The sequence below is a fragment of the Cannabis sativa genome, unplaced genomic scaffold, assembly GCF_029168945.1.
Source record: "Cannabis sativa cultivar Pink pepper isolate KNU-18-1 unplaced genomic scaffold, ASM2916894v1 Contig3, whole genome shotgun sequence".
Lineage (NCBI taxonomy): Eukaryota > Viridiplantae > Streptophyta > Magnoliopsida > Rosales > Cannabaceae > Cannabis > Cannabis sativa.
The window spans coordinates 1,838,336-1,957,576 of NW_026870039.1; the positions used below are offsets into that span (position 1 = coordinate 1,838,336).

The window sequence follows — 119,241 nt, forward strand, 5'->3', positions numbered from 1 at the left end:
CTTTCTGTCATGTTACCATTTGTGTCCACCACTTGCACCTAAAAATAATCACTACAATCATTCAAGTAAGTGAACTTGTACACTTGTTTGAGTACGCCATAAAATTTTTTACCACCTTCTCTAGTCACCAAAATACCACTGTTTTGGGTGTACAATTGTCATCCCGATCCACAACTAGGAATTAAACATTGTGAACAATACATCTAAAATAACAATAGCATGCTAGATTAGAGGAATTTGTGATGGCGTGCAACTCATCTGATACTTCCCCAAGGCTATCCGCTTGAAGTTGATTGATCTATCATTGAGTGAAAGATGTAATCAATACTAGCTAGTACAAGAACTTGTAATTGAATGAAAAAATTAGTAAAAAGCAATACTTACTCGAGACTTGAACCAACTCGAAAACTTGTTCTCTTGAACTGTGTCAAGATTTTGATTACCACTAAGTTGTAGCTCGTTCCTATGCTCACTGCACATAAATAAATTTTTGTAAGAGAAGGTCGCGAGTGAAGAAAACTAAATTAAGAATGCAAAAAGTATCTTACAAGATATACTTCTCCACTACATTACAATTGTTCAGAATGTACCACTCTACCTTAAGCTTTTCTTGCATTGGTAAAGACATGATGGTCCTCTTACCAATTGGTCGCCCAATATGCTTGAAAGTGAGTAAAACATAAGATTTAAAAAAATATTGATATACTAATATGCTCGATTAACAATCAAGAACAAAGATCTAAGTCCTCTTAGATCTGAGAAGACAAGATCCCCTTACTTTCGATAAGTTGAACTCCCTCCAGCAAATTAGTTTGAACTCCCTTCAGATATTGCAGATCAACATTCCTTTCTCAATCCTTGAAGATCCAATGATTGACAGCCTGCAAACACAAAGATTATACAGAAAAAGAATTTGCCCTAGCAAAGCAAGAATCTCAAGATGATTCTATCAAAGATGAAGAAGTTAGTTAGAAAATGCTTGATTGACTTTTTATAACCACCACTTCAATTATCCTGACTTAATAACCAATAATAAACCATCTTATCACAACTGGCAATGAGCTGTACCAACTAATAACTCGAACTAAAAACTGGCATGGCAAAAGTTAAATGAATACAAATTTATCAAACGCATCTAACAAAATCTTAAATGAACAACTATCAAAGGCAAGAAAGATACAACTAAAGACCCAAAAGATAAACTAACAACCAACATAATTTGCTATAAAAAACATAACTTACAAAATATTTTTTTTTTAAATAAAGGGAAAGGTTTTATTCAACTTGAAAATATATCATCCCTTACAAAAGAAACCAAAGTTTTATTCAATTTTATGTCGCTTCAAAATTTGTCGCCCCTAAAACTTAAATTTGTTAGTACTGAGCTCAAATAATACACATACACGTGATGTTTTAACTATTGTGTATATATATGGCAGTATTATTGTTCTTTTTTCGTGTTTAATTAAATCTAGAAGCCCAATCATCATATATAGAATATTATTAATATATAATCCACTAGTGTGTATAATCAAAACTCAAAATCTAAACATTTTTATATGTATATTGAAATAGTTGTAATAGTGGGAAGTAGTGAATAAGAATGATTCATCTCAAAAGTAAGACATATTTGGTTGATTTCATGATGATTTTATTGGTTATTGATCTAAAAGTGATGAAATAAGTGAGTAATTAATAATAATTAGCATTCTTTTATGTTTCAGACTTCATTTCCCAACTTAAAAGAGTTGATTGTTACGTATTGTAACAATTTGAAGTCTCTGTTATCATCTGCCATGGCTCGAAATCTTGTACAACTTGAGAGATTAAGTGTAAATGAATGTGAGAAGATGGAAGCGGTAATAGTAAGTGATCATGATGAGGAATACATATCATCATCAGGTGGCAGCAATATTAATGCAATAATACCATTTCAAAAATTTGACTCTCTTGAGCTTAATGATCTTCCAAACCTTATAAGATTTTGTGAATTAGGAGATTATTGCATTGAATGTCCATTGTTGTCTCAACTGATTATAGAAGGTTGTCCTAAACTGAAGGAATTATTTATGGGTGATAAAAGGACATCATCATCATCTATTATTACTACTACTAATAATAATATTATTGGCGAAAAGAAAGATAGGATGATGTCCGCTCCAAATAAACAAAGTCTCTTCAAGCACAATAATAAGGTACTATCATTTATATATACATGCACGGTGCTTAATTGGTATTGTACTTTCAGTTTCATAAAAATAATAAATTTATTTTTGCACATTTAAATTATTAATTAACTAGATGTTTAATTTGCTACTTCTAATCTTCTTTTGTAGGTAATTTTTCCCATGATAAAGGTATTGAGAAGTGATTGGAGTGAAGTAATTAAGGAGATATTTGAGATGAGTAGTAATTCAATAGTATTGTTTCCCAACCTTGATACACTTCACTTGACCTGCACATCTCCTGATGAAGTAATTGGTGTACCAAATTTGAAGTTATTCCTTGACAAATATCACACAATTCGTACACTGACATTGAGGGGCTCCTTTGTGAATTTAAGTAATAATGGTGATGGTGAAGTGATCAACAACACTACTACTACTCATCTTACATCTACATCTGCACCTTCTTCTTCTTCTTCTTCTTTGGAGCAACTATACATTGATGGTGCTGATGATATGGTTGATCATGTGTTTGGGGTGGAACCATCATCACATAATAATACTATTATTCTCTTATTTCCAAATTTAAGAAGAGTAGATGTTTGGGGATGTAGTAGATTACAGAGCTTTGCACCCTCCTTTATGTTTTTCCACAACTTGGAAGCTCTGATAGTATCAGGATGTCATGGGCTGAGGTATTTATTGTCTTCCTCAACAGCAACCACTCTTGTACGATTGCAACGAATGGAAATAAGTTATTGTAATGAAATAAAGGAGATTATTATTAATCATAATAGTAATGAAGAAGAGGAAGAAGAAAAAGACTCCCTAATTGTTTTCCAGAATTTGAAGCAACTAGAACTTCAGAATTTGCCCAGTCTCCAAAGCTTTTTCTACTCAGGAAATAAAGTTACCATGAGTATCCCAAATTTAGAACAATTATCGATCTGGAGGTGTCCTGAGATGAGGAGGTTTTCAAATGGGATCGTAGACCCCTCTGCATCATTATCAATTGAGGTTGATGGAAAAAGAATTCACGTGGAAAGAGATGATGTTAATGCAACCTTGGTAAAACTTTTCAGGGAAGATAACAATAAAAATAATAATTCCGATTTGGGATTGCGACAACAATAATTGGCTCATTAAAAGGTAACTTCATTCATTTATTTATTTTTTAACCTTTTTCTGTTCTTAATCTTCTAAGGAATATTATTAATATATATGTCATTAATTTGTTTAATATTATTAATATATATGCTCGATCATAAAAGGGTAACTTGGATTGAATCATCTATATCTAACTATATCTATATATATATATATAGGAGACATATGAGGCGGTGACATGGCATTATAATATCACTCTAAATGCATCAATCTCTTCTCTCCTTTATTCTCTCATTTTTTGAATATTTTATTAGAGCTTAAATATATAAATTAATATTTTACTATTATTTTAATAAATTTTTATAAAATATCTAACATAAACTAATTATTTATTTATTTTTTTTTAAAAAAACCTCCATATAAACTACACTTACCGTACCATCTATATGCTAAGAAAAAGCTACGTGCAAGGCACGTATATTAAATTTTATGCTAGTTTTTTTTCTATGTTAGTTGAAAGTGATACAATTAAAAATTAAAGAAAAGATTTATTAGTTATTATGGGAGATTATTATTATGTATATCTAAATATTATAGTTTATCATGCTGTCAATTAAAAGTGAATACCGAATGCAATATATTAATGTTTAAGAAAGCTTGATGATTTAAATATGTTCTTAAGTTAATCCAAAAATAAATTAAAAATTGATGTTCCAATACTTAAAGAAACATTACTTAAATGGGTGTAAGATAAAAAAAAAATTAAAAATCAGTCTCTAAATTACTGATAATTGAAGATATCATTTGTCTAAAAAATTGTAGATAAGAAAACTAATGATAGTCATTGTTAGATTTCAATCTTCATTTGCTTCGATAGAGACAATAGTGTAATTTTTGTATTTTGCACTTTTCATTCTAGCCGGGTCCGCATATATCTGGATTGTCCATTTTTTCATTGATAAATTGAATATGGTAGTGTCGACAAAGCGGCGGTGTTCCTACAAACCGTGATGCATTTTCATTTAAAATGATTAGACATAGTGTGCATAGCTTATTTAATTAAAAAAATCAACTTATGAAAGACATGTAAAACTATTTTATTTTTTTTTTAAATTACACCTTTGCAGTATATTTCATTAGTTGAGCAACAGTACACGAAAATATTTTTTTCACAATATCTGCGAACATGATAACAAATAGGCTCTTTGTATTGTCATCAAGTTGAACATATGTTATAACACTGTAAAATGCATAATAAGATTGTTAGTATCTTTTTTTATTATTATTATTTTAACTTAATTTCAATAACATCATATGTTTTTTGTAATATACAGTGGTGTAAGAAATCCTTTCTGGCCGCATGTTGGCTTGTCACATATAATTTTTTCATTGCGATTGTATAAATCTATTTTTTTATGATATGCGTCACATGACATGTAATAAAAACTCTAGACAGTATCGGTTTATTGCCGCCTCAATCCAAAAATATTTTTTCTACATCCAAATCAAATGGTGTTAATAATAGTAAGATATTGAAACAAAAGTTTTATAAAGTAAATATTGTAGCAGTCTTTACCTCATTCAGTTGCAGATTTTTCGTCAACTCTGAAATTTGGATGTTAGTCACTATTTCGCTAATATATTTAATTGTGCTTCTAATTTATGAGCACGTGATCAAAAACAGTGCTGTAATGTACTCTCTGATTTGTTTGTTTGTTTGTTTGTTTTTTTTTTTTTTTTTTTTGCATATAATGCCTCAGGTTTAATTACGATAAGTTTTGGTGGGTTTTAGTAAATGTTTTTCTTTTTCTGGTTTGCATTAATAGCTAGAACATGGAGAAATTAATAAGATTAGCATTCCTTTTTGTCGCAGCATGTACAAAGCAGCATAATTATAATAATGCTTTAAGTTACTTTTATTTTTATTTAACAGAAGATGAAATTATAAATTTTATGGCTTCTTAATTATACTGTATGTGCTAAAATATAACTTTTTCTTTTAATGAGTGTTTTTATAGGAAAATGGTAATTCTAGAAGAGAAGAAGAGAAGAAGAAGAGAAAAATCGATCTTTTAATGAGTGTTTTTTTTTAAATTTAATGGGTTTTATTTTATTTATTTTATTATATATAAATAAAAAGTGACCCATGAATTTCTCATAAATTATTTTATTTTTAATAATAAATCATTTTATTTTTAATATAAATAAAAAGTAACCCATGAATTTCTCATAAACCAAGAATTCGGTTATATAGGCACACTTTATATAGAATAGATATATATAAAGGAGAAGTATGAGACGGTGATGTAGCGGTCTATAATCACCTCAAATACTTTTATCTATTCTCTCCCCAATTCTCTCATTATTTTTTTTTAATTAATAGATGATTGATTAATTCTCTTATTTTAAGATTTTTTTATTAAGTTTATAATATTTTTTTATTAATTAATTAAAAATTTAAATAAAAATTATACACACATATTAATGTTTTATAATTTTTAATTTTTTATTAAGTCAAAAAATTCATTATTTAATAATTAAATAAAACTAAAATATCTACTCATTCAACTAATAAGTTATAACCGTATAAAAAATAATTTAAAAAAAAATACCTAAATGTTATATGTAGACTATTCTGAAGAGCGATTGCTCAAGTTAATAAAGAACACTTTTTATTCAAAAAAAAAAAAAAATAGAATGAAATGCGCGCGCAATTCGCACTCCTCCACAATTAGACCAAAACCAGAAGCAAATCTTTCTGCACTTCGAATTGCCTCAACACAGACCAAGCTGTCAGATTCTATGACTGCCCGTGTGTAGTTGTTATCCTTGAACCAGCTTAAAGCCTCTCTAATGCCCATAATCTCAGCTAACTCGGGTGAAACTTTGCCATTTTTGAAGCCTGCAATGACTGAAAGTAGCTCCCCATTGTTATCCCTCACCACACACCCGAACCCATGTTTGGAAACACGATCGAAAGTGGCTGCATCAATATTGAGCTTGATGCCTGAATTCGGTTTGATCCAGCGCTCCAAGCCATCACCTTCTTTATGAGGTGAAAGTAAAGGAATATTCCCCCGCCCTTGAGCTTTTATGTATTGATCAAGTCTCGAGCTTGCAAACACAACCACATCCCGAACCGTTCGAACACGCTGCTGCCATATGAGATCATTTCTTGCTGACCAAATGGCCCAACAAATCATCACAATTTTACATAAAGCCTCGTTGTCCACACTGGTAGCAGAAGTTTCTAGCCACGACAGTAAGGTTGATGACTCCCTGCCAGCAGCAGTAAGACCCGAGAACTCCCAACATGACCAGGCAAATGGACAAGAAACTAAGAGATGCATTTCCGTTTTCGCGAAGACACCACACATAGGACAAGTGTTATCAATCAAGACCTTTTTAATACAAAGATTCACCTTGGTTGCAAGGCAATTTGAAGCTGCTCTCCACACCAGGTCCTTAGTCTTAGGCGGTATCTTCAAAGCCCATAGTTTTTTTTCCAAAAATGATGACCCTCGGGGTTGTCCAATTGAGGTTTTTGGTCTTGAAGCAGCTTATACGCACTACGAATAGAGCAAAAGCCATTCTTTTCTGCAATCCAGTACCAAGTATCTGTTAGGTTTTATGCCCTAAATAAAACTCCATTTCAATGTAATCTATTTTATTCAACATCAATAAAGAAACATAAGTATTTTTCATTCATTTGTGTATGTTTTGGTTCACTTTATTAATTGCTTGTCTATTTGATTTATAAATTCATCTTAAACCCTTTTCACATACTTAATCATGTTTATTGTGCTGTCATCACATTGGAAAGTAAACATGACTATGTGAATAAAGTTTCCTAGATTTATCAGACACAAGGTTTTGCTGATATGATAATCTACAACAAGAGTTTACTTGTATTTGGAGAAATACTATGTTCTTTCCAGAACATTGGTTAAAGTAAAGCTCAGGTTGGATGCATGGAGTATGCATCGGAAGGGACCGATATTGAACTTTGACTTAGATTTAATTAAACTTACCGTAAAATCTATTCAAGTCAATATCGCCAAGTTGATCCTAGATCAAATGATCTTAATCCTGTTATGATTAGGCTCAATCTCAAGAGGCTATTCGTGTTCTTTGATTTGTTAGTTAAGCCTACTTTTAGGTCAGGGTGATACGTACATTTTGGGAACACGGTAGTGCAATTGAGTGGGAGCGCTAGCATAAACATGGAATCTATAGCTTTTATCTGGCGAATAGTAAGCAAAGGATGATCTCCTTCGAGCTTGACCAAACGAAAATAAATGGTGGAGATCTCATTTCACATAAGCTGAAATATCATTTATACGGGGTCAAGTGTTTTAAGGATAAAATACATAGTAGGGTGTTACGGTAATCTAATCCCTTTACAGTGTAGATCATTCATATAGAGGATCATTGATCAAATTAGGATTATAACAACGGATAACTAATGATGTGTCTATATGGTGGAGCATATAGAGCATTCTATATACTGAGAGTGCAATTCTAAGTTCTATGCGTGGATTCAACGAAGAATTAATAAGTTAGTGAATTTTAGTGCTAAATTCTTGATCTACTTATTGGAAGCTCGGTTATATAGACCCATGGTCCCCGCACTAGTTGAGATAATATTGTTTGTAAGACTCATGTAATTGGTTTTGATTAATCAATTATAATTCACAAGTTAGACTATGTCTATTTGTGAAATTTTCACTAAGTAAGGGCGAAATTGTAAAGAAAGAGTTAATAGGGGCATATTTGTTAATTATGATACTTTGTATGGTTCAATTAATAAATATGATAAATGACAATATTATTTAATAATTATTTATAGTTATTAAATAGTTAGAATTGGCATTTAAATGGTTGAATTAGGAAATTGGCATTTTTGAGAAAATCAGATACAAAGGTGTTAAAATTGCAAAATTGCAAAAAGCAAGGCCCAATCCACTAAGCCATGGCCGGCCACCTTTGTAGGCTTTTTAAGTTGATATTTTTATTATTTTAATGCCAAATAATTCAAACCTAACCCTAGTGGAATGCTATAAATAGATAGTGAAAGCTTCAGGAAAATCACACTTTCTGAATCAGAAAAACCTGAGCCTCCTCTCTCTTCCTTGGCCGCCACTCTCTCTCTCTCTTCTTCCTTCATATTTCGAACTTACCCTAGTGATTAGAGTAGTGCCCACACACAGCAAGCAATACCTCAATCATAGTGAGGAAGATCGTGAAGAAAGATCATCAGCAAAGGAGACTCAGCATCAAGGATTCAGAGAAAGAGATCCAGGTTCAGATCTTGATAATACTCTGCTACAGAAAGGATACAAGGGTTAGAGATCTGAACGGAAGGAGTCATTTAATTCCGCTGCACCAAATGTAAGGTTTCTTAAACTTTATATGTGTTTAATTTATCGTTTTAGAAAGTTCTTATATAGGATGTTAATAAACATACTTGTGGGTAGATCTAAGATCCTGGTAAAATAAATTCCAACAGTATCGTCCCCACCTGACTGAGAAATGGGGATACCAAGAATAATAGCAGCTTCAGTAGGCGAAAATAAATCGCACACAACATCTGGATCCCACCTTTGCTGTCCTACTTGAAACAAGCTATTGACAATGAAGTTTTCAAGCCCAAGAACAATCAGAGAAGGAGTAGTTCTATCCATGACAGGTAACCATGGGTCTGAAGTAATCTGCACAGTCAAACCAGCCCCAATTCGTTTCCTAAGACCAAGTTTGACTGTGTCCTTGGCAGCAAATATACTACTCCAGATAAAACTCGGATTAGAACCCAGCTCAGCAGTCAAGTAAGTACCATTGGGGTAATATCTAGCTTTGAAGACTTTGCTAGCTAAAGATTCATGTCTAAAAAGTAACCTCCATCCTTGTTTACCCAACATTACAAGGTTGAAATCCCTCAGATTGCGAAACCCCATACCACCTTCCACTTTGTGTTTAGTCATCCTATCCCAATTCATCCAAACTATCCCACTCCCATAACCATTAGAATTATTGGATTTCCACCAGAAACTTGCCATCATTCCCTCTATTTTTTTGCAAGTACCAATGGGAAAAAGGAAGACATTCATAGCATAAGACGGGAGCGATTGAACCACAGACTTAATAAGCACTTCTTTTCCAGCTCGCGAGAGAAATTTACCCTCCCAACCATTGATCCTTGTCCTCATTTTCTCCTTCAGAAATTCCAACGCAACATTTTTATTGCGGCCAACAATGCTCGAAAGGCCCAGGTACATGCTATCAACCCCTGCTTCTTGAATATTCATCAAACCACAAATTTGAATCCTAATGTCCGTTCGGATGTTGGAGCTAAAGAAAGCCGAGGATTTATTGAGATTGACTTTTTGGCCTGAAGCTTCTTCAAAGGTATGTAGTAGCGAGAGGACACGATTTGCTTATTCCTCCGTTGCTTGGCAATACACATAGCTATCATCCGCAAAAAGTAAGTGAGAGATAGGAGGCGCACTCCTAGCAACCTTACGCCTCGTGAGTAGACGGTTGGCTTCATAATGTTTAATCAGAGAGGACATTCCTTCAACACACACAATAAACAGATACGGAGATAATGGGCAACCTTGCCGAATGCCTCTTGTAGGAATGATAGGCCCCATCTTCATGCCACTATTTATAACATGGTAACAAACTGAGTTGACACACCCCATTGTTAATTCAATCCAACGATTCCTGAACCCCATTGCCCAAAGAATGGCTTCCAAAAAACTCCACTCGACTCGATAGTAAGCTTTGCTCATGTCAAGCTTAAGTGCCATATAACCTTTCCTTCCATTAGTCTTCCTTTTCAAGTAATGCATTACTTCGAAGGCTACCATGACATTATCAGAAATCAATCTTCCAGATACAAATGCACTTCGGGTTTCGAAAATAGCATAATCAAGAACTCCCTTCATGCGATTTGTAATGACCTTCGAGGCAATTTTATAGAGGACATTACACAAAGAGATTGGTCTCATATCACTCATTTGAGACGGGTTCTTCTTTTTTGGAATTAAAACAATGTGTGTATTGTTAATTGAATTCGGGAACTTACTTGTGAAAGAACTCTGGAACAAAATGAACCACATCCTGACCGACAATACTCCAGTGCTTTTGATAAAACGCTGGGGTCATGCCATCAGGTCCCGGGGACTTATCAGGGTGCATTTGGAATAAAGCACTTCGCACTTCCTCCTCCGAAATAGGCAATAAAAGTTCATCATTTTGCTCACGGGATACAGAAGGGCGGACTCCATCAAGCACCGTGCCTATATCAACATTGGAAGATTGGAAAAAATCTTGGAAATACCCAGTGATGACATGCTTCAACCCCGAATCCCAAGTTGGCTTATGCTATTGTTTCTTTTCCTGGAGCTTGCAACGAAATGGAAGTATTTACTATTCTTGTCACCCAAATTTAGCCAAAATTGCTTTGATCTTTGCTTCCAAAAGATTTCACGTTGAGCTAAAACCTTTGACAAATTAGCCTTTGCTTCCTGATGTTGCTGAATTGAAATCGGATCCCTGCCCCATTTGGAGTTTCTTATTTGGTCTTTGCACTGGCTAATACGCTTGTGAAAGCTCCCAGTTATGTCACGCCCCCACTTCCCCAAAACCTCACCACACTTTTGAATTTTGTCTTGAATAGTAAGTGAACCCGAGCCTTCCCAACATCCTTCAACAAGTTGTTTACACAATGGCTCTCGGAGCCAAGCATTTTCGAAACGGAAAGAAATGAATGAAGTAGCTGGAAACACACCTTTGAAGACCAAATGAATTGGGCAATGATCGGACGTAGAGAACTCGAGGTTGTAAAGAACCGGCTGAGCATACAGAGCCAACCAGTCGTGAGTCACCAAGGCCTTGTCGAGTCTTTCTTCAATCCAGTCCCCACTAGTTCTTCCCTTCTCCCATGTATACGGGTAGCCAACAAGAGGCAAGTCAAGCAAATTGCAGTCGCTCAAAGCCCCATTAAAACCCGCAATTAGACCATCCGGGTATATCCTACCACCTTTCTTCTCAAGTTGAGAACCCAAGTTGTTCAAGTCCCCCATAATGCACCATGGAAGAGTGCTATCGTTTTTGAGTGACCGAAGAAGAGTCCAAGTCTTGTATCGCAACTCTCGTTTTGGCTCGCCATAGACCCCCGTGAAACACCAAGTCGTAGACTGCTGAAGAGTGACATTTGCATCAATATGATTAAACGAGTACCCCTGAATCGCAACTTCATTCGCAACTTTCCACATCAGTGCCAACCCTCCACTATGACCCCAGTTATCCACCACAAAACAACAATCAAACCCCAATTGGGCTCTAATTCTCTCCATACTAACCTTATTACAAAAAGTTTCACAAAGAAATAACAAATTGGGCTTCTTTTGGGACACAAGGTCCGCTAAGAATTGTCTGGCCTGCGGGTTTCCAAGCCCACGGCAATTCCAACGTATACAACTCATGGCTCTGGGCGGGTCTGGAATCCAGAGCCCGCCAAAAAATTATTTTTTGGGTTACCCGCATTGTCATGCTCCATGACGTCCACTACAACATTGTGTCCTTTCTCCTCTGGGCCCACAATAACCCCTGGCCCATTGTCTGGCCTCTTTCTTTTTGAGTCAAATACAATAAGATATGTAGAATCAAAGAAATCCCCACTTTTACGGACACTTAAAGCCACATCATCGCTATTACCTTCCAAATTCTCCAATATACTGTTTCGATTCTCATTATGAGGCAAATTATGAGAAAAATCAGGGCCATGATTCGCACCATTCAATCCCCCAATCATCTCCGCACTCCTAGGGAACAAAGTGACATTCTGAACTAGATTGTTGCCGTGATGAGCTTGATGTGTTTCCCCCCGTACCGTCGCTTCTGAATGGAGCCATTGTGCCCCGAATGTCGTCTGCCGCCTTTGAGACGAGGCTCTCAGTTCTAAGGTATAAGGTTTTTCTTGGAGATGCAGCGGTTTCAAAAAGAGTCTTGGACAGAACCTCTCCGTGTGTCCAATTATTCCGCAAATGAAACAAAAGGTGGGTAATCTTTCGTATTTGAAATTCACCCAGTACCACGATGAATCGTCGATGCTAATCTTCATTCTTCTTTTGATCGGTTTTTCAACATTAATCCTTACCCGAATCCGCAAGCAATCCCGCCACACTCCTAAGAAGTTATTAGGATCCGATTCAAGAAAAGTGCCAATGAAATTTTCGAGAGCCGTAACTACACTAAGAGTCATATTCCCGGTTTGTAAGTCGTGGAGTTGAACCCACATATCGACATGGTTGATTTTCACGAGCCTTGGATTATCCCCTTCTTTCAATCTTGTAAAGATAAAAGGCTTACGATCATAAGTCCAAGGACTACCATCTATAACCCTTTGAATGTCGACCTCGTGGTAGAATTGAAATAAAAACAGATTCGGGTTGAGTTCCTTGACGTACATTCCCATCCCCGGTTGCCAAAGAAACGCCATCATGTTCTGAAAAACATTAAAATCGGAGACTCGACCTGCAATAGTTTGCCCACCAAACACCCCCTGGTATTGATTATCACCTCCTCTGATCTATTCACTGGGGCCCGTAATACCTCTTCCTCTTCCTTTTCCAATATAACAGGATCACCTCTTACTGCCATATCATTCCCTGCCATACTGTTAGAGGCCATAATCGCACAACAAACAACAGCCAACAAACAAACACACTCTCAAAAACAGAGAGACAACAAACGTATCAGCTGATACGACCAAGAGAATTTATTAATTTAGTATTTAGATTATACGTTTGGCATTATTTTGAAAATATGAATAAGTGTGACACATATTGTAAAACCCTAACTACCTTAGGGGTATTACGTGATTTTTTTAACGTACTGTGCAGCTCGTTGCTAATCAACGAGGTTTATAGAAAAACGTGATTAATTAAAATTTTGCTTTTTGATTAAACTTGTAAAACATATTACAAAAGACTCGGGATCCCGATTATAAAAATATTTACAAAAAGTTTAACTGTTTAACTATTACATCAAAATAAAAGTCGTCTAACGACAGTTACAAAAATTCAGCCCTGCTGTCCCGAGGATCGTACGCTCCAGGCCTAACCGTCCCGACATGTACAATCTCATAGGCTCGCTCACGGTCCATCAGCTATAGCCTTGCCTTTACCTACACATGAACATAAACTGTGAGTCGACAGACTCAGCAAGAAAAGCATAATAATATCATACATAATACTAACTGCCGTGTCCAACACGATACTGAGTCCCGCTACTGCCATGTCCAACATGGTACTGAGCCACTACTGCCATGTCCAACATGGTACTGAGTTTTGAACGTTCATAGGGACGGTACTATTGACACGTAACAACCTGATCGGTCGAACCGGTCATACTCCGCCGTCGGTCATACTCCAAATTGTACCGACGTGTTACTATATCCTCCCGATCGGTCGAACCGGTCATACTCCGCCGCTGGTCATACTCCACCGTACCGACGGATACGTCAATAGCACGAACCACCAACCAAGTGTCACTGACGGTCAAACCGGTCATACTCCGGCTTCGTCATACTCCACTCGTACCGACTTGACAGGGTTGGATGGTTCGAAGCCAACATACAACTAATGTAATCTAATAGGCTTCCTACATGCTCGCTAAACATGTAATCTACATATGCATACCGTTATACTAATCTTACTCGGATTCCGATTTCGTGTGTGCTTGGCCAACTCCGACCGGAACCGAAGCCGAGCGCTTGACATCGGCTCCTAAACCATAAAAATCACAACGCTATAAGTGACACGCTAAATCACTTCCCGGGGACTAAAACTTGGAACTAAAAGTTTCCCTATCGATAAAAAGCATGGCAATACCCCTAAAAACATAAAAACGAGGAAAACTAGGGTCCCTGAATTTTCCCCAACCGGTAGACCGGTTGCCCAATCGGAATTCCGGTTCTGGAAAATTCAGAACCCCCATCCGGAATTCCGGATGCACAACCGAATTCCGGTTCCTCGCAGCAGCCAACTAAAATTTTCATAACTCGACCAATTCAACCCCAATTGGTACCAAACTTTCCGGTACCGCTCTAAACACCCCAAAGAACAAATCTAAGGCCTCAAAACCACCCGTAAAACACATATACAAAAATCACCATTGGAGCTCAAGCTTTGAGTTCCAAACTCAAGCTTGAGCAAATCCACCTAAACATGCATTCCACTAGCTTAAATCTACTTAAACTAGCATATAATCACCTCTGAAAACTATAGAGAACATCCAAAGAATCTTCACAAAGAATAAGTAGAACCATTTCATTCAAAAATCACATATATGCATAGGAAATTCAAAGCTTTAAACAACACCACTAGCATGCATTAAAACCTATATAATCCATCCATATAAAACCTAATTAAGCTTACCGGAAACAACAATTAAACACAAGAACATACAAACTTTACAAACTAACATGCAACCCACCATTTTCACCTCAAAAACATCAAGAACAAAAAGAATAGTTGAGAACCACTTACAAGTAACTATGGATCATAAAATCAACACAAAAAGGGCTTGAATCACCAAGGAAAACTCCTCCTCCTTGCTGCTCAAAGAGGGCCGAAAGAGAGAGAGGCTTGAGAGAGAGTGTTTGAAAGTTTTTTTGTAAATTTTCTCTAAGTGTAATGTTTTGTAAAAATAAATAAGTGAATAAAGCCATTTACATATACTTATTTCAGCCAACTAAAAATAAACAAATAACATTTAATTTCCATTTAATAAATCACATAAGACAAAATACTAATGGGGCAAAAAGACCATTTTGCCCCTCCACCATAAAACCACATAAATCATACTAAAGGGGTATTTTTGGGACATTCTAAATTCTCGGCCATTCCCGACATTCCCAATGTCTAAAACCCGTCCCCAAATTACTAACATACTAAGTTGTGATTTCTACTGAGCCAAACGCCGAGTTCCAAAATACCGGACACCGGAAATGCAAAATATGCAAGATACTGAATAACATAAATAACAAGATAATAAATTATTTAAATAGCTATAAATAATTTCATAATTAAACATAAACAATACCGGCTAATTTCCAAATTAACTAAGCGGGCTTTACAACTATTCCCCCCTTAAAAGGATTTCGTCCCCGAAATCTAACCTGAATAACTCTGGATATTGAGCTCTCATATCTGACTCTAGCTCCCAGGTGGCTTCTTCCACCCTACTGTTTCTCCAGAGAACCTTGACCAATGCTATGGTCTTATTCCGAAGGACTTTATCCTTTCTATCCAGGATCTACCTCGGGCCGTTCCTCATATGACATGTCCGGCCGAGCCGAAGACTCTCATAACTGAGTATATGAGAGGGGTCTGAAACGTATTTTCTCAACATTGAGACATGGAATACGTTGTGCACTGCTGATAAGGCTGGAGGCAATGCTAACCGATATGCCACTTGACCTATCTTCTCGAGAATCTCGAAAGGTCCTGTAAATCTAGGGCATAACTTGCCTCTTTTCCCGAAACGTTTAATCCCCTTCATCGGAGATACTCGTAAAAACACATGTTCCCCTACTTGGAACTCAACATCTCTCGCGTTTCGGACCGCGTAACTCTTCCGTCCGCTTCCGTGAGGCAAGCATTCTAGCTTTTATCTTCTCTATCGCCTCATTGGTCCGCTGAACTGACTCTGGACCTAGGTATTTCCTCTCCCCTGTCTCATCCCAGTGGATAGGGGATCTACATTTCCTACCGTACAACAGTTCATAGGGAGCCATCCCTATCGTACTCTGATAACTGTTGTTGTACGAAAATTCTATCAACGGTAGATATTTACTCCATGAACCCTCAAAGTCCATAACACAGGCTCTCAACATATCCTCCAATATCTGAATTGTCCTTTCGGACCGACCATCCGTCCGAGGATGGAATGCCGTACCGAATTTTAGCTTTGTACCCATTGCCCGTTGCAAACTTTGCCAAAATTTGGAGGTGAACTTCGGATCCTCGTCCGAAACTATAGACTTCGTACTCCCCGTGAAGTCTCACTATCTCTCCGACGTACGCCCGCCAACCGATCCACCGAAAATGTTGTTCTAACCTACAGAAATGAGCAGATTTCGTAAATCGATCCACCACTACCCTGCATGGAATCATACAAACCCGTGGTCCTAGGTAACCCGACCACAAAATCCATCGTAATATCCTCCCATTTCCATTCGGTAGGGTTAGAGGCCGCAACAACCCCGTCGGTCTCTGATGTTCAGCCTTGATCTGCTGACAAGTGAGGCATCTCGATACGAATTCTACCAAATTCTTCTTCATACCGTTCCACCAGAAGTACGGCTTCAAATCTTGGTACATCTTGGTGGTGCCGGGATGCAGAGAATATGGAGTAGAATGAGCCTCCTCAAAGATCTCATTTCTCAGTTCCACACTGTTCGGAACGCAAACCCTGGCTTTATACAAAAGCATCCCACTATCTGACACCGAAAAATCTTTGGCTTGACCAGCCAATACCTCATCTCGGATCTTCACTAACTCCGGATCTGTCATCTGAGCGACCTTTATTCTTTCCAACAGATCAGATTGCAGCGTTAAGTTGTGAAGCTGACCTACCACAAACTCAATGCTGGATCTAACCATATCCTCTGCTAGCTGAGGTGAGATCTGGACCATGCTAGCTACTTGCCCGGGACCCTTTCTGCTCAAGGCATCGGCCACTACATTGGCTTTTCCGGGATGATAGAGGATCTCACAATCGTAATCCTTCACTAATTCCAACCAACGCCTTTGTCTCATGTTCAAATCTTTCTGAGTAAAGAAATACTTGAGACTTTTATGGTCGGTATAGATCTCACACTTCTCCCCATAAAGGTAATGCCGCCAAATCTTCAGTGCAAAAACCACTGCGGCTAATTCTAAATCATGAGTCGGGTATCGCTGTTCATAATCCTTTAACTGACGGGAGGCATAAGCGATAACCCGATCGGCTTGCATCAATACACACCCCAAACCCTGTTTGGATGCGCTCACAAAGAGACTACGAACTTCTCCTTGTCCGAAGGCAAAGCTAGTACCGAGCGTAATCAACCTCTCGTTTCAGCCTCCTCCCGAAAACTAGCTTCGCATTTATCCGACCGTATAAACCGCCGATTCTTCTTTGTAAGCTCGGTTAGGGGCATTGAGATTTTGGAGAACCCCTCCACGAACCTACGGTAGTATCCGGCCTAATCCCAAGAAGCTTCGATCTCCGTCACCGTCTTCGGTCTCGGCCAATCCCCGACGGATTCAATCTTCCCGGATCCACCTCGATCCCATCTTTACTCACAATGTGCCTTAGGAAGGACACCGAGATAACCAACTCACATTTCTTGAACTTGGCGTAGAGCTTATGTTCTCGAAGTCGTTGCGCACCATCCGAAGATGTAACTCATGCTCCTCTTCCGATCGAGAGTACACGAGGATGTCGTCGATAAACACAATCACACGGATATCGAGGAAATCCTTGAATACTCTATTCATCGTGTCCATGAATGCCGCAGAGCATTGGTTAGTCCGAATGACATAACTTAAACTCGTAATGTCCATACCTAGTGCGGAAAGCCGTCTTCGGAATGTCCTCCTCTTGGATTCTCAACTGATGATAACCCGAACGGAGATCAATCTTAGAAAAGACCGTCTTCCCCTGAAGCTGATCGAACAAGTCATCGATCCTAGGTAATGGATATTTATTCTTCACCGTCAGCTTGTTCAACTCCCTGTAGTCGATGCACATCCTCATAGATCCATCCTTCTTCGACGAACAAAACCGGCTCCCCAGGGTGACACACTGGGCCGAATGAACCCTATGTCAAGCAACCCTTGGAGCTAAATCTTTAATTCCTTAAGTTCAGCTGGAGCCATCCTATACGGGGCTTTGGAAACAGGATCCACCCCTGGTGCCAAGTCAATCACGAAGTCAATCTCCCGCTGAGGTGGTAACCCTGGAAGTTCCTCGGGAAAAACGTCCAAAAATTCCCGAACCACTCTGATGTCCTCTCGGCCGAGCCGGGTGTCCGGCCGAGTGGTGTCCACCACCACGGCCAGAAATCCTAAGCACCCGCCGTGCAATAATTCTCTCGCTGACATAGCCGAGATCACCGGGATCCGAGATCCCTGAACTGAACCCACAAATACAAACGGTTCTTCACTTTCCGGTTGGAAGACCACCATCTTCCTTTTACAGTCAATGCTCGCCGAATATTTAGATAGGAAATCCATTCCTAAAATAATATCAAATTCGACTAAGCTCATCTCTATCAGATCAGCGCTTAACTCTCTACCATCTATCCTGATCGGCATAGACCTAATCCACCTATTGGAGATAACCAATTCTCCGCTGTGTAACGGGGTTCCAAACCCCGATTCATATCTATCAAAGGGTCTACCCAATTTACTAAAGACTCGCCGCCACATAAGAATGTGTAGCCCCGTAATCAAGCAAAGACCGAATAAAGCGAGTTGTTAATAAAAGGCCGACTGTGACAACCGATGGGCCGGCATCCGCATCGGCCCGCGTGATAGCGAACACCCCGGCTGGAGTGGGTATCGCCGGAGCTCTCGGTGCCTCCGGCCGAGCTGGGGACATTCCCTCTTGAAGTGTCCGGCATGCCACAATGAAAGCATCCCCGACCTTTGCACTCACCCCGATGGTGCCTCTTGCAGCCTAGGGCACTCGGGAGTAGGAGAATCCGGTCTCGCACTCACCAGACGACTCCCTCTCGTTCGGTTCCCCCGGAACCTCTTGTTCTGACTCGAGCCGCCGGAAGCAGTGGGTGCCCTCTTCCTCTGATCAATGGCCGAACCACTACTCCCCCTGCTATAGCCTGATGCAGGAGGGGTAGGAGCTCCGCCACTAACCGGAGTACTGGCTGATTCTGACATGCACCCCACTGCGCCCTCAGCTCGCAGTGCCTTCTCCACCATCTGAGCATAGGTGGTGCTGTCGTCTGTGGTGATCATCAGGTCATGCCTGATCTTGGGGTTCAACCCGTCCAGATACTTCTCCTTCTTGCTGAAGTCGGTCGGCACAATTCCCGAGGCTAACCTCGCCAACCCACAACTGAGTAGTATACTCAGTGACGCTCATGTTCTCCCGCTGGGTCAGGTGAACGAACTCTTTCCTCTTGGCGCTTCTGACCGCCTCATTATAGTATTTCGCATTAAAGAGTTCCTGGAACCTTTCCCAGGTCATGGTGGTGACGTCATGGATCTGAGACACCATGTCCCACCATACCAATGCGTCCTCCTGGAACTGAAACGTGGCGCACACCACTCTGTCGTTACCGGTGACACCCATGAAATTCAGTATCTTGGTGATCACCGTCAGCCACTGTTCGACTTTCATCACGTCCGGACCTCCCAGGAATACCGGAGGTGCTTGCTTCCGGAACCGCTCATACAATGGTTCCAATCTATGGGCCGCCACCACTATCTCGGCCTGGGCAGCAGGGGCAGGTGCCACTGGAACTACTGGCACAGGAACTGCAGGAGCACCCCGCCGTCTCAACCTCTCGAATCTCGAGGTCTTGTTCTTCGATCCGGCTTGCATCTCCGCAAACCGTAACTCCCGCCCGGGCTCCCCGACGGCGGGGAGCCTGGGCAGCCTGTGGCGGGTTCTCATCACCCCGGCCACGAGCCCTGCCTCGGGGACCTCTACCTCGGCCCCTGGCAGGTGGGGGAAACTGGGCTCCCTGTCCCTGATTCGACCCTACGGAGTTGCCCTGACTCCTGGTAGTCCGCCTGGCGTCCATCTAGTTAGAACCGCCTGCGAAACCAAGAGTTGGCATATCAAGTCGTATTCAAGGCGAGCTTACTAATGCCGCTTAATTTGGAAATTAGAAATGAAACATGCGCCTATTCTACTATCAGGCTACTAACATGCTTCCTAACAGGCTTTTTTTTTTTATAACTGAATAAAATAAACTACTAAAGCAATAAAGGCTTACTGAACCGTGAACCGAGCTAACTGCTGATGATGATTGTACATGTCGTGACGATCTTCGGAAGACAACCTGGCGGCTCTGATACCAAATTGTAAAACCCTAACTACCTTAGGCGTATTACGTGATTTTTTTAACGTACTGTGCAGCTCGTTGCTAATCAACGAGGTTTATGGAAAAACGTGATTAATTAAAATTTTGCTTCTTGATTAAACTTGTAAAACATATTACAAAAGACTCGGGATCCCGATTATAAAAATATTTACAAAAAGTTTAACTGTTTAACTATTACATCAAAATAAAAGTCGTCTAACGACAGTTACAAAAATTCAGCCCTGCTGTCCCGAGGATCGTACGCTCCAGGCCTAACCGCCCCGACATGTACAATCTCATAGGCTCGCTCACGGTCCATCAGCTATAGCCTTGCCTTTACCTACACATGAACATAAACTGTGAGTCGACAGACTCAGCAAGAAAAGCATAATAATATCATACATAATACTAACTGCCGTGTCCAACACGATACTGAGTCCCGCTACTGCCATGTCCAACATGGTACTGAGCCACTACTGCCATGTCCAACATGGTACTGAGTTTTGAACGTTCATAGGGACGGTACTATTGACACGTAACAACCTGATCGGTCGAACCGGTCATACTCCGCTTGGTCATACTCCACCTGTACCGACGTGTTACTATATCCTCCCCCGACGGCCGAACCGGTCATACTCCGCCGCCGGTCATACTCCAGCGTACCGACGGATACGTCAATAGCACGGAACCACCAACCAAGTGTCACTGATCGGTCAAACCGGTCATACTCCGCCGTCGGTCATACTCCACTCGTACCGACGTGACAGGGTTGGATGGTTCGAAGCCAACATACAACTAATGTAATCTAATAGGCTTCCTACATGCTCGCTAAACATGTAATCTACATATGCATACTGTTATACTAATCTTACCTGGATTCCGATTTCAGTGTGCTGGTCAACTCCGACCGGAATCGAAGCTGAGCGGCGGATTACTGGCTCCTAAACCATAAAAATCACAACGCTATAAGTGACACGCTAAATCACTTCCCGGGGACTAAAACTTGGAACTAAAAGTTTCCCTATCGATAAAAAGCATGGCAATACCCCTAAAAACATAAAAACGAGGAAAACTAGGGTCCCTGAATTTTCCCCAACCGGAATTCCGGTTCTGGAAAATTCAGAACCCTCATCCGGAATTCCGGATGTACAACCGGAATTCCGGTTCCTCGCAGGCAGCCAACTAAAATTTTCATAACTCGACCAATTCAACCCCAATTGGTACCAAACTTTCCAGACCTGCTCTAAACACCCCAAAGAACAAATCTAAGGCCTCAAAACCACCCAGAAAACACATATACAAAAATCACCATTGGAGCTCAAGCTTTGAGTTCCAAACTCAAGCTTGAGCAAATCCACCTAAACATGCATTCCACTAGCTTAAATCTACTTAAACTAGCATATAATCACCTCTGAAAACTATAGAGAACATCCAAAGAACTTCACAAAGAACAAGTAGAACCATTTCATTCAAAAATCACATATTTGCATAGGAAATTCAAAGCTTTAAACAACACCACTAGCATGCATTAAAACCTATATAATCCATCCATATAAAACCTAATTAAGCTACTGGAAACAACAATTAAACACAGCAACATACAGCTTTACAAACTAACATGCAACCCACCATTTTCACCTCAAAAACATCAAGAACAAAAAGAATAGTTGAGAACCACTTACAAGTAACTATGGATCATAAAATCAACACAAAAAGGGCTTGAATCACCAAGGAAAACTCCTCCTCCTTGCTGCTCAAAGAGGGCCGAAAGAGAGAGAGGCTTGAGAGAGAGTGTTTGAAAGTTTTTTTGTAAATTTTCTCTAAGTGTAATGTTTTGTAAAAATAAATAAGTGAATAAAGCCATTTACATATACTTATTTCAGCCAACTAAAAATAAACAAATAATATTTAATTTCCATTTAATAAATCACATAAGACAAAATACTAATGGGGCAAAAAGACCATTTTGCCCCTCCACCATAAAACCACATAAATCATACTAAAGGGGTATTTTTGGGACATTCTAAATTCCCGGCCATTCCCGACATTCCCAATGTCTAAAACCCGTCCCCAAATTACTAACATACTAAGTTGTGATTTCTACTGAGCCAAACGCCGAGTTCCAAAATACCGGACACCGGAAATGCAAAATATGCAAGATACTGAATAACATAAATAACAGTATAATAAATTATTTAAATAGCTATAAATAATTTCATAATTAAACATAAACAACTGCTAATTTCCAAATTAACTAAGCGGGCTTTACACATATGATAGTGTGTGTACTGTGTGTACGCGCAATAGGGAGACACAATTTTAAGTTTTTAATTACATATCAATAATGCTAACTCTATATTTTCATAACCATGAAAGTGTATCACAAATCTGCAAAGGGGTAATGGTATGAATATGAATAATTGTCGTTTACCCGTCAACTTTGTGCTTTCCAGTTTGAATTTTTATCTCCATGCGACACATATCTACAAAAAAAAGAATCAATGCTTTTATTAGTAGTGCAAATCAGCTGCTAAAATAGCTTGCAAGGGACATGCCCCTTACTGTAACTATGAACTGGGAATAAACAAGCAGCCTCAGCCAAATAATTATTTGCAGATAGTTTGACAAAAACAAGCAAGCCATTGTTTAGACTACTAAGTAACACCCTACAATCCAACACAAGCAAACCGAAAAGAGAGTTCATTTGCATCGAGTTGTAGGTAGCTTTGAAAAGCACTCGACAGTTAGTCTCCACCACCACCCATGCATATCGTGTCTAATCCAACTTTAAAGGAGAGTTCGTGGATTTTATTACTATACTTTGTTTGGAAAATATTGTGATAAATCCCCTAATAAGATGTATCAACATATGATGGTGTTTTAACCCTAATTTTTTTTAATGATTTTGTGTTTTAATTAGCTTACAAATATTTGGAAAATTCAAGTTATTTTTAGTATATTATATTTGTTTCTCAATTTAATATATGTATTATAGGAGAAGATTTTTTGGATTCAGTATTGATAATCACCAAAATATTTTCGTTGCATACCTGATTTAGTATCGAATAACTAACAAATAATATTTATAGTCATCAAAATTTATTTTTTTCTTCAACTTTAGCAATTTTCGATTAAAAAACTAGTGATAAGAAATGAATATAATTTCACTTAAGGGTAATTATGACTTTTTAGGTGAATATAAGGTTATTTTTGTAATAAATTTTGAAAGGGGTATATAATTATAGAAGGGTAGGGGTCGCAATCCAGATCATGATAAAACAACATAATACAAACTCAAAACAAATTATAGCGAGTCAATGTCATAAAAAAATAAGTGCAAGTTAAATTTACGTTGAACCCAAATGACATGATAATTTTTTGAGTTGGGTTAGGATCAAACCGATGACATGAAGTTAACACAATTGATCTTGTATGTTTTGCAATATATTTTCTTTTGTCGAAAGAAGATCTACAATTGATCTACAATTGCTAAGTGATTCTAACTACATACCCTTATTGGAAGGTTAGGATGAAGACTCATAAAATCCCAAAATGAAAGAGCTTTGGAATCTATTCTAACGGGTTGGTCACCACCAGTTGAAGAAGATGATGAAGGTAATTAGAATGGTCAAGTGAGGAAGATATATTGTCTAGTAATAACAATAAATTTTTGCATGCTATTTTTAATTGTGTTGGTGAAGGTTTTATTAAATTAATCTCCTCGTGTGAATTTGTAAGTGAAGCTTGGCTAATTCTTAAAACTCACTTTGAAGGAATTACAGATGTAAAGTGTTCTTGGTTTATTATGTTACAAAGTAGATTTGATGATCTTAGAATGTTCGATTTTGAAACTGTTTCTAAATTTTATAAAAAATTGTCAGACATTGCTAATGACCTTTTTATCTTGGGTGAAAACTTGATGAATCTATTTTAGTTAGGAAAATAGTTCGAGTTCTTCCTGACAGGTTTAATACATAGATTTTAGCGATGGAGGAGACTAAAGACTTTAGCACAATGAAAGTTGATGGGATTACTTCGAATATTTGAGCTTAATCAACAAATTTGACAAAATAAGAAACACAATAAGGTAGAAGAAAAAAAAATTGATTGCCTTTAAAATTTCTGAGAATGTTGGTAATGATGACGAGGGTGATAATGAATTAACCATATTAATATGATGTTTTTGTCATTCTTGAAAGCGGGGAGACAAAAAGATTTTTTTTTTTTAAATTCTCAAAAAGTAATTCATCTTCAAAAAATTTTGTGCATAACAATAAAAGAGTTATTCAATATAGAGAATATGATGGTTTTAGTTACATACAATCTAAATGTGCTAATGTTTTCAAAATGAATAAAAATAGTTTGAATGCAACTTTGAGTGAAAGTGATTATGAAACTAGTGGTGATAAATTAGTTGCTTTAACCTCTGTTCTTCCTAGCATGTATCATTTTTTTTTACAGAAAAAGAGAAATCTTGTTTGCCTAAACAACATTATTTTGGATAATAAAAGTTTTGTTGGTGCTATTGAATTTGAATTTGATGAATTTGAACTCGAGGAAGATTCTTTGGCTGAATCCTATAAGGTTATGTACGAAAAGTGGATACAAGTTTTGTAACACCCTAAGATTAGGAAATCGGATTATTAGCAAAACCCTAACTAGTTAAATATAAATTAGTGTGGAATTATATTATTATATAATTTAAAATTTTTAATTATACTGATAAATGACATTTTAAGACCCTATTGGTGAGCCAGGGTTATTTTTGTAATTTTGACACAAGAAGGGGTAAAATTATAATTTATGTGAAATATCGTGCTTATGGACTATATTATTATATAGTATATTTGTTTTGTCTTTTGCAGGTATTTTTTGACAAGTCGGCGCGGTATAGTCACAATCGTGTATTTTGAGCCAAATTGGGTTCGGGGTCCGAGATACATTTTTGGGATTTTATTTTGACATTATTTAGATAATTATGGAATCTGAAATTTATGTTATTTGTGTGTGAGGTGAAATGACAATTTTTCCCTTGTTGTATATATATGTGGTTTATTGGCCCTAGGGACATTTTGGTCATTTGACCATATTTGATATATTCAACAAAGTGGATTTTTGTTAATGAAGGAAAAACCTATTTTTTGGTTTCTACAGCCCATAACCAACCCCTCTCTCTCCTTTCTCACCTTCCTCAAAGTTTGATATTTTTGGAGTTAAGCTTAGAATTTGAGGTGTTCTTGGTGTGTTTTGTTGTTTAAGCTTGAGAAACTTGTGGTAAGCTCTTATTCCTCCTTTATTTGAGTTTGATTTCTAAGTTTAAGGGCTAAGTATTGTAATGTAATAATTATTTTTTATGTTCAAGTGAGATTTAAATGCATGTTGGTAGAATTATTATTGATTTGATGATTCTTTTGGTGGTTTAAGTTCATAGGGATTATGGAATAGCTTCTATTGTTCTTTGTGTTATGATTTTGTAAAGTTGAGATGTGTGTTGGAAAATTGAGTTATCTTAGAATGTTTTGGGGAGCTTAATTGTTGTTTTCAAGCTTGTGAAGTGGAAGGGTGATATTGGTTTTAGTTTAAAGTTGTTGCTAGTTTTGATGCTTGAAGACCTTGAATTAAATTGTATATATTGATATTGTTTAAAGTTTAATTTTGGGTGAGTTGTGTATTTGAATTGTGCATGTTTTGGTTTGAGTTTGGGGTGTTTTTGGCATGAAAGTCGAATGAATTGGAATTGACATTTCTGGGTTCTCAACCTAGGCGCCACGACATGCTCTGGGAGCGCTACGACTCACCCACTTGAAATTTTGGGTTTTTCTACCTAGAAGCCGCGTCATGCTTTGTGAGTGTCTCGAACCGCCTGGGTATTTTTGGGCAGTTTACTTGTTGAACTTTGGTTGTTCATAACTTCTCAACCTGAACTCCATTTGGGATATTCTGTGTATCATTGGAAAGCTTGTTTTGAGCTCTATATATTTATGAGTATTAAAGATGCCAATTATATGATTGTGTGAAAGTGGATTTAGGGATTAGCCCTATTTGTGAATCCCGTGAATTGTGAATAGGATTGCCAGTACTTGTTCAAGAGCACCCAGGGATTTAGAATTTTCACGTAGTTGGGACATTAGGTAAGACAATAGTTAGCACGTAGACACTACTACAAAAAAGCCCTTTTAAGTCCATCAATGTTGGACTAGATAAAGTTTCCTAGTCTATTTTATGTTGGACATAGTAGCCAGGGATATAAAAGGGGTACTTTTCTAGTCCAACAATTTTGGACTACAAAAACATTTCTAGTCCAACTATATTAGACTTGATAAGCGGTCTCACTACGACAATTCTTTTCAAGTCCAAAAAAGTTAGACATGAAACTTGATTATTGGACTAGAAAAACATTTCTAGTCTAACAATGCTAGACTTGAAAAGCAACAAATCCGCTAGAGTTGAAACCTAATTTTTTCTTAAAAAAATAATAATGAAAGAAAAAAAATTAATTATTTATATATGAAATTATAAAGAATTATATATATTATATAATATAATTTTTCCTTGTAAATTATTTATAATTATTTTAATTCAATTAATAAAGATAAAAAGAAAAGTATAAATTCTAAACTATCATTATTTCTTAAAATTTACAATATTTGTTAGACACATATATACATAACAAAATTAATAATTATTGTACTAAAAAAATAATGAACTAAAATTTTTAGCTAAATATTTGTCATAACTAATCATTTTTTTTTTTTTTGATCCACAGTGTAATGAATCAGTACGTGTAGAAGTATATTTAATATTATAATTATGATTAAATGAGAACCAGGATTAGGGTTACTACCCTAAAGTGAGCGGTCATATGGTCCAGGGTTATTACCCTAGTGATTAGATGATTTTGAATATAATGTCGTGCTATATATGTTGAGATAAAAAGTTATGCATTCAAGACATAATTAGGTTAGACTCGGTAATTAGAACCGAGATAAACCGTTCTAAGGTCTTCTTGTACATAGTCGTGTGAGCGTAACACGTAGATCTATGCTACATAGACATAATTAAGCATAGTGGTATGGCCTTAAGATTAAATTCTTCTTTCTTAAAGGTATCGTATGCAGGAACACCCTCGTACCACAATTGACTCAAATCATTAACTAGAGGTGCTAAGTACACACCAATGTCATTACCAGGCTGTGAAGGGCCTAATGTTAACTGTGTAAGCATAATAAACTTCCTCTTCATTACCAACCAAGGCGACAAGTTATACATTACAAGAAAAATTGGCCAGCAACTATACTTATTGCTAAGGGTTGTATGTGAATTGATTCTTTCTGCAGAAAGACCAAGACGAATATTCCTAGGTCATTGACAAATTTAAGCCACCTATCATCAATTGACTTCCAAGCAGGTGAGTCAGTTGGATGTCTCATCCTACCATCTAATTTTTCATTGTTTGCATGCCAAGTCAAATTTTTAGCATGATTGACATTTTAAAAGAAGTGAACCAAACAAAGTATTGGGGATAAGTACCATAGTACCTTTGTAGGGACACCAACCCTTACCTCCTCAGAATTCATCTTTTTGTCACCTAGACTCACCACACATGGGACACGATATTGCATCCACAAATCTCTTACAGTATAGGATGCAATCTCTAGGACATACATATATTTTTTCATATTGCACACCTAAAGATGAAAGTGTCTTCTTTACTTCGTAGAAATACAAAGGCATCACATAACCTTCAGATAATAACTCTACTAGGAAAGTTCTTAAATCTATAAAACTCTTATCATTCCACCCGTGTTTGACTTTTATATTGTATAATCTAATAAGTATTTGATTCAAATTGTTCATCTCCTAATATTTTTAGATTTTAATCATCCTCATAGTTCAAATTAACACACTTAACCTTTTTAGACTTAGATGTTCCCTCGCCCGAAACTCTAATATTTTCCCGTGGTGAACCCAAACCTTATAATTCTTGTTTGTTCCGTTCCTAAAAAAAAAATACTCATTTATCTTAGTAATATTCATACGCTCCATGTTACCATATTTAAGACAAGGACAAAGAACCAATTTAAGACTTTTTGCATACTTTTGACAAAAGTCCAAAAAATAATTAACATCTTGATTATACTCCGCTGATAATTTATTTGCACTCATCAAATTCTATCAATTTTAAAACTTCTAAAAAACAAAATTATATTCAATTATTTGTTTGAATATGGGTGGTAATTACTTAGTTAAATTAATTATCACACATATATAAATTTAGTGAAATTTATGCATTCTAAACACGAAAATTTATCTCAATTCTACTGAAATTTCAGCTGCATAATGGCTGTAATCGAACTTTCTCAAAAATTTTAAGCATGCCAAAAATAAGAAACAAAACAAACAAAATAACATTAATACAAAAGTTATCCACTCATCCAATTGCAGTACATGTATTCGCAGAATCTACTTCACTGCGGATGAATATTTAAAATATTCAAACTTATCTGACATACATATTCTACTCATCCGACTGCAGTATAATTAATAGCAGAACCTACTTCACTACAGTTGAATATTTAAGATATTCGAACTAATAAAGTATTTTAAAAGTTTTAGTGATTATACTTTTCTCCAATAAAAATAGCTACTTGTGCATTTTTCAATCAACACCAAGAACCCGATACTATAACATATTTAAAATATTAAATTAGAAGCTTCATTTTATAAACTTATCAATTAAAGTAAAAGTAGATAAAATTTTAATTTTTATTGCTATTATCAACTTATATGTAAGTATGTATATACTAAAAATACAAAAATATATATATATTATCGATAATACTTAAACTTCATTAAAAATATTAACAATATAATTTTAGTAACTTATCAAGTCTAATAAATCTACCAATCAACGGACTCAGACAAGATCACCACCAATACCTAAATATAATTAAAATTAACAATGCTAAACACTTCAATTTTTTCCTAAGATTTTAAAATATTGAATAAAAAAGTTTAAGTAGCTTACCAAGTTTAATATAGTGTCCCAAAAATTTTCAAACAATCACCACAAATAAATACCTACACAAAATTAACATTAAAAAATTAATTAAATAATTAAATTAAACTAATAAAAATTAAATTTATCACATAAACATATTAATTAAACCTTTAACTATACTTAATTTTTTTTACCTAAATTATAGTACACTTATTTTTCCCTGACTATACTAAACTAATACCAAAACATTTATTTACCTAAATTTATATAATTATTTTTTTACTAATAATAATTTATAATTTTACCTAAACTAAATTTCCGGGGGCAGTTTTGTCCCATGTGGCCCGCTCTGAGATTTTAGCGGCCCATGGCTTGGCAAAGCATGCTCTGCGGTTAGACGATGAGCTATCATGGTTCGAGGAGGTTCCAGCGTCGGTAGCGAACGTCTGCGTCGTAAATTCATGAGTGATTCTAATCACTTTGTCAAAAAAAAAAAAAATAAATAAAACAACTAATTAATTTTTACAATAACAAGTGAAATAAAAAAAAATTTTACTTGATATTTTTATCCAAATATTTTTTACAATATATAACAACAAATTTTAAAACACATTAAATTTTTTATAACACATCAAATTTTTACGCATTAATTTATACAATAACAATTAACTTTAAATTAAACATATTAATTTTTTTTTCTAAATATATACATAAATAAATAAATATATATAAATAAATACATATTTTTATATATATTCAGTTTAAAAATAATAAATAAAGATATATATATATAAATAAATATATATTAAATTTTAAAAAAATTAATAAATAAATATATAAATAGATAATTATATAAATATATATATATACCTTAAAAAGTAGAAGAGGAGGAGGTGGTGGTCCTCGCGGCGTGCGAAGGGAGGAAGACGAGAAGAGGGAGATGGAAAGGGAGGCAAGAAGAGAGACAAAGGAGAGAAAGAGGCGGTGGTCCTCACTGGTGGTGGTGGGTTTTGTGGGTGGCGAGATAAACGAGACATGGAGGCGGAGATCGAAAGAGAGAGAGGGTGATCGGCGTTGGGAGGGAGAGAGGGGTTCGGTGGATGAGAGAAATAAAAAAGAAAGAGGGGTTCAGTAGAAGAAGATAGGGTTTTAATTGGCTAGGTTATACCCGACGGTTTAAACCATCACGCGCGTTTACTATAACCGATGGTTTAAAACTGTCGGCTATAGTATACCCGACAATTCTATAGCCAACGATTTTAAATCGTCGGGTATAACCCCGTAAAAATTCTGCATTTTTACCTTAACCCGTCGCGAATTCCCATAACGAGTGTTCTAAACCGTCAGGAAAACTCAATTTTTCCCGACGGTTTAAAACACTCACTTAACAAGAGCGATGATTCTCGGAAAAAATTATTTTGAGGACCGACAGGCCCGGGAATGCTCAATTTTGTAGTAGTGACTACAAATCTGTATTCTGCAGCAACAAGTTTCTAATCAGATTTAGTAGATCTTTACAATCATATTTTTTTTTACTATTATTAAACAAATTTATTGCCATATGAAAAAAATACAAATTTTCAATTACATAGTTTTTTTTGGAGCATGTAAAGGAATAAGTTTGAAAGCTTGAGGTATATCTCAGCTTTGTAATTCTTCTAAAAACAATGACTTATTAAAAAGAGAAAACATTAAAAGAAGAAATATATTATTTTTACAGAGTACACTCTATATGAAGAAATGAAAAACGTGTAATATTTAAGGACGTCTTAGTGCATATGTATATATAAATAAATATAGGGACACGATTTTGTCCCGTTAATGTATTTTCACAGAATGTATTCCGTGATGTACGTTAGCCGTTAGATGGGGTAGTTATTTGATCTGAGGGCTGGGGTTAATCTAGGGATAATTAGGGTTAAAAAATAGTAACGTTATTAAAAGCCCCCACAAAAGTATACTTTTATGAACGCTTTCTCAGCTTTCAGCGTCTTTATTGCTAATCTTTTGCAGGCGCATCAATTGTAAAACGCCTGTAGAACTAATCATTCTTGTAGTGAACGTACCTTGGAACACATTACTACGTACTCTGGGACACATTATTACGTACCCGCCGTACAACGGAATACATTTCGTGTTTTGTATTTCTGGGTACAAAAAATTAGCTGCCAATAAATATATATATATATATATATATATATTTATATATAAACACATGCATATTATATAAAAAAGAAAAGTGAGGGAATATATGCAATCCACATGGAAATGTGTATTTGTCATCAAAATTTAGCCTACATATAATAGAGCTATACAAAAAAAAAAAAAAGTGAGGGAATATATGCAAAAAGTATAGTAAAAGATAATCCACATGGAAGTGTGTATTCGTCATATTCAAAATTAAGCATATATATATAAATAACAACACATATATATAGTAGTATATATATAGTAGTATGATGATGATCGATCTGGGAAAGACATCAGAGAAGAGATGCATGCATCTTTGTCATGTGAGATATTGCCTAAGTTATATATAGTAGTATTACTACTGTTTCAACTTTAAAGGGTTAGTACTATATGAAGTACAGACATGTTAGAACATGCATATATCATATGTTTTCACGAATAATAATTCATATTCTAAGACAAACAAAACAATATAAATCATATATACATTTTTCTTGAACAATATAAATGATCATATGTTATTATTATTATTATTATTATTATTATTATTATTATTATTATTATTATTATTATTATTATTATTATTATTATTATTATTATTATTATTAATGTGGATCGGAATTTCGACCGATAAAACGAGCCCTGCCGTTCATGAATGTCAGAAGAAAAATCTATCCCTTATCCAACATTGAGATCTAATTTGTCTACTTATGTTAACACAAATATTGACAATAGTATTAGTAACACTCTGCTGGCACCTAGCTACATTTTTCTTGCTTCTTTCTATTAATTTAAATAGGTTTCCTGTTCAGAAACATGCATTGTCCTATATAACCACCATATATACATATTAATTAAATATATTATTAAGTACTTAATTATTAATAATTAGTTTTTATTATAATAGTTATTTATGGGAATGCCATGTGTTTTATTGAGCTGGCCAATGAAGCTAAATATCCCAAACTTGGATATAATTTAATTATACACATAATAGAATTATGCATTGAATTTGGAAAGTGGGGGAAGAATAATCCAGAGTGTTTCCATGAGATGGGTGGTGATGAAAGGTGGTGGGTTTATTAGGAGGAGGGCTGTGGAGGTGTGTGTGTATATGTGTATATATATATGTGGTGAATTAAGAAGAAGAAGAAGAAGAATATCATGTGGTTGCATGTGCATGAACATGCCCAAAGCTATAAGCATAACCCCTTTCTGACACGTGGCACTATCTCATTCACTCACCCCATTCTCTTGGAGGGCCTCCTTCCATGAAATTGTACGTTTTGTGGTCCCTACACATACCCTTTTGCTTTTTTCGTTTAATTAACTAATCTCTTATTGTGTTATCCTTTTACAAGTTTTAATTATAACATCTATATATAGAGAGCTAGCTCTCCAAGCAGGGCCATTATCCTTCCCATTTTTATTCTTGTATATACATAGAAAAAGCTCTCTATACAAGCTCATTCATACATATATATTTGCATTGACAAAGTATTAATTAAAACATCTTTATAATATGGGAGTTACTGATCAATGCGCTGTCGTTCGAGGAAGTCATCATGATGATGAAGTGGCACAAAACAAGACGGTGGTTGAAGGGGTGTTGATGAAACGACATGTCGTTTCCCGGAGAACAAGTACTAGAAGTGGAGTACATAATAATAAGAGGATCTTGATGAAGAAGAGAAAAGGGTCATCATCATCATCATCATCATCAAGAACAACAACAACAGAAGGAAGTGGTGGAATCGTGAGAAAGGTCAAAACCCTAAAGAGGCTTGTTCCTAATGGGAGGGAATCAGAAGGGTTGGATGGGCTTTTCAGAGAAACCGCTGACTATATTTTGAGTCTCCAATTGAGAGTTAGAGTTATGCAGATTATGGTTGATGTGTTATCATCAGAACCACCACCAGCTGCTACTTCTTCTTCTTCTGATGATGATTATGATCGTGATGAAGAGTGACTTGCTGTATAGTTCTATATACATATATATATATATATGTTGCTATATATATATATATATCCATTTTCTCTCTGTAAAGCTGATCTTGCATATTATTATTATTTCTTTTAATTATATATTAAATATTTTGATTTTAATTATATGGCGGTTTGGGAAATTATTATATATATAGATCGATCGTGATTGATTATAATGGTAGTCATATATGTAGTAATAGGTTTGTGGAATTATTAATATCATGATGTATTTCTGAATGAGTTCACACCTTGATTATTTTTTTATTGAATTTGTAGTTATAAAATTATTGACGATTTCAATGAGTGACATTATATAATTATATTTCTTTTTTATGAATATTCAAGTAGAAATATACTTATAGGCATTTACGTACGTACGATTTCTAAGTAATAAGATTTAATTACATTCATCCAGTTCCTTCCTTAATAAAGTACCAAATTAATTTATACTTCTTATTGATTTTTTTTGAATGAGTTTAATCTTATATTAATTGTATTAATCAAGTTAATAATAGTCTCATCTTTTCAAATATCATTATACAACATTTTGCTGTTATACATACACGCGGAGTGTCACGGGCTACCTTTTTAGGCAGCGGAACACCCGTGCGGCACCTTGACTTTTCTAAGCCAAGGTCAGCCTTCCAACCATCAAAGTAACAATGGGCTCATGTTTTGCGCGACCGTGTGCCTCGTGCATACTTCCGTCTCTCGAACAACTCCCGCCGAGTCATGCTCGCAAGCATCCACGAGTGCATCCATGCATCGAGGCTTTCTAGCCAAGATACTCGCACTGTCCATAGGTTTCCACTATGATAAGGCAAATCCCAATACCGACGCTCACCTAGTCACTCGTGACCAAGGTAGCATGTGTGGTAAGATGCCCACACTAAGTCGACGTGCAAACACTTCTATCATGCCCCATTCGATACTGTTCGAACAGTCTCCCTCGTCGCCCAAGGACTTCCATACGTCCATGGACCAATCCTCAAGGCGTCATGCCTCCACGCATGTTAGCAGGGCCTCGAGACAAGCCACCCAACTAGTAGCATACACTATCTGTCTCTTTCCAACATGGTGCATCCGTCCCATGCGCGCATGCAAACTAGCCCACGAATGACTACCCGTGTCATCTCGTGTTGAGACTCGTGGCCAAGGCGCACCACAACGTCTCTGGGAGGTTTAGGCCACGTCCCGTGCAAGCGGCATACCGGCAAGCCAATGGAAATGTACCCTTTAACCTCTGACAGCTTCTTAAACACACTACCAGGTCGGCCCGATAATCCATGAGTACTCCAACTCATGGAGACATATGAGTCCCCTCGTGGTCCTCATATGCCCGTCCTACTAGTCCCGCTGACTAGTAGTAGCTCACTTAGCACCAAGGTGCCATGGGGTGGTGGAGAGCTGACACCAGGGTACCCCATTAAAGAGCATTCTGAGCTTTTAGCCTTCTACCAGGAACATATATGAATTTGGCTCTATAGACATACGACCAAACTACATACCAAATCACATAGTTTTGTCAATCTGATTACACCATTGTATTCGTAGACCCAAATAAATAGCGAATACCAAGTCCTGTCCCATTCCGGACAATATTGAAGATATTTATGAAAATACCACTGCACTAACAGTGATACATTATGGCCAGAACTAAGCGGTCATACCGTAGTGCACAACCATCTGATCCTCACGTTGCCAGGCTAGCAACAATGGGCAAGGTTGGCATAGTGGAAGAGGCCACACAACCTCTTGATGGTACAAATGCAGAGGTCGGTAGGAAGAAGTGCTTATGGTCGACCATGGTGCTGAGAGTCTAAATAGCGAGTCTAAGGTGGAGTAGGATGCGCCTACTAGGAGGAGGACGTACTAGACTTGTACTATTTTCTCTAACAGTCCTCTAGGCTCGTATGATGATGATAGGCAGCCATTGAACAGGCTTGGTCAGCCCTTGGTGATAGGTGTAGACCATGTCTTGGTATAGTCTTCAGAGCCTCAAGTTCTCGATGTTGGGGCACAAGGAGACCATTAGGCCTCTTCTCCATTTGTCATCACTATTGAGACTCTCAATAGGATACAAGAGAGTGGATTGGTGAGAGGTGTCCAGTGTGAGGTGCCACTGAGGGACTAAGGAGCGCACTGATTGACCTTCAATTAGATGGCATTATAGAGCGCTACATCCAGCAGGTGGCAATGCTACCTTTACACCCATATTTCAGATACATAACTGCTTACTTTGGAATGTGTCTAACACAAATCACCCCAAAAAGTATCAAGTACCTTTTGGCAATATTTGTTCTCTATGCAGAGCTAGGCTGGCCTTAGCATACTCCGTATGAGATTGGATATTATTTTGATTTGAAGTCTACTTTGAAGCTGAATCGAATGGGGTACTTCTACTTTAGCCAGATTGGCTATCAGTGGTTGGGTGACACCAATAGTTTGCTTTTCTTAAAAGTAGGAGAATATGCCCGGAACTAATAGATGACACTTCAAAGTCCATAAAGCTTTCCAAAATCCTGGATTAATGGAGGGAGCAGGCAAATATTTCATCTCTTGAATAAAATTGTATGTCGATTTAACTGTATACACACCTGAAACATCCTTGCTCCAATACCAGTTATCCACCATATTTGTATGGGAGATAGGAATTTTATAAATTAAATCTCTATCTCTATTATTGAAAAGGTCAGAAATGATTTCAAAATCCCATCTTTTCTCATTAACATCCATTAAACATCTCACATTTTTACCACAAAGAATTGGATGAGATGAGGTAATATATGGGTTATCACCATCGGGAAGCCAAGGATCATGCATAATAGAAACCCCCTCACCTGATCCAATAAGCAACCAGCCTCTTTTCATGATCAGCTCTTTTGCTTCAAGTATACTTCTCCAAATAAAGCTAGAATTATTGCTTAATTCAACAATAATGAATGAACCACGAGGATAATATCTAGCCTTAAAAAGCTTGCTAACAAGAGAGTTTGTATGGGAGTGTAGTCCCCAAGCTTGTTTGCCAAAAAGAGAAACATTAAACTCATGCAAATGTCAAAATCTCATACAACCTTTATCATTTGCAATACACATAAGATCTCAGCTCATCCAGTACCTGAACCTTGTTTAGAATTTGATCTCCACCAGAACTTACACATCAGCCCAGATCATCACATGTACCTTTGGGAATCAAGAAGACACTCATAACATAATTAGGAAGAGATTGGGCAACAGATTTCAAAAGTATTTCTTTACCAGCACGAAATAAGAATTTATTGTCCTAATTTTCAACTCTTTTCCTCATCTTATCTTTTAGAAAGCTCAACACCGCATTTTTGTTGTGCTTCATAATGTTAGGCAATCCCAGATAAAAGCCATCATCACCGGCTTCCACCATCTCAAGACTAGAGCACACCCGTCTCCTTACATCCAAAGGAGTATTTTTATTGAAAAAATAGAAAATTTCTGACGATTAACTTTCTGACCTGAAGCATGTTCAAAACTTGCCAATAGAGCCATGATTCTTTCAGCCTTCGTCTCAAGAGCCCGACAGTACAAATACCTATCATCAACATAAGACATATGTGACACAAAAAGAGCCCCACGAGCCACTTGACAATGTTTGATCCAACCTCTAGCTTCGTATCTATGGATAAGAGTTGATAAGCCTTATGCACAGAGAATGAAAAGATATGAAGACAAGGGATCACCCTGATGAATTCCACGTGACAGATTAATGGATCCATAAAAATGACCACCCGAAGTGATCCAATACCGCATAGACAAAACAAGAGCCATGATAAGCTAAATCCATATAACGTGAAACCCCATTTTAAAAAGCAACGTCTCCAAAAAAGACCATTCTACTTGTTCATAAGCCTTGCTCATGTCAAGTTTCAAAGCCGTCAGACCAACCTTTCCCCTATTTTTTCTTTTGAGATAATGCATAATCTCAAAAGACACCAAAATATTATTCGTGATCAGTCTACCCGGGACAAAAGCACTCTATGTTTCAGAGATGATACCATTTAGGAGCACCTTAAGTCTATTTGCCATGACTTTAAGATGATCTTGTACACAACATTAAAAAGAGCAATGGGTCGAAGATCACTCATGCTTTTAGGATTTTTCTTCTTAGGAATAAGCACCAAAGTGTTTTTTAGATCAATAGGAAGAGAAGCCGAGCTAAAGAGCTGTTGAACAAGTTTTACCACATCAGATCCAACAATATCCCAACACTTTTGAAAAAAACTCGGGGTCATACCATCCGGTCCCAGAGATTTATCCGGATGCATTTGGAAAAGAGCAGTCCTAACTTCCTCGATTGAGAGTGGTAAATAATTCTAAATTCATTTCGGGAGTGATAGAAGGAATAATATCATCAATGATATCGGACCCAAGAGTACCAGGGGAAGTAAATAAACCTGAATAAAAATTCACCATATGATCAGCCAACCCCGTATCCTAGTCAAGCCAAACACCAGCATCATCTTGCAACTTGTGTATCATATTTTGACATTTACGGGCACTAGCAGAGGCATGAAAATATTTGCTATTCTCCTTATTTTAGCTAAAGTTATTTCGATCTTTGTTTCCAAAAGATCTCCCTTTTAGTTAAAACTTCAAATAATTCTTTCTCAGCGTTTTGATAAGCCAAGATAGAATCATTGTCTCTCTTTTCCTTCAACCGCCTAATGGTGTTCTTACAGGCAACAATAGCTTGCTTAAAATTCCCAGTAACATCCTTTCCCCAACCAGCCAACACCTCACCACATTTAGAAATTTTATCTTGGATTGAAAGATAGATGTGTTCATTCTAACAATTATGGATAAGTTGGTAGCAAAGAGGCTCCCTTGACCAAGCATTCTCGAAATGAAAATGCTTAACACCAGTGAAAACATTATGGACAGTCGGATCCAAAAAAAATTGGACAATGATCGGAGGATGATGCATGAAGATTAAAAAGCTTGGCAGATAAAAAAGTATTAACCCAATAAATAGAAGCTAAAGCTCTATTAAGCCTAACCACTGTCTAGTGAGCAGTTCCTCTTCCTCTTTCCCAGGTGTACGGGTGCCCATGGAGCTCCAAATCGACTAAGTTAAAGTCGTCCATCACCTGAGTAAAACCTTGAATCAATCGCTCCGTGTATGGACAACCACCTCATTTGTCATTATGGTCGGTGATATTATTTAGATCACCAATGAAAACGTACGATCGACTTCTATTTTCAGCAAGAGAACGAATGTGGGTCCAAGTATTAGCACGATACCCTCTGTTAGCTTCACCATATATCTCCACCAATCTCCATCGTGGCATACCAGGCACTTGGGTAAGAATGTTAATATGCTTTTCAGAAAAATTAATTACTTCTTCCTCTTCACTGTCTTTCCACAACATAGCAAGCCAACCACTATGTCCACAGGCCTCCACCACAAATAATTCCTCATAGCCAAAAGACAAATGGACTCTTTCAAGAACATTTTTTCCACATAACGTTTCACAAAGAAAAACAAACTTGGGCTTCTTTTGGAAGACTAACTCCTTTAAGAACTGTAAAGCCTGAGGGTTTCCAAGCCCCCAACAGTTCCAACTTAAGGTACTCATGACTCTTGGCTAGCCTAGGAAGCCAGACCCGCCCCAAATAAGTTTTTTTGTTACACCTTCTTCCTCATTTTCAAAAATACTATTTAGATTCAGGCCCATAGAACCTGGCCCAACCGAATTTAATCTCTTCTTTTTTACCTTAGAAATAGTCAACCCATCTTCCACTGTGTCATGCGAATCCCCACTTGAGTGATTGAGCATATTTATTTCAACATTAGTGCCGATATTCTCCTCAAAATTAGGGCCAAATTTTTGCACAATCATTGGCTCTTGAATTCCACAATCAACTCCTTTTCCACGATTCTTGACATTGTCAACTGCATTATGAACCTGGACACCAATTGGATCATCTTCAGTTGTCTCGCCGCCGTGCATTCTGGTGGAGAACGACTGAGCTTCTCCCTGTTTGTCTTTTCTTCCCGATCGAAGCCACTGTGAGCCAATCATCTTATTTTGGCGTTGATTCGTGGCTCTCATAAAAGCTCCATATGGTTTGACAATCATCTTCTCTGGCGTCTGAAAAATCTTTGGACACAATTTATCAGCATGACCGATTAATCCACATATGAAGCAGAACGTTAGGGCATGCTCATATTTGAAATTATCCCAAAACTAGTTGGAGTTATTCATTCGATGAATCTTCATTCGGCGCTTCAAAGGTTGATCAAGATTAATCATAGCCCGAACCTTAAAATATTCTCGCCACACACCAGAGAAGTTACTCTCATCGGACTCCACAAATTTTCCAATGTAATCCCCTATCTTCTGTAAAGTTCTTTCCGTTCGAAATCCATGTTGAAAATCATAGACTTGAACCCACAAATCTAGTCGATTGAGAGTGATAGTTCTCAGATTATCCCCTGCCTTAAGTCTTTCAAATATGAGTTGTTTACGTTCAAATGTCCATAGACTTCCATTAATGACTCTCTTGATATTTAATTCATGATAAAACTGAAACAAAAATCTGTTTTATTCCAATTCCTTCACATATAATCCCTTGCCTGGCTTCCAAAGAAAAGCCATCATATGTTGCATAGCTTGTACATCGATAATCCCAGCATTCAAGAACCGATCAACTAGACATTACCGAATGTCGTATTGCTCTTCCTCTTCTTCTACCTCCAATGACAAACCACTGAACTCTTTGATGTCAAGAGTTACCTCCTCCTCCATATCAATTGGTGGATGACTTGAACTTCCGGAAGCCATCACGAATGGGAACAATCACCGAATTACAAAACAACCAATAGATTAAGAAACAAGGACAAACTCACACCATGTCAAAGGATAGGACTTAGAATAATATTGGGCACATCTGGTATGAATTTTTTTAATGAAAACCAAATCAAGCTATATGCACAAAAATATAATGATATAGGTGAGTAAGACTTAAATTTGTACATTTTAAGTCTTTATCAATACATATATAATTAATATAAATTAAATATTTCATAATTTTAATTGTAAAATTATTTTAGTTGAAATATTTAATTTACTTAAATTTGGTATTTTTAAATTTGAGTAAATTAATGTGAAAATAGAGTCTAATGCCCAAATGATTTTCATAAACTTCATATGTATATATTAATTAAATATGTATTTGGGCGTGACTTTTCTACAAGCAGGTATCTCACATTTGGCTTTCCTAAAAACTAAAGGCCCATGTCACAATAGCAATTTACTTGCTATTTCCCACGTACGTGCACGTCCCACAAAGCCAATCTCCCATTAAAGCTGAAGTGAGACCACTTCGTCATACACATATCTAACGGTGCTACTCCAAGCAACACGTGTATTTCATTCCCTTCAGCTACAACCTTTGCCAACAAGAAAGAAGAGCATCACAAATGTGGGTGTGCCACCTGTGCAACAAGTTCCCACTCTCTTAGTATAACCTAATTTAAGTGGCTCCATGATCCCATTTTATCTCAACTTTTTAATTAGGCCACAAACACCACTCTCTCTACACGAAAAATACCAGCTTTGTGTTCAATTTTTCTCTATAAATAGAGAAACAAATGTAGTGAAAAAGGCATTAGATTTTAGAGAGAGTAGAAAATTACTTTGTTATTTTATTCTTCTCTCTTATTACTATTTTATCTATACTTATTTTAGTGATAAAAATGAGTGTATTAGAATAGTAATATTGGTGAGAGTAGAGTTTAGCTTTTGTAATTCTTATTTCTATTATTGATATTGATTCTTTTGTGCTTCATCTCCATATCTCATTTATTAAATTGTTCTTCATCTTCTAATTTTTCTTCCAAAGTTAGTAGTATCTTTTATATAAGTTCAGTCATGCTTTTCTTATGTAAGTTAGGCTATTAATATTTTGGTATATTTATTATATTGCATGTCGTTTACTGCATTCTGTCAATAGTGGTATTTTGTCGATTTATGATATATAATATGATATGCTGTCAAGTTAGAGGTGAGATTCAATTTATGCAAGATTAATTAATTTGTGCTTTTATTATATACATCTTCCAGTTGTAATTAATGGTGTAGAATTTCAACTGTATTTTGAATTAATATCAGTATTAGAATAGGATTTGCATAGCTATATTTCTACCTTACCAAGTTCTTTATCTGATCACACCCTTTCACTCATCATTTTATTATTTTTACTTCATTCCAATTTCTATCTTTTTCTATTTATACTAATCTTTAGTGGTAATTTGCCTCCCTGTGGATACGACAATAGCCCGTTTATTACCGCGACCGCAGTGTAACTAATTGGGCGACATCAATAGGAAACACATACACAAAAATATAAGGATATATGCAAAAATCCTAATTAGCCTAAATCATTATGTTGAACATCTTTTGCTATTTGTAATTGATTGTTTGATTTTTCAAATCTAGCATTATGATTATATAATTAAGGCGAAGCGCTCAATAATTAACTCTTTTACCTAAGCAGTAAATCCAAGAAGCAGGCAATTTATTTAACTTAGATAAAGCTTTGAGATTTATAGAGATAGACTAATCTAGGCAACAAATTAATTAAGTAGATAATTCATTTAACCTGAGTTTTATTTTTCATCACAATTAAAATTGCAATTTGTCATAAACAATTAGAATCCTAGACTATTAGGTGAATAGTAATTCTAAGATGACGGTAGATTAAAGTAAAACTTAATTTAGCAGCCGTCTAAACAAGATTAAAATAATAATCATAACATTGAACATAGAAGATAGAAACCATTTGATATAATAAAAATTAGAAATCGACATTCAATAATGAAATTAAGAATTCATGTCTCGGGTTTTGAAATAACCCTTAACTAAAAGAAAACTACTCTGAATTAGGCATTATAAAGAAAATTATAATATTTAGTAAGAGTTTAAGGAGAAGAAAAGAACTAGAATGAAGAATACTTCGAAGCTGCGACCTCCTTCTCTTCCTTGCTCTCTCTCCAAGTTTCTCTCTCTATTTTGTAGCTCTAGAATAATGAAATTTGTAGCTTAAGAGATCTTATTTACAGTACTAGAAAATATCTCACTAAAAGAAAAGATAAATCATCTTTTTTTGAAAAAAAAAATAATAAAAAAAATTGCAGTGCAGAAATTCATCCCTCACCGCGGCGACGGGGCTTGACACCTTGTTAGAGTTTGACTCAAATTATTTATTTCTTTATTTATTTAATAATATTTATAAAGTTGCAATTTCTTTTTGGGTAATTATTAATTATGGGAAAAGGAAAGTCTTGGTGGCCAAGTTTTGAAAAGACTTTTTAAGGAAGCTTTGGAATGTCTTGGCCTCCAAGTTGTCTTGATGCTCAAGTTTTGTAACTCTATAAATATGTGTTTTGTGTGAGGGGTGTGTGTGGAGAGAGAAAATTAGTGAGTTGTGAAAAAGAGAAGTTGTGAGTTTGTTATGTGGTGAGAGTGAGTAAGAAGCAAAGGGTATATTGGGATTTGGGTAGAGAGATTGAGATAGAGAGTATATGTAATTTTGAAGTGATAAGTGAAATATATCTCTCTTTGTGGGTTTGGTAGTTTTACCAAACTGAGTAAATTATTTTGCTTCATTTCTTTGTTATTTCGTTGCGCTTGAAGTTTATTGTTTTTCCCAACAAGTGGTATCAGAGCCAAAGGTTCAAGTGCTGGGATAGTGGGATGCATTTGCGATGTCTGGAAGATACCCTCAATGTGATGACCTCGCGATTGAAGATCTATATGGTGCCTTGTATCGAAAGTCTATCTGATATTGAGGTAGTCAGGTGGCGTGTCCCGTTGATGATTACGGCGGTACAAGATGGAGAGATCGATGTTAGGACCTGTGTCGAAAGTCTTCCTGACAAAGGTGATGATCAGGCGGCGAGTTCCCTTGGTGATAGTGGCGGCATATGGTAGTTTTGCTGGAGGGGAAGCCACGAGTATGTGGTCCTATGTTTGAGGGGAGGATTGTTGGGAATGCAACCAAAGTCCCAGATTGGCTAGGAATGGGAAGAATTATGGGTATATAAGGATGTACACTACTCCATTAGTATGAGGCCTTTTGGGAAGGTGCCCAAAAATAAAACCGTGAGGGCTTAGGCATAAAGCGGACAATATCATACTAATGTGGGAGTCAAGGTGAGGTAGCGACCCGACAAGGTGGAAGAGCGGGGCCCAACACACCTTTATGTTTTATTTTTTTTCTCTGCTCGCTTCCACCCTCGCTGCAGTGGCAACCCACAGGTTTTTGCACTTCATGGACTTCTGAAACTCTAGAAAAATATTGTTTTGGCGCGTCAATCCATCTACCAATATTCCCTAGCATAAAAAAACATCAAATCCGTCACTTTTTACTCATAAAAATTAATTTTCTTTTAAACCCCAAATTATTCCAAAAATGACTAAAAACACTAATATTACTAAGTAACAACATCTTCTAACTATAAAGAAATCAAAAAATTTAGAGCTTAAAAGGATCATATTAGACACCACGAAGGATGAGAAGCTGGCAAGTCAACTAGAACAAAGAAAACGAAAGACCTAGTTCAAAAGCTTTTCCCAATTCCTTGTGTAGTTTAATTATCAAAAAAAACCTTGTATAGTTATTGTTGTTTACGAGAGTTTTCTCAATCTTTTGCTATTTGTAATTGATTGTTTGATTTTTCAAATCTAGCTCTATAAATTTGTTGAGTGTGGAAATGTAAGTTGTAAAATTGTATACTAATTTTAAGAAGTTATATTATAATAATATATAATAGTTTGTGTTAATTAACGTAACAATGAATGCTTGTAAAATCTAGATTGAGTTTGAAGTTTCTAGACTTCGCCAATAAAATGTATATTTGTATGATGTGTAGTTTGTGGTAACTGGTAAGTCACTAAGTCATCTTCAGTCACTTAATTATATTTTATAAACCTTGCGTGTTTTGCCTTTTGTTAATTTATGACCATATTGTATGAATATGATTATTAATGATCAAGTAAGAGAAATGATAAACTTACTCTTACTAACTACTAACTAATAATTCATGTTATTATCTGCCATTTACATAATTAGAAATAATAATCAAAGTAGTTCAAAATATATGATTATAAATATTACATTTATAATTGCCACTGGTATACATAAATATTTTCAATAGGATAGACCCTCATATTTGAGGAGCCTATACATCATCTTATGTATAAAATAGAAATAAAATTGAAGCATTTTATTATTATTATTTTAATTTTCTTATAAAGATAAATTAATATATTTTTTATTGGGAATCCTGTATTATTTTTGAGAAGTTTAGAAGGTGAAAACAACATCAGCAACCCCACCAGCCTCTTCAATCCAAGCAATGCTCAAAGCCAGTTTCCCATTAGTAGACCACTCAAAACCTACTTCAGCACCATTCAACACACACTTCTTTGGGGCCTCACTTGAGAAAGCCAAGAAATTTCCTCCACCTTTCACTTTGATATGGGCACTAGAGTATTTGTAGTCCAACTCTTGGATAGTCCCTCCACTATTGAACATGTTTGTGAGTCCAACTGGGGCAAACTTGATACTGCCACCCAATTTTTGAACTGGCACAAAGCTGAAAATCTCAAACGTAGATGGTTGAATAGTGAACTGAATAGCATCAGATTTTGGAGTCATTAAACTAATTTCAGCAGCCTCATTGAGATAGACCACATATTCCTCAGCTTCTCCCATCTGGGAAGCCTCTAATTTTTGATCCCATTCAATCTCACTCACATGGATTGAACCAGACATTGGCTTGTAACACTCAGAATATCCTCTAATTCTTTGTTCCTTTGGGTCCCAACCAGCTCCTTGGCAATTAAAAGCTCCAACCACACCACCATACTAATCAATCAAGAAATAACATTAATTTTTAGTGATTTTGACAATTTAAACACCATTTATAGTAATAATAATAATAATAAATAAAAAGTGATGATTAATTACCTTGTTGAAGTTCCATATCTTGAGAATGGTCTTATTGTCAAATAAAGGGTTTTTGAAAAGACAGTCTCTGGTTGGGAGAGCAAAATGGTGGCACTTAGGAATAGTACCATCAGGGTAAACAAGCTTGTTTAATAGCTGAAAATTGTGACCCCCAACTGAGTCACTAACATAAACAGGTCCACCACATATGGCTCTTGATCCAGCATGAAATTTGGCACATAAATGGTCAGATTGAAACATGTCCCAATCAGGCTGAATGATCTGGCCCATCCACATGCTGTTATAGGCACAGTGAATCATGTGTACTCCTTGTAACCAATAAACTCCCATTGGGTCTCCATTTGGATCCTGAAACCAAAAATCATCTCCTACAAAAGATAAAATATACAAAATAGAATAAGAATAGATAAAATATTTATATGTTAAGGCATAATTACATGCAAGTATATCTGAGTCAAAAACGAGCTCGTCTTGAGTTTGAGGACTTTTTCCTATTAGATGTTTATGACAAGCACAACACCAATTATCTAAACAAAAAAATACAATAATAAACAATTTTATTACCTACTCTTCCCATAGAAATTTGCTTTGTCCCAAGGAAGAAAAAGTCATTGCATTGTTGCATGCTAGATACAAGTCCAGTCCCATTGAAATTCTTCTGAAGAGAATTGGTCAGTCCCTTGTAATAAGACTTTGCAAGCTCTACTCTGCCTCCATAGTCTTCAGAAAGATATTCAAGAGTCTGCAAATTCATGAATATATAAATGAATATATAAGTGTAGGTACGCAGATAATAAAATAATAAAAAGGAGATGAGTACATATATTTTACTTACGTGAATTACATCAACTTTGACTCCTGTGATACCAACTCCAGCGAGGTAAGAGTGCATAGAATCATAGAAATCATCAGCCTGGTTAGGATTAACAAGTCCAATCCCACCCTCTACGATTTTCACCACAGCAAGATCATTCATAGTCCCATCAAGGCCAGGAGAGAGTTTGGATGAAACTAGCTTTGAATCAAGATGAGTTAATGAGCCAGGCCTGACACCACCCCAAGCACCACAAAGAGCATGCCACACATAAATATCATCTAGGCCTTTAAACCTGGTCCTCAAATCTCTAGTGAAAGCCTTCATTCCATAGTTTCCATTGTTGCCTGATGAACACCTTCCTCCATGGGCTTCTTCACTTTCTTCTTCTCCAAAAAGCTCATCCAACTCTTGTTTTAGTTTCTGAATCTTAGCTTTAAACTCAGAAATATCAGCTGCTTTTGCTTGAAGATTAGCCTTATCAAGCTCCTTCTCAGCATGTTCTATCTCAATAGCCTTGGAGATAAGTAGTTTAGGCTTCTTAGGATCAAATTTTGGAGTCTCCAAGCCTGACAAAGTTCCTCCTTTGTAGTTTCTGAACTTCTTACACTCATGAAAACTGTAAAGCCTTGCAGTCATTTGAGTCCCACCAAGGACTAGATTCTTGGCATCTTCATTTGGGTCCTCCCCATCTTTGTTAATGCTTTGCCAACCATCATCAATGATGAGAAACCTTGGTGAAACACCACCTTGAGAAAACTCATTCAAGCCATAAAAGATGCCAACTGGCTCAACAGTCAAATAAAAGGCATCCCAAGTGCACCAGCCAAATTTGTCAACTATTTTAGGGACTTTCTTCTCTTCCAAGAGCCTGAAAGTGTTGAGATGAACTCTTATAGCACTATAAGCCTCTTTCATCAAGCTATAAGGGTTATCAGAGACATGAACATAAGCTATGGCTTTAAAACTAGACACTTTAGCTTGTGAAGAACCGCTCTCTGCACAGATCATGAGTTGTCCATCAGAACCAGGATAAAGAGCAGACCTGAAACTTCCCTCAATGATGGGAATGATTATCACATAAGACTTAATCTCAGGAACATCTAACAGCACCCATTGTGTCTCCATTTGCAAGTCAGAACCAGAACTCCCCACCCACATGGTTGACCACCATGTTTTGAACCTGAAGATACTTAAGAAATCTCTGCCATTGAATTTTCCCAAACAGTTGGCCAACCTATCAGACGGTTCCTCATGAGTGAAGCCAAGGAAACCACCTCTATGAGAAAGTGTCCTTACACGTTGAAGCAAAGGAATTGAAGCATCTGAGGATTGAGAAGAGATGGAACTACAAAATGGTTCGAAGGTTACATTTTTAGGAACTTGAGAGAGTAAAGGGACACCTTTAACACTAAACTTTTCATGAGTTAAATCAAAGTAGTTTTCCAGAGTCTTTGATTCAGACACATGGTGGATTGGATTAGAAGGGTCATTAGGAGGTGCCATGACAGAGTAGAACAGAGTTGATTAAGAGGTATACTAAAGGGCTTAATGAATGATTACAAGAAAACACAGTTCAAAATGGAAGTCAAATATTAAATTTTAAGCTCAAAATGGATTAAGTGTTTTGTTTGTATGACTGAAAAGAGAAAGAATAGGACTATGTTTGGTTGAATGCGAAAATAAATTGGGAAGGGAATGTACATATTTATAGACTGAAAAAGATGGAATAAATAAACAATAAATGATGAGAGAGAATCAAAGAAGTTATCCAGATAAAAAGTTGGATTGAAGAACATCATTAGATCAAAACAAACAAACAAAACCGACTACTAGTTGTTCCATGAAAAGACACTAGTTGAAGTCATTGTAAATTTGTAACGTACCAAAAAAGACTTCAAAAGATAAAAAGAGAAAGAGAATTAATTAGTAGAGTAATTAATGTTTAAAACTATTTAAGACAAAAGTTTCAGAATACATGAGTGTGTTGTGTATGTATACTTGAAAGTGAAACTAAGGCACGTGTTTGATGATGTATGTATGCATTGCATGCATGGCTGCCTGTCACTTGCAAAGGGAAATTTGAAATTCTATGCTTAAAATACCATTTAATTTTTTCCCTATATGCATAGTTATTAAAATTGGTCCTATATGACAACTTTTCTAATTTTACTAAACTACCCCTCACATTTCAAACAATCATCCTCTCTCTTCCTCTTGCTCAGCCGAACCCTCCCCCACGAAACCCATCTCTCACAGCCAAAAAATTTTCAACCGAGGCTCAACCCATCCCTCTCACAGCCACCCAGCTCCGTCTCTCTTCGTCTCTCTCGGACCCGAAGCCTCAACCCACCCAGCCCCCTCTCTCTCTCTGTCTCTCTGAAACTGAAAGAAAAAAAAAAAAAAAAAAAAACCTCCAAAGTGGTCCGATGGTCGGACCATGGGGTACGATGGGGTCCGACCATCGGACCCCATGGTCCGACCATCGGACCCAACCCCTCTCTCTTTGTCTCAAACCGAAAAAAAAAAAAAAAAAAAAAAAACCGAAGTGGTCGATGGCTCGGACCATGGGGTCCGATGGGGTCCGACCATCGGACCCCATGGTCCGACCATCGGACCCAACCCCTCTCTCTTTGTCTCAAACTCGAAAAAAAAAAAAAAAAAAAAAAAAAAAAAACTGAAGTGGTCTGGGTCCACGAGCACTGTTAATGATTGTACTCCAACTGTAGTAGAAAATTGGTCTGGGTCTTTTGAGTGGGATTCTGAAGCTAATGATATTAGATTCAATATCTTTGGCATATGCTCTTATCGTGCCAATCAACGATAAATGAAGTTCTTCTTTTCTTTTTTTTTTTTTTTTTTCGGTTTGAGACGAAGAGAGAGGGGTTGGGTCCGATGGTCAGACCATGGGGTCCGATGGTCGGACCCCATCGGACCCCCATGGTCCGACTATCGGACCACGGAAGTTTTTTTTTTTTTTTTTTTTGAGAGAGACAAAGAGAGAGAGAGGGGGCTGGGTGGGTTGAGGCTTCGGGGTTGAGCGTCGACGGAGCTGGGTGAGGGATGGGTTGAGCCTCGGTTGAAAATTTTTTGGCTGTGAGAGATGGGTTTCGTGGGGAGGGTTCGGCTGAGCAAGAGGAAGAGAGAGGATGATTGTTTGAAATGTGAGGGGTAGTTTAGGAAAATTAGGAAAGTTGTCATATAAGACCAATTTTAATAACTATGCATTTAGGAGAAAAATTAAATGGTATTTTAAGCATAGAATTTCAAATTTCCCCTTGCAAATGCCATCATCATATATAAATTATAATGCGTTTTGACCATTTGGACGAGTATATTATGACTAGGAAACAGTGACCAAATTTGGACTGTTAAAATAAATGAAATAAAATTGAATAATTAGTATTTTTTTTCTTTTGAATTTTTGACACTATTTAATTTTGCTCTTTAAAATACAAAAATTTCTTTTAAAATATAATAATTGTATAATTATGTTCTTTTTATTAAGTTCAATTTAAAAGTTAGTATTTTTACTTTATAAACATTGATCAATTCAAAATTTTCTCTTTTTTTATTAAAAAAATAATTTTAAAGTTATAATATTCTATTAATTCTGAGAAAATCAATAAAAATTTTTAAAAAATCTAATAAAAATATTAAATTATTTAAAAAGTGTTGAGTTTACTTAAAAAAAAATAATTATTCTTAAAAAATATTTTCAAACTTTATTTTATTTATAAATACGTATTTTATAAAATCAAACTAAAATTATTGAAAATCCAATAAATAATTAAACAAATTAAGTTTTTTTTAAAAAAAAATTAAACTTATTTATATTGATAAACTCATATCTTAAAAAATAATTGAAAATTCAATAAAAATACAAAATTATTTTATCAAAAATCTAGAAATTAAACTAAAAAAAGTTATGTTTACTTAAACAAATTTAGATTTTGAGAGGGAAAAAATAGACTCAAGTAGGGGTGTTCATAAAATAGCTGATCCAATCCAATTCAATCCGCAAAGTGCGAATATCCGTACTTGTGGGGATTGGATTAGATTGGAAAATTCAAAATCCGCACTTGTGCGGATTGGATGTTGATTGACATGTAAAACTAACCGATTCAATCCAATCTACACATATTTATAACAAAATTAAAAAATTATATATACAAATAACATTTTAATGTAAAGAAAATAGTAATTTAAAAGTCTAATACATATAATAAAATTTATATTCTATTCTTATATATTTTTTTTCTACATACAATTTAAAATCAAATTAAATATTTTTTATATATATACAATTTTTTTTCTTCCTTTGAATTTATTATTTGTTATTTTATTTATTTAATGTGTTGTTGTAGACATAAAATAACTATAGTTTGTTTTATTTTGTTGCTAGTTATGTGAAAAAAAAATATTTTTTTTCATAAATATTAAATAATTTAATATTAAAAAGTAACCAATCCAAAGTAACTGATCCAATCCGCACTTTTGCGGATTGGATTGGATTGGATTTGAACTATTGTGCAGATTGGATTAGATCCAAAAAGTAAAATTCGCACTTAGTGCGGATTGGATGTTGTTTGACCAAAAAAGTGTGGATTGGATCGGATGAACAGCCCTAGACTCAAGCTTATTTCTGTAAACTTTAATTTTTATAAAAATTAAAATTTTAATATATTTTTTTATGTCTAAATGATTTTTTTTATAATAAATAAATAATTTTTTTAAATTGCTTAATTAGTTTTTAAATTTTAGTTTCTTTTTTAATTTTCTTAATCATTAAAAATGATATTTTTTAAGATCTAAATTAATTTTTTAAATTAAGAAAAATTGTTGAATCTTTCTTATTTTTATTATGAGGATGTACGATTTGATAGTTGTCAAAGTTTTGGAGGTAAAATTGCTAATTAAAAAAATACTTCAACATTTAAACAGAATAATGACGGAACCTAACAGAAGGACTAAATTTATGTAAATGTAAAAGTTCATGAGAAATTCTTAACAAGCCGTATATTTTAGGGAAAAAAATCAGTATTGTCGAAAATTTAGGGAGCAAAATTGCTAATTATTTTAATATAAATGTAACAAAAAGAAAATAAAATAAAATTATATAAATTATTATTATTACGATTATCGGTTTTGAATAATTTTGGTTTCCTCCTAATCTTAAAATCTAGATATGTTATTTGAGAAAATTTACAAAAAGTTTTTTTTTTTTTTTGACAATCAAAAATTTACAAAAAGTTCTATATATGAAACCTCACAAAAATTCATGCTTCAACAACTGTAATTAGTGCTAAAAGCCTAAAATAACCGTATAAATAACATATCATTATCAAAACTCACCACTCAAAAATTATGACATGTATTAATTCAACCCTTAATATTTTGTTAGAAAGAAAATCCTAATATATGGTGTGTATTCATAAATTACTCGTAGACAATAAAAAAAATTAATTGTTTATATTTTTTAATGTGCCCAAAATCATTTATTCATTATACACATTTTATATAATTGTATGTGCATATTTAAACATGTAAAGAATACAAACATTAAAAAGTTATATAGTAACCAAATAATTCAGTTGGGTTCAACTTAAACTTAAGAATAATAACAGAGTTAATAAAAGGATGAAAGATAAATAATTTTAAAAAAAATTAGCATCTTAATGTTAAACTATTTGTCATTTGTTTCTCTCTTTTCTACGATACCAAATGAATATTATATAGAGAAATTTACGTTGAAAGACCAAAATTTAAAATAAATGTCATAACTAACGCTAATTATTTAATTTGTGAAATATACTCTTGTTTTTTTTTATTTTATTTGGACAAGTATATACGCACGCTGCTATTGTTTTACTTTTACACTTTTAACTTATCCTTTTATTTTGTTTTTTTTTTCTTCTTTCTTCATGTATTTACACGCTATTTTTTTCTCTTTCTTACATCTATCTCCTCCCTTATATTAAATTATATCTATATAATAATAATCACAATTTTATTCCTTTTTATAACTATGGAACCATCAAATATTCTCTCTTTTTTACTCAAAAAAAAAAAATATTCTCTCTCTTTCTTTTTTTTTTCTTTTATTTATTTTTAAAATTTTTTATTTTTATAATTTAAAATATATTTTTTTTACATTTTTACGAAATTTTACACAGAAACCCTATAAAAATTAATGGAGCAACCTAAATCGTAAATAAAATCCGTATAACAACTCACATAGCAACTACCGGAGCAACCAAAACTGTAAATTTGAAGAAAAAAAAATTAAAAATAGTATATGGAGTAATTTCCCATTATTTTAGATTTAGTTTAAAAATCATTTTTAACTATCACTGATAATCCTTTGATCACAAAAGTTACACCATTATCACCTAGTCCTACTATTTAATGTAATTATTTTAATATATAAGAAGCATATTTTTATTTATTGAAAAAGATAATTGAAATTAAAAGTAACATTTTAGTTTCATTTAATTTAACTTTAAACAAAACAAAATTTACCAATCAATTTCATTAGTTATTAAAAAAAATTGTTATTTAATATTTTTAAAAGTTACTAATTGTTTGCTTCATAATTTTTTAATTTCTTTACTATAAAAATAATGAACTTTCAACTCAAATAAAATTTATTAGCAATTGGATAAATACTATATTTGATTTGATTTATCAGAAAAAATCAAACAAAATTTCATATACCAATCAATTTTACAAGATAGTAAAAAATATTTTATAAGTTTATTAACAAATAAATGTAACCTAAAAGTATTATAACCAACAAGACAACATAGCGTTACTTAAAATAAATAAAAAGTAACGAAAATATATCTTAAACAATAAAATTACATACTTTAACATTATATTGGAGCTATAATTTTAAAAATAACAAATCGAAAAAGTAACCAAAATTCAGTGAATACGTAAATTTTATTTAATTTAAAATTTAGTTGTTTTATCTCTAATAAAATATGAAAGAAACTAAAATGTAGCATTTTTATTACAGCAATCTAGCTTCATCGGTGAAGATAATGCTACTGTTGATTCTTAAATAAATTTTTGAAAGTAATTTAAATGTTATTAAGAAAAAAATAATCTAAAAAATATCTTAAGCTGCAAGTTACCTAAAAAATTTATAATATAGTTAATTATATAATTTTTAACTTCATGATATCAATTAGTTTATTAATTATAAATTAGTTACTTCTTTATCAATTAATTTCATTAATTATAATTTTATGATATCAATTAATTACTTTTTCATTAATAAATTATAAAAGAAATTAAAAGATTACTTTTGATTATGATTACTTTTTTTTTGTAACAACCAAAAAATATATACTTCTAACATATTAAAATGATGATTTTAAAAAATAAGTCACAGTAATAATATTTTCAAACTGAAATGATCAACGCTGTGATTAGGAAATTTTTTTGAAATAATAGAGAATAGAGAGAAAAAGATAAAAATAATAATTAAAAAAAAATGAAAACTTTTCCTCAAAAAAAAAAATGAAAACTAAAAAAATTCATAGCAGGAGAAAAGTGGTCATGATAGGAGTTTCAATAAAAAAATAAAAAAAAAAATAAACTAAAAACTGAAAGATAATTATTTTCAACTTTTCGGTAGATAAGGTCATTAGGTATGTATTGTGTGCACTATTTAAATTATTACATCTGTTTTTGTAATTAATTTGAACATTACGTATATAATTAAAATATCCCCTATTATATAAGTTGAGGTACAAAAATAATTTCACAGAGCACAAAACTCCAAATTCAAATTGTATATATTAGTATAATCATTGACAAAAAGGAAAAAAAAAAATTAATAATTAGATTGACCTATAAAATTAATATTTGGATATCAATTTCATGTGATTGTGTGAGTGACAAAAAGTTAGAAAAAACCAAAAAAAAAAAATATATATGTAATTGTTTGGATATTATGTCATATATAAAACTCATTTCAATGGAATTGTATTTGTTTTCATCAGGCCTTCTTATAAAGATGTTCTTTGTCTTGTAATATATTATTAAAGTAATGAAATTAATGCTGATTCACTTAAAAGAAAAGATCGAAAAAAAAAAAAAATACATCAAGAATACAAAAATAAAGTTTTCGTATCATATGTTGAAAATGGAAAAAATCGTGTATATATATACAGTAGGAAAATTTTACAATACATCCCTTGAAAATAGATATATTGATAAACTTTTATCTGTTTTAGTATCCGAAATAATTTTTTGGTCAAATTTTTTCTCATAGTCATGTACGTATGAGTTATTTAAGACATCCTGTAAAATTTTAAGAAATTCGGAAAAGTTTAACAAGTCGAAAACTACGTTCAAACAGTGTGTTGTACGCGTGACTAATTTATTTTATACGCGTGTAAAATAGACTGTTTGAACATTGTTTTCTATATTGTAAATTATTCCGAATTTTTCAAAATTTTGTAGGATATCTTAAATAGATATAACGTACATGAATATGACAAAAAAACTAGAATAAAAAATTCTTCTAGATGCCAAAACAAATTAAGGGTGCATCAGTACATCCATTTTAAGGGTGCATTGTAGAATCACCCTATACAGTAATATACAATGATTTTATTATTAAAATTATGAGAAATAAATAAAATAATAAATTCTAATCAATATTAAATAATAAAATTACATAATAATGGAAAATTATATATATAAGAGAAAAAATATCTACTCTATATAAAATGTGCCTATATAACCGAATTCTTAATTTATGAGAAATTAGTGGATGACTTTTATATTTTATTTTAATAAACATAATTTTATTCTAAGATATTTTATTATAATAAAAAAAAAATCAATATTAATATCTGTGATTACACGAATTATTCTAAACTTTAAGAATTCTTAGTTTATGAGAAATTATTAGGTGATTTTTTTTTAAAAAAAAAAAATTCTATTCAAAAATAACAGTTTATTAAAATGCTTTTATATCTATTAGTGTGGGTACGTAACAGAATGCTTGGTTTAAAGGTGCTATTTATTTATTTTAACGTTTTCAAAGTAACGCCGTTAACCTATTCTTATCGTCACCATTTCATACTCTTGCCTCAAGTAATTTATCAATTCGTTCTTGTCTTCTATGTTTGGTTCCCAATAAAAATTAAGAAGCTTGTTTTGCCCAATGGCTCCATTCTCAGGTGTAACTACTATGCTCTCCCCACTCGTGACTCTCTCTTTGAGGATCCTCTTCACGATGACAAAACTATGCTCAAAATTTGGAACCTCAGCAAGGTAATTAGTTAATTGATGATAACTAAAATTAACTAAAACCCAATTTCTATCTAATATGGGATTCTTTTACTAATAGTTATTTTTTATTTTTATTTTCTTGCTTTTGTTACAGTACACTGGGGTTCTTGGATCATTCAATTTCCAAAGAGGAGGTTGCCGCAGAAAGACTAGGTGTAACCAATGTGCTTCTCAATGTTCCCATTGTGGTGACCTAAGTTCAATGCCATTGACAAGAAGTGGAAAAATGGAAAGAATCCAATTTTCAATGATGGGGTTGGAATTACTTTACTAAGTAATTGCATCATGATATGTTCTTTATGATATGTTCTTTTTATTATGTAATCGCATCATTATTGGTCATTCAAAATAATTATTTTGCATAAAGTGGAGGCTAGAACGCATCTACTTTAGAATTTAAGCAGTAATTCAGACATTTAAGCAAGTATTTATGATTGTAAATTTATTTCATAGGCCACATAAGATGATTTTTGAGGTCCCTCATGTACTTTATCAGAGGTCCTTAATTTTAAATTCATTCTGCAATCCTTCAATACAAACAATCAGTTTTCAACCCTAAGTATTTCGGCATTTGAATGAAATGAGGAGCTTCTTCTATTTAACATATATGTAAGTATACAACAATTCTTCTTTATTATTATTATTATATTTTAGAAATTGAATTTGATTTAAATTTGTCTTCTACTACTGCTTCGGTCTATTGTCCTACAGATTACAAGGTTTGGACCTTATTTTTTTTTTTCATAAATATCTTGTGGAAAAGAAGAAATGGATGATCCTCAACACACCTGACCTAGATCAATTGAATGAGTTATTTGATGTTCATAGTTTTCTTTTCAAGAATGCTAATTGATGGTTTTCTTTTCAACACATCAAGGATCAATTAATAGTTTTCTTTTCAGGTTTAAATCTTTCCTAACAATAGTTTAATCATAATTTTTCATCTATGTATTTACATGCCTTCATGCCTTGCATCATTATTTTTCTTTTTGTTATCAGTTTCCATTTAATTTGTCCTTTTTCTTTCTCTTTTTGGATTTTTTTTGGGTATTGTATTAGTGATTATTAATTTAACTTTGCATATACACCTTTTACAATTGCAAAAAAATATGATTCAGACTTCTATATGATCTTCTTACTAATATTCTCATAGGCACCCTCATAATTTGTATGTATGTGTAATTTACTTATCTCCTATTTTACTTCTATCTTCAAAATAAATGCAATCCAGTTATGACAATATACAAGTTGGTCATGGTAGATGTCCTATATTGGAGTTACAGCTATTGACTTGAGTAAATTTTGGAGTAATTTATTTCTTATATTTTAGCATTATTTACTTAGTATTTTCATAGAGATGTTTCATAAGTAATTACCCACCAATAGTTGATTCAATTTCTATTCTCAAAGGAATAGGATCATCTCTTAAAGTAGATGCCATTTAGGCATTAGTAATATTAACTTTCAAAGCAAAACTCCTAGACTTATGTTCATGAACATTAATAAAACATATTAGCGAGGAATTAAGAAGTAAAATTTAGTCACCATTCTTTTTCTTACGCACTTAAAGGTTCATAATGAGTACAACTGCATCTATTTGTGCTTGGTCTATACTTTTATAATTTCTCTATGAAACGCTAATGTGATGAAGCTGCATATTGAAACAGATTTTTGTGTTCTATTATGCTACCATTATATTAAACTACTACGACTTTGTTTCTTTCTTCTTTAGATGTACTACAGATAAAGAATGCAAATTTTAACTTTGTAAAGGAAATGTCTTTATCTTTTCTAAAGCAAGCATAAATTTATAATGATTTTTTTTGTTCATTGATATTATTTTCAGGGTGAAAAAGCATAAATAAAAGTATTTGCATATTTTTTTTTTTTTCACTTCGTTTTGAATTTGCATCAGAAAGAGTATTTGCATAAGTTTTGTAAAATTATTTAAAATTAATTTGGCCTTTTTGTCCAAAATACTATAAGGAAATTTGTTGGAAATAGTACTACTAAAAGCTAATTGTAATTGATAAATACTTTAAATAAAACAAATAATTTAATTGAATTAATATATAATGTAGACAATGTAAGACTTTAATAAAATATCATTAACTAAATAGAATTAATATACATATATATTTGTCCTATGTATCTTTTTACTTCTGTAGTTCATAATTTGGAAAAATATGACTTTTCGGTTTAAACAATGAGCTTTGATAGCTAATGTAAGCTTCATAGATTTCTTTAGTGATTTTAATTAAATGTCAAAAAAAAAAAAAAATCTAAAGTTCATAAATGTGGTTCTTATCTTATCTCATACTTGCTACTGAAGGACATGATTGAGATAATGACTTTAACGAGTGCACAATTAAATGAAGTTACAGAGTATGTAAATGTGTTTTACAAGATCTTATATTAAATTATTATAATATTTTCCATTATCCAAATTAACTTAATGTTAAAATTGCATATTTTAAACATATGACTAAGCATAAGCATACGTACATCGCATTGTAGAGAAGAAGATGTTTCTAGCTATTTCAGGTTTTTTTTTTTGTTTATTAACAAAAAAAAAATGCTTTTCTAACAAAGTTTTTGTTATTTTTCCGGTATTTATAGTAAGTTCAAGATAGAATACCAACAAAAGAGAATGTTTGACTTTATGACCTAACATGAATGGTTTTGAATTGACTTAATTAGTTAAAACAATAATTTGATTTTTGTTAAGTTGGTATTAGACAAATAAATTAATAAAGTATATACGTGCCTCGCACGTAACATTAATTTAGTATATATATATATATGCGTATGAATATGCATATATGTGTATATATATATAAACAATTGTTTTAATTGCATGTAAAATATTAGTAATGAATGAATACAACAATTTTAACAACAAAATGAATCAAAATAATTTAAAAGAAAACATTCTTTTGAGCGGCCATAAACAACTAAAAATGAGAGTTATATATATTTATATATATGCATATGCATATACACACAAAGAAAACCTCAAAATAATCAAGACACATAAAAATTTCATCAAAATCTTTGCCACAATTAATATTGTCAAATTATTTTTACAATTAATTCTAAAAATTAAATCAGACAACTAAAAAATTTAGTAATTAAATTTAATCATTAGAATATTTTAATTTTTTTTTAAATAGATTAGAATATTTTAATTGATTATTAAATAATTAATTATATTTTATAAATTAAATTGAATAAAATATTTTTAATCCATCAAACTTCTCTCATTTTACTCTCTTTCTCCTCACATAATAAAAAATTAATAAAACATATTTTTATTTTTTGTTTTAATATATTACAAAAACATTTGTTAAACATATTTGTATATATAAAAAAAACATTAATGAAATTTTTACTAAATGCACCAACTTATAAGTATGAATATATAATCAAACAAGTGATTTCCAACAAGCTTGGGAAGGTGGTGACAGATGATAAAGTGAGATTACTTTTTATTCTTTTTTTAAAATAAAAGATAAAGTGATATTATCAAAATCATAAAAATTGAGATTGGAATCATGTATATAAAATAACTTAGTACAATTGCTACCTAGTCATACATATCCCTAACTTTTTCTGATGAAGGAAAAAAAGAGAAAAGAATAAGCCAATTATTAAAAAGAAATAATATTCTTACTTTACTTACTTTATACTTTCTATTTCAGTACGAGATCAACATCAATTGTTGTGATCTTACATACGGCTATTCATAAAATAGGCGATCCAGTTTATTCTCTACAATTCAATCTAATTTAAAATTCAAAACCCGCACTTGTACGGAATATTATATGTTACCGATCCAATCCAATCCATATATATTTATAAAAAAAAATTAAAAAATTATATATACAAATAATATTTTAATGTAAAGAAAATAGTAATTTAAAAAGTCTAATACATATAATATAGAAATTTTTACATGAAAAATCCATTTTACATAATTTATTACAAAATTACTCATACACGCTTATACCTACTTTTTTACTTACAAAGTTTGTTTTATTACACATATACCACTTAGTCATCATTCCATCCATCATCAATCAAATCCTACCATCTTCCCTCTCTTTTTTCATTTTCTATCAATCAATCTATCATTTCACTCTCTTTTTTTCTTTTTTTCTTTTTATTTTTAATTTTATTTCAGTTTTTAATTTTTTATTTTTAATTTTATTTCAGTTTTTAATTTTTTATTTTTAATTTTATTTTCAGTTTTTAATTTTTAATTTTTTTTCCATAACAATTCTTCTTTTCTTTTTATTTTTAATTTTTAATTGTAAAGCTAGTTTCTTATATATTGTTGCTTAGGTCTAGGATTGACTTCTATCAATCAATCCATCATTTCACTCTCTTTTTTTCTTCTTTCCTTTTTATTTTTAATTTTATTTCAGTTTTTAATTAAATCTTTTTAACTTATTAGTTTAACTTTACAACTTCTGAAATACTTTCATGACAAAAGAGAAGACTTTGACTAGGCCATTCAACTGATATAAGCATGTACAAATAAATTCGTACAATTTTAATGTCATTTTCATTCTCGCTGGACTAGCTCAAAGCCACGTCGAAATAATTAGGTAACAAAATAAAATAATAAGAAACAATTACCGATGATATTCTATACTTGAAAAGAAAACGATATAATTCATGCTTATAGTAGTATTGACGTGAGCAGAGTTATAAAATTAATATTAGAAAAGTATTAGGACAAACATGATTAAGATTTATGAGTGAAGGTGGCAAAGCTAATAGATTAGATTAACCTGGTCAGTCTCATTTTTATATCATCAATGGGTAACAATGAGATTTATCATGGATGTTGATGTTCAAAGAGTTTTTCCTGTATTTTAGTTTGTATACAGTTGTTTTGTAGTTTTATTATAGTTTTGCTACTTGCATATGTTATTTCACTATAAAATTCATATGCAACTATTTGCACAAAACTTACTATGTATAACTACTATTTCTTAGTCCCCATCAAATCAAATTCTTGCATAATATATAAACTATCATAAAACGATAATGCAACTATAAGGCAACTATTTGCACTTGCATACAGTTGTTTTGTAGTTTTATTATAGTTTTGCTACTTGCATATGTTATTTCACTATAAAATTAATATGCAACTATTTGCACAAAACTTACTATGTATAACTACTATTTCTTAGTCCCCATCAAATTAAATTCTTGCATAATATATAAACTATCATAAAACGATAATGCAACTATAAGGCAACTATTTGCACTTGCATACAGTTGTTTTGTAGTTTTGTTATAGTTTTGCTACTTGCATATGTTATTTCACTATAAAATTAATATGCAACTATTTGCACAAAACTTACTATGTATAACTACTATTTCTTAGTCCCCATCAAATTAAATTCTTGCATAATATATAAACTATCATAAAACGATAATGCAACTATAAGGCAACCAAAACAAAAAATAAATCAAAATGCAACTGTATATAACGTAGATGTATTATTCATGAGTTTTTTTTTAAATTTTTCACATCATACATTGTTTTGGATTTAGTGGGAGCTCCAGATCTGTTTGTTACAGATCTACATTTCATGAATATAGATTTCGATATTAGGGGGAGTTATTTTGATTGAATAAAATAGAAAACAAATGTGTAATTTCAGTTTCTTCACAGTTTTTCTGATTTTTTTTTCGTCATTTTCAGTTTAGATCATTGCAGGTATTCTTTTCCAGTTGATTTTGCCAGAATTAATAGTTGTATTTTTCTCGTTTTGGTTTCATTTTGGTTGTTTTGCGGTTTTGAAACGAGCGCGTATTTTCATCTTCATGGTTCGCTCTGTACAGCTGAAGGCTTAGTGCATGTGGTATTTTTGTAAATATTTGTATGTGGACTGTATAAATGTTTAATGGGCCGGCCCAAAGTATTTTTGTAATTTTTTTTCCTTTTTTGTATTTTTTTGTTTTTTTCCCTATAATATAATTATATTTCAAAACTTAATAAATCAAATGTATATTCTATTCTTATATATAATTTTTTTCTATATATACAATTTAAAGTAAAATTAAACATTTCTATATACATACAAATATTTTTCTTCCTTTAAATTTGCTATTTGCTATTTCATTTATTTTAATGTGTTGTTGGAGATATAAAATAACTATAATTTATTTTATTTTGTTGCTAGTTATGTGGAAAAAATATTTTTTTCCATAAATATTAAGTAATTTAATATTAAAAAACAACCGATCCAATCCTCACTTTTACAAATTGAATTAGACTAAATTTGAACTATTGTGCAAATTGGATTGAATGAACATCCGTAATCCTATATTCCTACTTTAGTTGATGCTTTTAATTAGTTTCACCTTTTGATGAGTTCTTCTACCAAAAAAAAAAATTGAATGAGTTCCATTATATTCACTTTTTATATTTATCAAGAGCAAAAACAATTCAGCTTTTTCTATTCACTTCTTTTATTATGTTTCTTGAAGTATTCAAATTCTTATTGCAACCCTTCTAACTATTGGTAGAATTAGATAAATACTAACATATTATTATATAAAATAATAATATTTTTTCTTCCCAAATAATTACTATTATGAGATCGTGTCCTACCAAATTATTTTTTAATTTGAAAATTTTTAACCTATACACAATACTGAATACTTACAACTTTAGTTAACAAAATAATAATAAGATATTTTTTTTCAGAATGATGTAATAAGCCAAGGAGAAAAGATGTAGTTGATGATCTGTCAAAGGAGGCAGCTAGAGACATCCTCATTGGCTAATAAGATGCCGTTTATGATGACGGGCCAAGCTCAAAGAAATTGTTGAGAAATATGACATAAAATACTGTTTTTCCACCCTAATAAGTGAAAATATGCTGAAAGCTCATGGGACTCCACTTTGCACCCTTATAGTTAAAACAATAATTATTATGAACTAATAAATTGGAAAATAAACTATTTGTATTGATTATATCATTAGACTACAAAAAAGAATTTTGCAAATATAAATTTATATTATCAAAGAGTGATATTATACTAATACGGTGCTGACATGTGTAATATAGCTGGAATATGAACCAACTCCAATTATGCATCAATAAATGCATCCAGACAACTCGCTCCGAGAAATACAGTTGATAGAAATACTCGAACTTAATATTTGTAGACAATAGTGAGACACGAGTAATAACTACCGATTGATGAGACCAGATGAGATAAATATAGAAAATCCATCTGGGGATAAACATATTATATTATAGAATTATTTGGAAAGGGTAGATAATGAGTTTGCAGTTCATTGACCCATATCCACGTGAGTATGTTAGTGAGTTTGCAGCTCGCCGACCTACATACACATGATTATGTTAAAAGATTAAAGACAACAACCTCAGCATGATTCATCTCGCTTTTGTAACGTTATAATAAGCTTCTCGTGTAAACCTCACTCAATATTAATAGAAAAACGCAATGAATACTACAACATATACTTATACGTTGGCTCACGATGAAGTATACAGAAAAGTACTATTGAATTGCGAGAAGTATGAAGCGTAGTCAGCATAACCGTCTCTAGATAAAGACAAAGAGTGGTTATGGTGGTTATCAATAATTATCCCATGTGATGTAAATATGAAATGTGGGAAATGTCCATGTTTCATGAACGGTTACAAGTGATAAGATCCCAATAGAATAACTGTCATTCTAGACTACTATAAATAGGGACAGACCTAGGGAACAAGGGACGACCATTTTTGGAGAAAAGAAAGAGATATATATCTATTATTCATTCTACAAAATAATGTATTGTATTATGTATATATAATTTATCAAACTTTAAATAAGACACATGTACCATGAAAAATTAACTTCAAAACTACGTAAAAAGCCTCTTGTCATTTATTGCTACTATTATTATTAATTATTACTTAATTAACTCTAAAGATCATTTATTACAAAAAAGGTTCATTTATTAGTTAACAAAAATTTGGGTTAACATTTTAGTACTTTTATAGAGAGCCTTGTAACAACATCTCAAAAGAACACCATCCTTGAAAACAAATTAAAATTGTCCATTCATGGAAGACAATATTCCTCGAAATGAAAGAATCGGCTAGGAGAGATGACTCAACGTCCAGGAAAGGAGCATCAGACTTCTCACAGGATGAATACCACTGAAACTCCCCATTCTGGAAGAAATGGTGGAGAGTTTGAACAAGCGGGAGATGAAATCCTAGAGAGGCGAAGTGAGGATGCATACGATGCAACAAGATATGTTCCATTAGTGGAACTAGAAAATAGGCAACTTCAATAGTGACTGGCTGAATCAAATTGAAGAAATGCAGAATTAGAGCGCAAGGCAGCGGCTGCAATGGCTGTGCAAGATGATGCCCCTCTAAACCAACCTGACACGTCTACTAGACGACATTGGGGAATACCTAGAGGCTCTAAGACCAAGAGACATGGGGATACCCCTAGGGGAATAACCCTAGAATTCCCTCGAACACTAAGGAGGATCAACCTAAGGATGCGAGGGACATCCCAGTGAATGATAAGATTCCTCAAAATCTAGGAAAAACTAGAAATCAAGAAACTCAACCTAATGATCCAGGAACTTCTCATGGATTTACAAACTGTGGAAATGTACAACCTGAGAATCCAACGTGATCTTGCATGAATGTGAATACCAGGTAGGCACAACCTGGGAATCAAGGATCTTTTCAGCACAATGCAAGAGGGGTAGGAAATTGGCCTGGATCAAGTTGACCACCGAGACACCCATAAAGGTCAAATCACAATGACAGAGACAACTCACACACTTATCTGAGTAGGGGATGCATGTCAAATCTTTTTTGAAGACAAAGGCGAGTGTGAGAGGAACCTCAAGAAACAGGGTCGAGTATAGATCCTAGCAGGTTAAAGTTAAGAACACATGGGTAGAGCAGATCCACTAGAACCCATGCACGTGAAAGGTGAGCACAAGATGGGGAGGGTTCACGTTGTTATTATCAAAACGATTAAGAGAGGATCGGTAACTCTCAAGTAATCAATCTGAAAGTTATTTAGGAATAAGGTCAGTAAGTAATTATGTCAAGAGAAACGAGAGGTGACGTATTGGATTTTGCGTTTCTCTTAAAGAAGAGGAAAGCTTAGAGCAATTTTAGCAGAGACTTGGCTATCTTGGTTTTGATCCCCCCTTTGTATGAAAATAGAAGGATATTTATAGGTTAAAAGGCGGGTATGGACATGCCCATGACCCGCCTAGGATTTCAACAAAAGGCCTACTAATGGGGTAAAATATATGCAAAGAGAGTTGACTATGAGGCCCCTTAGATGGATTTGTACTTGTGAGTTGAAGAAGCTGGACAATAGAGGACCACCATTCGTATAGAACACGTGTTGCTAAAATATTTTACCTTGAAAAGTAATATCTTGGAATAAGATGTGTGCACTACCATGGCCTGACACATGGGACAAGATCTGATCCTGTGTCAGAGAAAGCATAATTGTCGTTAGGCGATCCGGTTTCATCTTCAAGGTAGACATTTACATTCCTTTTGGGCAGTCAGCGTTTGTGATAGGCCAAGTACCCTTTTAATTTGAGTATCACTTGGGCAAGCTTTGAACCTAGGCCACTTCGGATCTCTGAGTGGTAGTAAGGCTTCCATGTCTCAATAGTTGAAATAAGGCAGTATAAATCTCCACATATCTTTCGGTTTTGACCTGTTCCCAGATCTGCAAAGCTTCTCCGTGACTTAAATTTAATTAAGGGAATTTAATTACTGAGTCCTTGAGATTATATTGTTCCTTTTATGCCATGTGTCTCCATCCAAAAATGCGGATAACAATAACCAATCTGAATTTCTAGCATAAATAGATGCAAAAAATGTAATCAGTCTGGTTACAAACACCTCAAGGTTAGGTTATTATTAAGTTTTACTTTAATAAAAATTGAGCTTGGGGTACTATTTTGTACCATTTTAAAAAATACAAAGTTTGATTTGTTATTTAACAAAATAGAGTATCTGATAGTTAGCTTTACAAAAAATAAGGTCTAAATTGGTATTTACTCAATATTTTATTCATTTCTAATGTCACATTCATGAACAAGTTACCATTCATATTCAAAAACTTATTTCATTTAATTTATAGTAAATATTGTAGAAATGTTATAAATTTTTTGGTGAAACATATTTGAGAGAGATATTTTTTTACACGAGTTAATTATACTAATAAGTAAGTGTTGTTTCTTAACAATAAAATACTTTAATATGTATTCATTCCATTTTAAATAAGGAACCATTATTATATTCCTATTACAATACTTAAGCATACACAAAAATAGATTTATGATTGACTCATTTAATATGTTTTAAGGATAGAAAATAATTAATTATATATTATAAATACTACTTAGTAACTAATCATTATATCATTTTAAACTTGACCCAACATTTACAATCACCCTCTACATTCATTGGTCGATTATTTTTATACTGATTCAATCTCTAGTCATACTTATACCATTGACGTTCTAACTATCAGTCACTAGTTCCACTACCAACACCGCTACCTCCACCTACTCCATCATTAATAGTTCCACTTGTAGCAGCTCCACCTTTAGCACTCACACCACTTGTTGCACCTACTCTGCCGCTCACGGTTCCACTTGCACTAGCTCCTCCTCCAGTGCTACCATTGTCGTTTGCAATTACTCTTCCACTAGCTCTATCACTAGCACTACCACTTGCACCCACTCCTCCACTAACAGATCCGCCTACATTAGCTCCTTCTCTAGCTCTAGCATTACCACCTGTAGCTCCTCCTCCAATTATAGCTCCACCACTTGCCCTTGCACTACCACCCCCTGAAACTCCACCTCCACTAACAACCCCAGCAGCTCCACCTATACCACCACCTACATTTGCTCCACCTCCAACACTAACACCACCACTTCCATTTATTCCACCTCCAATAGCTCCACCACCACTTGCTCCTTCTCCAACCTTACCATCACCACCTGCTCTTACTCCACCATTAGCTCCTTCATTAATTCCTCCACTAGAACTACCACTTGCACCTACTCCTCCGCTAATAGTTCCACCTGCATTTCCTCCCCCTCCAACTACAGCACCGCCTCCTGCGCTTACTCCACCTCCAACTCCTCCTCCAATTATAGCTCCACCACTTGCTCCTGTACTACCACCCCCATCAACTCTACCTCCGCCAACAGCCCAAGCACCACCACTTATGCCACCACCTGCACTAGCTCCACCTCCAACACCAACACCACCACTTACAACTGCTCCACCACTAATAGTTCCACCTCCACTTGCTCCTCCTCCAACTCTACCACCACCACCTGATCTTGCTCCACCACTAGCTCCTCCGCTAATTCCTCCACCAACACCACCACTTGCACTTGTTCCTCCACTAACACCACTACTTGCACCTGCTCCACCACCAATAGTTCCACCTCCACTTGCTCCTCCTCCAACTCGTCCACCTCCACCTACGCTTACTCCACCAGTAGCTCCTCCACTAATTCCTCCACCAACACCACTACTTGCACCTGCTCCTCCACTAACACTACCACTTGCACCTGCACTTACTCCACCAACAATAGTTCCACCTCCACTTGATCCTCCTCCAACTTGACCACCTCCACCTATGTTTACTCCGCCACTAGCTCCTCTGCTAATTCCTCCACCAACACTGCCAGTTCCACCTGCTCCTCCACTAACACCACCACTTGAACCTGCTCCACCACCAATAGTTCTGCCTCCACTTGCTCCTCCCCCAACTCTACTGCCACCACCTGTGCTGACTCCACCACTAGCTCCCCCGCTAATACCTCCACCAACATTGCCACTTGCACTTGGTCCTCCACTAACAGTTCCCCCTGTATTAGCTCCTCCTCCAGCTCTAGCATCGCCACCTGTGCTTACTCCACTTGCAGCTCCTCTTCCAATTATAGTTCCACCACTTGCACTTGCACTACCACTCCCAGTAACTCCACCTCCACCAACAACCCCAGCACCACTACTTACCCCACCACCTGCACTTGCTCCACCACCAACATTCCCGCTTGCACTAGCTCCTCCACCACTAGACCCTACATTACCACTTCCAACAACCCTAACACCACTACTTACACCACCGCCTGAATTTCCTGCCCCTCCAACACTAACACCAGCACTTGCACCTGCTCCGCCAGCAGTTGTGCCACTTGCGCTTTCCCTACCACCACTGCCTGCACTTACTCCACCACTACTTCCACTGCTAACACCACCACTTGCACCTACAGCGCCACCAATAGTTCCACCAGCACTAGCTCCTCCTTCTACTCTAGCACCACCACCTGTGTTTACTCCACCTCCAATTGTAGCTCCACCACCAGCTCTCGCACTTCCACTTCCACCAACAACTACAGAACCACCACCTACACTTGCTCCACCTCCAGCATCGATGCCACCACCCAAACCTACTCCACCACCAATATTCCCACCTGCACTGGCTCCTCCTCCGACTCTACTACCAGTGCCTGCACTTACTCCACCACTAGCTCCACCACCAACACCACCTCTTGCACCAAACCCACCACCAAAATTTCTTCCAGCGCTACCTCCAGCACCACTACCCACATTACCACCTACACCTAGTCCACCTCCAACACTAACACCACCACTTGCAGCTCCACCTCCACTTGCACCAACTCCGCCTCCCCAACCTCTACTTGTATTACCACTACCAAAGCAATTATTTAAATCTTTTCTATGACCTTCTCCAAGTCCTATGAAGATCATCATCATCATCAAAACAAACACTTTAACATTTCCCATACTCATTCTCATGCTTAAGCAATGAACAAATAAAGACCACCACAAAATAACAGATATATAATTGTAAGGATTGATATAAAGTAATAAAATAGTACAACTTACAATACACTCATGTAGTCTACGTTGAGTTGCACAACTCTATTTATAAGTGAAGTTTAGGAAGAGCACTTACATTTAATATTGTATCATCACTACTTTGTGGTTCTTGGATCTACATGTGGCTCATCCTTGTATACATGGCCGGTGCAATCTGTAATAGCACTAGTAATCTCACAAGCAAAGCTAGTGCAGCTCCTGCCGTCGAGAGTGTTACTTTCATGTCACAGCTACGTGTCAATGAGAATCACAAGAAGTCAAAAGGGCTCATGTGATGTTACTAGAATGTTAATACACTTATATCTACTAATATAGGGTTCATTATTGATAAAGTACAACGTGCCTTGATAATACTGATTTTGGAGATGTAGTGCCACACTGCTAAATCCCAATATGGTATTCTAGTAGCTTTATCATCACCTTTTTAATGTTATTTAAATTTATTTAAGGAGTCCGGATCCCCTATGAAAGAATCCTATCCATTTTGATGTCCATCCAATGGAAAAATGCCACACCAACTAATAATTGTTTATATCAATCTTTTTTCTTTATCAGCACTTAATAATTGTTTAATTTTTTTTATCAATAACAATATAATTGTTTACTTTTTTTCTGATAACCATATAATTGCTTGCTTTTTTTTTCAGATAAAACATATATTTGTTTACTTTACTTTATTAGACAATTACTTTTTTTAATTTATTATAATGTATATCGTTACATATTGAATTAAATACTAAACTAATAGTTTATATATAATTATTATTATAATAATTTAGTTTATTACTAAATAATTTAGTTTCATATACAATTATTAAATTTTAAAAAAATTAAAATAAATTGATACTAAATATAAAATAATTGATTTAAAAAGAAAATATCAGAAAAATTAATAAATAATTGTGAGAAGAAAAATATATGGTTAATGACGAAAAAGTTAAAGTGCCCAATAGCTAAATACCACCTGACAAATATTAATAACTATATAATAATCTTACTTAAATATTCAAATTGTTATTGTATGAAAAAATTTCAAAATTAGTTAATATATTATTTTCTAGCTTAAATTAATTTTAAAATTAAGTTCACTTTTTTTATTATAAGAATATTATTTAAATATTATTTTTTTTTTTTATCAAGAAGAAGAGACTTCATTAATCAAGAACAAACCATTCACGTACAAACAAAGGCACAGCCAAAGCTGCCCACAAAGAAACTAAATGTTACACTTTAACTTGCCAAGAAAAATCCTTTCGTCTAAGGCTAGCTTCCTGTTATAAACATAGTATAATCTATAAACAACAACCTGTTTTATCTCTTTAACTATAACATTAACAAGTTTAGAGTAGCCTTCAAAAATACAAGTGTTTCGGTTAGACCAAATGTGGTGGATACAAGCAGCCAATGTAGCTGCAATGACAGCAGCAATGACACCGGACTTCTTGCTAGCCAACCAAGTAGTCCAACTTCCAAAGTCTCTAGACCAAGCAGAAAAACCCAGCCAAGAGAAGATAGCATCTGTAACTTTCCTAGAAAAGTCTCATTTAAATATTATTTTTTTTCTTTGATATATATTTTTTTAAAAAGAATTTTCTGAACAAAAATAATTATGGTTTTTCTTTGATGATTTTTAAAAAAATATTTTTATTAAATCAATTATTTTTTATTTTAGTTTTTTTATACAATTTTTAAAAATTAATAATCATATATGAAATAAATAATTTATAATAAACTAAATGATTATATTAATAATGATATATTAAACTAATTAAATTTAATTATTTAGTTTCATATATTGTTAATATTGTACTATGTATGCCTCTGAGAATTTATGGGCTATTTATTTTGGGCCCTCCAAAATATATATATCAATTTTTTTTTTAAAAAAAAAAAAGAGTGTTATGGAATTTAAACTCATGGCATTGTATAATATGTCATACATTTTAACTGAATATTTGTTGTTTACAATACACTTAATTTTATTTAAATAAAAGCCTAATAATTTTTTATTATTATTTTGAGCTCCCGAAAGGGTGTGGGTCTAGGCTTATGCCTAGGGTCGAAACTGTGTATTATAAAAGAAATAATAATAATAAGTGATGATTGTCTAATAGAGTAAGTAAAAAAATCATTGTGAGTGCAGATAAAACGAAAAAAAAAAAAAAGGAAACAAATAGAAGTCCGTTTAATAAAGACTAGATGTCAATATATAATAGGGCATTTTACAATTTTGTGTACATTATTTTAATTAATTACAAAATATGTGCAAAAAAATTTATTATCATTTTCTCATACACTTTTATATATAATTAAAAACTTTTTTTCAATTTTTTTTATAATATATATATGGTAATAATTAGTGATTAGTATATATATGGTAATATTGGTTATGTTTATTTTTATGTTTACAATTATAATAAACATACTAATAATATAAAACATTTTATATATGTGTTTATTGGCTATGTTTATTTTTATGTTTACAATTATAATAAACATACTAATAATATAAAATATTTTATATATGTGTTTATTTTATTTTCTATTAATTAAACATACTAATTTAATAAACAAAATAATAATATTCACATAAGTTTATTATATCACTCTTCGTGTGTTATGTTTATTTTTTTACTAATGTTTTAGAAAATAAATAATGTATATAAAAAATTGTTTATCTTTATCTTTTTCTTTGTTTATTAATTGTGTCGTGTTTATTTTTTTTAATTAAATAATTTTTAGAATTTATAAAGTTATGTTTGTTTATTTATTTTTTGATATAAGAATTATACTTCAATAGAAAACTCGTTCACTAACTCATTAGAAAATAATCAATATATAGAAGCAATAGAAAGAAAATATACTTATTGTAACGTCCCCGCTTCAAGCCTCCATTGGGTCCTTACACCCACGGAATGAATGGCTCTTATACACGAATACGCCACTCTGACTCTTTCCTGGATTGATGACTGACCCTACAGACCAACACGAGTGTTTCCAGCGTGCTTTGTCCTCACTCGCACACTTCCTAGGAAAACTTCCCAGGAGGTCACCCATCCTAAAATTGCTCCAGGTCAAGCACGCTTAACTATGGAGTTCTTTCGTGATGGGCTACCGAAAAACAAGATGCACCTTGTTGACATAGGATGTACCAATCAATCCATTTAAGCTATCTTTAACTGTGCAGTCCCATACCTACACAGTCTCAGAATCATCCCACTTGACCTTCCCCAGGCGATGTGGGATTGCACAGCTTACCCGGTATTTCCCCTTACGGATCACGGGACTACTGACTGTCACAATCACCCCCTTACGGGGTTCGACGTCCTCGTCGACCACACTTCCGGCTGGGTCAAGGCTCTGATACCATTTGTAACGTCCCCGCTTCAAGCCTCCATTGGGTCCTTACACCCACGGAATGAATGGCTCTTATACACGAATACGCCACTCTGACTCCTTCCTGGATTGATGACTGACCCTACAGACCAACACGAGTGTTTCCAGCGTGCTTTGTCCTCACTCGCACACTTCCTAGGAAAACTTCCCAGGAGGTCACCCATCCTAAAATTGCTCCAGGTCAAGCACGCTTAACTATGGAGTTCTTTCGTGATGGGCTACCGAAAAACAAGATGCACCTTGTTGACATAGGTAGTACCAATCAATCCATTTAAGCTATCTTTAACTGTGCAGTCCCATACCTACACAGTCTCAGAATCATCCCACTTGACCTTCCCCAGGCGATGTGGGATTGCACAGCTTACCCGGTATTTCCCCTTACGGATCACGGGACTACTGACTGTCACACTTATTTTAGTATAGTATAAATTGACTATGTCTATTTTTACGTTTACAATTATAATAAACATACTAATAATATAAAATACTTTGTATATATATGTTTATTTTGTTTTCTATTTATTAAACATACTACTTTAATAAACAAAATAATAATATTCACATATGTTTATTATATCACTCTACGTGTCATGTTTATTTTTAGTAATTTTAAGTATTGATTTATATTTATATACATTAATGTTTATAATTTTGATATTGTATTTTATTAAAAAAAATCTTATTAAATTATAATAATTCATACTAAAATAGATAATAAACATTTATCTTTTAATAAAAAAATATTTAACTTGTTTATTTTTATAAATCTGTTTAATTAATTTTACGAAATTGTTTATTTTGAGGTTTAATAAACATATTAAAAATGTATGGTTTCATGTAATAAGTTTTCAAAATGTATAAATTTTTAAAATAATTTTTTTTTGCACATTTTTTTGTAATTATTTTGTTTTTGTTGTACATTTATGAAAAAAGCCCTATATAATATTGTAAAAAGCAACAAACTTGTCACGATGAAAAGGAGGGGAGGGAGGGCAGTTACTTAAAATGCTATGTGGTAGTTATATGATTTTCTTCATTACAACCAACTTCATCAATTCTCCATCCATTCCTTCCTACTTCTGATTAGATTGGGAAGGAACATCTCACTTCCGTCTTTGTTGCTTTTTTCAAAGTTGGCTCGAGTATAGACTTACCTACTAAATCCCTGGCTTTCCAAGTATGTAATCTTAAGCTGTGGAATATATTCATCATCATTCATTGTTGTAATCATTTGTATTGAAACAAAAACAAATTTTGCTTGTGCTTGTATGAATCTCTAAGTAAATTGGTGAAGGGTATATAATCGACAATGTAAGTTATAAAACTTGGTATATATTTGAAGGGGCAGAACTTATTCCATTAGCACGAAAACTTTTATAAATTAAGCTATCATATTAACATATTTATAAAATAAATGCAAACACGATACACTGAGTATTACAAGGAAACTGTTTGCAAATTAAAGATTCCGTCTGACTTAGCGGTCTGTGAATAAGTCCTGTCATCATGAAGAACAAGCACCTTCAGTGTGCCGGATTCTTTCAACCAGGCAGCCACCACCGGCCCTGACGAAGTAAATCTGCCTATGTTACACTTTGCCACCTGAAAAGGTGCTCCCATGCTGATTAGAAGAGACTCAATGGCTCGTCTTAGAGTGCTGTCTCCAACCACTTTGCTGTGTTTACCCCATCCTGTCAAAATGCTGTACCAAAATTTTTACACAAGATTCAAACTTCTGCGTTCTTGTTGTCATCACAGACAAAACACTATAGATTTACTTGCATACCTCAATAGCTTCGGCAATTCTTGGCCTTCAAACACTACTGACCGTATGTTGAGCAGCCAAGCATGGAGCATTGCCCGTGCAGCCCCAGAAGACATTAGATGCAGATCTAAGCAAGAATTTGACCACATACTCTCCCACACGTTACGGCGTTTGCCTTCAAGAACTACCAGTTGGGCTCCTCGTTTCTAATGAAACCACATTAAGAATATCAAGTTATTGCATAAGATCAATCTTAGGTTGGAACCTGAGTTTAATTCAAGTACTTGGGCAGCAGACATTAAAGACCAGAACTTAGTAAACTTACCTGGCCGAAGTGCCATAACATGTCTGTAAGTGCGTTATAGAAAGCAGATGCTGTGGAAGAGTCCATCTGCTTTACTTCATCAAACAGAGACTGAGCTTGAACCCAAACATTTTCCCTGTAGCCCATGAGAAGACCGTGGGCAACACCATAGACCTGGTTGTCAAATAACCGGAGCTCCTCCAATAAGATTGAAGCTTCTTCAAATGAATTACATCGGCTGCATTTATTACGAGACAAATTATCCTCTTATTCAGTGAGATCCTTGGATTATGCAGTATGAAATCAGAATATTAGAAGGAAACAGAAAGCATATGGTGCTCAATATGCTCATTATTCATTACATCAGATGATTATATTGTTATTCCATACTCTGTATCATCAAATATGGCTATTGCATTTAAAATTAAAAATCCATCATCCCAATTCAGTTAACCAAACCCGACATTTAGGCAGGAAAAACTTTATGAGAGAAAATAGTAGAGAAAAAATGAAGGACAATATTTTCCATAAATTTGACATGAGACATTTTTTTTAATATTTTCTTTTTTATACATTTGTAATTGATCTAAATTTACAATACACTCCCCTCCAGTCTAATTTTTTCTGAAAATAGAATATTCATAATTTATTGATTCTATCCAAGAATCCTTTGGATTTTATTTTTTTTCCTTTTTAAAATTCAAGAACGTCCAAACAAGGGCTTAGTTTTAGTCTGGAGTAATATGTTTAGCTCTAGGATCGCATAAGCAAACGTATATTTTTACACTAACGTGGACAATAACTAGTTACAAATATAAGACCAGTTGAAACCTTCATGCAACGCTGAATATATTGGAAGATGGAAGAGCATAGGAACAAGAAACATACCTGCAAGCATTTAAAATTGCGGAAAAAGTGACAACATTTGGTTTGATATTCAACTTGTGCATTTTTTGAAAGACTCCTAGAATGCATAAGATTTCTTGACTACCCTTCTTATTATTCTTCCATTGCCCTTCTTTCCCTGCAGCAAGTTGCCCAAACATCTTTATAATTTGACTGTCGGCTTTATTTCCAACCTCACTTTCAATTGCATCCTCATGGGGATTTGAAACCGAAGACTTTGCCTTGAGCTTACTTTCTACACTGGCAGCAGCATCAAGTGAAGAACCTAACTCCTCTGGTCGGCCAAACGCATCAATAATTGAATTATAAGTGATGACATTCGGCCTAATTCCTTCCTTTGTCATCTCATCAAGCAAAGAAACAGCTGACTCCACCATCCCATTTTTGCATAAAGCATTGATAAGTTCACTATAAAGAACAACATCAGCCTTTAATCCTGCTTGCTTAAACTCCCTAAAAACTTCCATTGCCTCCTTATACAAACCACCTTTTGAATACACATCAATCAGTGTTGAATACGTTAGTAAGTTTGGAGATAGTCGATCTTCTTTCATGTGTTGGTACATTCTTTTGACTTCGTCGTACTTTCCTTGCTTTCCATACCCACCCAAAAGAGCATTATAAGACACAACATCCTTAGTGATCCCAGCATTATCCATCTCCCTGCAAACACTCATTGCATCCTCAAACCTACCCAGCTTCGCATAAACCGAAAGAAGTATGTTATACAAAACTCGATCTAGAGCAATAGCCATATACTTCATGTCGCTAAACAAATTCAAGGCATCTTCCAATCTATCGGCTTTAGCATAGCCATCAATCATGGTACTATAAGTCACCACATTAGGATAAATATTCTTTGATGGCATCTCTGACATGATCTGATGAGCCAAATCCATCTGCCCTCCTTTACAAATTGCATCCAACAGTGTGTTATAGGTATATATATCCTGGTCAATCTCCCTCTCCACCATCTCATTAAACAACTTCCTAGCCGTTTCCCACAACCCCCTCGACTGCAAACCGCAAGGAGTGAATTATAGGTAATTCGATCAGGTTGCACTCCACTCCTCAACATCTCATCAAAAATCTCCACAACCCTCTTAAAATCTGCTCCCCCTTTACCACAGGCATCAATCACAGCATTGTAAGTAACCAAATTCGGTTTCAAGCCCGACCCCTTCATCGACTCCAGCACTCTTTTTGCCTCCTCCCAATACCCACTTCGTCCATAAGCACTAATCAAAGCTGAGTAAGTGTAAACAGTATTTCCATAACCAGAATTTAAAGCTGTTTCAAACACATTTTTAGCAAGCTCAACCTTTCCTAACCTACCAAGTGTACTGATCATGGCGCTAGTCAATTTCCCTTGTTCAGTCTTCCTCCTCTCCCTAGAAACAGCAAACTCAAAACACCTAATTGCTTTCCTACACTCACCTCTATTCCCAAGTTCTCTCAATAAAAAAGTGTAATCATCAGACCCACAAAGCTTGGACTCAAAACTAAGCAAAACACCATCAAGACCCACATCATCCTTACCGTACACAACAGCCTGCTGCAGAGCCTCCTCAGCAAACGAAGTATGGCGGGAGCCCACGGTGGTCTTGGGGCGTCCCCAATGCATTTTAGAGACGAACCGGGTCGACCGACGACCGGAGAAGACAGCAGCGAGCTCAGACTTGGGAGCAGAGAGAGGGCAAAGAGACTGAAAGGCAGGATTTTGAGATAGACTAGCCGTAGTAGAAGCGGGTTTAGCGGTGTTCCGAGGCGGAGGCGCCGGTAAAGGTTTGGTTAAAGAGACTTTCTGAGAAGTCCATTGCTGAGTTTGACGATTGGTCTGCCGCTGACTTTTGAGGTTGGGGTTTTGACCGTATTGGTGGCTTTGATAGGGCTTTGACGCCGTGATTGAGCAGTGCGGTGGTGTGGACGCCATTAGAACAGAGATAGAGATAGAAAAGGAGAAGCTTTAATGGAGGGTTTAGGTAGGGTTTGGTACTGGTTAGAAAAATGAGCTATGGAGAGTAGCCCATAAAGAAAAATAGGATGATGGGTAAGATTTTAGAGAGAGAAAGAGAGAAGAGAGCTGAGTTGGCTCGGCTTTCCTGATTTTGTGTTTTTAGATTCCGACAATACATTGAGATTTCCGTCTTTCCCTTTTAACTTATTAATTTTTCTTCCCATAAATACTGTATACCCAATCTAAGAACGAAATCACTTGTTTAGCCATTCATCCGAAATACTTGTTACGTTTGATGATAACAAAACGCAGCGTTTTAGCTGACGTGGTTGGGTATGGTCTTGGGTTAGGTAAATTGGTCGGAAGTTAAATATTTTCCATTTTTTAAATAAAAAAACTTGAAAGATTTTAACTTGTATTTTTTTTTAGTCATTTTTTTTTTTTGATAAAAGGCGTTAATATCATAGATGCATAATTAGTTAGACCTCACGGTCATTACAAAACAGGGTTCCCGGGACAGAGTCAACCGGAAGGGGCCCAAAGGTCTGATGGGAGAACGCCCACCTAGCCACATTATGAGCGGCGAAATTACAAGATCTACTAATAAAGGAAAAACAACAACTACTAAAAGCGTGGGATGACTTAGAACAAAAGGAGATGTAATTATCAATTGCCCAACGAGACTCTTTCCCATTGATGGCGTTGATAACCACACTCGAGTCACTCTCCACTATTACATACTTATAGCCAAGATCCAGAGCAACTGACACCGCCAAAGAACAGGCCGCCGCTTCACCACACAAAACGTCCGAGAAATTCTCTCGAGCAGTACGAACACTAATTACTCTGCTTAGATGGTCCCTTGCCACTACCGCTATGCACATGCTGTCCAAACCCACCTTGACATCACAATTCAGCTTGATCCAATCCTGAGGAGGAGGGGACCAAGTTTCCTTTAAAGCTGGGGGAGGACTATGGAGCAAGGAATCATACATATCTGCATAAGAATTACAAATATTAGCAATGCATTTGTTAACATCAACAGGGTAATTATTATGAACCTTCTCGTTTCTCACTCTCCAAATGGTATCTACTACAATAGAAGCGTAGAGGAATATATCATCAACACAAACTCCTTTATGTTTTAGATCCCAAATGAACTTAACCCAGTCCCAGACTCGAATTCCTGTATCACACACTGGATAAATACCCCAAGGAGACGAACGCCAGAAATGGAGAGCCACCTCACAGGAAAGAAACAGGTGTTCGATGGATTCGCCCCCCCTACCACAGAGGGGACAGCTTTGATCTTCCACAAGGAATCTAGTGCCTAGCACAGCTCTTACCGGGAGGGCACTAGATAGGATGCACCACCATAAGACCTTATGTCTCTCGAGAATTTTGCTGTTCCAGAGCTTGTTCCACAGCTTGGGGGCGACAACACAATGGGGAGCTCTGTCCAAGGCTTGAGCAAGGTAAGCAGACTTGGTCGAGAATTGTCCATTTCTCTCCAGAGTCCAGATCCATCTATCATCCCCGACACCAGAGGGTTGCCCTCCTTTGAGGATGGCAGTTACCGTGTCATGGTCAAAATAGTCGTTCAGCTTTTGGTTATCCCATTGGCCATTGCCAAGAACAAGATTAGCCACATGGTTGAGGTTGGAGGGGGCGCCCCCTCTTGGTTTCGGACAGAAACCTTTTAAGTGAGGAATCCAGGGGTCCTGCCAGATACTAGTAGTCTCTCCATTAGCCACTAGTCTACAAGCCCCTTTCCTTAATATAGAGTTAGCTTTCACAACATTCTTCCAGAACCAGGAATCAGAATTTTTGTATTTGCACGAGAGAAAATCTTTGCCCCTGAGGTACTTGGCCTCCAACACTTTTAGTCATTTTTTCATTAAAAATTTACCTACAAAAATAATAAAAATTCTTTCGGTGATTCAATAAATTTCTCTACAAAAAAGGGATAAAAAAAAAGTTGGATAAACATCTAAAGAGTAGGCTCATTTTTCTTTATTACCAAAAACACATTTTCTCTTCTCTTCTCTTTTCTCTCTTTTCTTTTACTCATTCTTACACCCGAAATGGCAAACCCAATAATCTCTCTTCTTCTCTAAACAAATTATCAATTGTACAAGACTTTGACACTAAAATCTTGTAACAAAGACATTTATTGAGCTGAAGAAAATAAATTAAGGTGTATTTTCAAGAAAATAATGGTTTATTGTTTTCCTTTGATTCTTGATATTATTTTATTGTTTTAATGATTAAGAATATTGTTTAAATGTTCAATGCGTGGTTTGTTAGTATTTTTTGCTGTCTTTTTTTTTTTTTTTAATTTGTGTAAATCGAGTTTAGGTAGAAATTTGTATTTTTTTGGTTTTTTCAGTATAGTCCAATAGTGTCTGATGTTGGGACAATAGGATCCAATACAGGGATGGTTTAAAGGTTAAGGATAAAGTTCTGATAGTAAATTGATACCATCTCAATATGATGAAGCATAGAGAGTTGGACGATACAGCCCGATAGTGCCCCAATAACTGCCAATAGTTGTTTCTCAAAACTTACAAGGCCTTATAAGTACGATGTTGTCCGATAGTAGTCTAATATGTGCCCGATATGAACTATGTATACTCATCTGAGCCTCGTGCATGATACTGCCTGATGGCGGTCCGATATATGACCGATAGGGGATGGAAAATACAAAAAAAAAAAAAAAAAAAAAAAAAATTATTATCATCATACATATCAGACACCATCGAACACCATTAGACACTAAGCTATCGTGTCAATATTGAGCACCTATCGGACATTTATCGAACACCTATCGGGTGTTCATCTTCAACTTCAAATTCTGACAATGATGGATGGATGGATCACCGTTAAAGTACTCGACAATCAACCAATTCGAACTTCCTTTCTCTTTCATTTCTTGTTCTGTAGGCCCAGGTAACAAGTTCAACCCCATCACCAATGCAAACTCGACCCGGCTGAATCTGCATCTCTTCTTTGCGAAAAAAAAAAAGTGTACCTCATCTGGCTTTTCAAATTTGATCTTATGCGTGAATAACTGATGGATCAATGCCCCCGAAAAGTTTAGCGATTTTCTCTCAAAGAATTGTTTGAAAGGAAATTCCTTCACTTTACCCTATAATTGGAATTCGTCAAATTTTGCCTTAATCCTCGGATAGTAATAATTTCCGTCACGCCAAGTGACACAGCCTGTGTATTACTCTAAGAGTGGAATTATAAGGTGTGGTGGTCTTGAATTCTGGAAAAAAATACAAGAAAATACAAGTTAGAAATTCTGCAGCAAAATATAGGACCAATATCAGGCCTATATTGGACCAGTATCAGACACAAAAACATCAAAATAAATTGAAAACTCAATCAATATCGGTCCCACTATCGGCCACAATCATCCTCTATTGGACCTACATGTATATTTGGAAATATAAAAAATACTATTATATTATTGGACAACAATCGTCCCCTATCGAACCCACAATCAGACATGTAGCAATACGATGCAAAAGTACAAATGTTGGACACACTATCGGACCCACAATCGTCCTACATCGGACATAGACACATTTTATAAAAAAAAAACAAAAAAATCAAAAAAAAAGCACATAAATAATCAAAATTCGGACCTTACATCGTCCTTTATCGGACCTAAGCATCTGTAGTTTAGTATTGAATCTATCTCGAACCTACATCAGGCTCTATCAGACCTCTATCTTCAACTTCTATTATTATCTCAAACCCACTTGCATTAGACTTATATTGGGCTTATATCAAACATGCTTCGGGCCTAAGCTAAAACCCAGGTTTCTCACAGTAACAGAGATATAACCCAAAACAAACCCTAAATCTAATCAAACTCACACATATCACAGATCAGGCATTACAAAAAAAAGGGAAATTTACACAGTTTACTGTGTTTTCCCATTTTCTTTCTTTTATACTGTTACACTCCCAAAATAACTTTTGTACTGTTTTTTTTTTTTTTCTAGCCGCCAACTTTTTTTTTTTTTTTTCGGCTGCCAAAAATTTTATGTTATTGTTTTGTTTTTTTTTTAGATTGATTGGGACATGGGCTCAATTATTTATTTAATTTTTTATTTTAATGGATATAAAAGTTATTATTTATTATTTTTATTATTTAATAATTATTATTTTTTGAGATAATTTAATAATTATTATTTTGATGAAAAGGTTGATGGGATGTGTCATAAAAGTGACATGTTTTACTTTTTCTTTTATTTAAATAAATTTAAAAATCACACCCATGTCTCATTCTTTTTTTTTATTTAAATAGATTTAAAAATCTCACTCCCATTTCTCACTATTCATCTTCTTCATCATCTTTATCTTCTAGCTTTTCAAATAAATCTCACCCCCATGTTCTAATATTCATCTTCTTCTTCAAGTTTTTTTTTTCTTCATCTTTACCGTTGTTTTAGTATTGTTCTACTGTTGTTTTTCATGATTTTTATTTTTTTTTCATGTTCAGTTCTTCTTCTTCATCTTCTTTTCTTTTCTTTTCTTTTTTTTTTTTTTTAATTTTTTGAAGTTCTTAGTTATGTTTTTTTTTTGAAAATATAAGAGTTAGTGTGGTTTTTTTTTTGTTCTAATTTTCTAGAACTTTTCTTGCAAATATAGTGCATTTAGTATTGAGGATGTGCACAACATAGTTAATTTTTGATCATTTTTTTCTTTTATTGTTTTTTTTGTTTTACTATTGTTTTAGTATTATTTTACTGTTGTTTTTCATGATTTATTTATTTGATGCCGATTTCACTGCCCTTGCTCCATCTCGCTGGAATTAATAGGTATTTTCTGGGTGTTCTCGTGTTGTTGTGATGGTTATGTCTGTGAGTGTGGAAGATGGAGGCTATAAATACATTTCTTCTTCGTTCTCTTTGGCTATTTTTGTGGTTTTTTTCTTTTGGTTCTCCTATAAATATATTTGACGAGCTCACTCACAAGAGAGTTTTGAGGTGTGTGTTTCTTTTATATTTTTCTAAGTAGTTATATTTGCTTCATTTGTTTTTGTGTTGTTTCAGTGTTGTTTTAGTAGTTTTTTTTTTATAATTTTCTAGGAATAGACTTGCAAATATAGTTGATTTTGCATCTGGTGTTGAGGTTGTGCAGCAGATTGTTTGTTTTTTTAATCATTTTTTTCTTTTGTTTTGTTTGATTGTTTTAGTGTTGTTTTATCGTTGTTTTGCCATGATTATTTATTGACGTCGATTTTACTGCTTTTGTTTATTCTTGTCGGAATTAATGGTTATTTTAGGTGTCTGGTGTTGTTGTGGTGGTTATGTCTGTGATTGTCAAAGATGGAGGCCTCATAGTTTTGTTTTGTTGTTGACAGTATAAAAGAAAAAAAAAAGGGGAGGACAGTATAAATGTTAATTCTGCCGTGTGGCAGTAAAATTGAAAACTATTACCCCAAATCCAGTATTTTTGTAAAATGCCCAAAAAAAAATATACCCTAAATCAATGAACAATTAAATGCTAAAACAAACACATGCATAAAATTTTAAAAAAGGGATTCAAATCTTACCTTAAACATCTATGTACATGGTTGTGGTCGGGGTTTGGGTAGTCACAGTGGTCTTGGTTGCGAGATCGAGTTAAGACGGTGGTCTGGCTACGATTTTGGGTTGGGACGGTGGTTGTGGCTGGATTTTTGAGTTGGGATGTTGCTTCGGGTGGAGAGAGAGAGAGTCGAGTTGGTGGGTTTTTGAGAGGGGTAATTTTAAGTTTAGAAAAAATGTGCATATTCTAACAATTATGATATACTAATGTTTAGTGTATTAATTTTGGGACAATGTATGTATATAAAATCAAATTTTTCAAACATTATCACTTACAAAATAAGATAAAAAAAATCCCAATTCCAAATCTCAAACAAGAACAAGAAATGAAGAAAAATAGAAAAGAAGAAAATCACTAAACTTATATTTGAACCGCTCTCATCTCTTTTGCTTCCATCAACCTGTATGATGACCTCCATTCAAAATCTCCATCGATGTCGGCGAGAACAGAGGCCACGAGTGGCCAAGAACCCTTGTCTCACGCAATTCTCTGTCAAGATGACCAGAGTACCTTGTCTCTTTCCTTGATCTGCCGTCCTCCGCCTTTGCTATCTTGCACACTCGAGCTGGGCAGTCACCTGTGCAAGAAGAGGGAGAGAAGAAGAAAAGAGAAAGGAGTATAGATTGATAGAAAGAATCTGGATTTTAAATTCAGGTTTTTTTCAGTTTATTTTTTAATTTTTTATTTATTTTATAATATGCTTAAAAAATTTATCACTTTTAATTTTTTTTATATTATTGTAAATAATTTTGAAAGTTATTAAAATAATTAAAATTATTTGGATCAATTTAACTGATACATTTGATTTGCAAACAAAAACTAAGTTAAGGATTTTGCCAAAAAAAAAAATACAGGAGGTTAAATGTATATTAATTGAAACTTAAGGATTATGGCCCCAAATTTCTCCAAAAACTAATGAGAAAGCTAAATAGAGACTAAAATTTTGATACAACATAAGTTTTTATTAGTAAGAAACGTAGATAAAAATTGGAAGATAATAAATATTTTAAACTAAACCCCTAAGGGTAGTGGTGATTAAAAGAAGCCCACATCAAAAAATTATCATAATGTGCTTTCTACAACTACTGTAAATGTTGGTTAGAATCAACTAATGAAAACTTTGAAACCAGACGAACTGGATCTCGATGCCTTCCTTGTATAGGGGGCAAAAACAATTGTCTGGTAATTAGTATGTCTTCTTCCTCAAAATTGGTTTTCGCAATTCTTTCTTTGCGGCCGCGCTAAATCCCGGTGTTTGTGTTCCCACAGTTTGATATAAATCCTTTAACCTTCATGGCATAAGAGAATAATAATAATCATTATCTTGTCATTAAACATCAGGAGTCCGAAATCAAAATCAAACTGCATAGTACCTTGGCATACTGATAAATAGTGCAACCACAGAAAGGCCAACAACAAGAGGATACACCGGTGCAGCAGTTAACTCCTGTTAAAAAAGAAAAAAAATGATTCAATCATGTCTGACAATGAGCATTAAGGTTACAAGTATCAACTAATCTATTAGAGAGAAAAATGATACCTGTTTTTGATAATCTTCTTCAATAAAGTATTTCAATGGGCCAATGTGAATTTGAGAGCTCTTTTCCAAATCAATTTCAATAATCTCTGACTCAAATTTGTGTGTACTCGATGGAAGTTTTGACTTGAGCTGGACAAGGTGCTTACCCTTTGGTAAGTCCTTCACCTGGAAAAAGTTGGAAAGTGGAAGAGGGAAGACGGACTCGACTTTAGATGTGTCACTAGCTGACTTGATTTCAACCAGAAGATGTGGTTGTAGTTCCTCTGTTTTCTTCCCTTCAACGTGGCCACTTAAAATAGTAGTGTCAGGCTGTTCAAACACGAGAAAATTCAATCCTCGGGTGTCCTCTGATTTAACCTACAAACATATTCAGCATGGTCAAATTAGTGAAACAAAACATTAGAAAATATTATTTGGATATCAAATTTATGGAGGAATGATTGAACAACCTTGATATTTATAGATTCAGGAGATGCTCTCTCTAATTTATTGTTTCCTAGACCGTCCCTCTTTACCACTTTAATGACATAAGTGGTGTCGGGAAGAAGTCCTCTCAGACGATAGCTCCCAGATGAATCAGTCACTGTTTCCTCATAGTAGCCTTTTGACTCCGACCGGGCTTCAACTGACACACCTTCTTTTGGTTGGCCAGACAATAGAGTAATCACACCCATGGCACTGAAAGTAGAATAAAACAATCTTAATAAGTCCTTACAAGATCACAGGATCAAAAATCAAATGACAAATGTATATCGTTTACACTAGAAAATATATATATATACATATATTTAACTTCACATTACAAATAAATGCATGTTTTCTTCTTTCGAAAATAGCTTTTAAGATGACTAGAGTTCAATGTGAGGAACTAGATGAAAATAACAAAAGAGACTGAAACATGATACCTGTATGCCACACGAGTGGCCTGGAAGACAACTTCTTTAGACTCACCGGAACCAAGTTCTATCGCCTGAGCAGGAGGAGAGAAAGCATATTCCTGCAAGAACAATATAAGGTCGCCAAGTGAAGCAAATTATTAAAGAAAAAATTAAAACATAGGGTCATCGTGCATTACAAAATTTCTAACTGTGACTTGTGAAAAACTAGAAATTTATGAAAATATAAAATGTTCAGAGCCCAACAAAACCTATCATTCCTGGCTAAAGCTTGAGATTAAACGTGCTGACCAAAAACCTTTTTTGAGAAATTGTACAACCTAAAGACTAATAGATACAGAGAATTCATACAGATAAAAAAATTCCTCAGTAGCCATGCAGGATTTACATAGGGAAATTTGATTTTCTATACTTAGAAAATCAAAAATTTTTTTCCCTAAACCAAAAATTTAAAACCTAAAAAAACTATTCTTTTTTTTCAAAACCCCAAAAATACCCCCCCTCACAATATTCTCTCTCTCTCTTGCATCATCTCTCTCTCCCTCTATCTCACCCCAACCGCCCACCCTCACCCGAACCACCCTCACCCACCCACGTCAACCCCAACGCCGATCACCACCCTCACCCCCGTCGACCACGACCCCAACCCCTCCGACCCCAACCCCAACCCGAAAGAGCAACCCCAGTCTCTGAAACTTTTTTTTTTTTTTCCTGCGATTTGAGAGAGGGAAGAAGACAGAGGTCCGATGGTCGGACCTTGGGGGTCCGATGGGTCCGATGGTCGGACCCATCGGACCCCCAAGGTCCGACCGTCTTTTAAATTTTTTTTTTTTTTTTTTTTTTTTTCTCGCGATTTTGGAGAGAGGAAGAAAGAGGTCCGATGGTCGGACCTTCGGGTCCGATGGCCTTCGGTCCGATGGGTCCGACCATCGGACCCATCGGACCCGAAGGTCCGACCGGCTTTTAATTTTTTTTTTTTTTTTTTTCCCGCGATTTGAGAGAGAGGGGAAGAGAGAGGTCCGATGGTCGGACCTTGGCGTCCGATGGGTCCGATTGGTCGGACCCCATCGGACCCCATGGTCCGACCATCGGACCTGGGGTGTGGGATTCTTGGGACCGGCTAGATAGAGAGAGAAAGAGAGATAGTTTTAGTTTGGGGGTATTTTTGGGGTTTTGAAAAATAAAGGTATAGTTTTTTTATGGTTTAAATTATTGGTTTAGAAATCAAATTTTTTGATTTTCTAAGTATAGAAAATCAAATTTCCCTTTACATAACCCCCCAAATTAGAAGTACCTAGCAGAAAAGAAAAAAGGGAAAAGAAGCAGAAAAGAAATCCAATTAATCCAGAAGGGTACCTTCAGCAGAGGACGCAAATAGAAAGTTCCAGGAAATAAGTTACTAAATAGGAACATTCCACCAGCTTCAGATACTGAGTTGTTCCTATAGCCGTCATTACCGCTCAACGATAACAACAAAGAAGGAATTGGTTCCTCAGCATCATCTTTCGAATATATGCGTACAGAAATTTGACCAAGCTTCTGACAAGAAAATGTATATGCTCCAAGTCGTTTTAAATGATAGCCGGGCTGCAATAGATAACAGATGAAGGAAACAACAATCAGTTGCCGGTAATTAAATGGTTATAAGATAAAAATATGTCAACACTTAAACAGATCTATAACTCATCCAAACTATCTTATGACATAACATGGTAGGTAACAGATCCAATATCAAGTTGTCAGACCTTCGATGCCTCAACATGGTAGTCAATATCATCATACAGAGGTCCTCCAATAAAAGAGCCATCTGTACCAGTGGCAGTTTCAAGTACTAATTCGCCATTCTTAAGTTGAGCTACTTGGCTGTCTCCAGCTGCAAGAATTCTTATATGAACACCAGAGAGCTGAGGAGAAACTGATCCTTTAATGTATAAGCCCAACCGACCAGAAAACTGAGGGATGGGAGCTTGACATCCATCATTTTTAATCAAGACCTGCAACACAAATATGGATATCAATATGATTGATGACACAATCAAAAGCTATCGACAAAAAGAACCATTTTCTGCCCTTACATGAGTTTGTCTGGGATAAAACAATATCTTCCCCTCCGTGTTCTCTCTACAATACATAATGGCAAACATTAGACTCATAATCAGAAACTAAATGCAGCTCAGTAACAATAGCCATATCTGTTTTCTTACACAAATAAGGGTTATAATACAATGAGGAAGAGAGTAGTAAAATGATCAATAGGAATATTAAAAAATAAAAAGATATACTTAAGTTAAACATTTAGGAGTGACTTCCTGCTTAAATATGAGCGTATCAATGATAATCAGCACTTATTCAAATGGACTTACGAAGACCATTGAGTGACTAGAATGACAAAATATTTGATGAATACTGAGAAAGATCAAAAAATCAGAAAATAACACAGTTCCAAGACATCCAACTATCAAAGTGTACCTTGGGTCCCGAGGAACAAATATAAGTTTTTCTCCAAGACTAGCCCAAGTAGAATATTCATACAAAGCACCACTTGTTTCATCTCCACTGGAAGAAAGTCTAGATATGGCACTATCTATTAAACTGCCCTCACTATTTAAAATGTCCACAATGAAATTCTCAGGTGACTCAGACACATGATCAGGTGAGCTTGGCACTACTTTGATTTGTCCCTTAAGGAGGTATTTCTCTGCTTTCAGATGGACAGGCTACCAAAATAACAAATCATGATATAAGCACAGAGATAAGTTTTTACCACAAGCAAGCTACAAAAGAACTAAACAAAGGGAAAATATAGTTGTAAGCCATTGTACCAATGGGTTAATGGTATCAATCTTGATGGATGAGCTTCCAAAGGAAATGCATGAATTAGCAAAATATAGCTCATGCACTCCCGGATACTCTACACAGATATGCTGAGAGCCTTTCTGCACGTAACAAAAGTAAATCCATGAGCATCAATGTTTTGTGAGAGGTATTTCATGAAAACATAATAAGCAGATGATACCTTAATCTTCAAATTTATAGGAGATGTATCAGGTTGAGTCATAAGAGCATCAACATCGTGTGTGGAAATAATATGGACCAAGTAACCTTTTTGAACAAATTCAATTCCTTGTACATCCTCAGCACCAACATCAATATCAATAAAACTTTGCTCCCAGCACCAATTATCTTCCCCACCCATGGATTCTTGGGATTTGTGTTTGACCTAAGATAAAAGAAAGATTCAGCATCAGTGACAAGCATGAAAAACTCATGTGCAATTGTAGCAGAAAGAAGTTTTTATTAACAATCAGATGTGAGTAGAAAAACGCAAAATACATGTATCCTATATAAAATAAAGGTAGCAGGAATATATTTTAAAAACCAACCTCGAGCCTGTATTTTCCAGGGATGACTTTGGAAATTAAGAATTCGTTGCTGTCATCAGTCAGACTAACCGCCTTTGTTTCTTTGTTACGCTTATCAGACAATCTCAAAAGAGTAACAGAAACAGATGGACCGCATTTCTCCTTGCATACTACCGTACCAAGTATATTGACTAAAGCCTTAATTGTTGAAAGAGAAATATTGTATTAAAATCCAAAGAATATGTTATGAAAAAATTGAAAAGCACGCATCCAACAGAGAGAACAGGATTATTGTTCATGTGGGGGAAACAACAAAAGGAATGCTCAAATCTTTCAACAAATACTGATGAGAGATCGACTGGGAAAAATTAAAAAAAAAAACTATTTAATTTAGTGAAACACATATCTTTTCCATTTTATAAATAATAAATATATTCCATTGGGTTAACAAATTGATAATTTCACACCTCCATCTATTTTGGTGAAATTAATTTTATTTTTTAAGTGACTCTTACAGCACTACTAAACACATATTGTTCGTTAAAAAAAATCATAATATTAAACAAATAGTGTAAAACTATCTTTTTCTTTAAATCTTCTATCCATATTCTTCTTTACTCCTTTAATCCAGAACTATTTAATTTTTTCAGTTATATATCTTGGATTAAGTGTCAGTTTTGAGTAAATTAAATATTGCAATTCCAAGGAGATACATTTGTTATTTGTGAAGATAAAGAGCATCAATTGAGCATTTGATATCCAAGGATTTTTGTTATCAACTCCTCTAGTATTGGTAGTAAACAATCAAGAAAACATCAACTCACCTGAGAAAATTCAACATTTAGCAAGGGGCTTTTAACCACTACATCAATACTAGGTGGTAAAAACATCAGTCCAGAAGCACTGTCAGGTTTGGCCGGCAAAGCTGATAAACGGAATTCACCTGCTGGAACCTGGACAATTTGACAGTAAGAAGAAAGTTGATATTATAAGAACAAAAAAGTCTAAATAATAAATTGACCAACAAAAATACTCAAAATACAAGAGTAATACATTTTTCTTAAAAACATGAGTATTCTAGATAATTGATAAAATATATATAGCACCATCATCAGTATACCTCAAAGCAGAAGTTTCCATTGGCATCTGTCTGTTTCGCTTGAGGTTTGACATTCTCTGGTCCATGAGTCAAAGCTACCTACAGTTCATGTGTCAAATTAAATCCTATAAGGACGCGGAACTGGGTTAGCGAACAGGAAAACAAAAGGAATTCAGCTTTTACCTTTGCCCTGTGACCAGAACTAACCATCCGAACCACACCACATACATCATAAGAAACTGCTTTAATATCCACAATTGAAGCCATGTTTGGCAATACCTAAATAACAAGGCAAACACAAAACAAGGAATAAGAACATAAATTCGGTATAACTTGTTAATGCCACATAAAGAAAAAAATAAAAAATGCTGAAAATCAAAATAAGTATGAAAAATAACATTGTTAAAAAAACACACCAGATAATCCTTCAAAATGCTAAACTTGTAATGCTCCTTCACAGCCACTATCGTATAACGATTTGATGTAACCTAAACACATTAGATTTGTAACCTCAATTTTCAACAATTCCATAAATGATAAAAAATTGAATAAACACAACAGTGATACAAAAATATAATATTATAATAATAATAATCACCATGCTAACCCTGATAAATAACCCAAGGAAAGATAACAATAATCATGAAGATTTTGGAATCAGATTTCATATGAAAATACTACTTTTTTGTTCTTCTATGTCTCTGAATCTGTGTACTTGTCAAGCTATTTTTTAAAAGCTAGAGTCGCCTGCACCCCAACAGTGTTAGACAAAATTGTTATACTGTGAGAGTAATGCATCATTATACCTGGTCAAGCTTATAATATCCTTGTTTGTCAGTGATAGACCTTTCATGACCATCAACTATAATCTTAACACCCTCCACTCCCACATCATGTCCATCAAGGACTCGGCCTCCAACAGAAAATCCAGTGACCTGTAAGAAGTAAAAGGTATGCTAAACTTGAATAACTCTTACAGCAATTAACTCAGAGCAGCACAAAATGGGATAAAAAATATCTATTATTCTTTCTAAATGATCTCAACACCAAAAAAGTAATAATTTTACAAACATATAATGCTTAAATAAAAAAGGGAAAAGCTCGTATTGGCTACTACATATTGTTACCTGAAATTTTTGTGGAACTGTCACATGCTGATGTGTAACAGTCACTGACATGACAGGAGGTGAAATATCAAAAACTGTATTTTCACCCTTGTAGTAAGGTACAAGCCCATAAGTTCCTGGAAGTGGTAAAATAAATGGAATCTGTTACCTTCAAAAACCCTTAAATACAAATGAAGAGCACTTGAGATGAACAGCAAAAAACAGTGATTGAAACTAGCTCAACCCTATTAGGGGATAAAGTATAGCCCCATGAGTTTGTTAAAGAATACATAAAGCCCATGAGTTTCCAATGCTCGGCAAGCATTTAAGGATTGGTGGGAAAAAAAATGCTTTAAACATGCACCATGACAGGGACAATTACCACAAGGTACGGATTTAAACATGAACATTCCTTGAGCATCAGATACAGCATGGCAAAGAGCCTTCGTTGTTTCAAGGGCAGTACCAGAACCTTGGGGGCAATCTACCTCTAAGACATCATCTGAGGTTAAATAGATATGAACTCCCAATATTGGATTTCCCTACTTGACAGAAGATTAAAAGATATAAGTGAGTTAAGTGAAGCATAATTATTGCACTTTATCCAGCCACTGTCCAAGATAAAAAAAATGTACCTGAGAGACAACTAACCCACGAATATCATACCCAGAGACAAAGAAAATATCATCAACTACGCCATTCCCAAAGCCCAATTTCACCTGAAAGACAAGATGACTTGTTTCAATGAACTGAATCATATAATGCATGCCGTCATATTGAGTGTAATGAGAGATTTTCCTCAAAAAAAGAAAAGTGTAATGAATGATAAGAGCCCAAGCAGAGAAGGATAGGAGAAGAAAATAATAAGGTCAGTCTTTAAAGGAAATAGTGCGAAAGATAAAGAAACTGAACCTCCTTTGAACCTCTAGTCTCAACTTCAAAATCAGGGTGTGAAGCACGTAATTCATAGTTTCCTGCATCCATAATTAAAATACACACACACAGGTAAGAAAATATTCCTATCAATTGAAAAAATAGAGATGGTTTTATGAAAAATCCAGAAAACAAATTTAAAGAAAATCCGATCAGTTGTAGAAATCCACAAGGAAACCTGCAGTTAACTTGATGAGTTGACTATTTCTAATATAGCTTAGCTACAATATAAGGTACGACTTCATAAATCTCCTGGGCAAGTGATTGCAGCACTTTCATACCTGGAATAATGTTTGTAAACAAGTAGCTCCCCCCTGATGACGTCTGAACTGAAGAAACAAGATCACCACCGGGAGACAAAAGTTCAACCTTTACATCTGATGGCCCGCCTTCTTTAATTGGACAGCTCTCACCACCAACAGCTCCCACAACTCTCCCAGAGATAGTAAACCTTAATCCAATTGTACAAAAAGTAATTTGTATCTTAATCCTAACCATGTCCAAACATCATATGCTCACAAAATAATACAAAGTGAAATACAAAACAGGAGCTAATAAAACAAACCCCGTAAACCGAAAATTGATATCTTCATTGCCATTGCAGCCAGTATCATCAACGGCTACTCGAACCTGCAAGAAAATATCTGAGCATCAGAAAATTGATTCCCTGTGAACGGAGCACATGGCACAAAATTTGAGAAGGAACTACGTAAATAATAATTGCAATTTCTAAAAACCTTGTCTGGATTCCACGACCAACCGTCTGGTCCATTGATTTGAATAATAAAGGAACCCTGCAATTGAAAAACTTAACATAATTAGCACAGAAAAGCTAGAGCCGGCCCCCCAGACTACTGAGAGTTAGTAAAAATTCATGACAAAACAGTGTCCGACTGCTAGATTAACAAAATACCTTGTCATATACTGGAATGAAGTAATAACCATTGGGAGCACATTGAGTTCTCTCCTTGACAAGTCCATCAAGTGTTTTAAGTTCAATCTAAAATACCAGCAGAATTCAGATCCAATTAAAAAGTTCTCAGAACAAAGTTCAAGTAAAACAGATACAAGTTTACTATAATGCCAGATGAATTAACGCCAAAACACATGCATACATAGATAAATATAATATAGTCAAAATTTCAATTGAAAAAAAAAAGGGGGGGCGGAAAGTACCGTGATGTGCGAATAATCCAATTTCAAATCGCTAGCCTTCTTCGCTTTGACCAATGACGAACTTGCCTAGAAAAAAAACCACACCACCAAAATCAGAATCACAAGCTGTGAAAATCGAATAAATAAATCGATGAAATGGAAAATAGAGATTGACCTCAACAAAGCCACCGCAGCCATGGATGGAATCGGCGGAGATAGCAGAGAATGAAGAGAAAAGAATGAAGAAGAAGAAGAAGAGTGATAAAGCTTCGATGATTCTCATGGTTTTTGGCTCCCAAATTCTGGAGCTGAGAGAGAAAGGGCTACGCTACTACTCTCCTACTATTCTGTGATATTAATAAACAGATCTGATCATTTACATATTCTTTTTTTATTTTTTTTAACTTAAAATTAATTAAATAAATAGAAAATGGATTGAAATGGTTCTCGTTGGCTCTCTACGACTACAGCAGACTGTTTGTGACCCTTGCTTGCTCTGGTGCTAGCGGAGGGTTTAAGGCTGGATTTCTTTCTTTCTTTTTTTTCTTTTTCAAGACTTTCTTAGTGATATGACTATCGTTTCCGTATTGGTACATACGACACGTCGTTTACTAATTTTGAAGCCTCTCTTCTTCTTTTTTTTAAAAAAATAAAATAAAATAAAATAAAATTGACCAAATGCTCATTAACAAGAATAAGGAATACGTGGTATCTAAAAGGAGGCATGGGATCACTTGTGTCTTCCCAAATCTCGGAGAGGTCTTGGTTTTCGAAAGTGTTGCGAAATGAATCAAGCGTTATTAGCTCAGTGGGGTTGCACTACAACATTAAGGACCAATAGCGGCGGGCCCCTCGGCCGCTATTGGTCCACAATCTGGCCGCTAAAGGGCAATAGGGGCGGACCTCGGCCGCTATTGGTCCGCCGCTATTAATAGTATTAGCGGCCAAAAACAGGATCCGCCGCTAATACTATTAATAGTTTCGAAACTGACACAGGGCAATAGCGGCGGGGTCCCGCCGCTATTGCTCCGCCGCTAATACCCATTAGAATAAAAAAAATAATAAATATTTATAAATAATAAATAATAATAAATATATATTAATCTTATATATAAATAAATAATTAATTAATATACGAATATTTAATAAATAAATCTAATTAATATAATTAAAACAATTTAATAAAATTTATTAATAATTTAAAATTGTCTCCAAAGTAATTAACTTTAACATAATAATCCTAATAAAATATTGTCTCAAAATTAAACTAAATTATTACAAAACATAAATAAATTATTCATTAACATCTTCATTCAGGTCTCTAATTATGAAGTCTTGATCTGGATTATTTTCGGTACGAGTCCCCGAAGCCCGTGGCGGAGAAGGCACATACGCTTGGTCTGATGATAAACCCAGCGTTAAATTACCGAGCTCAGCTTGGTTGAAAATGGGAGTTGAAAAAAATTGGTTCTCCTGCGATGAACTCCCAAATAATCCAAAATCAAGAAAGTTTCGAGCGAGCGGAGGAGACTACGACGGTGTTCGGTATAAGAACCGATTTCCCATTGGCGAGCGACTGTCATTGCCGCCGAGGAAACTGCTGAGGAAAAGATTGGGGTTGTTGTTGCTGCAAAAAATTTTCAAATTGCTGCTGTGACAAATTTTGGAATTGTTGTTGCGAGGAAGGCTGAAATTGTGGTTGCGAAGGAGGTTGTTGTTGCTGTTCCGGAGGAGCGGCATGACTCTGAGAAGACGAACCACCAGGCGACTGCGACTGACTATACGTTTGAATGAAATTGTCAAAGCGTGGGTTAAATATTTGGGCACGTTGTTCAGGCGTCAAATTACCCCCCAAGTGGCACGCATAGCTGAGAATATATCTGCCACAGTGCTCATCATTTCGGCAGTTGGTTGGGGAGGCACCGTTGATTGAGTTTGAGGGATTGGTTTCTTTCCTTTGCCCTTGAGCCTTTTACCCACGCCTCTTTGATAGTCAGATCTTTGGCCTAGAACTGTTTCCATAACGTCAAACTGATAACCAGTATCAGATTGAGATTCAGTCCCAGTATCGCTCTGGGATTGTCGTTCCAGTCGCTTCCTATCAAGCTCCTTGATCAGTTCCTCTTATTTAAATCAAAATTATTAGAATATGTAATTAATATAAAATATAAATTTTAATAATAAATCATTTTAATCACTTACATAATCTTTTGCAGCTAATTCATTAACGAAAGTTCCAGACGGTTTTTTCACATGGATCTCCTTCCATGCTTCAACTACATGCTCTCCAGGAGGACCCCCCTATACAAATATAAACAATTAAATTAGTTTATTATAAGAAAAAAATATTATTAACTATTAAAGAATTTTTTTTTATGAAACATTTAACAATTAAAGAATTAATACATACCATTCCGTGGCGTATGGACGCCAACGATTTTGTGCCTTGCGTTGTTGGATATTTCATTAGTTGCCGATTCGATTTATTTTTAGTTGAACGATTCAAAAATGCCTCGCTAACGAACAATTCGCAAACCGGTTTCCAAGTCTCGGTATTCAAGTAGTCAGGGCGGAATTTGAGCACTGTGTCCCAATCTTCTGGTTTTTTGTAATGTTGTTTGAAATGCTTGTGTCTGAGTGTCTTTCACTCACTATACCGCTCCGCCATCACCGAATATAAAGTCCCCATAAGTAGGTCTCGATGGGGATTCCCATCGATATCAAAGTAGTACTATGTAATAAAAGTAATTTAAAGTTATGTTAATTTATAAATGAGGACATAAAATTATTACAACTTTTAATAATTAAAAATCACTCACTCTAATTCGATTGAGCACTTGATCATTGTATTGTTGGGGTACATCAGAAAAATTTAGATGACCACCCGGGCACAACATGCTTACTTGTTGGCCAAGAAATCAAACATAATTGCTTGCTTCAGCGCCAACAACTTTGCCTGTTTCAAGATCTACCTCCACCGGCAAGGGCTTACCAAAGATCTCTCCTTTTTTCGAGATTAGCGTTTGCGGCAACCCCACGACCCTTTCTGACCGGAGGTGGAACTATATATATTCGAGGGAAAAATAATTTTATTAGTAAAACATACATTCACTATTTATATTCAGAACAATTGTAGATTTGAAAAAATATGAAAACCTGCTTCGCAAGACGACGGTACCCTAGAAGGATCAGGGGGATCCCTGCCATCACCATCCCCACCGTGGTATGTCGCTAACGTAGCTGACATTTTACTTTACTTTGAAGACGGAAAAAAATGTAAGAATTCACAAATGTGAAACACATAATTGAAATATCACACAAATGTTAATGCGAAAGAAATTAAATAGTCCTTTAATTGTAAAAAATTTTAGTAACAAATGTTTACAAAATAAAAGTTACACTGAAGAATCACTATCATTTCCATCATTCACTAAGTTTACATTTTCATCCTCCACATGTTCAACTAGTAAATCATCTACTTCTTCAGCAACATAATTTTCATCAAGTTCATTATTCTCTATCTCAGAATCCACTAACTGATCGGACGATTCAACAATTACTGGAGGTTCATTCGATTAGATAATCAACTCTCCAAGATCAACCGTCAACACAAAATTGGCAGAGTTAGAATCACTAACAACATCTACATCAGTCTCATCTTCGTTGTCAGTAATGTCCCAAATTTGTCGATGGCAAATATCTTCAACAACCTTCCAATCGCGACCTCTGAGTGGATCTTCAAGATAGAAAACTTGCTTCGCCTGGTTAGCAAGGATGTACGGTTCATCTTGATACCAATATCCACGAGTATTTATACTAGTTATGTTATTTTCAGTGATTGTCTTCTTTCTTAATGGATTAGTGTTATACCATTTACATTCAAACAATGACACTGTATATGCACCAGTATAAGATATAGTGATTACATCTTCAAGTGTGCCGTAATAATTAAACCCTTCGCCCAAAGAATAAAGAATACCACTATTTTGTGTCTTCCGCTTTTGGTCTCGCTTTGATGCAATAAACCGAACACCATTCACTACACAACCTTCGTAAAATGTTGCTAAGTAATCGGACCCGGAAGCGAGAGCGAGTAACTCATCACCATTTTGTAAAGTCCCAAGCTTGTGCAACTCATATATCTAAATACATAAAATGTATTAATATGAGAGGAATATAAATGATTGAATTAAAACTTTACAATTTTGTCGTTATACCTTCTTATGAAACCACGGACGGAAAGTTTGCCTATGCAAGACATCGGCAACTGCTACATCATCGACAACATCCTCAGGCTCGCCGTGATAAATCCACTTCTCATATCCTTGCATGAAACCTCGATCAAATGCGTGTGCTCTAACCCTATCTATTTTTTCAAACCTACTATTTATACATCTTACACAAGGACATCGAATTCTTCCATCACAATCCTTGTGTTCTGATGCCATTGCTAAAAAGGCTTGTAGACCATTCCAAAATTCATGACAACCACGATTTTTGATTTTGGTCCAAGACTTATCGATTGTCGCCATCTACAATTTAGGCGACAATTAAAGTGTTACAAATTTGAATGATTTGTAAAGTGTTAAGAAATATAACAAAGCTATGGTATATATTTCTAAATATACCATAGTATTGAGATATTTTTTTCAACATTAATAAAATTTTATGAATATTTTATGAATTACACACATTTAAATAAAAATTTTATTCATTAAATTAAAAAAAAAATGAACAAATTTTTTTTAAAAAAAACATTTTAATTTTTATGTTATTTATTCATTTATATAAAAAAAAAGTAATAAATTTAGTTTCTAGATTTAACTAATTATTTTTTTTAAACAATTTATTAAAAGTTGACAAAATTTAGTTTCTAGATTTAAATAATTACTTTTAAAAAAATTTATACATTTAATTGCCAATTACTTTAAATTAAAAAAATAAAAAATTTCTTTTTACGAATTATTTATTTTTAAAAAAATATATTATTTAAAAATTTATATAATTTATTATAATTTAAACTAATTTTTTATTTATTTTATAAAATTCAAACTTTATTTTTTTTATTTAATTTATAAAATTAAAAGTTTATTTTTTTTATTTAATTTATAAAATTAAAAGTTTATTTTTTTGTATTTAATTTAAAAAATTAAATGTTTATTTTTATAAAATAAAATTAATATTAAATTATAATTTTTTAATTTTATTATTAATCTCAATTTTTAATAATAATTAAATTATCACAACATAAAATTCCATTAACAAGTTTTTTCTAAAAACCAAACATAAAAATTTATTAATTTAATTACAATTTATATTAAAATTAAAAAATTCATTTTATATAATTTTTTAATTTTTAATATTTATATTATTATGTTATATTATACTTTTTTATTTTTTTCATTCTTTTCATTTTTCTTTATTTAAAAAATAACAAATTTCAAAACTTACAACCTAAAATTATATTTGATAATTTTTTCACCATTCTCACTATATTAAGATAATATTACATATTTAACATACCAAACAAACTTAATTACATCAAATAAAAATTATAATATAACAACAACAAATAAACAATAACAAATACATACAATTCCACAAAATAAATTAAAAAAGTAAAAAAAAAATACATTAATAAAATATTTATATAAACTATACAAAATATAATCTTTTAGCATATATAATATTACCAAAATAATATATATATAATATACACTTACATAAACAAAAGTAACATTATTATATAAATAATTTACAAACAATACACATATTATATTATATAATACCTAAATCTTTTATATATACAAAATAATATATATATACCCTAATAAAATATATATGTATAAATACACATTATATTATATATATATATTATATGTATAAATATACACATTACATTATACCCTAATAAAATATATATGTATAAATACACATTATATTATATATATATTATATAAACAGTTAATAAATTATATATATGAACTATTTTTAGTAATAAATACTCATATCTAATATATATACACATATTATATTATATAATACTTAAATCTTATATATATACACAAAATAATATATAATACTTATTTTTTTTATCAATTTTCGTCAAAATTAACCAATTATCTTCATGACCAGAATGTTCCTTTTTCAAAAAATAAGAAAAAAATTATAGCAGTGTAATTAAAATTATCATTATTTTATATTTTTTTTCCAGCAAACTAATACACAAAATTTATATATATACCCGAATAAAATATATATCTATATATACACATTATATTATATATATACTACAATCAACAATATTATACTCTTCTAACACAAAATTAAAAAAAAAACCAATATACATACCACAGTAACAATAAATCACAAACAATCCAAAAAAAAATTCAAACACAAATAAAAATAAGAAAGTTTAGATGAATACCTGTATTGAAGGGCGGTGTGCGATTGTCACCAAAATACGAGCAGAGGCGGTGGGGGCTGACGGTTCGGAGTGGGGTAGGCAGTTTGGGAGTGGTCGGAGTGGGGTTTGAAAGGGGATTAGGGTTTGATTTTTTGATTTTTGAAGAAGAAAAGAAAAATGGTAAAGTTGGGGCTGATGGGGTTTATATAGGCCTATTAGCGGCGGGGTATTAGCGGCGGACCCCGCCGCTAATAATAATTAATTAATTTAATTTTTTTTTAAAACAAAATACTATTAGCGGCGGGGTCCGCCGCTAATACCCCGCCGCTAATACATTTAAATGTAACGGGCGGGAATTTTCCCGCCCACTCATTAGCGGCGGGGTATTAGCGGCAGACCCCGCCGCTATTACTATTAGCGGCGGGCATTAGCGGCGGAGAGCCCGCCGCTAATAATTTTTTTTAAAAAAAAATTATTCAGCCCCCCAATAGCGGCCACACATGGCCTCCGCCGCTAATACGGCCATTATTAGCGGCGGAGGAGCTCCGCCGCTAATGTGGCCGCCGCTAAAGAGTATAATTCTTGTAGTGTTGGGCTCTTCTAAATGAGGACCAGATGTAGTGTTGTAAAGTTTTAAGGGTCAAATATCTTAGAGGTAAAAAGTTATTGGCGTGTACTTTCAAGAGCTTTGATTCGTGGTTTTGGAAGAACATAGTGTGTACTAAAGAAATTCTCAAGAAAGGGGGGTGCAAGCTTATTTCGAATGGGAAAGAGACGAATATCTGGGAGGACCCGTGGGTTATTCATAGTTGGGATTTCTTCCCTAAGCCTATTACCCGTCCGCTGAAGGACTTGAGGTTAGTTGTGGATTTACTCTTACCGAATGGGGACTGGGACACCTCAAAGCTCTCAAACTTTTTTTACCATGAAACAATTAATAACATAATCAAAGGTGACAAGCCTAGTGGTCAAGAGAATGATAGATGGGTCTGGACTAAAGAATCGAATAGGTTATTTTCTACCAAGTCTGCCTACCTTATCCAAGCTCTTGAGCGAGCTCCATTGTGCAGTGTTGCCCCGACGCTCTGGAATAAACTTTGGAACTCTAAAATTTAGGAGCATCATTCCTTTGGTGGAGTAATATGGCAAATGCTCTGCCTATCTGTGCCTCTCTCGCGAAGAGAATGCATATTGAGAAGGTCTCTTGTCCCATTTGCGGTGAGGAAAAGGAGACAATGGAGCATCTCTTTCTCTATTGTAATTTTGATTTTCATCTTTGGTGTTCTTTCCCTTGGGGGGTTATGCTTATTTTGAATTATGAAGCCCGTATATGGGATTGGGTTAATTTCTTATGGAGTCTAAAGTATAAAGGGGTGGACATTGAAAAATTATTCATTTATGTTTCAATTGTGGTGGATACGATTTGGAGAGCGCACAATGACAAGGTACACAAGAATGTTATGGGTAGCATTATACATTATATTGAATCTATCTCTACTTGTTATGCAGATTATGGATCTTGGTTACTTACCTCTTTGAAGGTTGTTGGGTCTCTTGTTTAGACGCCGCCTCCAAATGATTAGGTCAAGATCACCTGCGATGTCAAAGTTGGTTGCGACTCCATGTTCGTTGTGGCCATTACTAGTGATCATCCGGAGTCTATTTTGTGGCTGGCTACAAACTTGCTCAACTTCTCTGATCCTCTCATTGGAGAAGTTGCGGTTTGTTTACTAGCCATGGAGACTACCATTTCGCAGCATCATCGTTTTGTTTTGGTGGAGAGTGATTCCAAGACAGTTATCAAGACTTTGACGGTACTGGCATTGTTTGGGGAATTGATAACTATGTGTGCCATTGTAAACAACTCTCTACTTTTGTGTTAAGTTGTAATTTTTCGTTTATTTCTAGAACTTGTAATTTTATGGCTCATAATGTAGCCAAGTGGACTTTTGCTAACATTATAGCCGGTATGGTAGATCTTTCTTTAATACCGGTTACTATCTTTTGTAATGACCACGAGGTATAATATTACTTCTATTTATAAAATGCCTTTTAAAAAAAAAAAAAAAAAAAAAAAAAAAAAAAACCTTCATTTTCCTATTTGCATTAGGAAAATTTAAATTTCTATGCTTAAAAATGACTCCGATAATAAAAAAGAAATTTTATTTTGTATACATAAATAATATTCCTATACTAAATTTTAGACCTTTTATTAATTTATACAAAACAATACTAATATTCTAAAATATTACCTAAAATATCCCTCACATCTAATTTTTTTTTTCTCTTTTTACTCTATCTCTTCCTCTTCCTCACATGCTTTCTCTTTCCCACGTCAGACCAGCAGTTGAGAACCTCCCAACCCTAAATACTCCACCACCATCTCTCTCTCTCTCTCTCTCTCTCTCTCTCTCTCTCTCTCTCTCTCTCTCTCTCTCTCTCTCTCTCTCTCTCTCTCTCTCTCTCTCTCTCTCTCGACCTCCCAAACCAAAACCCAAAACCGACCTCTTCCGATGCAAAGACCACCCAAATCCAAAATCGACCTGCTCAAACGTAGAGAGCCACTTCTCTCCCCCACCAACCATGAAATCACAACGATATTAGCTCAAATAACAGAGACCCACTTCTCTCCACCACAGATTCAAACAGTCGCCACCACCAACACCATACTCAAATAAAAGGTTAGTTATTTAAAGAAAAATATTAGATTTTCATATATTTAGATGTGCATTTATGTATGTTCTTAAGATTAGTTAAATTTTTTGATCTATTTATGTGGTCTGTTATTTTTTACAGTGTTATCGATGAATTATTGATAGGATATCGATTAAAAATCAAATGGGTATTGATAATTTTAGGATATCGACATGTTATCTATGGTTTGTCGATGGTTTTGTTTGGGATTGTATTTGTTAATTAATTTTCTAAAAGTATTGAGTTTATCGATAAGATATCGACATGTTATCTATGGTTTGTTCGATGGATTTGTTTGGGATTTTGGTTATTAATTAATTTTTTAAAAGTCATGAGTTTGTCGATAGGATATCGATATTTTATCTATAGTTTATCGATACTTTTAGTTAGGTGTTATTTTTTTAAAAGTTTGAAGTTTGTCGATAGGATATCGACATTTTATATATGGGTTATCGATGATTTTGCTTGGGATTTTGTTATCCCAATGTTTGCCCACATAACGTGGCATGTCCATGTAGGCAAGACCGAGGCCACGTGGAATACATCATGTCAATAGGTGAGCAAAGTCACCATGCACAACACATCAATTGACAAGGGATTCAAATACTCGAGCAAGACCAAGTCACGAGAAAATGGCCAACCAGGAGGGTTTGGCCGGACCACACTACAGCCGACGAGGAAGTCTATGTGCCGACCAACCCCAAGCAAAAGGTAGACCGACCAGCTCAGGTAAAGAGCATCAAAGGAAGCTCGATTGAATGGTGGGTCCGCAACCATCTTTCTAGATGGGTCACAACTCGATTTCAGTTATAGGACAGCTCTAACAACCCACGAAAGTAGGGATTCAAACCCAAACTATCTGCCTGTCTTTTAGGAATATTAATTAGTTATTTTTGTAACTTAAATATATGATAAAATAGTGGTTTTTCCTATTTTTAAGGGATATTTACTTACTTAAAGATTGATTTTCTGGCATAAATGTATTACATGTGTTCTTTGACTTATTTTTTAAAGCTAACCAATTGGATTTGCCCAACACTTACATCTCGAGAACACGATAGTGCAATTAAGTGGGAGCGCTAATCATGAATATAGAATCTATAGTTTCTATAAACACATAGTAGTGAAATGATGGTTTCCTTAAAGCTTGGCTAAACGAGTTTAAATGGTGGAATACTCATTTCAGCAAATATATTAGTTTACTAAAATATCATTTACAAGTAGCTAAGTATTTTAAGGATAAAATACTTTGAAAGGTAAAATGGTAATTTCTCCTTACTCGATGTAAATCATCAATAGAGGATCATTGATTATTTAAATTGAAATAATAGATAATTTATAGCGTATCCATACTTGGTATAGAGAGTTCTATGTAATCAAGAGTGCGATTCCGAGTCTATAGTGTAGTCAGGAGGAATTAATAAGATAGAGAATTTACTTAGTAAATTCTTTCTTGGGAGCTTAATTATATAGACACATGGTCTTCACACTACTTGAGATAATATTGTCTTGTAGACTCAATTAATTGATTTCATTAATCGATTAGAATTCTAGATAAGACTATGTCTTATTTATGAATTTCACTAAGCTAGGGCTTTTTGAGAAGGAAAAAAGAATTTAGGGTTTGTTTATTAATTAAAAGACTTTAAAATGTCTAATTAATAAATAAATTAAATAGAAATATTATTTGATAATTAATTATAATTATTGAATTGATAAAATTGGCATTATAAAGTTAGAATGAAAAAAATAGTATTTGTGAAAAGAAAGATAAGTTTCAATTAAATGGCAAAATTGAAACTCATTAGGCCCATATAAGAATTCAGCCGACATGGTTTAAATAAAACTATTTTATCTTTTCTTATTCCATTTTAATTCTAAACCTAACCATAAAGCTATCATATAAATAGAATATGATAGCTCTTATTTTTAGAACATTATTTGGCTCACTTTGTCAGACAAATAGAAAGTATATAAAGCTCTCATTATTTTTGAATTCTCTTCTTCTTCTTCTTGTCAATTTTAAGCCCTTGAGTGATTTAGTAATTGCCCACATATTTTAAGGCAATACTCAAGATAGTGTGAAAGACTGTGTAGTCTTTTGTTACGTGCAGGAGAATCCAAGTTCAGATCTTGATCATACTCTGCAATAGAAAGGATCAAGGATTAGAGATCTGAACGGAATGAGTTATTTTATTTAGCTGCCATCAATGTAAGTTTTCTATACCTTTACGTGTTTAATTCATTATTTTTAGAAAATTCATATTTAGGATGTTAGATTATAGAATTATAATCCAACATACATGTTAGTAAATCTAAATCCTGATAAAATATTTTCAACATACACACTGTAATACCTAAATTTGTTCATCCAAATAAGATCTAATAATTCACTCTATTCCTGAGTGTTGAGATTGGCTTGGAAGATGAAGGTGTGGATTCTTCAACAAAGTTCTTGGATTGGATGTTCGATAATTATACGAAAAGAAACAAAGATATCATGATAGGCTTCAAGAGGTATAATCTTTCTTTCAGTAATTTAGATTTAATATATATATTATGTTGAGATCCTTTAGATTTAATAAGTATGAGGTGCAACATGAGGATCATGTTGTCTTAACCTCTGAATCTCCTTATCTTGACTTTGAATCCTGGCTTGCATCTTTGCAAACCTCTGCTCCCAATCTTGCAGAGCCTGTGGTGAATTTGCATAACCACCACCATGAGCCTTTCTACAGCCTATGTCTCTTCTACGAGGATGAGGGGGATTCTGATTCATCGAAGGCCACCAACCTCAACTATATTATCCCAACCCCTCATATTTTGCTAGGTGTCCATATCTATAGGACAAGCTTGCGAACCCATAAATCAGGTCGGTCAGATAACAATGAAAACTTTTAATCTAACTACCGCATACATGGAAACTTAATCATGGTCATATTTTGATATAAAACTGCTAACATGCTTTCTATCATTTTTTCAAATCATGCTTGACTAACTAAAGTGCTAAAACACATAAAGATTTACTGAACCGTGAGTCGAGCTTATCTCTGATAATGATTGTACATATCTTGACGATTTTCAGAGAACAACCTGACGATTCTAATATCAAAATTGTAACGTCCTACTAGCTTAAGCGCACTACAATATTTTTTTAATTACTGTACAAGCCTTTGCTAATTGAAGGATTTATTAAAAAAACGTGATTAACAAAAAAAATTATAATAAATATACCTTTGCTTATAATCAAAATACAAGATTTACAAACATGGGAATCTTAAATTTATTTTACAAATGTTTTACAAAACAAAACCAAATAAAAAATATCGCCCAACGACTAAAATTATACCAGCTCACAAAGTGTCGAAAATCTAACCCCTCGAGATCTAGTGTTAGGAGGTTACATTTTATTAAAGAGAAAATACATAAAAGCTCTTCATAGAAATTGAAATAGGAGGGTGTGCTTGTAAAACAAGGAGGATGCCAATAAGATTCTTATTATGTATTTGATATAAAACCAATAATTATTTAGTCATATAAAAAAAAGCCTAATAATTATTCAGCTATATATTTGAAAATTGACATCATTTTATAAAAGTCCAATTGATACAGCGTGACTAAAAAAAAATGAAAAATGAAAATTGTAATTTTTGATTATGTTTAAGATTTTTGTTCCTGAATTTCACATGTATCAAATTATGTTCTCTGAACTTTTTTAGCCGTTAAAAATTTCCTCAGAACTATTAAAATTATTAGATTTAAGGACTTCTGTTCAATTTGATTCAATTTTACTAATTTTGTGATTGTCCATGTACTAAATCATACTCTCTAGACTTTGATATCTACTAAATTATGTTTTTCGAACTTTGACATGTACTAAATTAAGCCCCTGAATTTTCATCCATGACTTTTCTTACTAAAATTAGAAAAAAATCTTTAAATCTAACAATCTCAATAATTTAGGAGAATTTTTAATGACTAAAAAAATTCTAAGAGCATGATTTGTTACATGTGAAGATTCTTAGGGAGTAAAAATCCTAATTACCCTATTTGAATGTAGTTATATGGCCAGAAATGGGATTTGGATATGGTATTTTCTTATAGGGTGTTTAATTTAATTTTAGTAACAATTAACAAACTAATCTATTCAAATTTAGCCTCGGAACTTTGTTGCTCGAGTTCTTATTTTCGATTAAAAGAAGAAAGAAAACCAAATATAAAAGTCAATAATTCATATCAATTCATCTCATCGTCTACAATGTTTCGAGTCCTGTTAATACTTTCATTACTGGGCTCCTCCTCCTTGTGGATCGGACGGGTCAACTCGCACGAAGAATCGGGTGAGTGGAGCTGCAACTCAGACGACTCGGAAACCCAACTCGTTGCTGAGTTCAGACCCGGCTTCATCACCCTCGATGGTCACACTGACGATTGGAAAGACATTGATGGATTTGAGTTCTCTCTCCTCCCCGCTCTCGACCCAGATGCCGAACACGAGTACAAAGATGGAAAAATGACCGTTAAGGTATTGTTTTTTCTATGCTTAATTTTGTATTTTGAACTCAGAAATGGTGGACTGGAAGTATAATATTGGCTTGGTTTTATATGATATGACAGGCTTTGCATGATGGCCATGATATGTACTTTATGCTCCAAGTTGATGGAGACTATGTGTACTCGAAAGGGTATGATCTAATTTTCTCGGGAAAAACTTTCTTTCATTCGTTTTCTCTCTTTAAGTTTTAATTGAGAAACTGGCATTTATCTTTATCGTATTTATGATCTGAAATCTATAAGTCTCTCTCTTTTGAGACTTTTATTTTCAAGGATAAAATGAGTTAGTGCTTTGAGATTTAGTGAGCGTCTAGCAAGATAATATTTTTCTATCTGTTTTTGTCATCTTGCCCTATGAATCACATTTCTAACCATTTCAGCTACTTTAGCATCAATTATTGTATGTTGGCTTTAACATTATACTTTCCTTTTTTAATCCCTTAATGGGTGTTGTGTGTATGGGAAATTAAGAGAAGACCCTTATGTTTTATTGGATATCAATCACTTCCATGTCTTCTTGAGTGTTTGACTCTTACGTGTAAAGCATTTTTCTTACTTGGGTATGTTCTATGTGGTGAAGTGAAAACAAAAAATGTCCATCTGTTGCTTTGATGTTTCAAATTGGTGAGGATGCTTCATATCATAATGTAAGTTACTTACTAGCTACTGTGGACTAATTTCATAAATAGAATAGTTGTTTCTCATCCTTTTTTAATATTTAAAATTTAAACCCGAAATGGTTTTCTTTGTGGTAGATGGGTGGGTGTAAGGAAGGAGTTAGCTCATGCACTAGCAAGACTTGTAAGGGCCATGAAGTTGACATTATGCACTTCTCAATTGGAAATGCCATTCCAGGAAGGCTCTATGGTAGCAACCCTTTAGATAATGGAGAAGGGAATGGCGATGATAGGTGATGCACTAGAATCCCATCTTTCAGAATATTCACACAGCAACACACATTTGGCCAATGGATTTCGATAATGATATATAATTTAATTTAAATCTTATTTGTTTCCTGTTCTTTGAGCAGATTTGGCCATTTAGTTGATCTTTATGCTTGGAACCCACACTGTAGATACATAGATGGAAAGGGTCCTTCAGGTATTTGAACCATCAGTCTATGCTATATTTCCCTTTGCTTTTTAAGAAAAAATATGTTGCTTGCTGCTAATATAGGGGCTTATTCTTTACAAAAATTGGAACAATAAAAGAAATGCAGCATAACCAGGAAAGGTTCCATGGATTAGTGCTGTGATGTGTATTGCATTTCCATAAAGAACTAATCAAAGAAAGTCCCATTCTACACTATTAGAAGTAAAACAATCAATTTTCCTTTTTGTCAATATTTTATTGCTTCTTGGTGTAAAAATTTGGTTACGAGAAATACCTTAGTTAATAATTGTTGCTGGCTCCTTAATTGAGGCATCTTTGTAAAGTGTACATAGGATTTATCTTGTCTTCCCTGGAAGGCATAGAATGTCATCTTTTAATTTTTGTTTATTTCTTGCAATACATCACGAAGAAACTTCAAGAATCCTAGTTACATTGGATAATCATTATATTGGTTCCCACTCCCTTTCTTTCCTTTCCTCTGGAAGTTAGCTCTATATTTACATGAATTCTAATGATGCATATTATTGCTGTTCATTGTTTACATTTTCAGGAAACGATTCTCGCTCCCAGAATGATTGGAAAGGTGCATGGTGGCACAGTAGTTTCACACTGCACTCAGGTAAAGTCTATATTTCTCGTATACTTGTAGAGCTCTAACTTTCCTTGATATCTTGACATTGGACACTTAATTTAGTTGACAGGTGCACTGTTTTGCCAAATCTTGAAAAAAATAATATGGGTTGAAAAATCAAAGAAAGGATGTCATATTGTCCTTTAACTGATCTTCATGTTTTGTCTTTTTTCTTTATGGACCTTTATTAACATTTAGTAGTATTTAAGCTGTATTAAGGGCCCCTTAGCTTACCAGTTTTCAGAAGTTTATTAGTCTAATTAAAGATAAGAACATCCTTACTCAAAGGCTTGCTTTGCCAGTCTATGAAAACTTTGCTTTAACTATATCAAATATATGTCCTCTGCTTTATATGTTTTTCTTATATTTTAATGTGCTGATATATGTGCTACATTCTTCCTACTCCGTATTATAACACTATGTTATTTCTTTGACACTAATATCACTTAGCATATCACAGGTTTTGTGGAGGAAGATAGTCCTTATGCCAAAGATGGTCAAAAAGGCACTTATTTTTATGAATTCTCAAGGCCTTTAAGAACCCTGGATCGTCTACAGCAGGTTTAACTAAAATTTTAGCAACCTGAATAATTTCTTATTCTGTTTTCTTTCCTATACCTTTGTGTGCGTGTGTCTACATATAAGATTTGTATGTGGAAATTTGTATGATGTTCACTGAATGTTATTCTTAACATGATTTTACAATAATGTGCAATAATTTCCATGGACATATCTGTTGAGTTGACTTCAGGAAAAACCAGAAATGGCCTACTTAAACTTGACAGCTAGAATTAGAACTGATACAGTTTTACCCGGTTCATTATGCAGGATGCTCAATTCACAATCGGCGAAACAAGCAAGATGTCAGTTGCATTTTGGTATCCACCGGATGGGTTACCATGGCATGGTTCTGGACACTTTTCTATTAGCTGTGATTGGATATCCTTAGATGTTATTCCGGGGAGGTCTGTGGTAAGAACAGGAACAAGTAGCTCTGGTTCTGGTGTTTTTGCTCTTTTGTTATCAGTAGTCTCTTTATGTGGATCTGTTTTTGTGGGATACTGGGTGATTTACAGACCCAGAAGAATTCCTTTCACACCAATGGAAACTCAGATGGAAAACATTTAGGACAGCACTATGGGATGGTGCTTTAGCTTTTGTACTATTCATTGGCATTGTATTTCTTGAGGTCTTCTTACTTGAAATGCTTCTACTTTGTCCCTTTTTTAAAGATAGAAATTTCATTTTTTATTCATAATAATTACGTAATAGTAGGGAGCTGGAATGGGATACTTTTGTTTTCATCATGATGTTTATGGTCTTGCATTACTCGAGTGATGATGGAACAATAAGTGGCTTTGTCACTGACCATTAGGACACCAAACAACCAGCCACGAAGACAAGAATGAGCCTTGATAGAACAACAGGCCTAATAAGTAATAACAACCCTCTGCATCGGAGAACATACCACCCCTTCACCATATTGTGAAAAATGTTTGACGCCAAGGGGTGTTCATCCAAAATAATCAATCCAAAATAACCGATCCAATCTGCACTTTTACAGATTGGATTGGATTAGATTTGAGCTATTGTGCGGATTGGATTGGATCCAAAAAGTGAAATCCGCACTTAGTGCATATGATATGCACTATAAGCAAAATAGTACGGATTGGACTGGTCAAATGACTATTGACTAATGCCTTTTGGGGTTTTTATTAGTGTACTGAAGTTGTGGTGTGGGGGCAGTTTGGTAATTTGGGTGTTGTGTAACGGTGGAGTTTGGACGATGGGTTACCTGAGATTAATTGAAAACATGGAGAGTGAGTGTCGACACTATTAGTGTCATCGCCATATTCACCAATTGAAAAAGTAGTGAGTAAAGCTTCAACCTTGATTGAATAAATCTCTCTTTTCCTCAAACTATGTCGACATTCTCTTCTCATAATCACTATTCTCATTTCAAAATCCAACCTTTCTTCCACTCTACTAGTTGGGCTCCATGAAAACTATAATGTCAAGTTCTGTTATAAAAAGAAAAAGGGGGTTGGGGTTGAGGTTGATTTTCATGGAGCCCAACTAGTAGAGTGGAAGAAATGTTAGATTTTGAAATGAGAAGAGTGATTATAAGAAGAGAATGTCTGACATAGTTTGAGGAAAATAGAGATTTATTCAATCAAGGTTGAAGCTTTACTCACTACTTTTTCAATTGGTGAATATGGTGATGACACTAATAGTGTCGACACTCACTCTCCATATTTTCAATTGATCTCAGGTAACCCACTGTCCAGTCCACCGTTACACAACACCCAAATTACCAAACTGCCCCCACACCACAACTTCAGTACACTAATAAAAACTCCAAAAGGCATTAGTCAATAGTCATTTGACCAATCCAATCTGTACTATTTTGTTTATAGTGCATTTGATCCGCACTAAGTGCGGATTTCATTTTTTGGATCCAATCCAATTCGCACAATAGCTCAAATCTAATCCAATCCAATCTGTAAAAGTGCAGATTGGATCGGTTATTTTGGATTGGTTACTTTTCACATTAAATTATTTAATATTTATGAAAAAACTATTTTTTTTTCACATAACTAGCAAAAAAAATAAAACAAATTATTGTTATTTTATGTCTCCAATAAAAATTAAAATAACAAATAATAAATTTAAAGGAAGACAAAAAAAATTGTCTGTATAAAGAAATATTTAGTTTTGTTTTAAATTGTATGTAGAAAAAAAATAATATATAAAAATGAAATATACATTTGATTTATTAAGTTTTGAAATATAATTGTATTATATATATATATTAGACTTTTAAATTACTATTTTCTTTACATTAAAATGTTATTTGTATATAAAATTTTTAATTTTTTTAAATATGTGTGGATTAGATCGGATCGGTTACTTTTACATGTCAATCAACATCCAATCTGCACAAGTGCAGATTTTGAATTTTCTAATCCAATCCAATCTACACAAGTGTAGATATCTGCACTTTGCGGATTGAATTGGATCGACTATTTTATGAATACCCCTAATAATTACATAGTTTAATCACATTAATTAGCTTAAAATGGTGATGTTTTGTAATTGTCTAATGTAATTCTACCTAATTCTTAGAGGCGACATAAGAATGAGAATTAGAGAGTGCAGTTGAAACAAACACGCCAAAGCCAAACTAGGATTGTTCATCGGAGTTCACATCCAATGGATTTATAAATACTGTGTTTTTTTTTCAAAAATATTGTGTATTTTTTATACTGTATACTGTTTTAAGTTTTTACTATTGTTCTATGATTATTTTTTAGTTGTTCTACTGTTGTTTTAATTGTTCTGTTTTGTTGTTTTACGGTTAATTTATAAATAAACATTATTTTTGTAAAAAAAAATCATGTGATAGTAAAATTGTAAAGTTTGCTCAAAATTCAGTATTTTTGTAAAAACTCCTATTTATTGAGTGTTGAATTTTATCAATCGATCCAATCCAATCGAATTGACTCAATTGATCTAAACCAATAGATATATTGGATTGGATCGATTTTAACTATTAAATGCATTAACTAGTTATTTATTGGATTAGATCAAATCTATCTAATCATTTTTAATCATTATTTAGGGTAAATTTCATTAAAAATAAAAAGATAAAATAAGAAAAATTTAAACATGTTTCTGATAAACACACAAATCTAAAATAGATAATAATTATTAGTCTAATTTAATTTTTATGATCACATAATTAAAATATGATAATACAACACAAATCTAATTCAATCTATATAATAATGCTATCATACTCTTTATACGTCTTAACATCTACACATATATACTTGAAAATATATGTTTACTTATAAACACATCTGTAATTTAGAATAAAATTAATAATTATTTTTTAAAAATATAATTATAATTAAATCGGTTTGATCGGTTTTTCATTAGATTGGACGTCTTATTTGAAACTGATATGATTCAATTAGATTTTTAAAATTTACATTCAATTCGATTCAATTATAATTAGATATTCAATTTTATTTAATCAATTATGTTTAGATCGATCAATTATAATTGGATTGAATTATAAAAAAAATCTTGTCTTATGACATGAGTGGAATGTGAGCGTGAGTGTAAGTGATTTTCTGACGTTATTTCAATCCTTGGGTGATACAGACAGAAACTTTGTTTTGTTATGGCTTCTAGTAGTACTTTGCCACCAGATTTTGAGGATAGCTATTCGAAGATACAACTGGAAGAAGAAGAGGAAGAAGCCCTGTTATGTGAATTAGCAGAGGATGTGGGTCAACCAATTGATGATAGATGGTGTCTCGTGGGTAAATTCTTAACAAGCAGAGTTATTGATTTTCTGTCCATGCAACACACGTTGGCATCGTTATGGCAACCTGGGAAAGGTATGTTCGTGAAGGAACTCCAAACTAATCTGTACCTCTTTCAATTCTATCATGAAGCTGATATTGAAAGAGTCATAGAGGGGAGTCCCTGGACTTTTAATAAGTTTCAACTAGTTTTTGAACGACTCAAAAAGGGAGAGGAACCTATGTTAGTGAAGCTTTGTCGTCTAGATATATGGGTGCAGTTGCATAATCTTAGACCTGGTTTTATGTCTGACTCTATAGTCCAGAGAGTTGCTAATTATATTGGGTCGTATGTTAAGTCGGATCCTAAGAACTTTAATGGAATTTGGAGAACTTATCTGCGTGTAAGAGTTACTATTAATGTTGAAAAACCGTTGAAGAGGAGAATGAAGTTGAAGAAACCAGATGGTGACTGGTTATGGACTGATTTCAAATACGAGTTCATCCCCACATTTTGCTTTATCTGTGGCATTATAGGCCATTCCGAGAGATTTTGCTCGCGTCTCTACGATACTCCTTTGGAACTAATTCAAAAACCATATGGCTTGTGGATGAAAGCTGAGCCTAAACGGAAGAATAAGTTGATTGGAGCTAGATGGCTCCGAACAGGCACGACGGCGGATGTTCAATTTGCTGATGATGTTACTGCAGTTAATGCGCCTACAATTACTCCAACGAGCAATCAGGGATTGCAAGATAAAAACACTACTGTTGAAGGAGATTTTGCAATAAATAGCATCAATCAGGGGATGGGGGTTCACAAAGGAATTGCCAAGGAACAAGGGATTGCGTTAGTCAATGCCAATAAGGAAACACTAGCTGAAAACTTCCTTTCTGAGGCCATGATTATCGTTGATTCTAAAAAAAGGAGATTGGGACAGAATGGCAAAGAATTAATGGAGGAAGATGAGGTGGAAGGAATTGATCATGTGCTTGATGGATCAAAAAACGGGTCTATGGTGGGTCCTGGTTCTCAGGCCCACCAAGGATTATGAGTGTTCTGAGTTGGAATTGCCGTGGGCTTAGGAACCCACGGGCTTTACAATTCCTTCAGGATCTTGTTTTCCAAAAGAGACCCAATTTTGTTTTTTTATGTGAGACTTTATGTAAAAAAGAAAAGGTTGAAAGGCTTAGGGCCCAACTAAAGTTTGATGGGGTTATTTCGGCTGATGCTCAAGGGAGAAGTGGAGGAATAGCTTTACTTTGGAGAAATAAGGATGATGTCACTTTGTTGGGGTACACACATGATTATATTGATGTTAAAGTTCACACTGCTGAAGGAAACAACTGGCGTTTAACGGGCTGCTATGGAGAACCCAACCGAAGTCTGAGAGCTAGAACTTGGGACTTGTTACGCACACTTTCAGCTGACAATAACTTGCCATGGTGTGTAATTGGGGACTTAAACAATGTAGTATCACAAGAGGACAAGAGAGGAGGCTCCCCTTATCCAAATTGGCTCATAGATGGCTTCAACCAATCGTTATTGGATTGTGGTCTTATTGATCTTTCTCTCTCAGGGTATCCTTATACTTGGGAGAAAGGAAGAGGATCTTCGAATTGGATAGAAGCGAGGTTGGATCGTGCACTTGTCTCTGATAGCTGGCTCACGATATTCAACATGGCAAAACTCGTAAATGTGGAGGTAACTAGCTCTGATCATAGTCCCATTTTACTTGAACCTACTGCTATGCATTTCAATTCTTAACCTAAGCATTTTAGATTTGAAAATTCATGGCTTAGGGAGCCTTTGTGTATCCAAACCGTAAAAGACACCTGGGAGATAAATAACTCTGTTACAATTATAGAGAAAATTGCTCTTTGTGGTCGTCACCTTGCTGAGTGGGGTGTTGTGAAAAATTGTGTACGCAAGTATACGCAATCGTAACAAGTAATAAAGTGATAAATCGAGTATTGTCTCCACAGGGATTGAAAATTGGAAATTGATTTATAGAACTAATTACTCACAAATTGGTTTCAACAATAATAAAATAAAGTGATGAGAATATGTAAAAAATTAACAAACACAAACTACGAGGAAAACAAGCTAGAACTATTAAATTGACCTAAAAAATGTAAAATTGATATAATGGAGCAAATGAGTATTGTTGCAAATTGATGATGTCAACTAGGAATTTAAAATCTCATAATCCTTTTTCCAAAGTATTTATGATTTGATTCTCTAATTAATTAACATATTCCTATGCCCAATTAATTTTAAGAATACCAATTTTAGCATAATTCCTTCAAGTCATACAAGGTAAATAACACATTCCTATGCTATTTACAAATCACACTTTTCCAAGTTGATATTCATGCATCATTCAAGCAATTCCACTAACCCTATTTTTTCCAAAATCAAGATTAGCTACTACTTACTAATGGTGATCAAGCAAAAGTAAGCAATTGCACAATAAACACACTTGAATGAACAAAACCAATTCACTAAACATAGCAACAAAATATTAAATCACAATTTTCAGCCAACAAAATAATTCTAGTAAAAAGAAAAATTAGTTCATACTAAATTGTGCAAAAATTACAAAGTTGAAAAAGAGAGAAAGATAAAAATAAAACCCATTTGGAGTTGCCACAAGACTCTAAGTTTCTCCTCCTATTTCCTCTTCTTCTTCCTCTTGATTTTTGCCAATCTCAAAATAAAAATGCTAAATTAAAACCCTAAATAAAACTCTTTCTCTCTCTTTTTTCTTTTTTTTCTTCATTTTCCTTTTCTTTTTCTTGCTTTGAGTGGCGTCCCTGGAGGAGTAGCACACTGCCGCCCTCTTTTTTCCTCAAATGTTTCACGCCTCTCTGCCTCCTCTTCCAAACAATAAGCATAGCATATATATATACCCAATGCATACCAAAGCCTTTAAGTAGTCACACCTGGCCCAATTTCCTTCTCTCCTCCTTGCTTTCTTTTATCTTTTTAAATGGAGGGGCCCATAATGCTAAATACCAATTTTGCATTTAAATTCCTACAACAACATACATAATTATATTTAATTAATTGGAAGACTAAATAAATAAAAATTTGACATTAAAAAAAATATTAATTAAAAAAATACTAAAATTAATATTTATTCAAATCTAAATAAAAAGACTATTAAAATAAACTAAAAGTACTTGAGAACAAAGCTAATTTAATGGACAAAAAGAGCCAAATAACTCTATTTTCATAGAGTTATCATGGGGTAAGAGTTACACTGGTAACTTTAAACAAAGAATTCATCACTGGAAAAAGCAAATTGCACATTTCAAAGGAGGTAGAGATGATATTTCTATAGCCGAGGTTAAAAATGCTGAAAAGGAGTTGTTTGAGGTTTATGCTCAAAGAGAGGTATTTTGGCGTCAGAGATCGAAACAACTTTGGCTTCGCGAAGGAGACCATAACAGTCAGTTTTTTCATGCTTCAGCAACAAATCGAAAAAGGCAAAATGCCTATTACTAAGCTGGAAAACTCCTCAGGTCAATGGTGTGACTAGAACTCTGGGTTGGCCGATGTTGTTAAAGGCTATTTTGAAGAATTATATTGTTCTTCAAGAGTCAATATAGCAGGTGTCATCGACAATATCCCTAGTTCGGTAACTCCCATCCAAAATATCAGCTTGCTTGAGATTGTCACGGATGAAGAAATAAAAAAGGCACTTTTCCAAATGCATCCTGACAAGTCGCCAGGACCCGACGGTATGACTCCCGGATTTTTTCAGAAGTGTTGGCACATTATGAAGCATGATGTTTGTTCTCTCATAAGGCAATTCTTTTCTGATGGTGTATTGCCTACTGGTTTAAATCGTACACACATTGTACTTGTTCCTAAAAAGAAAAACCCGATTAACATGGGGGATTTGAGACCCATTTCGCTGTGCAATGTTCTCTACAAAATTATATCCAAGGTCTTGTCTAATCGGCTTAAAGTGGTGCTTCCTCAATTGATTTCAGACACTCAGAGTGCGTTTGTTCCACGAAGGTATATGACAGACAACATTTTGATTTCTCATGAAGTCATGCACTACCTAAAGCGAAAAAGACGAGGTAAAGAAGGCTTCATGGCCTTGAAGCTTGATTTCAGCAAGGCATACGACAGAGTAGAATGGTCTTTTCTTGAAGCGGTTTTACTTAAAATGGGGTTCGATCCCAAATGGATTTTTCTGGTACTTCAATGTATTACTTCAGTGGAGTACTTGGTTATTCATGGTGGGTGGAACATTGGACCAATCATTCCTACAAGAGGCATTTGACAAGGTGACCCATTGTCCTCTTACTTGTTTTTAATTTGTGCTGAAGCTTTTTCATCACTAATTAAACATTATGAGGTTTCACATCAGATTAAAGGCATTAGAGTTGCTAATGGTGCTCATTTCATCTCACATATGTTGTTTGCGGACGATAGTTATGTTTTTTGTCGAGCCAATGAGAATGATTCTATCAAGGTGCTGACATTGCTCAAAGACTTTGAAAGAGCTTATGGACAGATGGTAAATTTCTCAAAATCTTCAGTGTTCTTTAGTGCCAACACTCATACTATTGATCGAATGCAAATATGTCAAAGAATGGGCATTGTTGAAGCAGATGATTCTAATCTCTACTTGGGATTACCGTGCATTATCAGTAGGAATAAGAAGGCAGTATTTGGCTTTCTCAAAGACAAAATGTGTAAGCGATTCAGAGCTGGGAAGGCAAGTTTTTGTCAAAAGCTGGTAAAGAACTCCTACTGAAAACCGTGGCTCAAGCCCTCCCTAATCATGCTATGTCAGTGTTTCTTTTGCCTATAAACACTTGCAAGTCTTTAGAGAGTGTCATGAGTAATTACTGGTGGAAATCATCTAAAAACAGCCGTGGTGTTTCTTGGATGAGTTGGAAAAAGCTATGCAAACATAAAAGCAATGGTGGACTTGGTTTTAAAGACTTAAGGGATTACAATCTTGCTCTTCTTGGGAAGCAGGCTTGGAGGTTACTTGTTGCTGATAATACATTGGTCAGCAGAGTTTTTAAAGCTCGTTACTTTGCTTTTGGTTCTGTTTTGACAGCTTCTCTTGGAAATAACCCCAGTTATGTGTGGAGAAGCATTTTTGAAACTAAGCAATTCCTTCTTGCTGGTGTGAGGAAAAGCATTGCAAGAGGCTTTGAAACCAGTATATTAGATGACCCGTGGCTCCCAGATGGTACTGATCCTTATGTGTGTTCTGTTAATCCTGGCCTTGTGAATAAAAAGGTCTCTTCTTTAATGTGTATGGATCGACTTCAATGGGACAAGGAAATTTTAGAAGACATGTTTGATGTAAGAGACAGAGATTTAATTCTAAACATTCCTTTACCCCAAACTGTCCAGAAGGATTGTTGGACTTGGAGCAGGGAGAAGACTGGGGTGTATTCTGTAAAAAGTGCCTATAGAGGGATGCAAGAACACTCTATTGTTTCTGGTATGCCTACTGAGTTTTGGTACGCATTCTGGAAAATCAATGTGCAGCCGAAGGTCTTACAATTTGGGTGGCGAGCTCTCACTGGTACTTTAGCTACCAAAGTCCAACTCAACACTAAGCATGTGCCTATCTCCCAATCCTGCACTTTCTGCAATGTTGCAGATGAAACCATACAACATATATTAGTTGATTGTTCTTATGCCAGGTCCTGTTGGCATCGTTCCTCTGTCAACTTCTCTTCAGCTGCTAGCACGGTGTATCACGAGTGGTTACAGCAAGTAATGATCAGTAACAACACGGGGCAGATTGAAGAAGCTCTAATGGTGACTTGGGCAATATGGAATGCTCGTAATCAGTTACTCTGGAATCAAAAAAGTATTGCTGCTTTGGATGTGGTTATGTCAGCAAGGTCTAATCTTTATCAATGGCAAAGTGCTCAAAAAAATCGTTTTGATCTTCTTTTATCTTCCTTCGAGATAGGTAAAGAGGTAGAGCATTGGACTAAACCTGTTGGAAACAAGATAAAGGTAAATGTTGATGGAGCTATCTTTGAAGCTTACAACTCTTTTGGTTTTGGTTTTTTAGCCCGTGACACATTTGGAGCTGTTCTTGGAGCTGTTGCTTTAAGCGAATCTGGTAGTGTTGCCCCTGAAATTGTTGAGCTAATTGGAATTAAGGAGGCCCTTAGTTGGATAAAAACCAAAAGCTGGAACTCTGTAGAGGTTGAAACTGATTGTCTAATGGCAGTCCAAGCAATCAACAATAACATGTTTCTCCCCTCTACATTCGGGATGTTGGTCCAAGACTGTCAACATCTTCTCTCTGAGTTATCTTATGTTAATTTGTCTTTTGTTAAGCGTTCTGCTAATAAGGTCGCGCATTTTCTTGCACGTAGCTCTTATTACATGTCAGATCGCACTCTTGATGCTAGTAATTTACCATCCGAGTTGGTGGAAATTGTAATGAATGACTTTCTTCATTAATAAAGCATCTCTTTCATTCAAAAAAAAAAAAAATTATAATTGGATTGAATTATTTTGTGTAATGACTTTGTAATTACTCTAAATTCACTAAACTCCAATTACATAGTGCCTTTTCAAATACGCTCTAAAAGTTTTTTTTTTAATAAAAAAAATCAACAATATAGATAGGATAAATAAAAGAAGAGAAATACTAATTACAACCTCCTATTACAATCTCTTAGTCAACTTTCACGTCCAAAATTACATGCTGAAATATTTTTTTTTTAATTTTTTTTATAGCGGTATTCGTTATAGTTACAGTATCATCCCTGTAAATTTTTGAAAAATTCTGAATAGTTTACGGTACCGAAAACAGAATTCTTGATATTTCAATTCACCACGTGTGTTC

General features: G+C 34.4%; 10 protein-coding genes and 1 long non-coding RNA gene across 13 annotated transcripts in view; 3 read left to right on the forward strand and 8 right to left on the reverse strand.

The window, feature by feature from the left end:
• Nucleotides 1–3,441, forward strand: part of LOC133033278 (uncharacterized) — an 18,486-nt gene extending 15,045 nt beyond the window's left edge. For all 3 annotated transcript variants that reach the window (XM_061107982.1, XM_061107983.1, XM_061107984.1), the window contains 2 exons: nt 1,725–2,195; nt 2,337–3,441. In XM_061107982.1, the coding sequence (XP_060963965.1) occupies nt 1,725–2,195; nt 2,337–3,299 (1,434 nt within the window). In that variant the 3' untranslated portion in view covers nt 3,300–3,441. The remainder of the gene's footprint in view (nt 1–1,724; nt 2,196–2,336) is intronic.
• Nucleotides 3,442–5,902: 2,461 nt separating this feature from the next.
• On the reverse strand, nt 5,903–6,622 carry LOC133033268 (uncharacterized). The gene is made up of 2 exons (XM_061107966.1): nt 6,016–6,622; nt 5,903–5,907 (listed from the first exon to the last, which is right to left on the reverse strand). The coding sequence occupies exons 1-2, from the start codon at nt 6,620–6,622 to the stop codon at nt 5,903–5,905; spliced, it is 612 nt and encodes a 203-aa protein (XP_060963949.1).
• A 3,733-nt stretch (nt 6,623–10,355) lies between these two features.
• LOC133033269 (uncharacterized) lies at nt 10,356–11,761 on the reverse strand. Its single transcript, XM_061107967.1, has 2 exons — nt 10,705–11,761; nt 10,356–10,573 (listed from the first exon to the last, which is right to left on the reverse strand). Exons 1-2 carry the CDS (start codon nt 11,759–11,761, stop codon nt 10,356–10,358), a joined length of 1,275 nt encoding a protein of 424 aa, XP_060963950.1.
• On the reverse strand, nt 11,758–12,968 carry LOC133033270 (uncharacterized). The gene is made up of 2 exons (XM_061107968.1): nt 12,891–12,968; nt 11,758–12,783 (listed from the first exon to the last, which is right to left on the reverse strand). Exons 1-2 carry the CDS (start codon nt 12,966–12,968, stop codon nt 11,758–11,760), a joined length of 1,104 nt encoding a protein of 367 aa, XP_060963951.1.
• Nucleotides 12,969–32,712: 19,744 nt separating this feature from the next.
• On the forward strand, nt 32,713–33,860 carry LOC133033210 (transcription factor UPBEAT1-like). The gene has a single exon (XM_061107867.1). The coding sequence runs from the start codon at nt 33,090–33,092 to the stop codon at nt 33,534–33,536; it is 447 nt and encodes a 148-aa protein (XP_060963850.1). The 5' UTR covers nt 32,713–33,089; the 3' UTR covers nt 33,537–33,860.
• Nucleotides 33,861–44,677: 10,817 nt separating this feature from the next.
• Nucleotides 44,678–48,085, reverse strand: LOC115704022 (stachyose synthase). Its single transcript, XM_030631248.2, has 4 exons — nt 46,398–48,085; nt 46,127–46,304; nt 45,563–45,930; nt 44,678–45,460 (listed from the first exon to the last, which is right to left on the reverse strand). Exons 1-4 carry the CDS (start codon nt 47,880–47,882, stop codon nt 44,897–44,899), a joined length of 2,595 nt encoding a protein of 864 aa, XP_030487108.2. The 5' UTR covers nt 47,883–48,085; the 3' UTR covers nt 44,678–44,896.
• Nucleotides 48,086–65,875: 17,790 nt separating this feature from the next.
• Nucleotides 65,876–68,566, reverse strand: LOC115707915 (uncharacterized). Its single transcript, XM_030636020.2, has one exon. The coding sequence runs from the start codon at nt 68,564–68,566 to the stop codon at nt 66,254–66,256; it is 2,313 nt and encodes a 770-aa protein (XP_030491880.2). The 3' UTR covers nt 65,876–66,253.
• A 4,813-nt stretch (nt 68,567–73,379) lies between these two features.
• LOC115709021 (pentatricopeptide repeat-containing protein GUN1, chloroplastic) lies at nt 73,380–77,220 on the reverse strand. The gene is given in 5 exon segments (XM_030637082.2): nt 73,380–73,748; nt 73,833–74,017; nt 74,137–74,353; nt 75,004–76,027; nt 76,030–77,220. Coding segments are annotated over 5 exon segments (2,616 nt in total). The 5' UTR covers nt 76,955–77,220; the 3' UTR covers nt 73,380–73,483.
• Nucleotides 77,221–83,526: 6,306 nt separating this feature from the next.
• Nucleotides 83,527–93,204, reverse strand: LOC115708837 (uncharacterized). The gene is made up of 27 exons (XM_030636885.2): nt 92,852–93,204; nt 92,698–92,763; nt 92,435–92,521; nt 92,259–92,315; nt 92,087–92,151; nt 91,803–91,972; nt 91,501–91,562; nt 91,224–91,307; nt 90,971–91,130; nt 90,610–90,725; nt 90,289–90,417; nt 89,899–89,970; nt 89,666–89,761; nt 89,504–89,581; nt 89,208–89,336; nt 88,405–88,581; nt 88,038–88,241; nt 87,844–87,957; nt 87,491–87,738; nt 87,097–87,142; nt 86,767–87,015; nt 86,378–86,608; nt 85,031–85,122; nt 84,575–84,803; nt 84,126–84,482; nt 83,959–84,032; nt 83,527–83,874 (listed from the first exon to the last, which is right to left on the reverse strand). The coding sequence occupies exons 1-27, from the start codon at nt 92,957–92,959 to the stop codon at nt 83,772–83,774; spliced, it is 3,603 nt and encodes a 1,200-aa protein (XP_030492745.1). The 5' UTR covers nt 92,960–93,204; the 3' UTR covers nt 83,527–83,771.
• Nucleotides 85,974–86,371, reverse strand: LOC133033299 (uncharacterized). Its single transcript, XR_009685569.1, has 2 exons — nt 86,116–86,371; nt 85,974–86,053 (listed from the first exon to the last, which is right to left on the reverse strand). It is a non-coding gene; the product is annotated as an uncharacterized LOC133033299 (long non-coding RNA).
• A 12,669-nt stretch (nt 93,205–105,873) lies between the features above and the next one.
• Nucleotides 105,874–109,378, forward strand: LOC115708749 (uncharacterized). The gene is made up of 8 exons (XM_030636790.2): nt 105,874–106,301; nt 106,394–106,461; nt 106,911–106,977; nt 107,086–107,240; nt 107,361–107,431; nt 107,994–108,062; nt 108,535–108,635; nt 108,903–109,378. Exons 1-8 carry the CDS (start codon nt 106,035–106,037, stop codon nt 109,200–109,202), a joined length of 1,098 nt encoding a protein of 365 aa, XP_030492650.1. The 5' UTR covers nt 105,874–106,034; the 3' UTR covers nt 109,203–109,378.
• The last annotated feature ends 9,863 nt before the right edge of the window (nt 109,379–119,241 follow it).

Excerpts from the sequence above, each read along its gene's own strand:
- LOC133033268 (XM_061107966.1), bottom strand. The coding sequence starts at position 6,622 with ATGCATCTCTTAGTTTCTTGTCCATTTGCCTGGTCATGTTGGGAGTTC.
- LOC133033269 (XM_061107967.1), bottom strand. The coding sequence starts at position 11,761 with ATGAGTTGTATACGTTGGAATTGCCGTGGGCTTGGAAACCCGCAGGCC. Across the intron at positions 10,574-10,704 it reads AAATTTGGGTGACAAGAATA|GCACGGTGCTTGATGGAGTC; the intron begins GTAAATACTTCC and ends ATGTTGATATAG.
- LOC133033270 (XM_061107968.1), bottom strand. The coding sequence starts at position 12,968 with ATGGCCTCTAACAGTATGGCAGGGAATGATATGGCAGTAAGAGGTGAT. Across the intron at positions 12,784-12,890 it reads TGGAAAAGGAAGAGGAAGAG|AACATGATGGCGTTTCTTTG; the intron begins GTATTACGGGCC and ends AATGTTTTTCAG.
- LOC133033210 (XM_061107867.1), top strand. The coding sequence starts at position 33,090 with ATGGGAGTTACTGATCAATGCGCTGTCGTTCGAGGAAGTCATCATGAT.
- LOC115704022 (XM_030631248.2), bottom strand. The coding sequence starts at position 47,882 with ATGGCACCTCCTAATGACCCTTCTAATCCAATCCACCATGTGTCTGAA. Across the intron at positions 46,305-46,397 it reads TCAAAGTTGATGTAATTCAC|ACTCTTGAATATCTTTCTGA; the intron begins GTAAGTAAAATA and ends ATGAATTTGCAG. Across the intron at positions 45,931-46,126 it reads AATTTCTATGGGAAGAGTAG|GAGATGATTTTTGGTTTCAG; the intron begins GTAATAAAATTG and ends TATCTTTTGTAG.
- LOC115707915 (XM_030636020.2), bottom strand. The coding sequence starts at position 68,566 with ATGAGAATGAGTATGGGAAATGTTAAAGTGTTTGTTTTGATGATGATG.
- LOC115708837 (XM_030636885.2), bottom strand. The coding sequence starts at position 92,959 with ATGAGAATCATCGAAGCTTTATCACTCTTCTTCTTCTTCTTCATTCTT. Across the intron at positions 92,152-92,258 it reads GGTCGTGGAATCCAGACAAG|GTTCGAGTAGCCGTTGATGA; the intron begins GTTTTTAGAAAT and ends ATTTTCTTGCAG. Across the intron at positions 86,609-86,766 it reads ACCATGTTGAGGCATCGAAG|CCCGGCTATCATTTAAAACG; the intron begins GTCTGACAACTT and ends TATCTATTGCAG.
- LOC115708749 (XM_030636790.2), top strand. The coding sequence starts at position 106,035 with ATGTTTCGAGTCCTGTTAATACTTTCATTACTGGGCTCCTCCTCCTTG. Across the intron at positions 106,462-106,910 it reads GACTATGTGTACTCGAAAGG|TGAAAACAAAAAATGTCCAT; the intron begins GTATGATCTAAT and ends TATGTGGTGAAG. Across the intron at positions 106,978-107,085 it reads AGGATGCTTCATATCATAAT|ATGGGTGGGTGTAAGGAAGG; the intron begins GTAAGTTACTTA and ends TCTTTGTGGTAG.